Source organism: Copidosoma floridanum, unplaced genomic scaffold, assembly GCF_036245765.1.
Source record: "Copidosoma floridanum isolate Cflo_tuat_1 unplaced genomic scaffold, Cflo_Japanese_pri ptg000011l, whole genome shotgun sequence".
NCBI classification, from domain to species: Eukaryota; Metazoa; Arthropoda; class Insecta; order Hymenoptera; family Encyrtidae; genus Copidosoma; species Copidosoma floridanum.
Window position 1 is genome coordinate 7,071,498 of NW_028321888.1, and position 144,179 is coordinate 7,215,676.

Below are 144,179 nucleotides of genomic sequence, written 5' to 3' on the forward strand. Positions count from 1 at the left end.
CAACTGCTTTTGTGTGAGCAAGAAACGCTGATCCTACGTATTTTGTTTCTACTTGCATAATTGCATTATTCCAATACCTCGCATGCATATCCATTTGTTCTTTCTTTATTACTTTGTTGAAGCATTCATCAAACAAAACAGTATAAAAATCACTACTTTGAATTTGACGTCTAGTTATTTTTTCAAAATATGGTCCTAAACCATAATAAATATTATACGCTAATTTATCTTTTACTAAACTTATTTTGTTGGAGAATTCCTCATTAAATTCTTTCATCATCCTTTTAATGGCTTTCTGCACCTTTATTTAAGGAAATGTGATTATAAACAACGTTTAGTATCCAAATGATCTCAGCTTTTGTTAAACTGTCTTTTGAAAAATATCCAACAATACTATTAGAATGATTAACTGACGGTAATGACAATTGGCTGATTTTCGAGACTTGTGGCGTACTTACATCTTTTGAAACTGACGTACTGGATGCATCATTTTTTGGAAAAAAAGTCCCGAATATTCCTGGTTTTGCTTGCAGTTTCTTTTTCTTTATGTTTAACACCTTTTTCGTGACTTTTAACGGCAGGTATTCCCATATTACTCAACTCGAAAGTTTTTTTGTATAAATTGCAGTAAGCTTGGTATTTGCTTATTTCTGATGGTCTTACCCATTTATAATCTTTTGTCCACTCTGGATTAAACATAACTTTAGACTGACCAGACATTTTAATAGTTTTAATACTGCAGAGTCTTGCAATTTATAGTTCATTTATGTCGTAGCCAAAATAAACACCTTTATACATATATAAACCTACGAAGATCAAATAAAAAAGTCTTATTCGAAACATAGTAGAAATTATGTGTTATCGACAAATAATTTAACTCACCTTCTTTAGAAATCTTGACTAGCTCACTTTTTTTAGCTCACTTTTTAATTCGTTTCTTATTCCTTTTTTAAATATGCAGTAACCTAAGAACAATTTAAAATTCTCAATAAACGAATGTCAAATAACACAAAAAAATTACACTAAACTTTTCTTATATAAGATTGTTAAAATAATTTAAGAGAAAAAGAAATCTCGTAGGTGTATATTATCTTATGATTGTTTTTCACACAGCAGTATAGGCAGATCAATTAATTAAAAAAAATACAAGATTTTGCACAGGAAGTATTACTGTTAAACGTACGTAAGAATTTTATATTTTTGCCTAAAAATATTATTTAGCTACGAAAATCAACATAGATTTTTATAATGCTTATTACTTCTAGTAGTATGTTATGTACGTATGATATATACGTACTGCCCACTTAGTTGCTAACCTGCAAAAATGCGGGACATGAGAGTAGTAATGCTAAAATCTCTTTTTTACATTTTTTCTAGATAACAGCGATAACACTTTTTTTAGGACAAAGTAAAAAAAGTTAACAATGCAGCAACTATTTCTTACAGACTACCTAGATTAGTCAGAGAGAAAATATAGTAAAATAAAGTAATTCTAAATAACTAATAAAGCATGTTATTTTTAATTTACTTCTATCGCCCATTCACATTTAACGTCTGAAACCGATTATAACCTACAATTGTTTCTTACGATAACACCACAACACCCATTACTACAGCCAACGATTTATCTTGTTGCTTTCTTTTTTCCTCTTGCATGTAAAGATCACAGCATTCTATTGAACTTGGCGTTAAGCTATGGTTGATCTCAAGGTACAACATATAATAAGGACTCGAATACTTAGATTCGATAGTCACATGTTGTTTGTTTTGACAATCGACGTCGTAACTTGAGCGGTGAAGCTGCGGTCGCATGGAGTATGGAGACCGTAAACGGAACTTATACAAGCCTATCAGAGATCAGAGGGAGAGAGAGGAGTGCGCTGTGCAGAAGCTATCTCCTTCTCAATTTAATAGCTTTAGGCTGCTCCTACATAAGAGCGTGCAGACGCGTGCACCCACGTTTTCGTACGCTTCGCACACATCGAGACATTCGATATTCGTCGATATTCTAGTAATAATATGGTAAATCATGGTACTATACTAGTATTTTACTGTAGTGTCGATCAGTGTCGACTTGGCGAGTGTCTCGATGTGTGCTACACGCACGCGAACGCGGATGCACGCGCTTATGTAGGTACGGCCTTTATAGATAAGTTCCGTATGAGGGCCCTACGATCTGACAGATAGCGTACCGTAGCTAAGGGAAAATCTCCAACTAGTCTATCTATACATATTAGTCGTGTATATATAACTTGTAGATATGGGTATACTTGTTGTAGGTGATTTTCTCTTAGCCACAGCACGCCATCTGTCGAATCGTAGGGCCCTCATATGGATTTAGTACTCCGCGTGACCGCAGTGCAAGCACACCATGAGTCAGAGGCGCCAACATCAAACAAAGCTCAAATTTTTGAATCCACTAATAAATAATAAGATCTAATTGATAAATGCATGTACCTTATAAATAAGTCAAACAACTCTTAATCTTCTTTCGAGGCAAACACATAAGACAAAAAGTTGACACAAGTGAATACGAAAAGAGAAAGTTTTTTATTTATAAATACTTTGTTAATTTATATATGACTAGGTGTTTAACTTTTAAAAAATTACTTTTCCAGAATACCACAGTTAATTCCCTGAGTTTTCCTGGTTTCCATGATATAAAAAAAAAAATCCCTGAGAATTCCCGGATTTCCAGGTTTTCCAGGGTCTGTAGAAACCCTGGTATTTATCTAGATAAATGTGTCTTTGCAGTAGAGGAGCTTACTTTCCTTGGTTATACGGTAATTTCCCAAAGCATCCATCTGATAAACGATAAGGTTAAAGTGATTTTGTAAATACTTTCATAGGTTCATTGGTATGGTAAATTTTTATCACAAAACCTGCCACAGACTGCTACTGTTCAAGCACCATTGAACGTTTATTTTCGCGACTCTCGTAAAAACGACAAGCGTGAGATAATTTGGATCACAAAAGCAGACGAAGCTTTCGAAAAAATGAAATCTGATCTGGTAAACGTGACCATGTTAGTACACCTGCCATGCCACTCGAAGCAGAAGTTCGTCTTGTAACTGATGCTTCAAATGTTGCTATGGGTGCTGTAATTAAAGTAAAAACCTGAAGCCCGAGCATGGGGGCCGCTTTCGTATTTTAGTAGAAAATTATCTCCTTCCCAGCAAAAGTATAGTGCTTACTATCGTGAATTGTTGTCTATTTATGAAGCTATAAAATACTTCTCATACATGCCGGAGGCTCAAACACTTACTATTCATACTGATCATAAGCCTCTCATCACAACCTTCGCTCAAAAATCCGAATAGACATCCCTGCGTGAAAAACACCATTTTTTGTTTATTGCGCAATACATCACAGATATTCGGTATCTTCCGAGTCCGGAAAACATCTTAACTGACTTCTTTTTGTGTATTAAAGCTATTAGTTTTCCAACATTAATTAACCCAGAAAATTTAGCCAAAGAACAGGCTGACGATAAAAAATCATCTGAACTTCTTAAATCAGATAAAATTAATTTAAAACTTAACGCCTTTTCTGGGGTGCCGATCCTAACGTGCTTATGTATTTCGAAATAAGCACCAATACCATGTGTCCATACGTCCCCAAAATCTACGAGGGACAGTGTTCTACGTTTTGCACGACGCAGCCGATCTGGGAGCAAAGCTGACCGACTGTATGGTCAGATGACACTACGTATGGCCAAATATGCACAAGGATATTGCTGCCTTGTGCAAAACCTGCATTGATTTATAACAAAACAAAATAACGCGAAACGTAAAGTTTTTTGCTTGATCGCTTCATAGCATCAGTCAAACGTTTTTAACATGTGTTTATCGACATAGTTAGGCCTTTCCCTAAGCGCAACAAATTTGAATATATGCTTATAACAATCGATCGATTCTTACGCTGGGTTGAAACCGTTCCCCTGCGTGAGATTTTTGCCAATAAAGTTATCAGAGATTTTTTTGATAACTGGGTAGCAAGATACGGGTGCCCAAGCTTTCTTACTAGTAATAGAGGCGCACAATTTAAATCACGCATCTTTACTGCGTTACTTCAACTGATCGGTACTAAAAGTATCTGCACTACTGCATACTATCCCCAAGCTAATGATATAATTGAAAGATGGCATAGACAAACGAAAGTACACTGAAAAAAATTCTCTACGATTTTGGCTGAACACACCACCGCCGTTTCAGCGGTTCGGCCAGTGGTAGTTGCTGCAATACTAAAACAGCAGTGTGCCAGGCCGTTTTGGCTTGGCTCGTCTGCTATAGTTACACTGCCGCCACGTACAGTCTGCTACACAGCCGAAAGTGCAGTGTAAACAAGCCATTCAGGAAGTGCATGCTCCAGGAAGTTTCATTTGTCATTCAATGAACTGTACAAAATACATATGTATTAAATAACTATTTTAAGTTCAGTTTTTTAGTATGTACACAAAACAACATAACATATTAGAAACATACAAAAAGTTAAAGTGTTTATGGCTTAATTTTGAATTATATACACCACAGGCCAGTTGTATATGCATCAAAACGATATTAATTCTTATGACGTATTTACACATATACACATAAACTAAAGTTATTATAATATCAATATTGCATACTTGGGTTTGAGGTTAGGCTTTAATTTACTTTCGGCTGTGTAGCAGACTGTATGTGGCGGCAGTGTAACTATAGCAGACAAGCCAAGCCAAAACGGCCTGGCAGACTGCTGTTTTAGTATTGCAGCCAACTACCACTGGCCGAACTGCTGAAACGGCGGTGGTGTGTTCAGCCAAAATCGTAGAGAATTTTTTTCAGTGTAGTACACAAATGTGAAACAGATACTAATCAGACTTGAACTCTTTCCACCGTATTATTGGACTTAAGGTCTGCAACACACTTGGACACAGACGCATCACCAGCAAAATTTATGTTTGGTACTCCGTTACGACTACTTGGCGAATTTTTCTCTCACGATGATTTTTTCCAAGATCCAATATGCTTTTTGGAGGAGTATTGTGAATGTATGCATAAGATTAGACAGGTTCCAGTAACACATAATTTTACTCTAAGCACTTTTGTTTTTAAAGATTTATATACATGCTTACTTATCTTTATTAAAAATGTAACAAAAAAAGGACTGAAAAAATCATGTATTGATCCATATAAGATATTAAGTCGCATATCAGATCAGGTTTTTGAAACTGAAATAAATGAAGCTTCTCGCACTATTAATGCTGAGTTCCTTAAACGCACATACACTATAAATGAGAATCTTAATGATACTCAAGCTTGTAACTCCACACTAGACGATCAGTCTGCTAAATCTAGTTCTACAATTTTAAAGACTTATAAACATACAAACAATAGCATTATTAAAAAAGTTACTATAATACTTGATAAACGTGCTAAAGATTTATCAACGTACAAACTAAGATTAATGCAAATTATATATGCTCGTCGTAGGTTATGAAGAGTTACAAATGTATTATGAAAAACACTGATAAAATATTATTGCTTTTAATATTAGCAACATGTAAGCTTGTCTATAAGATATTAATTTTTTTTATGTATAAATATTTAATAATTAACATAAAACAAGCACCTCATTATTCATGCATACTATAAAGTAAAAGTACCGATGCTGGGACGCACTTTTGATTATGTCCTAATAGTGGGACAGTCAATAACTAATAAACTTTTGAGAATTTTGTCACGAAATTAATTAATTTCAGATGTTAAAAGTCTTATTATATCAATAAAACTTATCATCTTTTTTCAATTGCATTATAATAAAAAAAAAGTTTTTAAAAATGGCTGTCTCATTATACGTACAATTTAAAACATAACCTCAAATTTCAGATGTCCCGTTGGTGAGACACATAGATTCCATTGAATCAACATGAACGTCTCGCCATTGGGACATCACGTATCACTATTGGGACATGCATTCTCAATGGTGTCTCACATGAGGTACAACATTACGGAGGAAGTTTTTATTAATTGTAATTATTTCTTGCCAAGACAAAATTATAAAAAAATTGTGTGATAAGTAGAAACACAAAAGATATAAATAACAATTCAAATGCTTAAGCTATCTCCTAGATGTGATTTTGTATAAATTTTTAAACGAAATTTCACCAAAAATCGTCCCAGCATCGGTACTTTTACCTTACTAGGGCTATAGGCAATGTATAGCGCACTCTCTCAAAACTAATGTATTAAAAAGTAAGTATGTATTACAAAGTAAGAAATCATTCTGTGAACGGATTTTGACTTGGAATAAGCTGCTCTATACGCTGGTTCCTACTTCTCGAGCACTGATTAATATCGCTGACATATATACATATAAATACACACAAACGTGTGTTTTATATTTTTTATTCGTAATTTTTTATTAATCAAAAGTTAAATTATTATTTAATTTTGATTTATAATTTATAACAAATTTATTTAATAAATAAATTTAATTGTTGAATTATTAGTGATTTAATTAACAGGTAACATTCATTTTGTTTCAATATACTTTTCACTGACAATCAATCTAATTCTTTATTAATTTTACGTTTGATCAATAATTGACATTAATTTTATTTATTACGCAATACAAAATTCTTTGTGATTCAGTATTTTAAATTGTATAAGAACTGTATTCAAGAGATCTATTTTAACAATAAATGCATCAAATACAACCCAAATCTTAGATACATTTACTTTCAAAGTAACTTTAACGTCATAGCCTATGTAATCTCATAGTAGCATGTGAAATCTCATGGAGTGACTGTTCAGCAAAATGTACAGGTAAAACAAAGAGAGCTTTAATCAAAAGAGAGAAAACGAGAACACCAAAACAATTACAAACCGGAATCGGTAGTTATTTTACACCAAATTTCTAATAACCATAATTTTGAGTGGGACAGTATAAAAATATTAGACAAAGAGCCGAATTATGGTAAACGTTTGATCTCTGATCTGCAGCGACTGTCAAAGGGTTTTCTGTAGACCAAGGTGTTAACGGATAATTAGTAGATTCAAAATTAATTGTCAGCACGTATCAATTTTTAACCCTGATAAATCAAATAATATGTTTCTCTTAATATTAACATTCGTACAACCTCAAATTTGAAACTCGATAGCAAATTCTACTTGAGAATGTGGTACGTTTCAAAACGATTACAATAAAATTTACTATGTTGTGTAGCAAAAATTGTACTATCACAATTTTTACTATGTTAGACAAAGTAATTTTTATTATCCCGTAAAATAATTTTTGTAGGGCTACTGCATTATAAGAATTACTTAAAATACAATAAAAATTATTTCAAACGCAATAATTTTGCGTCATCAGGTGAGTATAGCTTAGCTTTCCAAAAAATATAATAATTTTTAGTACTGTTATGATAATTTTTTTAACACTACTCTCCTCAGTGTAAGAGTTGTTCTGTTGTCGTGTAAAAGTATTTAAAAAATCGTTTAAACTCTATAATTGTAATAAATTTTTGATTGATCCGTTTACTCAAAGCCAAGAAATAAGCATTTATATTAGAACCTTCATGCATAGCTTCTTATTTAAGGTCCCAAAAAAACTCTAAGACTTTGTTACAAGTACTTTTAATAAAGAGAATTTGACGAAAACTAGTGTGTTCTTCTGTATGCCAAACGATAATAATTTGCAAAATTTGTTAGGTATTTTTTACTAGATGTTAAGATATTTAAATTTGAAGAATTAAATTTATGATAAAAAAGATCGTCTCAGCAAGTGAACACGTAGAACTGAGCGATGTCATGAATGTGCACCCTCTTTGGAATTTTAAACTCTTGTAAAATTTGTCACTTGCAGTAAATCTCAGTGATCTAATTTGATGTTTGAATATTACTCTTACTTTGAAACTTCAAGTTATTGGCTTACGAAATGTAACAACAATCAGACAGTTATTCTATTACAGCCAACTATACCCACATGAAATTTGATGACAGCATGGCAGTACTTTCTGCATAGAAGAATTATTTAAAAAATAATGGATAATGCTTATTCTTCGTAAAGTTACCAATATAATGCTTATTTTAATGGATAATTAGTCGATTCAAAATTATTTACCTACACGTATTAGTGTTCAACTTTTATAAACAAAAAAATATGTTTCTCGTCACAATTCACATCAGTATAACCTCAAATTTGAAACTTAATAGGCGTATATACTTATAGACATCGTACGAAATTACTTTCGAGCATAGTAATTTTTACTATACTGAATAACAACGCAGTGGAATGGAAAATTTTACTATGTCACGTAGTAAACGGTTGCAATAAAATTTACTATGTTGTGTAGCAAAAATTGTACTATGATAATTTTTATTACGTTAGACATAGTAATTCTTATGGGGCCGTGAAATAATTTTTGTAGGGCTAATGCATTATAAAAATTATTTAAAATATGATAAAAACTATTTTAAACATAATAGTTTTGCGTCATTAGGTGAGTGTAGCTCAGCTTTCCTAAAAATATAGTAATTTTAAGTTCAGTTACTTGCGGTACTACAGAATGGTTTTTCTGAAGAAGCTCTTCCAGCAGAGGTTGTTGTGGATAGCTTGAAATGGTAAAAAATAACAAAACTAAAGTTAGCTAAGAAAAATCGTCTGGCGTCTTAAGTATAAGATGTGGCTCTGAAGTGTGCTACAACATATTCGGTTGCAGCTACTACGTAACTGTAGTAAGAAGGTTGAAGTAACGTTTTGGCTAATTCTGTGTAGTAATTGTTACTACATAGTGTAGCATTGTTAGCTTTTAGTTAAAAACAAATTAATAGTATCAATGATATACAGGTTACTGGTAGAGTTCATGTAGTAGCGTCCCCTTGGCTCGCGTACGTATGCATATATATGTTTATGTCTTACGCGTGCATGGCATTACGTGCTTTATACTACAACGAGTACTTAAATCTGCTGCACACCGTTAGTAGCTTGCCTGAAAAGTTGTTTAGCAGCTGTTACTAAATGATAATAGTTACGATCAATGTTTTATTCTTTCAGTGTATATAAAGATCGTAAAATATATAATTAATGTTTAGTTACTTCAAACTATGCAAATCATCTAATCAAATACGGTCATATTCTTTACTCAAATTCCAAGTACTTGATATTTCTGATGATAAAAAAAATTAGATCTTTTAAAATCATAGAAATAAATAAATTGAGATACGGTAAACATTTTTTAAATTGTTCAATTAATTTAAATGGTAGGCCGCTCTTAAATTTGAGTTTAAAGATATTTTAAAAATTGCATTTTTTATATTCACGCACTGATGGGCAGTTATCACTTTTTCTGTTTACTTTGTAGTATCTATCTGCGATACCCTATATATTTCGTTTATATTTGTATTTACATATACGTAAATTTGAGAGAAGGGAAGAAGTATGGGACAAAGAATAGGGGATTCGGGAAGTGGTGTGTTATTGTATGTACGTGAGTGTGGAGGGAAAATATGTCAGGCGATTCGATTGATAGGAACCGGTAATTTTTGGCCGGCATACGGGACACGAGAAGGGGGTGCTTTGCAAGTCCCTCGTGCCGCAAAGTACCCCCAGAGACGACGGCGTTTATCCGACTAAAACTACTATTTGTACCCACGGGCAGAAAAGTTTTTTGCGCCCTCCGGGCTCACAGTATATTTCTGCCCAAGGGCCTAAAGTATTTACTAGGTGCAAAGTGTGCCCACGCATGCAAAATTACACTTTGCGCCTTCAGAAAAAATAAAAATACGTGACTTGGGCGCCCTAGTAACGTAATGGTGCCCTAGTAACGTAATGTACCAATGCTTCGCAGAGCCCTTGGGCCGCAAAATAGCTCCAGAGAAGATGGCACTTATCCGATAGAAACTGCCATTTATCACTTTTTCTTATCATGGGTACAAAGTACGAATATTGCTTTGCGTCCCACAGTGGAAAAATCGAAGTTGTTTTTTGTCAAAATCAAATAAAGTTCCGTCAGAGCAACATTTCTGAATAAAACTTTTTAAAGGTTAAAGCTGAGATAATTGGCTATGAGGGAAAAATGAAATTTAACCATAAATATGAAATCCCAACCTCCAAATTCAGGGCAATCTGTCAATTTTTAGGTAAAAAAAGTTTTTTTTTTCTTTTCTATGCTTCAGGAAACTTTATTTTTAGAGTTACAAAAGTTAATTTAAGAAGGATAACTAAAGAGGCACTGTGCAAGATTTGTCTTGCGCGCCCATGCCCTCCCCTCCCCCTCTTTCTGCTCAAAGAAGAGGGAGCTGCTGCTCGCTTGGTCTCTGCCGGCGCAAGCGAACTGATTTTTCGAGTGGAACAAAACGTATGTGCACGCCTCGATCTCCTGCTTCGCTGGGGACTCTCGAACCGGACCTCCACGTCGATCTGCCTACTCTAAAATATCTGTTACGGCTGATCTGCCGATCTTGTATTTACTCGACGTCCTAATAAACAATAATTTAAACACTGGTCCTTCGAGACGGATAGCGTGACTGGGACAGACAACCGCCAGAACCTCATCGAGCCCAGGACAGCCAGAACCACTGTGCTATGCGAAGCAATGTAAGTAGGACGATGTGAGATGCGATCATGCGAAAATACATTCTCTACGTCCGAGAACGTATCGAGACATTGGGCCTCTGTTACAAGTGATGCAATCGTGCAGAGCCGCGTCACGTGGTAAAGCGATTTGAGGTTATGATAGCCTTAACAAGACGTGACAGGCGAGAGACGCTCCACCGCGACTGCCGTGCAGTCCGCGTCGTGGACCTCGCGTGCGACCGCGATTACTCAGTCGGCTGTCGAGAGGTTTTGGGTTGCAGATTGCAGGCTGCTTCATGTTCAAACCGCGGGATTTACTAGTTCACGTCATCCCGCGGCTGGTCAGGTCGACAGATTCATTTGCGATTCCTCACGCCCTTTTTCTGAATATTCCACGTAGACTCATTTGGGACGCACGATTGCACCACAAGTAACAAGGCGCCGTTTGAGAGACAAGCGTCGAGCTCAGCGCGTGACTAATTTACAGGGATAACGAAGGCTGGCCCTCGTTGCTGGAAACGCAGCAAGTCCTGCTAGAGGTTCTAGCGGAATTCACTCAATCCGCCAAGAGCGTCGAAGTATGGAGCATGGGTCTCGTCGACGCCAGGTTCGAGCTACTCGCTGATTATTGGAATGATTTTCAAGCCAATCATAAGGATCTGATTCAGGGAGCAACTGTGAACAAAGTTGCCTCCTTGAGAGCCCTGTACAGGTCCGCAGAGGGATACTACCTCGACGCTAAGGTGTGCCTGTATGACGCTAGGAGTCGGTTGTTCCCGGCCATGCCAGGAAGTGGTGGCCAGTTACCACTCCCTGGACCGCTTCCTGGACCGCACTCGGGCTTTCGCCTGCCGAGCATCAATATCTCGCTCTTCTCTAGCCGTCGCGAGGATTGGCAGTCTTTCCGCGACCTGTTCACCTGACACCTTGCAGCTCGTTGGCTCCAATTATTCTACGGCCTGGAGTCTTCTTGTCTCGTGGTTCGAGCATCGCCGCCTCCTTGTGCAGGACCACGTCATGTCACTCCGAACGCTCAAGCCTCTGCGTGAGGAGTCCGCTGCTTGTTTGCAGGGCTTGCTCGATGCCTTAGAAAAGCACCGTGATCAACTGCGAGCGCTCAATCAGCCGGTGGAACATTGGGATGTGTGGATGGTCTTTTTTGCCTCGACCGCCATGGACCCCTCGACTCGGAGAGCCTGGGAAGACGAGCTCGAGAAGTTGGAGGCAGCCAGCTCTGCACAAGGGGAAGCGGCCTTCTTCACCACTTTGTCCAGCTTTCTGCGGAGGCGCGGCCGCTCACTGACTTCAATGGAAGCCTCGCGCCCTCCCCGATCGACGAACGATCCTATACGCTCGACCGGCAGTCGCCCTTCGCGCCAACGCCACTCAGCCGCAACCACCGATCTTTAGCCACCTACGCAGTCAACGATGACTGCCCTGCTTGCCACGCGCTGCACTACGTAGGTCACTGCAGCCGTTTCCTGGAACTGGACGCACTTGGGCGAAGGGGTTTCGTCGCTTAGCACAAGCTGTGCTTTAACTGCCTGAAGCCGGGCCACATGGCAACTGTCTGCCCTTCCCAAGGCGTATGCCAATATTGCAAGGCGCGGCATCACAGCCTCATCCATGATGGCGGTCGCAAGCGCAGGGCCGCGCCCGACATAGCACCAGCTGAGGCAAAGCAGTGTCTCTTCACCTCGGACTCCATGGACGGGATCGACGCAGCAGCTGCTTCACCGTTGTGACTAGCCGTCTTGCCCACGCTCAAGGTTCAGCTCATGGGCCCCGGGGGGCGGACAGTCACAGCAAGAGCACTCGTCGACGCTTGTTCGGAGATTTCAATCACGTCCACTGCCCTTGCTCGAAAGCTTGGCGCCAGTCCCGAGCCATCCGTCACGAGCATCTCTGGCGTCAGAGGCGCTGTCTTTATGCGCTTCCCAACGATTGCAAGTTTGCAGCTCCAAACCCGGAACTCAACCCGGACGTTGCGGCTGACTGCGCACTGCTTGCCCCAAATGGGACTCCGCACCCCCTCTGGACCGTTACAACCAGCCATCATCGAACTCTAGAACGATTTACCAGATCTTTCAGACCCGACCTTTGGAATACCGGGCGGCATCGATATCCTACTCGGAGCCGACGTGTACCCCCATCTACTACGGCCAGGGCAGTTATTCCGTGGAGATATCGTCGGACAGCTCACCGTTGCCGGCTGGATGCTCGCCAGTCACGCACCGGGCCAAGCGACCTCGTCCTCGCCGGCTGCTTGCATGACGACACAGGACACCTCAGCTCCGCCTTGGCACGAGGAGCTAATCGCACTGATGCAACGGTTTTAGGAATTGGAGGACGTGCCACGGGTAATTCGTCAATCTTCTGATGACATCGAGTGCGAGGTCATCTTTGCCGATCATCATTGGGCTGCTGACGGGCGCTATGTCGTCCGCCTCCCGCTCAAACGCGACGGAATTGAGCGACTAGGAGAGAGTTTAACCGACGCTAGAGCATCTCTTTGTTCGCTACAGCGCAGATTGCGGCGTGCCCCGGAGATGGCCATCGAATATGCACGCTTTATGGACGAGTATCTTAGGTGCGGGCACATGCGGTTACTGACCGACGTGGATTTGCACGAGTCGTCGGGCCTCGTGCATTATATCCTGCACCATGGCATCTGGCAAACTGGCGACCACCGGAAAAAACTGCGCGTCGTATTCAACGCATCGCGACCGACATCCACTGGCTATAGCCTCAACGATATCCTGCACGCCGGACCGAAGCTCCAAGCCTGCTTGCCAACTGTCTTGCTCCGCTGGAAAAGGCATTGGATTGCTTTCTGCGCGGACATCCAGATGATGTTTCGGCAGATCTGGATCGTCAAGCGTGACGTGGACCTCCAGCGTATCTTGTAGATCACTGATGACTCTAGCCCGCCGAAGCACTATCAGTGGCTCACTGTGACCTACGGTGAAGCTAGTGCTCCCTATCATTTTCTACGAACGATTTCCCAGCTATGCAAAGATAAAGGCCATGCTTAGCCCGAGGCCGTGCCTGTCGTCAAACAAGATCGATACGTCGATGATATTCTCTCTGGCACTGACGACGTTGAGACGGCTCGACTTCGCCGCGACCAGCTGATCGGCTTGTTGCAAGCTGGGGGCTTCCCTCTAAGGAAGTGGGTGGCCAACGATCCGAAGCTGTTGCGTGATCTCTCTCCAGATGCCCGACTAAGGCCGACCTCGCAACAGCTCAGCGCAGACGGTCTTGTCAGCGAACTCGGCGTCAGCTGGGACCCGATTGACGATTGCTTCCACCTCACGCCACCTACCCTACAGCTACGGCCGACCAAGCGCGCGATGCTTGCCGCTCTAGCACGACTCTTCGATCCCTGTGGATGGATCGCGCCCATTGTCTTAACTGCCAAAATGATCATCCAGGATCTCTGGCGAGCATGACTCGAATGGGATGAGACCGCGCCTGCGGCCATGGCCCAACGCTGGAGCGGATTTCTGACTCAACTGCAGAATGTCCCCAGCATTGCCATTCCTCGCTGGATCAGCTGCAGTCCCGCGACTAGTTTGCAACTCCACGCATTTGCAGACGCAAGCCGGCGCGCGATGGCTGCTGTCATGTACTCGCGCTCTGAGAACCCAGCCGATGGTGTCTGCGTAAGTATTTTGATGTCCAGGATCAAGTTGACCCCCATCAAAAGCTTGCAGCCAGACGCCACTAGTCCAACACGTATAACGATCCCTCGATTGGAGCTACGAGCGGCACTGCTCGCAGCGAGGCTGTTACGCATGGTTGCCAAGGAATATGCTGTGAGCGTTGAGCACTGTCACGCCTGGAGCGACTCCCAGATCGTGCTTAACTGGCTCCGATCATCGGAACCAACAGACAGCTCATTGATCGACAATTACGTGGCTCACATCCAGGAGCTTCTGCCCTCCCACGTATGGAGATATGTTCCAATGGACTCTAATCCAGCGGATGTGGCAACCCGGGGCACGGATCTGTTAACGCTTCAGCAAATGCGTACTTGGTGGGAAGGCCCTTCTTGGCTCGCGGGCCCTCTTGACTTGTGGCCAGCTGAAAACGCAACGTTGCCTAGCTCCTGCAACCCAGTCACTGACGGCACCCTCCAATCTTGTTGTGCTGTTAAATGCACTACGCCAAATCTGCTTGAGAAGTTCTTAGACCTTGGCCGTCTCCTACGCTTCCTCGCTTGACTGCGTCGCTGGATCCGTCGTCGGCTACGTCAAGATCCCGCTCCCTTGCCTTTCGCCCTTCTGATTGACGATTGAGCTGCGCGATGCCTACCTCGTCTGCGTCCGCCTCAGCCAGCGACAATTTTTCGCGCTAGAGATTGCGAGCTTGCAAAAGGGCGGCCGTGTCCCTGCAAAAAACCCACTGCTGTCTTTAGACCCAATCTTCTCCGATGACGTCCTTCGAGTTGGCGGTCGTCTGGTGGAAGGTCCCAGGTCGTCATTTCCAGCTTGATGACGTCGTCGCTGTGGTGGACACCACGCTCCTCCAGTCTAGCGGCACGTGGCCGCTCGGTCGCATCATCTCGGTTCATCCTGGACCCAACGGGCTCGTTCGCGCCGCCACCATCCAGACCGCCACTGGTGAATATACCCATCCCATCAGCAAGCTCTCTCTACTGCCCGTTCGATCGCCTAGTGCCGGCGACGCCGCCTCCAAAGACCCTGTGGCCAAATCTGACCCAGGTACGGCGGGTGGAGACTGAGATCGTTCACGGAACGAGGCGGGCGGGTTGTGCAAGATTTGTCTTGCGCGCCCATGCCCTCCCCTCCCCCTCTTTCTGCTCAAAGAAGAGGGAGCTGCTGCTCGCTTGGTTTCTGCCGGCGCGAGCGAACTGATTTTTTGAGTGGAACAAAACGTGTGTGCACGCCTTGACCTCCTGCTTCGCTGGGGACTCTCGAACCGGACCTCCACGTCGATCTGCCTACTCTAAAATATCTGTTACGGCTGATCTGCCGATCTTGTATTTACTTGACGTCCTAATAAAGAATAATTTAAGCAGGCACCAAATTCCAAAATGACCGACCAATTTAATAATGAAGAGTTTTGGGAACATCCGGGCTTTTTTTTCAAAATCAAGTAAAGTTACATTGGAGCCATATTTATGAATAAAACTTTTTGGAGGTTGAAGCTAAAATTATTGGCTAGAAGGAAAAATTGGATGTTAACCTTAAGGATGAAATTCTAACCTCCAAATTCAGAGCAAACTTAATTTTTACTTAAAAAAACTTTTTTTTTCTTCCTTAGGCTTCGGAAAACATTAATTTTCAGGTTGTAAGAATCGGATTAATAGAAATAATTTGATTAGCATCAAATTTTAAAAGGGCTGAATTAAATTGGCCGACCAACGTTATGATGGCAAAATGTAAAAGTAAAGTAGTCCAACATAATTAAAAATATTATCTCTTTAAATAATTATCCAGACATATAAACATGTAGCTTTATGTGTTACTAAATATACTTTGTTGAACGTAAGAAAAAAATTAGGTGAGTCTGCAATTGTAAGTTGTACCTTTTCTGGATACATTCATAAATATTATTAACCGTTAAATATTAAGGACATAAGATGAGTTGCAGAACATACCTTATTGAGCTCTCACTTTGCTGTTCAACTTCCTTAATTTTTTATTTAGTTAAGACAAAAATACATTGTGGACCTGAAATTAAAAGTGCTGTTTGAATCAAAGTAAGTTCTCCACTTGTTCTAAGTTCGTCTGATTAGATAGTAATATTGACAGAATTATTGTCTTGATTTAATTTAGAAACCTGGCTAAGCAAAGTAAGACCACAACCTTAGACGAACTATTTTATAAGTTCTTTCCAAAATCTGTTAATAAAAATCAAGCAGTCAATTTAAAGAATTTGATCAATTTCATTAGTATATTGCAAATGAGGCATTTATTTTTAACATGATAATGTATTTTGTTAGTCATTTTTAGCATTCACAACGTTCAATTGTCATAAAAAGAAATACAAAGATAATTCTAACACCAGCATACTCTACAACCTTGGTTATAACTACCATAACCAACAACTTACTAAAACTCAACGTTGTCCGACAAATTCGTCAGCCATTCTGGCTTAGCCATTTTTCAATTGTATATAAGCCAAAATATTTTTGTTTGTTTGATCTTTTATCAAAGGAGACACAATTTTAAAGTTCTAGACATATAACGAATTTTGCACTATAATATGAACAGATCACTAAAAACCTGAAGTAAGATTCTCATACTTTAGGCTAAAATTAATGTTTCTCTAATAGCCAATAATCGAAGCTTTGAAGTTGAGAAAGCTTTATCAAAAAATAATGGTCCAAAGGAAATTTATAAAGATTCGAAAAAAAATTTAAAAATAATCTGCCATTTTTTTTTACAATCCTTCATCGAATTCAAAGTACTTACTTTCAAAGAATACACTGATATAACTGTAGAAAAACCGAAATTTTACGTTATTTAATGAGTCAGCCATTTTGATTCAGCCATTTTGAAATTTGGTGCCACTTCAGTTCTTCTTGTTAAGTTGACTTTTGTAACCCTAAAAACAAAGTTTTCCGAAGCATACGAAAGAAAAAAAAAGTTTTTTACCCAAAATCTGACAGTGTGCCTTGAATTTGTAGGTTAGGATTTTATCCTTAAAAATTAATTTTATTTTTTTCTTACACCCAATCATCTCAGCTTTAACCCTCAAAAAGTTCTATTCAGAAATATTGCTCCGACGGAACTTTATTTGATTATAGGGTTCGCACCTGGTGTGCATCCATCAAGGGCAATCACAAGGAGTCCCTCGAGCCCTGCTTCGTGCATAGTGTGCAGTTATGGAAATATTTACAGAAACGTAAGCGAATTTGTTTCCAGCTCGAATGCTGCATTCATGTGGGAGACAAAGACGTACTAAGTACACTGTCTGCCAACAGCTTGAATTTTTACGTGATATGGTATTTTTTCACAAAATCACTTCTAGAAGCCGTTCTACTCAAACTTGTGATATAAAACTTGGTATAGGCCTCAATGAGACTTTGTACTTTAATGCTACATCGCTAAAATTTTAAATTTCAAAAATTTATAGCGCACCTTTATCAAAAGATCAGAATGACCTTCCCCATTTACTCCTTAATTATTTTCTATACAAAATGTATTCAGATTGTTTGATTAATACTATAAGAAACTAGAAATCTTGAAGAACATTCTGTGATTTTTTGAAAGTATGTTATTTACTATTAACGAGTAATGTACGAGTTGAACACAAATGCACTTTCCATAATCGGACGTTTTTGGGCTAGGTTAGTACAGCAGACTTTGTAACGGTGCCTTATGCAAATACACGTACTCCCCTTTACCTCCCAGCGGGAGAGCGACCCAACTCCCTTCAGAACAGTCTCTCTCACTTTCACCTTTTTTTCTATCTTTCTATCTGTATCTCTCTCTTTCTCTCTCTCTCTCTTCCTCTCTCTCCCTCAACGTGAAATAAACTGATAATTTTGTGGTAAAATTAAATAAAAATATACAATATGTAGAGATAATAAGTACAGACATGTATGAATTTTTCAAAGCATTTTTGGTTTGCCGTTCCTATCTTAAAATAACAATGGGTCACGTGATGAAGCATGTTTATTCGTCACGTGATTGGCTGAGACTGATCAAGCGTGGGTAGGTTTGAAAATGAGATTTTGAAAAATCAGTGAAAAGTCATTTTAATTTGTTAGTTAATAAAAATTACAATATTACGTGTTACAAGAAAGATAAAATTATTGTATTTTTCTTTAAAAATACATAAAATAAATGTTTGATTAAATTTTGTGGGTTAGTGCGTGGAACGCGCGGGGGGCGCAGCCCCCTAGTATCTTAAATAAATTTATGAAACGGAATACCTCGAACAAAAATGTGACAAAGTAAAAAAAAAAATTTTTGCAAACTTCAAAACAGCAACGAAAGTAGTAAGGTGTATCAACAGAGACATACACATAACGTAAGCTTGAAATTCTTGCTTATTTCAGCTTAATTTTAAAAAAAAAACCTGTGGACAGCAGATGCTTGGATACACAAGGAAGAATTTCTACATCTATGAAATTAGATGGCAGATAATATAATTATAAACATACAAATACTTTCTACAAAACAATATTGTGTACAAAGATTCTGCAATTATCATTGGAATAAGTATACCTACGATAGGTGAGTATGGTGTTAATATATATTTCAATGTTCAATAACTAAAAAGTAATAAACAGTATATTATATAGGTTAATTCAATATAAACAATATGTAGACTAGGCAGTATAAGACTATGCAATGGCATTAAATCTTCGGATGATTAAAAAACAACCGTCTACCAGCTACGCTGATTACATCTTGAACGTCACGCTCACATTTGTCACATGCGTTCACACACTTATTCGTACTCCATATTTAATACCCAAAATACAATTGTATCCCAAAAATTGACCCAAACTCTCCTGTACTACTACTTTCTTTAACAGTATAGTAGTACATGCCAGTGAATGTCTTTAGGACGTTCATTACACATAGGTTTTTTGACAGATGACAGATATTATTTAAGCATTATAAGTAGATATACTAAAAACAGCATAAGAAATATCCCAAAAAGTTTCAGATCATTTTACTGTGCCCTTTTTTACATGTTTAATTTTAAAATTTGTAATGTAACGTGTAACCTTACAGAAGAATCAAATAAAATTGCATTTATCAGATCTGTAAAAACCTCCTGATTTTTGTTCAATGAAAGATAACTTTCAGATAAATTTGCTTCATTTTTAAATAAATCTATCATTTTTCTTTTTTTGTTTAATAACACAAGAATCAAGGGGCCAAATATGCGTAAAAGCGTGTATGTAAGTACATCTATATGAGAAAAATAATTTCCAGCTTTGCTGTGTATATTTACGCTTCTCCCACCTCTCTAAGATTTGAGCTTACTTCTTTCTCCGCTTACTATGTGATAAACGTCCTTAAGTCAAAAAATTACTGTAATTACAAAGCAAAAATTGTGAAACAAGAAAATGCCATAAAAATCAGTTATTGTATTTGTGCAGTACACACAATTTTTTTTCTAATTTTTGAAACTTTAAAAAAAATAAAAAAAATTGTACAAACGATTATTTATTTATTTTAACAGTAAAAAATTAATAGTAAGTTAAGAAATTGTCACTTTCGTACATATAAAAACTGCTGTGCTAAAATGTTAATTTCTAAGTTTCTGAAAAAAACGTTAAAATGAAATAAAATAATTTCATTAAATAAATCATTTGTTTATCTGTGACATCCCATGTCGAATACTTAGTATCCATCACTATGAGTCACAAAGATTCGTTGTTAAATTTGAAAAAACCAGTAGGCAGTCATGGGACTGCCGACAAAAGTGAAAACTTAAAACTATGAATTATGTTTTTATTTAAGTTCTGAAATGAATTAGTAGCAATCGAAATTATTGACTGTTTTTTAAATAAGTTATCTAAAATTATGGCATTTATATAATTATGTGGGTCGTGATAGTACATATGATAACATGCATATCTTTTCATTACACATATTTTGAATAATAAATTATAAAGTTTGTTACAAGATAATACAAGTATTCCTTAAGTATCCAATTTGTAAATAATCGAATTGATTTTGCTGCAAGAACTCTAAATACTAACGTAAAAGTAACTGTTATTTTAATTTTTTTTTTTTATAAATAATTGAGTTTTCTGAGAAGGCTGTCAAATAATTTATAGAATAATTGTTAGTCACTACTAATAAATTTGTTTAAGGAAGAGAGTAAGGTAATTAAAATTGCAATTAATTATTTAATTATACCTTTATAAGTTAAAATAATTTTAGCATAATGTAAGATAATATAAATCATAATTTAATTCAAAATTATGAACAGTTGTCTCGTCATCACATTTGTCAGTATTACAAAGACAAGAAAAAAATGCATTTATACATTGTTATACGGTTTACTCACTAGTCACGTATACATACCACAAATCGCCGCGCACGTGTGCAACTACGCAGTTGAACTTGCATGGGTAATTGGTACTATTGGATATACACCATACACTTATATGGTAATACTGTAACATGCACTGTATACAATTTACAGTATACACATTGACACATGGCAAAAAGCTATATAAAAATGTAGTACCTAGTTACACTAGTTAAAAGTAATCTCGGTACTCGACTCGGTACTTCAAATGCGCACTTTGCGCACTGCGCAGCGGCTGCCATTACACTCAGAGAGCTATTCACAACGGAGACGAGTGATGCGCAGTACGCATACAGCAGAGTACTCAAAACCACGTAAGATGGCGTGACGCCAGCTTTTGTATCGTTGCTGCCCCTCTCGTGTGCTGTGATATAGTCTCCCAACGCATAGAGTAGCTGTCCTACCGTATAGCAGTGGAGGCATGTGTTTTTTCAACGGTTCTGTCACTGCTATACGCCGTGACAAGTTATAACTGTGCAGCAAGGTGCTTTGTACTAAGTACTCGAAGTATAATATTTTAACCATCTGCTCTCTCAACGTTGGCGATCCTCTAAAATTACGTGTTCTCAAAGAAAAAAAGGATTGTTATATTATAATTATACTTAATAATATACATTTAGTCATTATTAAGTAACTTTCGTCACTATTAAATCACTTTTTTTATTATTTGATGGTGTAATTCAAATCTTATAGTCGATAATTTTATTAAAGAGCCATTTCTTTTCATTAATCTGGGATAATGCACTAAAATATGAAATCTTGGTTTTAAATGACCGAAAAACTTAATGAACAACTTATGATGATCATTAATCAAAATTTTCAATTGTAATATTAAACTTCAATAACACGAGAAAAGACTTACAGTGTGTCAACGTAATGTTCAATTATATAAAAGTATATTACAATGCAACGAATACAAAAGAAATACGTGCGATATACGTGCGATATAGAAACAATGCTTTCTTTCTTTGAGAACACGTAATTTTAGAGGATCGCCAACGTTGAGAGAGCAGATGGTTAAAATATTATACTTCAAGTACTTAGTACAAAGCGCCTTGCTGCACAGTTATAACTTGTCACGGCGTATAGCAGTGACAGAACCGTTGAAAAAACACATGCCTCCACTGCTATACGGTAGGACAGCTACTCTATGCGTTGGGAGACTATATCACAGCACACGAGAGGGGCAGCAACGATACAAAAGCTGGCGTCACGCCATCTTACGTGGTTTTGAGTACTCTGCTGTATGCGTACTGCGCATCACTCGTCTCCGTTGTGAATAGCTCTCTGAGTGTAGACAAGGAGAGAGTACTGAGCTTTTGTCGGTAAGGTGGAGTGCGCCAGCATATGGTAGTATGTGTATTCATGCGGCCATACCCCGCCGCGCCACCAAGCTACTCTCTTTTTCTCTACCACCGGCAAATACAAAGCGGGCTCCCTCTCTTCTTCCGCCCCCCTCCTCCCCATTAAATTCTCTCGCGCTCACACGTGACTCTCTGCAGAGATCGCTTTGCTTTTAAATGAGAGTGATCTGATGCGAAACCTAGAGTTTTTCCCCATCTAAAATCGTCCAACGAGTCTAAAAAAGTTTTCACTTCAGAAAGCCAAAACTCAGCGATTTCCGAACGCCAAGCGGTACACTTGTTCCTGTAATTAAGTGATATATAACTTACTACTTTCGAAACAACCTACCGTCTCAAAACTCGAACTACGCGTGTAACCTCCAACAATCTTATAAAGCGCTCATCTTACAACGTCAATTCACAGTGGTACGTCCAAGAATGTGAATAATCAACAATTTTGACATCTTACAGCAACTAGTACTTAACGTTAAATCCGAAAGATCAACAGTTGTAACTATCAATTACTGTGTAATTATTGCACCACGACTGTAATCGTGTCAATCGAGAGTAATTAGGTTAATCTCTGATTAGTCGTTTGGATCCCCAACTTAACACGTCCTTCTTAAGTGCAAGAGTATAAAAACTTCTTGCACGTAACAATTTTTACTCAGTTTTTTTCATTTAGTGCTCCAAAGTAACTATAAAGGTTGAAGAAAGAGTTCTATTGCGTCTTTTAAACGGATGTAAAACTTAGTTCAGTGATTAAGCTACGTGCTAGAAGCATACAGTTAAAGCAAATGTAAGGTTTAGTTTGGTGATTAAGCTGTGTGAAAAAAACTCGAGCATACCAGGCCACTGAAACTCGCCTAAAAAGTAAATCAAGGAGGAACAAGAAAGAAAGGACCGTTGACTTGGATTCCAACGTCAAAAGCACCAGCCTAATGCTTATCATTGCCATGAGCACTCTCGTGTAGGATTAGAATCATCGTTGCAGTCAATCTTGTAAGATCTTGCAACTGCATGCGCGCAAGCAGCGGCTAACCAACGTTCATAGAAGTAAGTCAAGTAATGGAAACTATAAATTGTAGAAACATCGTTGATGCGAATTTGAAATTTTTTTATTTATACTATTTGTAAAATTAACTATTTCTGGCTTTTCTAAATGTATTAAATCATTAGATTAGACATAACTTGATTTATGATTATATTTTTTTTATCAATTTAAAAATATTCCAATTACTGTATTATATAAAATAGTCCAAGATTTAAAATTCTAATTGATAGAGAAATAATTTTTACTTTGATGAATAAATTAAAAATCAAGGAAAATTCAAACAGAAAACGTATGACAAAGACTTTTACAAGGACGTGAGATAAAAAGACGAATAAGATACGCCATTATTGCATTACATAAGATATAAATTCAAACAGTAGGTCAACGCCAGCTTGGGTATGATACACTTACACTACTGCACACATATAACTCGGCGAAACCTAACACCACAACGCCAACTTAGCCATTTAAATGAAAATTATATTGTAAGTAAGAACAAATAAGGCCTTAGGTTTGACGGCTGGTTCCTAATAAAAATTAAATTTATTTGTTTGTAAAACGAATCTACAAGTTCCGCCCTTCACTAATAAAAGTTCGGACATATCACTGTCATTTTAATTAGGCTAAAGTAAATTAGAAACAGAAAATTAAAATTTACACTCAGAATAAGTAATGATCCACACTATAACAAGAAGTGATCGAATTTCTATGATTGGGGCTGCTCATAACAAAGTGGATCAGGGACTTGGCTCGTATGCTAAAGGCCAAGGGTTTTAATTTTTTTGGAAACTATTCTTTTATTTGTTTATTTTTTTTTTTTTTCATTTAATTCGTTGAAAAAAAAAAAAAATATTCATAAAATTTAAAATGTGTGGTGTGGTGGTATTGTGTGGTGTACAGGGGACCAGAAGCACGTCAAGAGGGATGGAGTGACGGGTGGAGAATCAAGCAAAATCCACTTCCGTTACACATTTTCTTAAGGTCACCAATCTGAAATCGTTTATTTACTTTCTAGTGCAGAGCGTCCCTATAGAAGTACAATTTTAATAAAAAAGTGAAAGAATCACGATTACTTACATACTAATTTATATCCTAAAAAAATTGTAAGATAAGTTAAAAAATACAATTTATACAAGATTAATTAACTTTCACATTGATTCCAGTGACAAAAATTTTATAGTTCTCACTTCTACTAGAGGTCTCGAGACCCACACGTTTTCTGACTATTAATTTAAGACTAAAATAATGACCATGCTAGTGGCGTGTCACTTATCAAAATAAAGACAAAGAGTGGGGTTTTGAGTGTGGTAGTTATTATACTTTTGATCCAGTTGTTGGGAGAATTAAATGATTTTGTGTTTTATATTTTAGAGATAATTTTCAAGATGATCATTCAATTTAGAAGGTTAGTTGTGTTTCGAATAAAAAGAGTACGTCTCTTTGTGTTATTTTAGACTTCCGTTAACAATAGGATAACAGCAGTTAATGACAGTGAAAAAAAGTATATAGAACCATGTCATTTGGCAAATTTAAAAATCTAGCTGCTGTTGGTCACAGAAGGCTATAATGCTATTATATATTATACCAAAAAAAGTCTCTTCAGAAAAGTTAAATAAGAAAATTTTTCTTTTGTTGTAAGGTATACCATATTTCTCACGAAATATGCTTTTTGTTTCCATGAAATGTGATCTTTATTGGATAGGGATCATTTTCTCAATTATTGACTACAGTACTAGTATATTACGCTACAAGAAAAGAAGGTACAGCATTTCTTCAGGTGTGTAGTTGCCTCACGAGCTGAAAATGTGAGAGGCAAGTACTCGGGAGTCGATGCTGTACTTTTGTCCTGTGTAGTGTACATGGTTTTTCACCTACCTTCGTTGAAGTATGACATTTTTTCCACGATTTTAGGGTAAAGAGAGCAACATTAATTTCTAGGTGAAACTCGAATTTTTTGCCTACTAGAAAAGTATTTTTGCGTCATGTGTATGGAAGTAATCTCCCAAGCCATAGGCAAGAATTGAAAACATGCAAATTGTGACAAAAAATTTTTTTATGAGCAGAAAAAATTATTTGTTATAATTAAACTGCTAAACCAAATACAGATATTATACTGAGACTCTGGTAGGGGCAGTTAAGTATTAACCTACAAAATTATTGCATATTACATCACCAGGGCAACAAGTATAATCATAAGCCCCTGGAGGATGTGACTGGGTCATATTTATGCCTTAGTTGCGTATATTATTTTTCTTACCAAGGTGCAAAGTGCAATTTCGCGCCCGTCAGCACATTTTAAGCTCAGAATATCAATCTGAGTTCTAGGATAGAAAAATACTTTGGTCCTAGAGGACACAAGAAATACCTTTTTTGCCACGAACCTAAGGTTATTTCAAAGGCTCAAAGTGTTGCTCAAGGACGCGAAGTGGTAATTGCCCTTTGTGCCCATGGTTGAAGAAAGTATTTTAAATGTGTCATATTCACTAATACTAAGATTAGAAATTTTTTTTTTTCATTCTTTTTTAAAAACCTCTAACACTTGACTTTATGATCATGTTTTAAGATTCATCGGGGCAGCCAGGTGTAGACTATCCCATATTAACATCGATTCCTGCTACGTCATTCAAATGTCAAGACCAAAAAAGTGGTTATTATGCTGATCAAGAGACGCATTGCCAGGTAAATAACACTAATTATATAGTTTAAAAAAACAAATGTCACATATTTTATTGTTTTTTTTAATTATACTAAAACATTTAAATAATCAAACGGTACATACAAGATCGTCCCCTTTTGCTATGTCAATTTCTACGAATCTAAAATATTTTAAATAGAAAATCTCTATAACACTTAGTTTTTTGTAATCAAATTAAAGTAAGTTTAGCTCAAATGTCTTACACAAGCATTTTGGCGTTTTGTGGTATCTAAAGTCAAGTTTTTTTATAGTAGGAGGTATAGTAAGCGCTATAAGGTAGTCTGACTTACAAACAGAAAAAAAAAGTTTCCACACTACTAATTATTGTTTTACTTTAGGAAGATTTATGAATGAATTAAAATCTTTGGTAAAAAAAAGGAAAGCTTGAAGAGGTTGTCTATTTATTTACTATTCATCTCTTTTCAGAGTTTTTGGTAAACTATAAAAATGAGATCATAAGAACAGGCTGTTCACAAATTAGGTTAAACGTGAGCTCTTATCTATAGTCGTACTATCATTACTTCAACACAGTTAGTCATTGGATAATTTATCGTACTGAAACTTTTAAGTATAGGCTTATACTAATAATGTAATGTAACTAACCGTTATAATCTCATTTTTTCTACTTTTTTTCTTGTAAATATTAAAAATTTTGTTATATAGGGTATCAGCAGAATAATTTTCACTTAAATTTATGGTAAATACATATCACTTACTTCTGTAACAAATAAAATATTATATTCTAACAGCAATACGTAACACTAAGTAAATAACTAGTGCATGCGAGTCTCTTTAACCTGTCTAAAGTTGAGACTTGTTAAAAAATAATTTATAGTTAATAAAAATTTATTTGAAATATTTTTCAAGGTAGACTGTTCGAAAACAAATCCTGAGCTGTTTTGCCATGCATAATGACAGCAAGTTTCTTAAATCGTTATACGAAATTATCTTGCTACTCTAAGTACAAGTACATAATTTAGTTACCACGTGGTTGAGGAAGTCTCGTATTTAATTTCATTTACAAAGGAGCAAATCAACTAAAAAAGTAAACCGTATGAAAAGCACTTCTCCCTTAACTAACTTCTGAAAAGCACAATAAAGAATAGCATAAATTCAGTATGATGATTTTTAAGAATAGGATGACATTATAGAAACTAAAGTAAAAAAAAAAATTTAGTTATTAAGTGAATGAATTTAAGATACCTGGCACATTAATTTTTTTTTATAGGATACTAGGAGTGTAAGCTATATTAGAGTATTTGGGTGAAAGCTCTGTAAAATCTGAAGAGCACATGAAGGTAAACAGCGTTTTTCTTCATAATATGTTTTGTTGGTGAAAAAGGTGGAGGCTAGTCATGGAGGGGGGGGGGTTTAATACTGGAAAAATGCAACAGTCAGTTTAACCTTCCGAATTTTTACTTTTTCATAAGTGTATTTATTATACCAGCTTTTCAACACTTTAAAGAAGTTCATTATTATTTCATTGGGCACTAAACTTAAAAAATTTTTTTTTTATTTTTTAGTTACATAATTTTTACCAAAGAATTTACAGCAACACTCCAATGGAATATCTTGTAAATACTAAAAATATTTACCATATAAGCCGCGGAAAGTTTAAATTGATCATTTGGTTGTTTATAACAAACGAACAAAAAGAGTTTTTGATGAATTATACATTAATGTGAAAAGTGATAACTTGATACATATCATAGCATATAGCTATGCGTCCATGCGCATTACGATGTGGCTTTTGAGGTTTTTTTTTCGTTTAAAATAGATAGCTTCTGTCAGAACAGTAACATTGTTATGATTCTTTTTGCAAGATAAAGTTAATTAGTTCTAGAATATAGGAAAACTATAGGGAAAACAAAAAGTTCTTTTTTCAGGCTGGAAAATTTAAACGAAACAGAATTATTAAAAATTCTGTATTCAACGATATAATTAAATTTACAATGAATGAAATAGTACGTACTGTAATATGTTTTTAATTATGTACCTTGTAAAGATAATTATTTTAATAAAACTTGATGATTCAAAGTCCGTAGTAGTGGACATAACCTCAATAAATATCGATTTATGCTTTTTTTATCGTAGTCTCATAGCAGATTGAAATAACGACTAGAAAATGTTGGTAGGAACTGCAGCTGGAATCTAAATGAGCAATTACTACAATTAATAAAATACTACAGTTGAAAGCCAAAATAAGCTCCAAAAATATCAAAGCATATCATTTTTGGGTTTCTGTGCCCAGCAGCATATGAGTTCGGAATCAACACTTTCGACAAAAAAATGGTGTTATGCTTTTTTTGTTTCTTAGCATATACGGATTATGAGTTCTAGAGTATAAAAAAACTATACAAAAAATGAAAAAAAATTTGTGTAAGGTTAAAAAACACAAGAAAAAAAGATTCACAAAGTTTTTTACTTATCGTTAAAATTAACAACAGAATAAATGAATAAGTAAGTGTCTTAGTGTATTTTCCAATATATATCTTTAAATTTTGATTACTGTGATGTTTCTTAATATTTTAAAGTCCATACTTGCAGACAGAACATCAATAAATACCGATTGATGCTTTTTTTGTCGTAGTCTCATAGCAGATTGAAATAACGACTAGACAGTATGGGTAGAAATTAAAGCTGAAATCTTAACAAATAACTACTACGATTAATAAAAGAAAACTGTTGAAAGCCAACACAAATACCAAAAATAATAAAGTACTTAATTTTTGGATTTCTGTGCCCAGCACCATATGAATTCGTAACTAAAACTTAAGCTAAAAAACGGTTTTATGTTTATTTTATTTCTAAACACATGGATTATCAGTTCTAGAGTACAAAAAACTATACAAAAAATGTAAAAAAATTTTTGTTAGGTTGAAAAACACAAGAAAAAAAGATTCACAAAGTTTTTTACGTATCGTTAAAATTAACAACACAATAAATGAATAAGTGAGTGTCTTAGTGTATTTTCCAATATGTGTTTTTAATTATACTTATCGTGATGTTTTTTAACATTTTTAAATCCATACTTGCAGATGTAACATCAAAAAATAGTGACCATGACACAACAGTCGTCATTTATAATGATATAAGCTGATCATGAAACTAACAGAAACTACAGCTCCGGAACATTACCACTAAAGAGACAATATAACATGAAACAATATCGAGACCTGTAAGTTTTTTGATTTCTGACCTAAAAATGATGTAGCTTTATAAATAAAACTTTTGATACAAAAAATAATATGGTGATTTTTCTCTTCTAAAAACACAGGTTGCCTGTCGTAAAATAATAAAAAAAATATAGAAATGATCTAAAGTAATCATTTTCTGGTTGGAAAGCTTGAAAAAATAAAAAATTATTTATAATTGTCAATTTAACGATAGAATTCACATCGGAATAAATAAATTAGTGAGCGCTTTAGTGTGTTTTTAAGTTTGTGTTTTTTTTTTATAAGTACTTGAATATTACTGCACATTTTTGTCAACAATAATATGTTTACATTATACATCATCATCACAAAAAATCTTGTTTGTGACGATATTGGTTTCAATAAAACTAACACAATCTATAGATACTAAACGTTAGCACAAAAAAGTGAGCATTACCTTTCAAGAAGAATCAAAATATCCTTTTTTTTGTTTTGTGCCCTTAACAACATATTAATTCGTAATCCTTTACTACAATTCATCATCACTACTTGTTCTAGAAAAACACCAGTAGACTCTGTTGCATAACCATGCTACTTTTTTTGCAAATACTGTTCTGTTTTATGGATTACTTTCTTCTTTTTATGGTCACCTATCTTTTTATCACTTGTATTTATTAAGAACAGTTAAGTATCTGATAAATATATATACACTCCTATTAAATAAATTAGTCAATCTATCTCTTCTGCTTTTCTGTCTTGAATGTCTTGTCATACGTAGTCTATGTTTGTGATGCCAACTTTTACTTGCATTTCATGGCAGAAATATTAACAGAACAGTAAATTGTTAAGAGATTTGGCAGCCATGCGTAAGCCTTTTATGCATACTGGAACTCATTTTAGCCCAAGCATATAAAATATAATAAATACATCCAGCAAGTATCTAGGCACAGAATTTCGAATTTATGGTAGTCAGTCTGTTTGCCACATCGAATAACAGCTAATACTGTTGATTAATTACAAACAAGTTTTTCATCAACACCTAGAACGATGAAGAACTACGTAAAATTGCTTTATTACAAAATTTTTGAAGGTGATGAAGAGTCAGTGAAATGTTGAACTATAAAAGGTATGAATTTATATTTAAGTATCAAAAGTATAGTTGATAACGATTTTTTCATAATTTTTTGACCTGCAAAACAATCAAAAACTACCTGAAAGTGCTCAATTATACTGTTTTTTCAGTTAGAAACGATTGGTAATGTGCTCGATTAAAACTAAGTATCGATTTGTAATTAACAATAAACTAGCAAAAGTTTAGAAAATATTTGTCATTATCTAAGTTTATTTTAAAATAAAAGAGATAAGCATAACTTGATCTTTAAAACTGGCTGAACAAAAAATCAAGATCTCACGTAAGTAATAACAATGTGTTGCCTATCGATATACAAGGTTATGTAAACACTCAATAAATGCTTTATAAATCTACAATAACTTTTACGCTGACTTTGCGTAACATACAGGTAACTTAGTAAGCAAAGTGGTAGTTAGTGCTAAGTAAAAGTAATAAGTACTATTCTGAAGTCTGAAAGGAAGTAAATTAAGCTTATAATTCTAACGACTGAAAGAAATTTTAATCATGATTTCATTTATTACATCGGACTGAACCATTTATAATTCGGATGTCAATTTTTTTAAAAAATATCTTAGCCTTACGGTTCCAACGTTAAGTAAGTTAGTCGTTATATTAATCTGTTACGAGGTCAATACGACCAAAAGCATAAAACGCAATTTTCAAAGATATGTCTGCAACAATAGTCTTAAAAATGTTGAGTGATTGATAACTGTAGACAATCAAATAAACATACTTAAAACACACTACGACACAAACTATTTCAATCATTATAACCGTATTGTCTTAAAAAGTTTTATTTTCTAGATCTTTCTAACCTCTAAATGATTCCTTCAGATCTCTTCTATATTTTTTTTTTATTTTACAATGGAGTGTACTTAAAAAAAAAATGTAACGATACTATTTTTCAGCAAAAGTTTCAGATACAAAGCTACATGATTTTTAGGTCAGACACCCAAAAACTTCAATATTTCGATATATTTTAATGTCATATTGGCTCTTTACTGTGAATGTTCCAGTACTGTAGTTTCTGTTAGTTTCTGTAACAGTTTATATTAATATAAATGATGACTTTCGTGTCATAGTCACTACTTTTTGATGTTATATCTGCAAGTATGGACTTAAAAATAATAAGAAGCATTACAATGACTTAACTTCAAAGACACATGTTGAAAAATACACTTAGACACTTACTTATTTATTTATTCTGTTGTTAATTCTAACGATACGTAAAAAACTTTGTGAATCTTTTTTTCTTGTGTTTTTTAACCTAACACAAATTTTTTTTCATTTTTTGTATAGTTTTTTTATACTCTTGAACTCATAATCCGTATGTTAAGAAATAAAATAAGCATGAAACCGTTTTTTTGTCGAAAGTTTCAATTCCGAACTCATATGCTGCTGGGCACAGAAACCCAAAAATTATATGCTTTGATATTTTTGGAGCTTATTGTGGCTTTCAACTGTTCTTTTATTAATTGTAGTTATTGTTCATTTAGATTCCAGCTGCAGTTCCTACCAATATTTTCTAGTCGTTATTTCAATCTGCTATGAGACTATGACAAAAACAGCATGAATCGGTATTTATTAAGTTTATGTTTGCAAGTTTGAGTTTACATCATCAAGTTTCATTAAAATAATTATCATCAAAAGACAAATAATTAAAGAACTCATTGCAGTACCTATTATTGCATTTATTTTATATTTTACTATTTCGTTAAATCAAGAATTTTTGATAATTTGGTTTCTTCTAAATTTTGTAGCCCGAAAAAAAGAACATTCATTTTTTTCTGTAGTAGTAATATATTTTAAAACAGATTAACTTCATCTTTCTGAAACAATTATTACAATGTCATTTTTTTGAAAGGAGCTATGTATTTCAAACCATAAAAACCCAAAAAAATACACTATACACCCCTTCTAGCCTGGGTCCTGAAAGGTAGACGTATATAGAATAGAAGCAATAGAAGAGGAAGTGCGAAGTAAGTAACGGTTAGAGTCGATCAGCTAGAGACATGAGAGTGAGAGGATCAGGTCCACGAAACTGAAAGATTTGTGCAACTTTTCTTACAAATCAGAAGTGTTTACTCATGGCAACTGCCGATCACTTAACTTAAGGTAATACAGGAAAGAGAGAGCTATCAGAACAATTAACTTCAAAGACAGAGGATCCAAAAAGTTGCAAATCAGCGCTATTTTATTAATTATATTAGCAGGGATGACTTGGTAAGTACTAAAAAGTAAAAAATTTTGGTTTTATTTTTTGTCCTCTACTTTTAGGAAAAATTAAAAGAAGAGGCACTTTCTTCACTGAATCAGAAAAAAGATTCATTACCTTACTAACATACAGAGCAAAGTCACAATAACCGTTGTTATCCCTAATCACGAAAACTACTCAACCTCTGATTATTGATACTTTCTTAATAATTCTAGTACAGCTTATATACTCAAGCTGTAATTAACAAAGCAATTAATAACATAAAAATTTTTCAGAAATACGCAAATTCTGAACTTTCATTCTTTAGAAATCGCTAGGTGGCGTAGAAGTTAAATCAAAGCGACCTGTAATTGAAGTAAGTAGATCTCGTAATAATATACACGAGCAAATTGCTTAATATCGTAGTTCTTTACCAGCAGTATATCAAGACAGGAGACGCGAATTGTAACTCGGTACAACCAGCTACCAACGGCAATCTTTTCCAATAGAAAAACGACTTACGTTAAATTTAATCTCAACGCAACAAAAATAACGAGTGCCACGAATAAAAAGCCGTCTGAACGCTAATGTCTTAGGTGTGATACCAGAAGACATCGAGTCAAAGTACAGTCAGCTCTAATAATTAGGAGTTTTGTGGTCGCTCTTGCAGCTAACCTGATCCTTTTGGAGCAAATTTTGCTACAACAGCAAGCCAGGAAGAACAACCCTTACAAGTTCGGGCGGCCACATCAACTGGATATTTCATAAATCTCCTTCTTGGTGGTTCGTCCCAACGGCATACCCACAGAAGTGGTACTCTCCAGGCTAACTTTCTCGACCAACAGTGAACAGTTGGTTCTCTGGGGAACGATCTAAAGACCATATATTCTTCGACCAGTGGCGTACATCCTTTCAGATTGGCTTTCGTACACGCAGACTCCAAGAGTAAGAGTCAAGCTACCCGCAGCTAGCAGTCCATCATCCATAATAATAATAAAAATAATAATAATAAAAATAACAACCATAGTAATTACAGATATCACTGTTATTAATTTATGGGGAGGTATTATATCAAATTATTATACATTGACCTCTTTGACAAAGTTTTTCGCACTCTAGCGATTGTTACTGTAAAAATAAATGCGACGTTTTTATAAAGTAAAAAAATTAAGATAACGTAATTTAGATGGAAGAGGTCAATATATAATAATTTAACATAATATTTACCCATCAATTAATAACATGGCTATTTATGATATCGGCGTTCGACCTAAGACACGCCTCAACAGAGCAGTGGAGAAGGTTTTCCTCCTAGGCTTTGGTGGCAAAGTTGGTTAATGCGCCTTTTTGCCAAGAAAGAAGCCCAGGTTTGACTTCTGGCCGAAAAGGATAACTTTTTTCACTGCTTTGTAATTTTAAATGACAAAGTTTTTCGCACTCCAGCGATTTTTACCTTAAAAATAAGCGTGACGTTTGTATAAAATAAAAAAAATATAGAAAGCGCAATTTAGATGGAAGATGTCAATATTTAATAATTTGGAATAACAATTCTTAAAATAATAATATTCATAATAATAATAAAAATAATAATAATAATAATAATAATAATAATAATAATAATAATAAGGAATGATTAGAAGGACCACCACTGGCCCTTTTTAGTGCCATCATAAGTATTTACGTTCCCTAATTAACCATCGACCTCATCGGTTTTTAGTGCCATCTACCGTTTAACTACCTTGTCAACAAATACATTTTTACTACCATTTCCGGTAACGACTCGTTGATTAAAAGACCATATAAGGCCAGACTGCTAAACCTAGTCAGTCATTTACTGGCAGACGTCACAAGCGGAGTTGGTCATCACGAGGCTGGAAGTCCTGGCCATTGATTACCCTACATTACCTTCTTGACTCTTAGCATTCAACCAGGAATTACTCATCTTCTTAAATGTTTGCGTTAGATGAACCTGATAGTGACACTCTGAAGGAAAAATGAACTTGAGTAAATAGGACAGTCTCCAATAGGCAAGCATCACGAGCCAATCTCTCTAACTCAGATCATCAAAACGACTAAGCTCTGCAAAAAATTGATGTCTGATTTCTTGATCAGTGGAATAATATGTATTTGTATTCATTGTGACGGTAAAAATATAGTAATGCGCCACCCTAGACGGAAACACACATGTAAAACACTTACTTAGAAAATTTAATGCCCCGACCAAGCATGAAAGTTATACGCTGAACACCCATGGGTACAACAAACTTACGAGAAAATTACACTGTATCAAACATAAACGCTCATTCCAGTAGCTCATGGAAAGCAAGTAATCGAGAATGATAGATTTATTTGCAATACAAATTACGATAACAATAATCATGGACAAAATAAGATGGTACCACATCATTTTTTAGAAAAATTTGAGTCTGGTTAAGCATATAAATATTATTTGAACGTTTAAGATCAAAGTATATTACCCCTGAATTATACAGGGAATTTTAACTATAAACGTCCAATATAAAACACATTGTCATCACATAATTACTTGGCAACAAATGTACCAATATTGGATGGCGATCCCGTTAAGTTACCTCTTTTTGAACAAATAGTAAGAATAGTATTGTGGACAGTAGGCCCTTTATATGTAAAATTTTTTATAAGTTCACTAGCAAATAAATTAGAAGAAAAGGCAGCCGAACTGAAAAATAGAAATAGTAGCATCGGTAGCGTCGATACATTATTAGCGAAATTCGAAGTAACCATACAATATAAAGTTAAACTAGTAAAAATAAACTGTAGTTACGTTCAAAAAATATGCAATAAAATAATAAATTTATACGGTTTAGACATAACACTATCGCCTAAAGTATTGAAAGAGAACACTAAAAAAGAAGCCTTAACGCAACACACATACAAGATTTAAACACCTCATAACTACAGAGTAACATGCCTTAATCCAAAAACATTGGTCAAAGCTACAGAAGCCACTTTTAAAGTAGAAAGTGGTCTTACTCTACGCAAAATAATACCAGTGCAAATTAAGGCTTGAGTATACCTAGCAAAAACTTGTGCAAGGGATACAAATTATCATATGTGCAGCCACGAACAATCAGAAGTGTGCGACAAGACAGAGACAAACATAACGGCCAGGGATCACCAATTTTGCTTGTATTGCAATAAATACGTAAAGCGTATTACAAAATTATGTATGAAACTGGTAGCAAATGCGATGAATAAGAAAATTCGAAACTTACGTGTACAAGCGAGTGACTTACTAGGGCAAGTAACTGTGTGGCACTCTGGATCTTCTGATCGAAGGTGCAGATCTAAGTGATAGGAGAGGAAGTGTAATGCAAGGAGTGGTCAGAGTAGAATAAATAGAAACATGAAAGTGAGAGGACTAGGACCACGAGACTGGAAGACACGTGCAACTTCCCTCACATATAAAAAGTATTAGTAAAGTCACTGATCTACAAGCCGTGCCTTTATTTGTTCACGTATCAAGAAATCCACGTAAGAAACGAACTTGCAAGTCCCACTGAATAAAAATTTTGTAGCGAAATTTAAGTGAATATTCTTGTTATTTAAAATATTTTAATTTTTTTTGCAGAAATTCATCAATTTGTTAAAGAGGCACTTTTTTCGATAGCATAACTTTTTCTTATTATGTTGCAACAAGACGTTCTTAAGCTTATTTTATTCTTAAAGACTTGTACCTTCAACTATTTGTGTATGGCAAACCAATTTCAGCTAGGTGAGCATCGCAAACGGGATTATGTAAAAGACTTTGTTCATCTGGTAGGTGCAACTTTTATCTTAATTTAGAAAAACAAAGTTCAATGTACGCTCTGTAAAAACTAAAATGATTTTTAATGTGAAACATCTTATGGCAGACAGTAAACAGCTGCGTGAGGGGAAATATAGAACAAAAAATCTGATCCACTCCTCCGTTGCTGTTCACCCCACCACTGAGCACTCCTCTCTCTATTATCTTCTCTTCTTCTCCCTAAATATATACATGCGCTAATACTTGTATATCCATTTAATCATATATACGGTAACTATATAACTATTGATTTGTATACATCGCCTTTTTGATATTAAAGTGTACTATTGTGTGCTAACAGTATATTACGTATATGAAGCTGTATAGAAGTATATATATACATACATTTATATGTGTAATTAAATATTATACATTTTATACATCTATCGTACACATATTATACGTAAGAAAACAAGTAAGCATATATTACATAAATATATTTGCGTTGAAAAAATTTTCAAATTTCTCTAACTTCGGGAATCGAACCCCCAAACTTTGGATTGGTAGTCTGGGACCTTATCTATTATGGTACGCATCACGCAGATCTGATTTCTGTTCTTACTCCTTATAAATACCAACCGAGAAATTTCTGAATTAGAAAATTGATCGATAATTTAGCGTTTTTCATATTATATGTAACTCAGCCCACTTATTGCAAATAAAATAGTTATAATTATTTTTCAGTGGTCAAATAAAGTTAGAATTGTGTTGAAAAGTTTATTTTGCTAATATCTCATAACGGTTTTAGATGCAAAAAAAATAAAAATACCAGTGAGTAGGGCAAAAAACTTTCTACCAATGAGCACTTTTTTTTGTTTCGACAAGCGCAAAGTGTTGTCTCCTGTTGTGCGCGCTCTCTCTGTCTATATTGTACTCATACAGGTACACCTATAGGCACTTTTCATTGCTTTTGTCAGTATTTTGCACTTGTAAGAAATTCGCTTGTAATTCGCCGACTCTTTATAGTTTTACATTTTAGTTTGTATGATCAATACCTGTTATTTTATATGGGCTCACATATTCTAAATCATATTCATTTTTCATTGCTCTGTTAGCACATAAACCGTAGCTTCCTTAAAAAAATATTTTGTATTCAGTTTGCGGTTATAGTAATACTTCGATCGCTATTTTACCTGAACTTGATTCACTGCTGCAACGGTTCTTATTTCTGTCAGGGTGTCAACTTACTTTTTTAAACATTTGTTTGAAATTTGGCCCTTGAATGGCAGTTTAATACCAGATGTTGCTCTTGCTCTTTATTGGAAAATGAGTTCGTGTAGTGAGTATCCAGTACTCTAATGGTCTATTGTGTTGTACGACTGTATGTATATCGGTAGATAATAATCGCAGTGATCATTTTGTTCTATGTAGGCCTTGATGTACTCCATAAGAGTGTGATGCACACGTTTGATGGTTTCGTTTATTTGTAGGTGGCATGCTGTGGTGCAGCCCATTTTATCTAATTTAAACAACCTTGCAAGTTTGTCTATGCTTTTGTTCAAAAAATGAGTGCCTCAGTCCAATACTAAATGTTCCAGTGGCCTAAAATATGTTTTAAACTTATCTGTACTCGTTCATAACATTTCTTCAGGTGTTGCTCTTTTCACAAGTGCGAGGACGATAAATTTCATTAGTCAGTCTTGTATAGATCGCTGACGGTTTACTAATGAGCCCGTAGAAGTCTATAAAAATCTTTTCGAACGGTCTACTGGATTTGTCGGTAATAAGCATAGCTTGCTTGGTTTTAATTCGGACGAGTTTTTTCGTTTGATATGATTCGCATCCTAGAATGACAGAATGACTAATCTCACATCTGAGCGTATGTTTCTCCAGCAGTAGTCTTTGGCAATCGTGTTAAATATCTTGTTCAGTTTCTTATTTCCACCTATTGCCACCTCGTGGTATTCTATGACGATTCTGAATTTTTAATCTGCTAGTGGGATTCCTAGAGTGTTTGTGTTGAGTACTTTTGCTAGGCGTATATCTTTCCATATCTCCTCAAAGGTATGGACAAAGTATCCCCACTGGGATAGATTAAGGATCAGTAGGTTTCAAACGATCCCAAACGTTTTTATTTCATCTGCTACTATTACTTCTTTCAGGGTCTTAATACACTTTTTAGTATTTAATATAAGTGCCATTTTTTCGAAATGCTCCGTTACATACGTGTGCATAATTATTACTCTTCTTGCATTTGTCATTTTAGCTCCTCCTATGGTTCTCTTTTCGTTGTTCATGCATGTTGGATTAATGCATCCTCTTTCGTGCAGCGCATCTATGACCTCTGTATTGAGTACCAGTGCTAGATTATCTAAGTAATGTAATGAGTGTCCCTTAATCTTGTTTAGTTTTTGTAATATGGGTGGATCTTCCCCTTTCCTTGGTACCCACGGTAAAACATCGGTTGTAACTACGTCTTACATACTTTATACTTCCCCATCGATGGTGGATGTGTAACTGTTTTGTCCCCCAATCTTTCGTTTTCACTATCCGTTTCATGAAGCGCTTCATGGTCTCCTCCTTGTTCTGTACTTCCACGTGGTGGAAGCCATCTTCATCCTGTGTTGCCGGTTGTTTGTTTTCATCAATTAGTTTACTAATATTCCCGTATGTACTCGTTTCTTCCTTCCTTTGTTTTTGTTCCATTTCTGGCTGCCTCTTGACATTTCCACCCCGTTTTCCTCGATCCATCCTCTTATCTTCTTTTTCCGCTTTCCTGATCTTCCTAGCTACTGCTTTGGTAATTGTCTACCAGCTCTTTCCTGGCTCACGATTTACTGTGTGAGAAACTTGTATGAGAGGAGTATAGTGAGCGTTTTCACCAATGCCCTAAAGATGTACATGAAAAAACTTACTACTGTTCGTCGTAATGTAATGTGCATAAAAAAATCTCTTATTAGTCAGTGCCAGATAAACACAAATATTTATTTTAAATTCTTGGGAAAATAGATATACGTTATCATCATTTCCATATGCTGTTTGCGATTTTAGTATTTTTTTTGCCTCCTTTGGCTCTCTGCATTTTTGTAATAAATTCAAATTGCGTAGCATTGCACTGGTTAATAGATCGAGACCAAATAAAAATTAAAATCTGTGAAACTAACAGTTTCCAGGAGGGTCGAATGATACTTTCGACATTTTAACCAGGATACTACAAGGTTTTGCGCATTTACAAGTTTTCCTTCGCGTTTTGTATTTTAGACACTCCAACCGTCTGTCTGGTAACATGTCATTCTACGATAGTGCACTGGGTTTATTTCTTGCTCGGTTTTCACACTCATCCAACTTGTTCTCCTTTCTTTTGGCTGTGTAGGATGTCATTTGTCTTTCGTTTTATCTGTGGTGCCACGTATTTTACAGGTATGGTCTTGTGAGGCTGCCATATGTCAATTCTCATTTCTGGCCTGCCTTCTGCGTTATGTTTTTTGATACTGATAATTACCTGGGTCCGAAGATCATCGAATTTTCTTTCCAATAAATCATGTACATTCAACCCTCTTCGTACTCCTATGTCCATTAAAGGGTTAGTGTTCTGATCCATATGTCCTTTTCCTTCCACACCAGTTTTTTGTTTTTTGGTAATAATTTCTGAATATTTCTCTGTATTTGCCTTTTGTGGTGTGTCACAATCCACTATTATAAATTCCTTTGATGGTTCAATTATTTGAGATGCAACTGCAAAATACATTCTCTGTCTACGTAGTATATTAAGCTGTCGTTTGCGTGCTCTATGTTATTTAACTCGTCTCTCTAGAACTGCAGGTGTACTAGTAGCCGTTATCTTCCTTTTAAATCCTGGTTTTTTTATTAAGTAGTCCAACTTGCCATCTGTTGGCCCTTGTGAAATGAACTTTTCTCTTCTTGTGATGGTTGGTACCGTTACGCCATTCTCATATATTGACACTTGCTGACACTGTGAGTTTTCTTCGTCCGGCTCCTCTAATTCTGAATCTGTACTTTCCTCTTATACTACGTAATCATGCATACTGTCCTGGTTACTTCTTGGTCATTTTTCTTTTCTTTCCTCGTCGTTATCAGATGCTTCTGGGCTTGTACAAGTTATTGTCACCTTTTTTGGTTTTCTTTGGATTTGTTCTTTTTTTATTGCTCAATTATTGAAAACTCTAACCAGGGGGTTAATCGCTGTTGCATTTATCTGTATTTTTTTGTTTGAATTAATTTTAAGATTAATATTACTTTTTCATCATTTTTGAAAAATTGCTTCTTGGCGAACAGGATTACTTAAAAATATAAAAATTCCACCATAATTCAAAGTTTTTCCGGGATCTTTCAATTCTGTTAACTAGATTCCTGCATAGTCACCCGTTTTCAGTAAAGAGCCAATAAAGCTCGCGCACGTGCACAATTACGCATTGGTATCCGAAAAGAGACAGAGAAAGTAATACAGATTAACGTACTGTTAAACATATGTATGTACCTATGTGTCGGTAGGTAGTTTCGATAAGTACTTTTTGCCGTGTACTGTTGTTCTTTTTTGCTCTCTTTGTTTACATGTTCATAAATAAAAAAAATTTTAACATAATTTTTTATTAGCTTTTTCCTAACCTTCACTGATTCACTGATAAAAACACATAATCGTAAATAAACTTTTTTTTCAATATAAAAATATAAAATTAAAATCATTTAGGGTGAAAAAAAATAAATACTTTTTATCATAGACAATTAAATATTACCGATATTGATCACGTTTTCTTTAATGTTTTACGTCTGTCGGAGGTCCCGAGTCCCACATCTGATTTTTTTGTTATAAATATTTCTGTCGTATCATTTTATAACTTTAAGGGTAAAAATTTGAAGTGATTATAGTTCTATATTTATATTATCTGTAAAACAATATGTCATCACGTTTCATAAGTCCAATTTGTTGCTAAACTAATGTTATTTTTAAAGCATCGTTACGGTTGACGTGGTGGCGTAGTGAGGATGAGCACCAGCCAGTACCTGAAAAAAATTAAATCAGACTTTTTAAATCAAACACGCTGGCAGAATCATTATCATCTCTGCTTTCTGTGATCGTACAAAAAACTATAATCAATTGATTTGGAATAACTTAGCAAGATAAAACAAAAAAACATCTGAGACATAAAAAAAATGCTTCAAGTATACAAACAACACTTGTTAGAACTTAATAGGCTTGAATACTACGCTGTATACTAACCGTTTACATATATTATGCATAACTTGTATTTGATAGTGTTTTTTATGACGTGAATGAAATTTAATTTAAATATTTTTATATATAAAATTTATGATAAGAACCCAACGGCATATACTACCAATACTATCAATAAATTGCATTTATATAGAAGCATGAAGAGTATAACGTTTTGGTTATATGTTCACACCTTTTTTTGAGTGAAAAGTAAGCAATGTTAAGTATATTTTCAAAACATTATATGAAAGTTGTTCATGTACGACAAATTAATTTGTCCGATATTTCAAAATGCTTTTTGTTGCATTCTGTATTAGGATGACACTGACGACTCAAATGCCAAACACAATTAAGTCTATTTAAATAAGATCTATAAGTTTTTCATTTAAAATTTAGTTGGCAAATGTTTCAAATACATAAATAACACCTGTTAGTACTTAGTACGCTTTTCTACATATATTAAAAAAATCACACGTTCGATGAATCATTGTAAGGTATAAGCAATGTATTCAAGTACGTTATATTTTGTCAGAGCCTAATGTATAACCATTTTAAATTTATATATTTTTGATGTACAACCACCTTTAAACTCAGTATAATGTGTTTCATAATCTAAGTTAGTTACATACTGCACGTATGTATTGTTACATTTTTATGTAAATTATATTGACTTAGAAAAGCTACGATAATTTATATTATAAGTCAATAGAAAGAGGCAAAAGTACTATCACCTTCAAAGATTCGACAATGTGGAAACAGATAGAATATGAGAAAAGTTTAAGAAATATTATTCTAAGCTTTGGAGAATTATTTTATAAGAAAAAGAAAAACAGTTATAAGTGCTAACACAACCAGTCAATATAATGTTCAATAACGGTAGTGCCAGCGAAGTCAAATTTGACCAAGAGATGGGTGAACACTCGGCTACGACAGTCGTAGGGGCACCCGGGTCTGGCAAAAATAAAACGAAAGCGATTAATCGGATCAGAATTATTTTGGTTGACTTCGTACACTATCAAATGCAAGTGAGTCATCTAACAAAATGGAAAAGCTTTGTTCTTTGTGGACACAGGCATGTGTGTCTCGGTCATCAAGGAAAATCACCTTGAAGCGGGCACACACGTTAACAGAAATGTAATACTGGATATACGAGGGGTAACAGATGGAATAAGCTACACCATTAGAAGTATTAATATAATGCTCAATGGACTACCGTACTTATTACGCATAGTATCCAAAGACTTCCCTATAGACAGAGATGGCCTAATCAGCTGGGATACCTTTTTAAGACATGATAGTATAATAAGTTCTAAGCATCAGTGTGGATTTTTCGATACGAGGAAATTACTGATTGTAGAATTGGAGACACTCATACCATCTTACTCCAAACAAGTAATCTATACCACTACTTCTTCAAAGGATAATAAGTCTAACGAAGTGCGATTTGTGCCCTTGCAAAATTTAGAAAAACGTTTATTGCTTGGTAACTTTGTGTCAATCGAGAACAACGATAAGGTGTTCGCAAAATGCAAACATACACCTAGTTAGCATCAGTGAAGCGCACATAGAATTATTTGAGAGTAGAACTTCTCAGATTTTTGCCAATGATCAAAGTGTCTGCGAGGATTGTTTAGTCGAAAATGACTAGAGTGTAAGGGCCGCCACGTAAGCGGCGGAGGAAGAAGCCTCGTAGCACGGACATGTAACGCAACATTTACAGCATTGTCCTGTATTATCGCTCTAACTATTTTCATTATTATCGGTGTTCGTTCTTCTTTTGTTATCGACGTTCTGCAAGCGAGCATGGCGAGAATCCACGTTAGCGAAACCATGTCACGGTGATTAAGAGTGAGAACATTATAGATGCGCACTTCACATCCTTCACAAATACTTTGCACACACACACATACACACACACACAGAGTATTGTTCACACCAGGAAGTTGTTTGTACCTTCGGAGTTTCCTCCTTTGAGTCACAAATATATCTCCGTTGTAGCTCATAAACAGCGTCTTTTTTTGTTTCATCTGGTACCATCCTTTCCTTCGTCATGCATTGAAGTCAGTGAGTTGTACAAATTTCAAGTCAAGTTAATGCCGTTTAAGAACGCATTCGCAATGATGGTCCATTTTCACATGATGAAATTCTTTTATTCGCAAAACGTGCTACAGGGAGAGGCTTTGAATAAAATCTGAATTTTCAATGCGAGTGTGGTGAACTATCAAAGTGCGTGAAAAATTCTGATCGAGGCATACGACCGTAAATGAGATCTCGTGGAGAAGCATCTTGATGCTTTGATCGACATCAAAGCACTTGGTAAAGCACTAGCGCGCCGTATCTGTCCAATCTAGTCAATTATACGCGTCAACATCTCAATCTTTTAGACTCCTTAGGCGTGAAATTAGATGATATTCTTATTGTGTGGTTGTTAGAGCGAGATTTGCTGATCAGTATTCGGCAAAAATGGGAGGAGTCACAGGACCTTGACGCACTCCCGAAACTCAGCGAAGTTCACAAATTTGTTAACGCGACATTCTGATAAGCAGAGTGAGCACCAGAAATGTCTAAAAAATCGAATTATAATTCATCCACGCGTGCGATGGCTACTAGCGTTACTAGATTAAAATGCGTGTGTTGTGGAGAAGCTCACTGCGTTTATTCATATTCAGAGTACAGAGGGTTAGAAATAGAAGATCCTTGAAAATTTGTGCAACCTAAGGGGTTGTGTAAAAATTGTTTGAGCAAGCACACTGGTACTTGTAAGTCAGGGAATTGTAGGAAATTCAGGGAGCAATACCACACTTCTCCTACATCGTGAATGAAAGCTCGAGAAGTCAATCTGAATAGAAACAAGTGTAATAGGGAAAATTATGTGAGCGCGGCAGTCATAGCTGCCTGCCATAGCTGATTATGAGCGCAATTATTCGAGTTATAAGCACACAAGGTAATTTCGTTAAGGCACGTGCGCTTTTAGACACTTGCGCTATGGCACATTTTGTAACAGAAAAATTTGCACGTGATTTGTGGCTGCCCTTATGAGCGTGTGGAATTCTGGTTGGCCCAATAAATACATTAAATATCTTAACAAAATACAGCATGGAAATCTACTTTAGATTACGGACGAAAAATTTTTCAAAAACGCTGACCTTTCTCACAATTCCTTAGATTGTAGATAAACCCTTTCCGCATGCGTCGATCAACATCCCATCAAATTTAAAATTAGCTGACCCACAATTTCACTTTTTGTGCGCAATAGATATGCTGATTGGTTCAGAAGCCACTTTATCACTTTTATTGGTTGGTTGAATTAATCTGTCACGCAAAGAGAGTAACTTGATTTTGCAGAAAACGCAGTTGGGATGTACGATTACGGGTGGGTTTCACGAGAACAAGGAGAGATAGGTTGTGTCGTGCAATTCAGCGAGTTTGATAGAACAGCTTGCAAAATTTCAGACGATAGAGAAATTCAAATCCGAGGCTCCAATCGTGATAAAGGACTTAATTTGCGAGTGTCATTACACTGAACACACGACAAGCGACATAACGGGAAGATACGTAGTGTGACTTCCCTTGAGCGAGAGTATCTTCAATTAGAAAAATCTCGTGTGCAGGCTCTTCGGCGTTTTTATGCGATACAACGAAAATTTCAGGCAGACCCAGAACTTTGTCGCTAGTACACAAAGGTACTCGAAGAGTATATAACGCTAAGTCACATGACCCTAGTCGAAAACGAAAACACGGATGGATACTATTCACCACATTATGTAGTCATAACCGGAGACTCTTAAGGTTTTTGAAGTCAATTGACTAAATAAAATTTAAACTTTAGACGTAATTCATGAGTGAATGAAGGTGCGAACGAAGGACAACCCAGTGGATTCCCTCTCTCGAAGTCACTATCGGTTGACCTCGTGAGGAAACCATTGTGGCTTAATGGCCATGAGTGGCTCCAGAAACCGGTAATCAAATGACTTAAATTCACTCTTACGGTAACGAGAAAAATACCAGGTCTGAAAGGAAAAACTTGCTTCGTAACGAATTCCAGGAAGGAAATATTTCTGCTTTTTTCTTCTTATGGAAAATTAATTAACGTAATTGCTTATTGTTTGTGAATGTGGTGTTCAAATTAGTACAAGGATAAAACGATCAGCGTGAAGGAAAAAAGGGAAGCGGAGCGTGTAGTCTACCGTTTGATTTAGCAAGGTCAGTTTTCGAACGAGATCCCGCGTTCATCTAATTCAAAAAAGACAAAACGGTCGAGACTAGCAGAGTTTATCGATGAGCATGATGTCTTACGAGTAGGTGGTGGATTTAAAAACGCGAAAATCTCGTATGATCAAAAACACCAAGTTTTGTTACCGTCACATCATCGCGTTACCGATCTGATTGTTCACGAGGCGTATCACCAACCCTTGCATGCCAGGAATCAAACGATATTAAATATGACCAGACAACGGTTTTGGTTATTCAACGGAAAAATTCTTGTTAGGAGCATCGTTAGAATATACGTCACATGCGTGCAAAATCGTTCTAATTCTAGTCATAGCAAAATGGGAAATTTACCGTCAACTTGTGTTACTGAAGCAGCCACGTTTTTGCACGTGGGTACAGATTTTTTCGGACCATTGTACATAAAGGAGAGAAAATTTTGTTATCGCGTTGAAGTGACGGTTTACGAGTATGTATTTTTATGTATGGCATTTAAAGTGGTCCACATTAAACAACTGAGCAAGCTTATGACTGAGGGTTTTTTAGGAGCATTTATGTGTTTTTGCGGCTGAAGAGGCATTCTTCCTCATGTATATTCCGATAACAGTACGAACTTCGTCAGAACAAAAAATCAATTACAAGAAATGCATGCTTGATTCAACTCCGATCTATTTCATAGCTAAGTCAATCATTTCGCGATTCAACAAAATATCCGTTGGCATTTCAATCCACCTCTTTTGCCACATTTTGGTAGATTGTGAGAAGCTGCAGTTAAATCATTTAAGCACCACCTCAAATGGGTGGTCGGCAAGCAACTTAGAACGTTTGAAATCCTAAACACTCTTCCAATAGAAATCGAAGCTATTTTGAGCTTGAGACCTTTGTACATTTTTTCAGACGATCCTAATGACACAATGGCCCTAATGCTGGCACATCTTTTAACTGGAAGACCGATGAAGTTTTTGCTGGAGGCTGATCTCTCGTGTGTTCCAGGTAATAGACTTTCGGCATGGTGCTTCATCACCAGAGTAAGGCAAGATTTTTGAAAACGGTTGAGCTTGGAGTATCTCAATGAACTGCAAAAATGCGAAGTGAGTCCTAACATAGTTAACATACGGGTTTCACGTGTTCAGTATCATGCATTCATATCCTTTTTTCATTATTATCAGTGTTCGTTCTTTTTTTGTTATCGATGTGCTGTGAGCGAACACGGCGAAAATCCGCGTAAGCGGAACCGTATCATAGTGATCGAGAGTGAGAATATTGCGGACGCGCACTTCACATCCTTAACACATACTTTACATACACAAACACATACACACACAGAGTCTCATTTACACCTAGAAGTTGTTTGTACCTCAAACTTCACATTCTCTTTTATATTGGTTGTTCTTCCATGGGATTTTTTCTTCGGAGTTTTCTCATTTAAGTCACAAATATATCTTTGTTATAGCTCATAAGCAGCGTCTTTTTTATTTCACCTGGTACCATCCTTTTCTTCGTCATACATTGAAGTCCGTGAGTTGTACAAATTCCAAGTCGAGTTAATTTAGTAACTCTGTCTTAAAACGCGTGCGAAAGTTAGTGCTTTTCTTAGTGGTTAATAGTTTATTTGTAAACTTGTATATAGGTCCTAGTTGAAGCTAATTTTTGGTCTTATCGTAACATCTGGGTTCTTACTAAGTAGCTAATTTGTATCACAGTTTTGCATATCTTTAATAAAAGTAAGAAATCAGTCGTCAACGTCACATAGATGCAGTTGACAGGGCGGCAGAGGGCTATACTCTGCCAAACAAGGATGACAACGTGCCTATTCATTTAATATTTGAATCTTGGATAGAACTACCGAAAGATAGCTACGTTGGCTTAAACAACGTACACAGTGTAAATATTAAAATGCTAAGAACAGCAAATAAAGAAAGGAGCGTAAAGAAAACTTGGGAATTAGTAGATGTATCAGGGTGTAACAGCATGAAAGTCGAGTATGTACGTTAATTAATTTCTGAATTTCTGTACGTGTTTGGCCTAGAAGGTAAACCATTAGAGACAACACACATACTGAAACGTCACATAAAGACAGCAACAGATACGCCTATACAAGGTAAGAGACATAGGTATTCATTGAAATTAATCGATCAAATGAGAGTCAAAATCGAGAAAATGCTAGTAAGTGACATTATCGAGCAGTCCACGTTGCCATATCACTCAAACATGGAGATAATACCCAAGCACCTGTGACCCAAGGGAGAGAAAAATTGCTGGGTTGTAATATATTTTAGATATTTGAATAAAATTACCGTTGGGACCTGCTACCCTATGCCGTTGCAGAGCCAAATAATTGATTGGCTGGCAAATGCAAGGTACACTAGAGTAGTGAACTTTAGGCAGGGTTTCTTCCAGATTGAAATAGACAAAAAGGGTGATCACAAAATGGAATTTTAAGGACCAAACGACTACTATAAGTATGAAAGAATTCCAGTGGGATGCGTGAGAGCAACAGATACAGTCTCAAAAGCAATGAGTCTCACGTTAGCTGGGTTACAAGGGGACGAATAAAAAGTATACCTTGATGATAAAAAGATACCTGCAGCAGATTTAAAATTACACAATAGTCGTTGACAAAAGTTACTCAAAAAACTTAGTGATGTTTGCCTCGTTATTAAGCCTAAGAAATACCAGTTCTTAAAATGAGAGGCGAAAGTCCTGGGGCACATAATCAAAAAATGGCAAAATTGAAACAGATAATGCAAAGCTTGAAGCTGTAAAAAATTATCGAGCCACCACAAACTCTTAAGAAATTCAGCAGTTTCTTGACTTTATAAATTAATTATTACAGGAAGTTCATACCGAACTTCTTAAAAATAACGAAACCTCTGAGTTATATGCTCAGAAAGGAATCTAGATTCGTTGAGAACAAAAAATAACAAGATAATATTAAGGAGCTTAAAGACATTATATGTCAAGAACCAGTTTAAGCAACACCAGATTTCAACAAACCATTTATAGTAACTACAGACATATCTGATTATCCGATTAATGCCATTCTTAGCCAAGGCAAAATTGGTAAAGATCAAACTTGTGAGTACGCTTCTCACTGCCTTAGAGGAAGCAAACTGAGAGTTTCACTTATGATAAAGAGTTGTTAGCAATTTTATTTGCAAAGAAGCAATTTAACCTGCATCTATACAAAATAACATTCACCGTAGTAACGTACCATGAACTGCTGAAGCATTTTCATACGAGTAAGAAACCCAACCTTAGGTTTAACAAACCTAAAGCTGACTCCAGAGGTTATAACTTTGACATAATTTACCGAAGAGGCTTGGAGAATAATGCTCCTGACATCCTATCATGAAATTTCATAGTTAAGGAAAGGAAAGTCCACCCTGAACTGACTTGTCACGACCAACTGGCAGACAAACAAGGAAAACAAGATTTATACAACAAGATCAGCTCACCAATGAGAATATTTAAAACTCAAACGAATGACAACGAAATCAACTGCTAAAAAACCAATGTTAGAGACTCTGATAAAGCAAGCTCAGATGACGAAAATGTGGGTTCAAAAACACGAAAAAAGTTAGAGCTGTGATAAAACAGAAACAAATAAATTAATTACACAGCCAAAAGAGCAGGACTGTAAGCTCAAAATGACATGAGAGAAAATTATTATAAGTTATCCTCAAGGAAACTGCAAATTTTTGTGTTAAAGTGACGACCTAGAGGCATTTAACATAAAAGACTACAAAGAAAATCGGGTTACAGTACCTAATATGAATAAATGCTTGGCATACCTGAACAACTTACTGAGGAGAAAAACGTAGTCTACTTGGGCATCATCAAGGATCTAGATATCCTGGGGAAGGCTGAGTGGGACTAATTTTCCAAATCGCTTGAAAACATAGTTAACGAAGAATTGATACTAATCGTGATGTACCACTCCATCCGTTTAGAAAAGATACTAACTAACGAAAGAGTACCACAAGTCAACAGTAGGAGGACATAGAAAAATCAACAAGACATAAAAAAGACTTGAAAATGACTTCTGTTTGCGAAACATCAGGCCAGAAGTCGAACAATTTGTAATGAGATCCAATATATGTCAGAGAAAAAAACTTGTAAGATTGAAGACGCAGGTAGCAACGGTAATAACGGACACTCTGAATTTTAAAACAATTTCCATTGACTTTTATGGCTCTCTTGAAGCTACAAAAGAAGAAAACATATGGACCTTAGGAGTTCAGGACTTGCTATCGAAATACATCATTTAAAGGGCAGCAACATCAGCTAACGCCATTCAGACGGCACAAATATTATGAAACGAAATCTTAAGATTGTTTGGTCTACCTGATGGCTTACTTTTTAACAATGGTACCCACATTAAGAACAACTTACTAACATAGTTTGTGAAAGTGTTAAATACAGCTAAATATTAGACCACAGCATACTATCCCCAATCGAACGGTAGTAGAGAACGAATATACCATATAGTTACAGAATATCTTAAAGCCCTTTGTAAAAATTATAAGTATTAGGACCGATAGCTCAGCTTACACTTAAGCGATCTGCATTTTTTTTTGTATTTTTTATAATATTTTGAATATACGTTTGACGTTTTAATAATGTGTGTCAAAAAAACCTATGTGGGATGAACATCCTGGACGGACATTCACTGGTATGTAATACTACCCTATTGAAGAAAGCTGTACTAAAGGAGGTTTTTTTCCAATCTTTCAGATAAAATAATTATTTTGGCTATTAAGTATGGATTAGGAATAAGTGTGAGAGTGAATGTGATAGATGTGAGCGTAACAATAGAGATGTAATCAGTGTAGGTGATAGAAAAATGTTTTGAAATCATCGAAAGATTCTATGAAAGCACCCAGTTTTGTGCTGACCAGCCTACATATTGTTTATATTGTATTGTGCCATAATATTTTGTACATAATTATTTATTCATTAAATATTACAATATTTATTGAAATGATACCAATTTCATGTAGGTATACTTATTCCAACGATAATTGCACCACTTTTATACACAATATTGTTTTATAGAAGATATATTTATAATTATAATTATATTTTTCTACCATATGATTTCATAAAAGTATAATTTTGTGTTTGGGTATCTAAGTATTCACTGTCTTCTGGTTTTTGTAATAATCATTTTTGTTTACATTGTCATTATGACACTTTAAACGAAGGAGTCATTTTATAATGTCCGAAAAAATCATTTAATAGTATATAAATTTTTGACGGTATGCCTGATATATTTTAATTGTATTCAGTCTCTCACTTTTCATTTTATTATTCCATTATTAATTAGAGGCCATAAAGTTGCTAGAATAACGAAAACGAGACCTGTGTACCTCAAACTGCTCACATTCATTTTCCAAATTTCTTTTGGCTAAGCCTTGACTAAATAAGGTCTCATCGTTAATTTAGCTGCAAGCCAAACTTTTTTTGTGTATATTTTAGGTGGGTGTTCTCTTAAAATCAGGCAGAGCTGCTAACAGTGTGATGTCAGCTACAGGTATTTCCTAATTTCATAGAAGGTAGCATGTAGTGTTGGGAGTTCTCAGTAGCTAAGGTGATAGAGCGCTTGCTTTCGGCATGTAGGGTTCAGGCTTGACACTCCGCTTCATTACTTTCTCCCAGGTAACTTGGTAGTATTTTTCATGTAACTTAATCACTAGGACATTATATAAGTAGGTAACTAATATAATGCCTTTTATCGTGACATGCAGATTTGCAGATAATAGTAAAGAACAACGATGCCTCAGAAGACGTGGGTGAGGGGATGACTAATATACTAATACAAATAATAAAATATATGTGGCTAATCAAAGTCGTATATGTATGTATGTACACACAGTCATTTAAACAAAGACAGACTAGATGTGGCGTTGCTGAGATAGGATCTTTACTTGGCAGCCAATTTTTAATGATGCATGAAAATTTTAATACCTCGATTACATCAATGCTCTATTTTCCTAACCCTAAATTTTAGTATAACACAGCTGTTATGGTATCAAAATAATCTAATCAATAAGATAGGAAGCTTAAATTATTTCCCAAAGTGCCCTGATTGCCCTGAATGACAAGCTGTACACCTAAGCCTCATTTAACTCAGCAATTTGAGTCACTAATAATCATCCATTGAAAATGTTTTTTTTTTTATCAAATATTAATTAATTATAAGAATTACTTAGTTATTTAAACACTTCCATTTGAAATCTTTTGATTTCATTTATACATAAAAAAGATAATGATAAAAGCTAATTGAATAAACGACACATTTGGGATTTTGGATGCATATGATTACTAAATATTTTATGTAAAAATTTTCTCGAAAAACTAATTTAGTTAATGCAACAAGCTTTAAAAAAAAATTTTTACGAATTAAACAATAAAAAAGTTCATTAAAACAAAGAAAAAAAAACATCATGAATACAAATCCAGAAGCTGTATTTTTTAAGAAAATTTACTTTGTTTAGTAAATTTATGAACTATTTGAACGAACTAACCTCTACACATTTATGGTTTTAAAAAATGCTTATACAAGTAACTTTAAATAGAAATTTAGTTGGACCATTGTAGATCACCGTAGCTACATTATACAGACTTTGTTTCTTCCCTTACTTCCTAACATTAGCAATGTCTAGCGTAATTAAGTTTTTTGAAATAAACATTTTGAAAAATGGTGTTTTTCTAAAAAGTTATAATAATTTAACAAAAATATCTTTTAACAAAACAAAAATATTTGGTAAGTTGTATGTGTTAAGTTTATATTTTGTAAGAAATTTCTGAAGCCATTATAAACTGGCAATGAACAGTATTCTTCCTAATAAATCCATAACCTTGAAAAGTTCCAAAATCGAAATATAAGAACATTCAAGTTTTTTCATTCAACAGTCAATATTACTTAGTGTTACTTTTTTATTGGACAAGTACAAGATAGTATTAAGCTACGATTGTCATATTAAATGTATCTTGCACCAAAAAAAAGACCTAACCGTTTCCATACTTAAATTTTAGATATTTTGAGGGCTACAAATTTATTTAGAGTAATACTATTTATTGACAGTGTATAAACGCTTTACAAATTCCTTACAAAATATTAACTTGACACATCAAACTTTTCTAATCTTTTTGTTTTATTAAAAAGTATTTTTATGGGGTCTTATTGAAGAATACTTAATTTGATACCTTGCATTGATATCTTTAGAGTTATCATAACGCAAGAAATAACAAAAAGCGATTTAAAATAGTGGAAAAATCGATTTGTAATTCATTTACTATTATTACATAGTTCTTTGAAAATGTACATTTAAAGTTGTTTACTTTTTATTTATCAAGAGTTGTGAGTATATTAGTGGAATGTTATACTTTTCACACTGCAATAGAAGTACAACTTGTTGAAAGTATACCACTGGAGTCCAATAATTAATTAAATAATTACATATGACTATAATAAACTTTATTTCACTATAAAGAACGTCATTAAATAAAAATGATTTATAGAAGGTTAGAACGGCTCAATATACAGTGTAGTATATAAGCATTTTAAGTGCTAACAGGTATTATTAATATACCTGAACTATTTTTTTTATCTGAGATAACATTTTGTTTTATTTTTCCAAGCTATTCAAAATCGATTGGTTATACTTTTCCGTACGATCTCTAGATAGCCAAGATAATGTTGATTCTGCTATTTAAAACATCTAATTAATTTGTTTCAGTACTGTTTGTGCTGATTCCTACTATGCCCCCATGTCAGCCATCATGAGGCGTAAAAAAATGAGTTTATCAATAAATTACACTAATGAAACGTGAACATACACTTTCGTACAGAAAAAATAAGTATAGAACTATAGTCACTGAAAATTTTAACTTTTTATTTTGTACGATAAGACGTGAAATATATAAAAAAAAGGAATTACTTTAACTTTAACAGGTCGTACATCGAACTCTTTTACTAAATTTAGATAAAAATTACACCTCTACGATGAAAAAATTTCTCAAAAGCGATATCTTCAAAATTGATTTAAAAACGTAATTTTACCAGTAAGCGCTTTTTACAATGTGTTTTGCAGTGCCCACGTTGTTTAAATCAATGCGCCTTAAAAAAAAGATTTTTGAAAGTACAAATCTTTAAGAATCAAATATGGCTGAGCACTTTTTACTGTGTTATTTCAAAACAAAATCAGACAATTTTTAAAAAGTGTCTTTTTAATAAATAAATCCGTTTTTGCAAGAAATATGAATATTTAGTATGGGAAAAAAACGACTCAATCTTTGCTACTAAAGTATTATTTAGTAAGACTAACGAGTCTCTAGGGTTCTTATTTTTTATATTATTAATTTATTAGGCAACGGCGTATTTTGCAGTTTCTTCTACTTTTTTAAGCAACCAAATGATTGATTTAAATTTGGCAAGACTTTATTTTTGTACATTTTTAATAGCTACAATTTATTTTATTGGCGTACTGGTTTAAAACTTTTAGTAAAAATCATACAACCAAAAACCATGAAAAAATAGTTTTTTTTTTTAAATTAAATGCATGATTAAATAACAATGCACCACTTTTTAGCTGTTGGAAAGTTGGTACAATAAATGTACTTGTAAAAAGGTAAAAAATGGTAATGTCAAACTGACATTCAAATTTTTTTTATAAAACTAGCATTGAAACTGTTGTATTGACAAGTGTAGTAGGCTACTAAGACACGCAGCTCCTGAGGCACATGGTCTAATACACGACCAAGAAGATGAAACATAGAGATATTTAGGAAAGCATTTTTTTATGTCGGTTTCTGTCTGTGCTACACGGAGGTATAATTTTGGTTTGAGAGAGTGCAAAAGTTGTGTAGTCAGAGTCCAACACAACATCAAGCTTACTCAGTACCAACTGTAAGGCTACTACAGTACGATGTTTGTGTTCATACAGTTTGGTGCAGTGCTAAGCTGTAAGAGCCCGAAAAGAGGGGGCGAGCGAGCCCAAGGCTTTGATCATGACAATCTCAGAGGTTCATAGTCTAACGATAAATATAGATGTATACATGCATGGATATAGTCAGACAGAGGGAAAAGGTGTGCAGTGCTATACACTAATGTTGTATATATGTGCATATGTTTGCATTTCTTTTTTCTTACGACGTGCAAAGCATGGGCTCGCATCATCTGCGGCCGTTTTAACTATTTACATGCTGCATAGCTTGTTAATGTTTTTCATTAAGTCGCTTATACGTATTAGTGTAATTATCAGCAATTTTAGTGATAATGGTCCTCAGTTCAGTATGATTAAGAAACTTTTTTATTTTTTGGTGAAATTTACTTTTCACTTCGGCAAATGAATATGTTATATTTTAAACACCACTACTATACTTTTGAAGTGACAATAAATACACCAACGAAGCAGTTACGTTGTTTTAAAATGTTACTCAATATTGAGCCTTGCGTATGTGTAAAACTTAATGGTGAAATGTATGTAGCAACTAGATATGATGTTTAATTAAATCTTTGTACGAATCTTTCTTTTAATTTCCAGAAATAATAACTGTATACAAAATTACTGAGATTATTATTTTTCCTTAAAAATTTGTGTTATTTATTTAAAATAATTGTTTGTTATAATCTTCACATTAAAAAGTTTATAATTTTTAGCCATGCATGTCGCTGTGTACGTAGGTATCATATACGTATATATATAGGTATTATACATACTGTTACATAATACGTATGTGTCTGCACATCTCACACTCTTTTTCTGTCTGTGTATACATCTATATTTATCGTCAGGCCGTGAGCCTCCGAGATCGTCATGAGAGAGTCCAAAGCCTTGGGCTCGCTCGCCCCCTCTCTTCGGGCTCTTACAGCTTAGCGGTGCGTCAAACTGTATCAACACAAACATCGGACTGTGAAAGCCTCATTGCGTTGAACTGTATTAGTTCAGTAAGTGTACGAGCTCTCTCAACCCAAATTATACCTCCGTGTATACTTGCTAAGTTACACGTATCCTAATCTCAACAGCTCTATCTTTTTTTCTTGTTTAGTATTCCAATTCTTTACCCTTATACTAAGTCAGTTATGTACTCTAAACAGTACAGATTCTCTTTCTTACCCTTTTTATAATAACCTTAACAATTTCGGCAGTACATATGCTCACTAATTTCTTGTTATCTCTTTTTTTTAATTTAAAACTTAATCCTACAATTTTTGGAAAGTTATTATTTTGCGCAACAAAGGGAAAAATTATTTAACGTATCTATTCTTCAAGTACTGGCTCTCGAGACAAAATACATGAATGCAAACGTTATACCAAACTCTCCGTTGGAAACACATAATGAAACTGTACTTTGATTTACATTTAACAATTGAGCTTAAGACAAAAGCTTTTCTCGAAAATCAGACTCAAGACACATTAATAATTCCTACTACTGTTGGTGAACTTTGGAAATTCTTTGGAATCTCGTTATTTACTTAGTTTCTTAGAACTTAACACATTATTAATCACTTTTTTTTGCATTGTAAGAGTATTAAAAAACTAAAGGGTAGGCTTATAATCAGCTTGCTTGGCTCGGTTGTGAAGTATAACTGTATATGATACTTGATCATGGCTTATACATCTAAGTAAATTAATAAATCTTTACCTTACAGCTATGCCAGGCAAACTGATCATAAGCTAACGGCCACTTTTGTGATGCTCTTTCTTTCTATAATCTTATTATTTACCCAATTATTTAAATATAATATTAAATTTTCATTTTAAAATTGTTGCAAAAAACTATGCAGTACTTATTACTTACTTTATGCCAGGTGAAAAAACGCATTTATTATTTCTGATGAAACATTTAGCAAATAACTTTAATTTTTGCCTGATATATTTTTTGTGTAATATATATATATTACACAAATAATTCGTGTAGGGCAAGAGTGATAGCCCTCTTTCGCCAATCCCACCCCCCATCTTTCACATTCTAATCAGAACGATTTAAAAAACCTTATGAAATAAAATAAAAGTATAATTGTTTTTTGTTTATTTTCACATTAAATGGATTTCTCCACATTAATTTACACCCTTACCATTTTTTAGGTTTCTCAAAATTATTCCGGATTTTCTAGCCCCCCCCCAACCCCCCACCAAAGAAAGCAGTGTTCTGTTGTTTTTCATCTTGTTAGAACATTTTTGCCTCTCCCCCTATCCTCCCAAGCCTTCATTTCGCGTAGTTCCCCACGCAGCCCCTCCACTGTCCCCATGACCCTCACGACTCTCTTTTACTCCCTACATATTTCTTATATCCACTTATATTATTATTATCATATTATTGCCTTCAAGCTCTACACACGTACCACAGCCTTTCTGTGGCCCCATTCACCAAACTGCGTAAATTTTTCTTGTTTTTCACATTTTTTAAATGCATTCAAGAGTATCATTTTTTTAAATACACATATGTCTATAACCTTTTTAATAATATTTTTATTTACGTAACTTATGTAAACATAATGTTTACTAGATACATTCAAAGTATTAAACGTATTATGAACGTTAAACATATGTTTTCCTTGTTTTTCAATTAGTTATTAGACTTGCGCACCTTGTTTAGCTTTACCTAGAATGCATTACTTGGAGACAGACTTGCTTTGCACTCCATGCGTAAGTATTTTGTATGTGATTATATATGAATGATTAATTTTTGTTCCTGTAAAATATATCCTTATAGTAAGCTATGATTATTTTATGTTGTATGAAAAAGATTATATCAATACTTCACTTCATATTTTAAAAATTTTATCTCATACCTCATTTTCTATTCCACTACAATTTTGCACACTTCAGATTCTTACATGCAGATAATTTAACGTATAATTTACGTTAATTTATTAAAACTTTGACCTTGTGATTTATTTATTGCCACAGAAAAAGCCAGTTGTAAAGATAATTGTTTTCTATGTAAAATAAAAGGCAAATATGATGAAGAGCTAATCTTTAAAAAATTCTGTTCTATCTTTTTATAATTGAAATTTTAATTTAAAACTTCCAGGTTCCAGCTATCCGAAATCTTAACACAATGAATCATTAAATTTTTATGATTCGGTAAGATGGAAAAAAGGTTTATTACTTTTGCCATACAAAAAATGTTTGACTCAATGTTTTTTTTTTTTATTTACTCTAAATTGTAGTGCCTTGCATGTCTTCTGATATGAGGTACCATGCCGAAAATTTTCGTAATTGAAATGATGTCACGACAGAACAAAGATGTTCAAAAATTATTTTAATTTAAGAATCATTTCCTACCAGAACCATTGCAATAAGTTTGTTATAAGAATCATACTGCACTTCATCACACGTTTTTAAATCATCAAAAAACATTTTCCTGCGTACTGTGTATAATATAAGCATTAAGTAATATTTTTCTTGATCCCTTGATCATACAAAGTAAAATCAGTCTTTATCATATTTTGATTTTTGTACTCACATTTTATCTAACTTTCAGCTTGGTTGTTAAAGAAGTAAAATTATACCTTTTACAAACTTTGCAAAGTCATAGTTTTTATTTAATCTTAACTATGCTGTGAATAAAGTTTTCCAATTTATTAAGGCATCATCATCCCTTTTTTTATTGAAATATATTCTTGTTTCTTTTTAAGGTGTACATGTAAATATAATAATTCTAAATGTACTGAATGAGATGGCACTGTGTTATCGCTTCACACGTTATAATTGTTGTATGTCATGAGAATCAAGAGTCCATGAATCTTTATTATGTTGTTGTACACCTTATCAATTTTGTTGTTTTTCTATTTGGTCAGTAAGCCAATTGCTAGCAGCATTTACGCTCAGTGTATATGTAAACTAGGGTTTTTGTTATTTTCCGAATTAAAAATTCTTCCACCTTCTCACCTCAAATCACTTTGTTACATTCTGAAACTGAGATATTAATCAGAAATAATAAAAATATTAAAAATTGAACCGTGCCAACGAAGGCAAATCAATTTTTTACTTAATAAACATGCAAGTTTTTAAATTTTCGTTATCAATAATTTTTTTTACCATTATAAATATTTCAAAACACGCTCAAACAATTTAGGAAATAATTTTAACAGCTGATAAATATGAATAAGGGACTTCCGTTGTGGACACGTAGGAGAGTGGACGTGTAAAAGTGAGCTTCTGAATAAAGCAATAAATAGAAGAAAGAGCAAGGGTAGATAGCTATAATAAAGTCTTTAAAAAGTGGTGAAATACATGAGGACATAATAAATAGTGACAAAAAGTGAAAAAAAAAGTGAAACAAAAGGATTATAAAGGATTGAAAAACAGGTAGGACAGAAAACGCGAGAGACGAACAAGACGCCGATGCAAGTCGCAAAAGAATAGTGCAATCGGGTGAACAAAGGAAAAAGTTGTATACGAAGGAAAAGGGAGAAAGAAAGAAGTGATAATAATTAAAGAAAAGTGAACAGTGAATAGTGAAAAAGTGGGCAAACAGGGGTATAGAAAAAAGTGAGGTTAGGAAACCCAGTAAGAAGGAAGGGCACGGGCAAGGAAAGGTGATTTCTTTTTATCGGTTACCGACAGAGAAAGTAGGTAAGGAAGAGAACAAATTTTCCGTCGCTAGTTACGTGGTCAATAAAGAAGGAACCCTAAAAAAAAAAAAAAAGATATTTTTATAGAGACAGCAGATAAAGAAGTTTTTGACAACCTGGTTACTGGCAGTAGATAAAAAGAATTCCTGAATTACCGGAATTGACAGGGTCAGTAATGAAGATATCTGTAGAGTCGGTAAAATTTTGAAAATGACAGGAAAAAACGCAAATATTAACACGAGGAGTAATACAAACACAAATCCAAAAATCAAAGAACAATCCACCCTGAATTTCCAGAGAGAAAAAGAAAAAAAGGATGAAAGTCAGGATGTTAAAGAACAAAATAATAAGATGAGCAGGATAGAAAAGAGATTAGATAGTATGTTTGAATTGATGAAAAGATTAGAAAAAAGAGAAGAAGAATGGAGAGAGGAAAGAAGCAGGTGGTTAAAAGAAAGACTAGAGTGGATAAAAGAGAAGAAAGCTATTGAAGAAAGGATCAACAGATTAGAATGGGAATTAGAAAAAAATGAAAGGGAGAAGAGAAGACAGAACATTGTCATTAAAGGTGCAATTATAGAAAAAGAAAACATAAAAAAGAAGGTGGAAGAGTTTGTGGAACAGAAAATCAATGTCAATGTAAAGGTGAAAATGCTACTGAAATAGTGGTAAAGAAAGGAAAAAGTGATATGAAAATGGTAGTAGTAGAATTGGAAAGCAAGGAAATAAAAGACAGTATCATGATGAACAAGAAGAAGCTTAAAAAAGGAATATATATTGAAAATGATTTGACACGAAAAAAAAGAGAAATACAAAGATTGATATTAGATAAATCAAAGGAACAAAGAAACGAAGGAAAAACCACAAAAATTGGCTATATGAAATTGATGATTGATGATAAGTGGTATAGATACAACGAATGGAAGGGAAATTTCCTAGAAGAAAGAAGAAGGATACAGGGGAAGATAACAGGAAGATCGCAAGAATGAAGAGGACAAGAAGGGAATGAGGAGAGGGAGCTGGAGGAGGAGAAAAAAAAAAGTGTAAATATATGCGTTTGGAACATAGCAGGAGTGTTAAATAAGGACGTGGAGGTATGGGAATATTTAAATAATTTTGATATTATAATGTTAGGAGAAACATGGTTAGAGAAAAATAAATGGGAAGATATAGAAAGTAAGGTGTCGAAAAAGTATGAATGGAAATTTGTTGCAGCAAAAAGAGAACATAAAAAAGGTAGAGCAAAAGGAGGAATAGTTACAGGAATTAATAAAAAGTTAAAAATTAAAAATTACGAGGAAATGAGTGGTAACATAGTAAAACAAGAGATTAAATATGGCGAACAAGAGTGGACATTTGTAGGAGTATATTGCCAAGACGTGGCAGAGACAATGGAAATTATAAAAGAAAAAATAGGAACGCAGGAAAAAGGTGGTATTATACTGGCAGGAGATTGGAATGCGAGGACTGGCAGGGAAGGTGGATGGGTAAGTGAGATGGAAATTGGAAGCAAGGAAGTTAGTAACAGGAAATCAAAAGATGAAACAATCAACGAGGAAGGAAGAAGGTTAATTAAGGAAATAACAAAAGAAGGATGGGGTATAGTTAACGGACAAAAAGGAGAAGAAGGAAACTACACGTACATTGGCAGCAGAGGTGAGTCAGTAATAGATTATGTTATAAGTAATCAAGAAGCGTTAGATCAGATAAAAGAATTAAAAATAGGACAAAGAACAGAGTCAGATCACATGCCATTAGAAATATACTTAGAAAATAAAATAGAGATGGTAGAAGATAGGGGAAAGGAAGAAAAGGAAATTTCAAGAAGAGAATGGACGCAAGAATTGATAGACCAATACCAGGAGAGGTGCGAAGGATGGAATTGGAAAGAGATACAAGTAGAAAGAAGTTGGGAAGAAATAAAAGAAGCAATAGAAGCAGCAGTACCAAAAACTAAAAAACAGTCTAAGGTATGGAGGTTGGGAGAAAGAAAGTGGTATGACAAAGAATGGAAAACAAAAAAGAAGGAGCTGAGAAAAATAATGAAGCTATGGAGAAAAAAGAAAGTGGATAGAAACTATCTAATTAACAAAAAGAGAGAGTATAGAAATTGGTGCGAGGCGAAAAGAAAAAGGTATGAAATAACGGAGGAAAGAAATATAAAGGTCGCAAAATCAGAAAGGGAAATTTGGAATTATATAAATAGATATAGAAAGAAGAAAGCAGGCGTTAATAATAAGACAGAAATTGAAGAATGGAGAAGGCATTTTATGAGGAAACTAGGCGGTAAGGATGAAAGAGCTATGATGATAGAAAAGGTGGAAGAAGAGAATGCAAGAATAGAGAAAAGTACACAGGACCAAGAAGAATTAAGCAAAGAAGAGTTCAAGAGGTTAATAAATAGGTTAAAACCGAGAAAGGCACCAGGAGATGACAAACTAGAAAACGAAATATGGAAATATATGCCAAAAGAGGTTGATGCAGCGCTATGGAAATTGATGAAGAAAGTATGGGAAGAAGGAAGGATTCCAGTACAATGGAGAAGAGGAGTGATATGCACAATTTATAAAGGAGGTGATAAAGAAGAGCTGGATAATTTCAGAGGGGTAACTTTGACATGCATGGCATATAAAATATACGTGAGTATGTTAAATGAATTATTAAAAAAAGAGATTGAACAAAAATTAGCAGAAAGTCAATTTGGATTCAGAGAAGGAAGAGGAGTGATGGAAGCAATTTATACGCTGAAGCACATAGTGGAAGACAAATTAAGTAAACCAAAAGGAAAAATATTCGCATGCTTCATTGATCTAAAAGAGGCATTTGACAGAGTAGATAGAACGGTTTTAAAGGAAAGATTGCAAGAAATGGAGGTGAGTAAAATATTGATAAGTAGAATTATGGATATATACAAAGAAACTATAAATATAGTAAAGGTAGGAGATGAAATATCAGATGAATTTTGGACAGAGAGAGGAGTAAGGCAAAGGTGTCCATTGAGCCCAACATTATTTAATGTGTACCTAGCGGATCTAGAAGAGGAAATGAGAAAAGGGCAAGTAGGAGGATGCAGAATAGAAAATGAAAAAATATCGAGTTTATCCTACGCTGATGACATAGTTTTAATAGCAGACAGAGAAGAAGAGCTAAAAGATATGTTTAAAAGGTTTAAAAAGTACATTGAAAAAAAGAAAATGATTTTGAGCGAAAGAAAAACAAAAATTTTAGTATTCGAAAAAAGAGCAAGGAAAGATAGAGTATGGAAATGGGGAGAAAATGAACTAGAAGAAGTGACAGAAATTAGATATCTGGGATATATTTTACAAAAAAATGGTAGTAATGAAAGGCATTTGGAAGAAAGGAAGAGAAAGGCTATAATGGTGATGAAAAGCGCTTGAAGTATAGGTGAGAGGATATTTAAGTATAGTTATCAAAGAAGGAAGAAGTTATTTGTGGCATTAGTGGAGAGTATAGCGTTATTCGGAGCAGAAGTATGGGGCTGGGAAGAAGATGAGAGATTGGAAAGTATACAAAGAAAATATATTAAGTGGTTGTTGGGATTAGACAGGAATACACCAAATTATTTAGTGGAAGAAGAATGTAAATTGGAAAGCATGAAAATGAAGGCGCTAAGAAGAGCAATAAAATTTGAAGAAAAGATTAGGGACTCAAAAATTAAATTAGTAAAAGAAGGCATAAGAGAAAAAGATAAAGATAAAGAAAGAGAAAACGTAGGAAGAGTAGCAAAAAAGAGAATAGAAATATTAAAGGAAGAAGAAGTAACAGAAACAAGATACATGAGAGGGACAGAATTCAAAGAGCAAGTAAGATTTAAGATAATAGAGAGTATAAGAAGAAAGGAAAAAGAAAAAAGATTAGAAAAGATAAAAAACTCAAGATATAATAAGATATACAAGGACATAATAACAGAGGATGAACCAGAATATCTGAAGATGGAAATACCAATAAAAGATAATAAATTAATGGCAAGATTTAGATGTGGTAATGAATGTAAAAGCAGAGAACATTGGAAGGAAGAAGAAGAAAGGAAATGTAGATTATGCAAGGAACAGGAGGAAAATCATACACACATACTGAAGAGATGCAAAAAAACAAGGAGCGAAAAAGTAATAGAAGATATACTTGATAAGAGCGCAAAGGAAATAGAAATATTGAGAAGAGTAGTTAGGAAAAGAAAAGAAGGGGAGAGTTCCTGAGAGTGCCAAGAGAAATAGGATGAAGAAATCAAGAAGGAAGAAGGGAAGGATATGAGAAGAGAGAAGAGCAAAGAGAAAGGATCAAGAAAAACAGTGTTAAGTGTAAAGTGAAGTGTAAATATACTTTCAAAAAGACTGTAGTATTTAAGATTTAATTTATTTAATTGCAGTGGCTATATGGACAGTATATTTTTTTTTTGTTTTTTAAAGTTTCTAATTTTATATGAAAGAAAAAGTGACTAATTGTTTCAGTATTATTAATAGATTCCATTTTATTTTATTTCTAGTTAAATTTAAACATAAATATTAATATGAATTTTAAATTAGTAGCAAATTATCTTTGAAAAATTTTAGGTTCATAATATTATCTAAAAGTAAAAGTGACTAATTATTTCAGTATTATTAATAGATTTAATTTTATTTTATTTGTAGTTAAATTTGAATAAAAATATTAATATGAATTTCAAATTAGATTCAAATTATCTTTGAAAAGTTTTTTTTTTTTTTAAATTTATTATATGTTTTTGTTTACTTACTAATAAGAATAGGTTATGTAACTTGAAAATCATGAATGAAAATGTAAGACATATGTAAAAGGAATGTGCAAAGATAACGATAAGAAATGTAACGGAAGCCCTCCAAACCCGAAAGGGACGGAGTATGAAATAAATAAAAAAAATAAAATAAAATAAAATATGAATAAGTTGACAAATATTCTCACTTTTACCCTTTTTTAACAAAAAAATAAGCGTCACCACTGCTAGTTGCGTCACTTCTATTTAATATTAATGATATGGGTAGCGTTGAGCTAAGCAACTAGCACGATACAGCATGAAGCTCATTGCAGAACAAGCCTAGTGAACAGATGAAGAACTGTCAGAAGTGCGTCATGTGTCTGCAGGTATTTCAATCTGGACCTTAATTTATGTGGAAAAGAGCTTTTAAGTTCATTAATTCATTTTATACCATAGCAGTTACTATTATCTACAATCAAAGGGCAAGAAAAAAAGAAAAACAAAAGAAGATATCAAAAAAACTCATCCTCAAAAAGGTGAACTTAAGATCTTGATAAATACAGAATAAAATTTAACTCTTTCTGAGGTTAAATAAAATGTATTTATTTATTGTTTATTTATTAAACTCATAAAATAAACTTGGTTCTTAAATAAAACGGTTCATTAATACAAATTTAATTATATGACCATATTATGGAGAAAGCAAGCCAAAAACTTGAATTATAATGATTTCATTTAACAATTGATAGATGAGTTCAAATGATACAATAAATCATTAATCTCCGTGGAAAAAACGTCTATGCTTTCCCACCCCGACTTCCCCTCGCATCCACTACACGATACGAGAGTAAAATCACGACCATGAACGATCATCTACGATCGCCTGTGCCGTGCCGTGCCGTGCCGGCGTAGTCTTATTTGCTACAACGAAAGCAATTGCGTGAGTATATGATTTAATATTACAATATTATATCTGTAACACTCTTCACCCCTGGTACAAAATTTACGTATTTTGTACTTCCATAAATCGAACTAACTTACGACTAGGTCTTAACAAAATTACAGACGCAGTTTTAACTTCTGGTACTCTAGCTTGGCCGTTGGAAGCGAAAAATATACTAGTTACAACACCTTTTCTTCATTGATTTCTCTTTACATCATTTTCCAAAATTAAAACGAAATCTCCTTCTTTCAATGGAATATCTACATCATGCCACTTCTTTCTCGGTAACAACGTAGTGAGAAATTTGCGCAACCACCTTTCCCAAAATCCATCTGCGAATAGTTGAACTATTTACCACTGTCTACGCAAACATTTAAGTTGAGAACTACAACTTCTGAATCGAACTTCTCCCGACGAAAAACCGATCAAGAAGTGGTTTGGAGTCAAAGCTTCTCCGTCTCGTGGATCTACAAAGACATGTGTGAGTGGGCGTGAATTCACTGTTTGTTCTACTTCAGCCAAAGCCATTATCAGTGTCTTCTTAGTTGGTACTTGTTCTTTTAGCACTTCCGATTAAGAGGACTTCACTATCTAAATTATTCGCTCCCATGCTCCTCTCATATGCGATACAGTCGGAGAGTTAAATCTCAATTTAATCCTTTGTTGACTTGCGAATTCATTAATTTTATGTTTATCTAACTTGGCTTATGCTTGCGTCAGCTCCACACTCGCTCCTCGGAAGTTATTACCATTATCACAATAAATATACAACGGTAAACCACAACGTGCTATGAAGCGTTTAATAGCCATTATAGCTGAATCTATACTCAGACTGTGGGCCAACTCGATGTATATACCGCGTGTTTTGATGCACTTACAAAGGGCTTTCAATCTTCTACTCTCCTCCCTATTTTTACTTGCATTTGTCCAAGGTAGTCAAGGTCGCAGTGAGTAAACGGCCAAATTACATACGCTGAGCGGGCTGGTGGCAACCGATCCATACTTGGATTTAACGGTGTCGCACGCCAGATTTTGCATCCTACGCATTTTTTAATTAATTTTCGTAACACTTGTCTCAAGCCTAAGATCCAGTATTTTTAAGAAATTTCATTTAGGACTGTTTCGCTACTCCCATGATTAAACTTTTGATGGTAAAATCTGACTAGGATTTTAGTGACGTAATCCTTCGCATCTAAAATTATCGGTTTTAACAAGATTTTTTCGCTTAATTGTGATAGTCAACCTTCCGCACGAAGAATGCCTTCATCGTCAGTAATCAGCTTTAAACTAAAAATTTTGCTATTATTAGATACCGTTTTTTCGTTTTTAAGTGCTTGAAACTCTTCAGAAAAAGTTCTACTTGGACTATGTTAAATACAACAAATTTCTGCTTTATTAATAACGCTTACGTTTGTGTAATGCAATTTAAATCTTAATGCTATAAATTTGTAAACATAAGCTACTGTATTTACAAGTCGAGTCCATTTTGAAAATCGGGAAAAATTGATTATAATATTCAAAGAAATACGCGTTGTTGCGATTTCTGATTCGTCTTCGACGTACTTGTCGCAAAAATCTTCTTTTAGCCATTCTGCCTTATTTTTTTATGAAAACTCGGGTCCCTTTAACCATCTACTATTTTCTAGTAAGACCTTGGGTTTGTAGCAGGTACCATCATCTACTGGATTGAGTTGTGTCAGTACCCATCTCCATTCGTGTACGTTTGATTTTCTATCTATCTCACCGAGATGATTTTCTGCGTAAGTCTTAAATCTTTTCGAAACATTTCTTAACCATTGTAGGACCATTTTGGAATCCAATTAAAAAACCTTTCGAGCTACTGTAAACTCGTGTTTTTTTTAAATCGTTTCGGCCAATCTTACGGAAAGTACAGAGGCTTGTAATTCTAATCTTGGAATCGAGGCTGTCTTAGACGATGCAACACGATTGTTTGCGATGATAAAAGACACGTGAATTCGTTCATTTGTCGATAAAAAACGCCAATACCCAAATGTGACACACGCTTTCGAACTTGTATCACCGAAAACATGTAACTCCACTAACTCTACTTGAAAATTATTGAATACGTAACATCTAGGAATCTTACACTTTTTGTCACAATTAAGGTCTGATAACCACTGTTGCCACTTCTTAAATTTATTTTAAAGTAAAATTTCTTTCCACCCAATTGTACTTTGCCAAACTTCCTGCATAGTAATTCGCAAATAAATTGTAAAAGGTGATAAGAAACCGTGAGGGTCCTAAACCGATATTATTATGCTAAGAAATTCTCTTTTGGTCGGTATCTGCGTTGTGTTATATAAATCGTTCATTACTTTCTTCGAATTAAAATTAAAACATAATTTATCAAAATCGCTAATCCCCTTTAACTCTAAGATTTTCTCTCCCGCATTGTCTTTAGTGCTTGAATTTATTGATGTGCTGGCAAGACTTGTGAACTCAGCCTGGATAAAGTCAAGGATTCGTTGGACGCCCATCCATGCATTTAACAGTTTGCCGCGGTATTAATCTCGATAACTTGACTGATTCGTGCGATAGTTTCTTCGACTGTATCACAGCTTGCAAAATAGTCGTCCATATAATAATTATTCACAATACTTTTCACCACATTTCGAACTGAATTTTTCCGCATTTTTATTTTTGTATATATAAAGCAGCACACGAATATGACTCAGCCCCAAAAATGATGAATGCCATCACGTTTTCTCATGGTTCTACATAACGTTGTGCGTTGCGATCTTCTAGTCTTATTTTTATTTTTAAAACATGTTGCATAAGTCTGCTTTAATGGCGAAAGATTTTTGGCGAAGGCAAAAAAGCACACTGGGTAAATTTTTCAATAAATCTGGTGCTTTTACTAATCAATTATTGAAGCTCACTCCTGAAGTTTCTGCAGCAGCATCGAAAACTACTCTCACTCTTCTGGGTTTCTTCACGTGTTGTACCCTGAAGTGAGCATGATACCACAGTCTGTCGTGATTTAAATCTTGCTTTAGTAATTTGGCAAGCTTATTTTTAATCAAACGATGAATCTCTCTATAATAATCATTGGCGTAAATTGGATCGTGGTCTAACCTTTTTTCTACTGAACGTTATCTTCTAAGAGCTGTAGAACGACTATTAATGTTTACCCTCTCGTCACTTTTCCATAAAAGACGGATTTCCCATGCACCGTTCTTATAAGAACTGTATCGTCAAGGATATTAATTGCTCGTTTTTCGTCTTTATATATTTTCTGATGTAAATTTACTCCTAATGAATCAATTTGAAAATGAAACTTCATTAACTCTTCTAAATGTTTATTCTCCTTTATCTTAATCTCTTTCATAGAAGGAACCGTGTATAGACCAACCAATAAAGAACAAGAAACGTATAAAGAATTCTCTACAATTTCTCTGATTTTGCGTGTAATAATTAAATCTCAATGGTACTGTCCGAGGAGCATGTCAGGGGCTGTGCAACGAGATTTCGTTCGAATTGAGGTTCTACTTTAAGAATATTTGACAAGTTCAAGCGACACGCATTGTCTGGGAAGAGCAAGATCTCTAAGAACTAACACACCTGACAAGAAGCCCGAGAAGCCTTCACTTTTTATATTCAAATCGACTTTCTTATTAACTGTTAAACAAAGGTTTCGACCACCAATACCGCAAAGTTTAACATTAATTTGAGAACCTGATTAGTTAATCACTTTTGCATTGATTAAACTTACAGTGGAACCTTTATCGAGTAAAGCAAAAATTTCCTTACAAATTGTAGAAGTACAGAAGTATACAAGTTTGGTACACAAAAGAACGATTTTTAATAATGAACGCGATTCAAGTTAAGTGTTATTCGATTAAGCTCCACAGTGAATTAATTCTGAAGTCGATTTAATAAAGTGATCATTTAACTCATTGATTTTCTCTGAGGCTCATAAAAAGTGTAGCAATTCGTGGAGTTTTCAGCCACATTGTTTACATTTGTATACATTTTTACATTCTTTGCGTAAATGACCGGTATCAAGGAGACTAAAACACAATCGGTTCATCTTAGCCGCTTTCCTACGCTGTGAGATTTGAGCCAAAATAAAGTCAGAGCACTCGACTTATTTATGATTCTTCTTACTGCAGAAAACACAACAGCAATATTGCAAGGAATCATTTCCTTGAGAATTTGAATCATTCTCTTCTCTCGTGTTCGTTACCAATACGGTTTGCTTAGTTGAGTGAAAACGTAAATTTTGTTGCATTCTTTTTTTCTCAGCCCAACCAGATTCACAGAAATTACTCTCGCTGCAGTAGCCATTTTGGCTTGACGAAATAAAAAATTCGCTATTCTCTCGAGATCAAGCTCGTCTCGTCCTTTGGATGTTGCCAATCGTAGGTAACTCTCTATCATAACACTGGGTAATTTCTGTTAAACTTCGTTTGCAAGCTCGTGGCTATATAAATATCTGATGTTATTAAACGGTTTCACAGCCGAAACAGCATTGTTTAACTTTGGAACACACTCAACTAAGCTTCCTTTGTATGAATCAATTACCGGTAAATTTCTAATTTTGGCCGAAACGTAATTCTAAAGTTTTAATTATTTCACGAGTACCCGTATTGTATACAGAGATTCAGTCACCTCGCGCGCTTCGCCACGAAGTGCCTCAAAACGTCGCATTACATTTGCATGATTTAAATATTTACCTTATTTAGTAGATAAATCAAATGCATGCTTAAAACGAATCCAATCCAAGAAGTCTCCAGAGAAAAGAGGAAAAGTATATTTCGTGAATGATATTCTTCTAACTAATTGAGAGTGATCACTACTCAATGTTAAATTTTTGTAGTTAATTTTTGCAGTGTATTTTTATAGCGAGGTAGTATACGATTTTACGCTGACGCTCAAGACCGTTGGGTGTTGAGTAATCTCGTCGCACGTTGTTGAAGTGGTACTTGACTCTGTGTCATTATTGATGACAGAAAATTCCGGTCGTCATCTGCCTCAGTTTCCGATACGTTTTCTTGCGAGACTGGTGAAGGCTCTCCTTCAAACAGAGATTGATTTTGTTCTGGAGGTAGTTGACTATCGACTGGCTATGCCTTCAATGTACGTCGTTGATGAGGCGGTGCTCGACCGCAAGCCGCCACTGGAGCTGGATGCAAGAGAACACCGTCCGGCTCTGCCGCTGGTGCACGTCGTTAGCGAGGCAGCACTTGAGCACGAGCCGCCACATAAACTGGGTGCACCAGGACGTCATCTGGCTCTGCCACTGGTACACGTCGTTCGCGAGGCAGCACTTGAGCATGAGGTGCCAGAGGATCTGGATCCACCAGGACGTCATCTGGCTCTGCTGCTGCCGCTGGACTGATCGCAAAACCTTGTTGCAGGGGTTCTATTCATACAAGCGATGTATCGCAAAATCGTATTAATTTATCGAAAATTTAACCCAAAAACGGTTATGGGCATGCGCATTCTATGAATTTTGGATAGATAAATGCGATTTTGCGATGTATCGCTTATGTGGATAGAACCCCGGTAAAGTGCAATATCGCTCTCCTGCTGCTGATGGATATTGTCTATCGTCCGCTTGAGTTCTAGTCGCGTCTTGTACAAGGGCCGATTGTGATGACTCTCTCGGTCTCGATCGGGGTTGCGTGAAGATATTGATTATTCTGGTCATAGCACCAAAATTATACAGAGAAAGCACGCACAGAAACTTGAATTATAATGATCTTATTTAAAAATTAATGGATAGTTAAAATGATACAATAAATCATTTTTCTCGGTCCTTATAAAAAAGTAATATGCTCGGCACGAACATTGCGGAGCATCTGTTTTTCTTTATTACTCGTCGCTACAAAATATAATAATAAACAGAAACAGCTCGCACAAATTGTTCTTTACTACGGCTCAATTTCTGAGGAAAAAACCTCTATGCTTTCCCACCCCGAGTTCCCCTCACATCCACTACACGATATAAGAGTAAAATCACGACCATGAACGATGCTCTACGATCACCGTGCCGTACCGGTGCACAGTGGTCCAGAAAGCCCAAAAAATTCTCAAAGTTTGTGCTTCCAATGAATTTTTACTCAAATTAAACGTTTTTTGGCTTACTTTTTTCCTCAGAACTTAAACTACAAAAATCCGAGTCCCTCGGACGTTCCACTATTTTTGAGATATATGTATTTCAGGTACATATACAGCAATTTTTGATAGTCAAAATACTCTGGATACATAATACGTTGTTAAAGTAAGCCAATTTTTACAAAAAGTGGTACACGGGGGTTTTGAGGGTCGCTGATTATGAATTGAAGGTTAGAGTCAAAAATTTTAAAATAGTAGATCCAACATGGTGGACAAAGTTTTTAAAAATAAACCGATTTGTACAAAAATTGATAAACAGGGGTTTTTGGGTCGCTAGTTACGAATCAAAGGTCAGAATTTTAAATTTCAAGATGGTGGATCCAAGTTGGTGGACAAATATTTAAAAATTACCATTCTTCTGCTAACTTTAAGATGTAAATATTTTGGGGTCTTCTGAGGTCAATCTGAGGTCACATTTTCTGTATTGAAGACGGCGGATCCAAGATGGTGGAATAATCTTTAGAAAAATTGCTAGAAAATGCCTCACAATCTGTGCCCCTACTGAATTTTGACTGGATTAAGGTGTTTTTTGGCTTATGCTACTTATTACATCGAAACCTACAATGATTTCATTCCCTTGGAGAAGTGATCTTAAAAAATGTATGCGTATATACAGGGAAAATTTCAGTTATTTTTGAAATTCTGACGTTCAGATCAAACTTTAAACTAGTTTTAGATATCGCAGTAGGCTGAACTTCTAAGTAAGTTTTTAGTATTAATGTAAGAAAGACAATAAATGTAAGGTTACTAAATAATATTCAGGATACAATATGGCGGCCGATACAAAATGGCGGATTGTCTTTTGTCTCACAACGCATAAGACATGGGGTTTAAAGGAAAGGGTAAACCGAGTATAACATATGGATAGAATGTAATCCGTTCATAATCTAATAATGCCAGAAATGAATATTTTAAGAAATACATATTATTTATTAAGAGGAACGAATTTCGTATTTACAAGTATCTGTTCCTCAACAAAACTGTTACTGTATGATGAGGACCTCTTGTATTTAAATACTTTATCACTTGTATCTTTCATCGATGTATCTGTAGATGCACAGTTAACCAACAAGTTATATTAACATTTCTCTACAGAGTTTTCATTTTTGCGTTTGAGCAGAGATATCATTTTGTCTGTCAGACACGTACTCTGTTTTTTAGGTGTCTCACAACGTAACGAAATAAATGGATCAGAGGTAATCATCAATCTCTGGAAAATATCTATACTAGTTGCCACTCTAAAAAAAATTTTTAAGTTCGGATAACAACATTCAAGATAGTACAAATTATTCTTAGCATTGTTAGAGTTCTCAGAAATTGGTTGTTCTTTGAAATAATAAAGGTTTAAAAAATTATATTTTTTCTACAATGTTTTCTCGAAAACTTTTCACAAAAATATTTAACATTTTTGTGACTGCATTCTTGAGCTTCCTCGAAAAGCATACCAATTGGTACAAATAATGATTCCGTTATCTTGTGCCCATGAACTGGAATTACATGTAGTGAGGGTGGCATCTTGTACCAAGAATAGTTGTCCACGTAAATTTCCACTATTCTTAAAGAATACAATCTGAATTCCTTAAAATCGATTTGTTCAACAGATGATACAACGGCCAGAATAACCTTAAAACGTCTTAAAAGTTCCACGTTCAACCCTGAAATTTCGTTGACTTGTCTATATCATACTACTTTGGAATATGCTTTTTAGACATGATAGTTCAGATACAGCATCGACATTATTAAAAAATTTCCGAGCTGTGTTGCCATTATTAGTATTACCCATGCCTTGAATCGGTGTATCGTTTCCTAGTTTCTTTATAAGACCATCTTGAACTTATTATTTTTTTTTTTTTTGCACGATTTCTTGATTCTCCTTCTTTACCTTGGAAAGAAAATTAATTGTACAACCTCGTGCGTTACGATCATAGGTAAGTAGGAATCATTTTCGTAAAGTGATTGTCTTAAAGTCAATAAAGCCTATGTTTCTTCACATTAATTAAGAAGGAGTATAACAATCTTGTAATATTAAAGCACGTCTGATTGTGATAATAATTGTTACATCTTTTGTACAATAAATGCACTATGAATTTCTGGTTTTTAATAAATACTTATAAAACTAGCTTTTCTTTCAACTTAGTTGTTATGAAAAGAATGTAACAGTAAGTCTATGGAATTAAGAAACATGAAAATTAACTATCATATTAAGATATTTATGAATTATTGGTAATTTTGCCTAAAATGAGCTAATGAAATCAAAGACGGAAATTAATCTGCAACACATATAATAGAGTCAGAATAAAATAACATGAATTAGTAATGAAAAAACAGTTTTATTTGTTTACACTATCGTACGTGCATATTGACTTTACTACATTTACTTCAAATACACATGTTCCAACTTACAGTCAATACTTTCACGTCCAGCCTCTACAAGATGTGTAGAACTAATTCCATTATGCAGATATGATCGTGCAAAACGGAGAATCTATATTTCAGAGCGTTTTCATCGACCGTGACTTCAGACGTTTTTTTAATGTTATTTAATTTCGATATCGTTTTCTTACATAGCATTTTAATTATTACTAGTGCAGTGTAATTATTATTATTTGCATACGTTTTTGTTATATTTTTTATATTTTTGTCTTACTAAAAAAGAAGATGTAAATTCAAAATAACAGAGAAACTAAAATTTTTCACAGTATAAGATTACCTACATTCTTTTTTTTTCTGTTGAGACAACAATTTCAGGATATAGAACTACAAACCTTATTTGCGAAGAGAAATAATTAGAAGACAGAGTCCTTAGTCATGTATTGCACAAGAGGGTACAAACGTACAGTATAATTATATTACAGAATATCATTCTATTCCTCAAAACGATACTGAAATTAAGCTACAAAAGAATGAACGCAATCATATACAATGATTAAAATAGTTGAAAGGATATAAAAATAGGCATCAAAATAAAAAATATACTAACCTTGCCGTCAATCATGGTGAGAACCATCTCAACATTAACTGAAAATCCGTTGACAGAAACGGTTCTAAATTCATCGATTTGACGTTGCATATCATCTTGTGTCTGTTTACACAGCTCGTCAGCTACTTTTTCATATGTAATTATTATTGGATGGCAAAATCTAGTAGAAGATGGCTCAGGATTCTCCCAGTGTTTAAAACTGTCTTTTTTATTGAAAAGCTTTAAAGGAACAAGAGAAACGCAGATGACGTGACACATATTTTGGGTGCCCAAATCTGTTTCTGCAAGCTTTTGTCTGTAGCCGTTAACATTGCTTCCATCAAATCCGTATTTAAGCTGCAATTTAGCTTCCTCATTGTTCCCCGAGTTAAGTTGTAGAAACTTACACAATCTCTTAATGATATGATCCAATAAGTTTTTTAAAGGAGCCTCACATTTCGTTTCTGTTACGGTAATATTCTCAGGGTATGATTCCTTCTTCGCTTCTACAATCTTGAAAAACCAATTAACGCTTATTGCATCATAGCACTTACATGCACAATATTTTTCATGGTACAAATTTGGCTGTAATATATTAAATACATAAACAAAATTAGCGATCTTACAAAAGTTTGGTGGAAGACATTAAAAACATAAACTATTTCGTAAACATAATGAATAAAGAAGTATAAGAAATACATGTAATTAAATGTTTTTAAGAATTAAATGAAGATTTAAAAAAATTTTAGAGCAGCTTTTTAGAAACCATTAGGTTTAGATATAAAAAATTTTTTATGTGTGGCTTTTATGTTCCTGGAACAATTTTCATACAAAAAACACTAATTCGTTATTTTACATCAACTTAAACAAGAATTGTATCAAAAGCTTTAATGGATACCATTCTATATTAGTCCCCCAAGGAATGATAGGCCACACCACTATCAAATCACCTTAAGATATGAATACTGTATAAAGTTTATTTTTCGAATTTGAATGAAATTTAGAAAACTTGTTCAGTTTACGTCATGGTTAGGTATTCAGTGTCCATGATATCCAAAAAATCATTAACAATGGTTGAGATAACTTTAGATACTTGTATAATATAATTGAGTTTTTTGTGATAAAGTTAAAGACTACACAACTTTAGTTTAGTCACATTTTTTTTGTTTGGAATGCAATAAGACCTTGTTATATGTAAGAAACTATTTAGTACCGTAATTAGCTGAATAAATGTTAGGTCTTAGGTTCACCGAAAATATTAGTTTGATCTATAATAACTATGATTTCTTACGCGCTAATACAATTAAAATACAATTTAAAAAGAATTTTAAATACCGCATCAAACCCATTACATGCATACATTATTTTATAATAGATATTAATGGAACACTTAATTCTTGTACATAATAAATTACAGAGAAAATTAGTGATATTAGAAGACTTTGCTAGAGATCAATTAGGGTAATATACTTTTTGTTTGTCTACATACTGTCGATATGCAGACAAAACCAATGGAGATCTCGATGATTCTAACCATACTGCAATACAAAAACTACTTTGTTTTAACCATTTATACTTACATGCAACAATGTAATTAAACATAACTGTTTATTTGTTACAAATTTTGTGAATAAAAATTTCATGTGAAGGTTCTTCATTAAATAAGATTAATTTTTATTAAGGAAAAACTTATGATATCTAGAATTACGTATATTTTGTAGGAAAATCGTATTGACAGCAGTAAGATAGATTAATATCCTCAAAATACCTTGTTATACTCAGGGTATATATCATGACTAACTTTCAAGGCTGCAGATCGAATGTGCTTATAGGCATGCTTAGTCAGGTTGGCATCTAGAATATGTATAATTGCTTCTTCTGGCATCATGGCCCTGCTCCTCATACCGATGATTATTTCATAAATGTTGTTTGCGCTTTCTGGCTCTATAATTCCATCAAAAAGTTTTACAGCAAGTAGATTAGAATCACTTTTCAACATTTTTTTTACGAATGCGATACATTCCTCTGCATTTATACTATCATCTAATGCTGATACTTTGCGATACCGGCTTTTTTCTGATGCATCCACAAAATTGACGACAGGTTGGCCCACTTTATCATCTGCATATTCTAATATTATACGAGCTTAGCTATCGTACATAAATAAAGTTATGAAGTTATTAATTATAAAATATTTTTCCGAAGTATAATAAGCAATATACATCTACATCCATGCCTTTAGCTTTATAATTTTGCTTTTTATTATGCTTTGTAATTCTGTATTTTTTAGTTATTTAACAAACTTTTCCTTAACTTTTTAATTAGAAATAACAATGAGTAGTCAACAATTTACATGAATAATGACATTTTTTTTATATTCGTAAATTTATACTCGTTTAAGAAATTTTTAGACGTGCCTTTTATAGTTGTTTATATAAAAACTGCAGTTGTTCTCCTATCAAATTATTATACTAGGTATTATTTTATTAATAAGTTGCTAGTATTACTGTATACTAAATATACGTAAGTACACTTACAAAACTCATTTAACAAGAGACATTAGAAATAACAAATGTATCTGTAACAATTTAACAAATTTATAACTTGTCTGAGAACATTTATTTTGCAAATTCATCAAATTGAAAAACCATAGTTTACTTTTCAACAAAAACAAAATTTGGGAAGCCCCTTTACATTGTTTACTGGCTAATGTAATATAACATAAATAGTTGACAGATACAACCATTTACAAGCATGATCTTCTCATATACATATTGATACTGTCATGTATTATCACATTGCATTTTCCACATTTTGTTATATAATTGTTAATGCGTACTATATGCTTTGCTTATATGGCTGGATCCATAATATTTTTAAAAAATTATCTAAAGTCCAGATATTTTCTGTCTCGCTTATATTGGTAGACTATGCACTAAGTTATATTTTCTGTTTATCCAACGTAACCTTAAAACTTTATGCATTACGTGTATATACGTTTCTATATAAATTTTTTTTTTTTGTATTATAGTGCTTTACGTCCGGCTCCTATAAAGGGCACTACTGAGGGCACTTAGCACTTGGGAGAAGGAAGGAAAGAGGGATGGGAGGGGGGTAGGGGGAAATTAGGTAATTATGCTGCGAGGAGATCGCCTAAGCCCTCCTCGAGAAGGATTGAGTGGTGAAAAAGCACATGTGAAAATACACAGAGGTACTTGCCCGAAAAAGTCGCACTGGCCGGAAGTTGATCCACGGTCTCCCGCGAGCCAATCCACGACCTAGCCGACTGAGCCACTGCGCGCTCTTTTCTATATGAATATATTGAACTCGTACTGATAGTACACAGTGCTCCTTAACAAAATAAAATAAAATGAATAGATAACTGAAATTTTTTTGGGATCATTTCTATTTCATTTCAGGGTAATTTTCTGACCAAAATGAAAGAAGAACACTTGGCGAATTTTTTTTAACATCAAAATAAAAAAAAAAAGTTACAAAATCGATTAAATCTTGTTGGAAAGGGCCATTGAAACGTATAGTTTTTTTTAACTGATTTTTTTTTTTTTTTTTAAGCTTAATTGAACAACGATGATTGTAGGTAAAATAATTCAACTTGAACATTTTTTTTTCAATACATTTCCTTTATTTAAAAAATATAAATTTGAAAGTTTTAACAATATTCTGATCTTTAAAGTTCGTAAAAATGGCGAGTAATATATTATAACGAGCATTGGAAAGAAAATTTAGCTTTTTAATAATTATAATTATTTTTGCTTCTAACATATTGCGAACTAGCAAATTCTTAAGGTCCAAACAAAAAATATTATCACTTCCGGAACACTTGGAGGAAGAGACAGCATAGGCTGCATGCTTTTTGTGAATAAACAGTGATAAGATTGTCTACTAGTGTGGTGTCAGTTAATGTGTATGGTTGTTGAAAATGAAAAAATTATCGATTTTTCAATTTTTCTTTCAATTTTTCTGTTTAAAAAAATTACATAGTATTTTCATTGTATTTCAATCACAAAATTACCCTGAAATAAAATGGAAATTATCCAAAAAAAAAAATTTTAGTTACCTATTTATTTTATTTAATTTTGTTAAGGAGCACTTTGGGTAATATTATAATCTGGCAGTTTAAGTATCGTATGAATATTTACAAATTTCACAACGATCGTAAATTAATAATGTACGTATGTAAACATAAACTGTGGAAATCGTCTGATAGCATTTTTAAGGTTAAACAAATACAAGTCAGCTATCTGTGATTTTAAAAGTTTTAAAGAAGCTATTGCAAAGTGAAAAATTAAAGCTCATTACAAAATACATAATATACGTAGTACATACATGAACACAAAATTTTCAGGTCCTTCGTGTTTTGTTGTATACGAATATTACACACTTCTTCTGCTCACGATTTATTACTCTTCACGAGATGTATGTAACTTCTCTTATTTTTTGGCATTGTTTTTAATCGTTTTGTTACGTTGTTATAGAATTTATACCGCAGTTCATTCTCAATTTTTTTTCTTAAGACATAACTTGCCTCAATTTTCCACTGGGTAATTAAGTATTCTAAACACAAGTTTTCTTCTGTTCTTCCCACGATAAGCCTTTCTTACTGTCTAATAGCAACAAGATGTCCTTTATTTTGAAACTCAAAGTACACATTATGAACTACGAACTGTGCGTAAACATTAATTAAAAAAATGTACATGTACATTTTTTTCTTGTACAGTTAAAAAACTATTATGGTCACTGTCTCCAAGATGTTATTAATAAGAGGATACTATGTGCATAATACAAGTTAACACTGAATGAGCACAAACAAAACCAGAAGAAGACTGTTCACGGTTTAAAATATACAGTAAAAGTATAAGGTTTGATCGACTTCGAAAGTCAAAGTATGTTATCGGCCACTACCAGAAGCGGGATTCATATCTCAACCAAAGGTTTTATACTGTGATTTATAGAAAACTGTATAATACTTTTGAAAATGTCAGAAACGAAATGACCATACTTCTCTTGACATCTTCTTATGCAGTCATTGCTCAAATATAGTAACTGTCTCTTATAAAACTACATATATAATCGATAATTATGTCACTCGTTTTCTTATAAGAGAATTGAAGCTTTCGAAGTAATAATTTCCAATAATATTGGTTAGTATCGCAATGCAACACGTCATCCACTAAACGAGGAAAAAAAAAAAAACGATGTCACCAACTCACTGTAACAAATCTCAAAACTGTTCGACGTCGTATTTATATTTTCACACACGTATGAAACCTGTGATTTCTACAATAGATTTTGTACATACGTCATCCGTACCCACAAATATTTTGAACTACATGAAAATCAGGAAGTATTAAAAAATATAATATTTGTAACATTTTTTTTCGGAAAATACGGGTCGACTATGGTGCATTGGTATTCTTAGAAAAAAAATTATCAATTTATGTTTGTATTGTTCAGAGGAAAAAAAATTCATGTACATATTTTTTCATGATCGCATCTGTACTTATCTATGCGTAAGTGCCTACTTTTCTTCTTTATTAATAAATGAAGATATTACGTACAACGGACAACTATAACGTTGGTTAACAAATCAATTCCTTATTCATTTACAATCAGCCATTACACCCAACTTAAATATTACAATAATTATTTGTTAATAAGCAGATACTTGTCGATACGAAATTTGATTCTCTTAATAGATAATATCTATTTCTTAAAATATTCATTAGTGGCATTATTTGATTATAAACGGATTACGTTCTATTCATATGTTATACTCGGTTTACCCTTCCCTTTGAACCTAATGTCTTATGCGTTGTGAGATAAAAGACAATCCACCTTTTGTATCGGCTACCATATTGTATCCTGAATATTCCTTAGTGACCTTACATTTATTGTCTTTTAATACTAAACACTTGCTTAGAAGTTCAGCCTACTGAGATAGCTGAAACTAGTTTAAAATTTGATCCGAACGTCGGAATTTCACAAATTACTGAAATTTTCCCTTTATATACGCATATATTTTTTAACATAACTTTTCCAAGGGAATGAAATCATTGTACAATTCGATCTAATAAGTAACGTAAGCCAAAAAACACCTCAATCCAGTCAAAATTCAGTAGAGGCAGAGATTGTGAGGCATTTCCTGGAATTCAGAAAATGTAACCTGAGATTTATAATCAGAAAACCCTAAAACATTTACACCTTAAAGTTAGCAGAAAACGGGTAATTTTCAAAAATTTGTCCACCATCTTGGATCCACCATCTTCAAATTCTTAATTCTGATCTTAGATTCGTAATCAGCGACCCCAAAAACCTCCATGTATCACTTTTTGTTACTTTAACAACGCATTATGTATCCAGAGTATTTTGACTATCAAAAATTGCTCTTTATGTACCTGAAATACATATATATCGAAAATAATGAAACGTCCGAGGGACTCGGATCCTTGTAGTTTAAGTTCTGAGGAGAAAAATAAGCCAAAAAACGTTTAATTTGAGTAAAAATTCATCGGAAGCAAGAAATTTGAGAATTTTTCGGGTTTTCAGGACCACTGTGCGACGTAGTGTTATTTGCTACAACGAAGACAGTTGTGCGAGTATATGATTTAACATTACAATATTACATTTACAACATACGATGTGTACAGTTTTTAGTTTTTTTTTTCATTATAGTCTGCTTGTTAGCATTTGATAAAACTTTTTTTAATTTACTATAAACTTGCGCTAAGCAGTTTCTTTGATTTTTATTTTTTTGTATTTAAAACATATTTATATTGCTCCATTAAATAAATGGTCCTCTGAGCCAAGTTATCAATAACATGTAGTTTTTTAACTTTTTTTTTGCTTTCTAAATAGCTTTTATTTTGGGGCCAAGTCTTACAGTGCGCATTTGAGTAATAAATATCCATTTAAAACATATAAGAAATATTTAACGATTGTCTGTTCATAAAATAAAAAATGTTTTTTTGTAGTTGTTCGAATTCTAGGATAGACTTGATGTATAAGCTCATTGGTGGTTTAATGTCTGAGTCTGTGTTGAAGCTTAAAGACTGCATCATTTTTTGTCTATTCTGATTTGACACATGATGAGTTTCTCCTCAACAAAAACTGATAATGCAATTGCTTCGGGACTCAAATATCATAAATGGTTTTGTTATTTATTTAGAGTTGCTTCATATATACCAGGTTCAACAGACTAGTATTGTGGATTTTTTAACTAATTTTTTATCATTGTAAGGTGCACGAATTGTATTGGTCACTGTATGCTACGACTCAATGTAAATAAATACAATAAACTGACAAATATCAAATAATTAACTTTCAGCTTGTTTTGTTAATTGGAAGAAGCCTCGAAACAAGTATATTTTCAAACTGTAAATGGCTGTTGACATTCATCTTGCATAATGGTTTGCAATGGTATGTATTAAGTTTATAGAAACTTACTCTAGTAGATGGTTCAACTCCTAAAAACAAAAGACCTAACTTTATGACAGTCATCACGAGGCAATTTTTCGTCTAAAAAGGTGCCGATAAACTGAATTATTTCTTTTTGGAGTTTAATTAAAGACTTACGTATGCAATCCAAACCATTTTTGTAATTTTTTTCTTTTATATTTGACCAAGCAGTTTGAAATTCTATAAATAAAAGGAACGCCTGATCCACAAGTGGCTGGAAATTTTTCCTTAAAAGATGCATCTATCAGAATCTCTAAAATGTGATGATGGCATGGAAAGTACGGGAAGTATTTTTCAAGCAATTGCTTAAGAAATGTTGCTGCACCAGCATGATGACTTAAATTGGAATTTGTAGTATCACAACACAAGACTTCAACCTTCTTACACAGTGGCAATGAGTTACAAAAGTGGCATTTGCTTGAGATGTTCCTTTACCATTTAGCAAAGAAGAAATGTCTAATATCTTTCCAATAATACTTGTGCTAACTAAAATAGGTGAACAATCGTGTTGCTTCTACGTTATTGCATTCAAAGTATTCATTAAATAAAGTGTAATTTAAAATGAAATCTTCTTAATTAAATCCCAAGGCAGTGCACTAATTAAGATAACGGAATTTCAATAAGAAATCTTGTAGTTATCCAAAGCTGATACGATGTTTTCTGTTAAAATATTCTCTCGCCCTCACTTATTCTTACTACTATACATCGACTTTTTATTAAGAAAACTAAGCTGATGTTACCTTAAGCTATTTAATTAACTTCTTTACCTAACGTTAACTGTAAATTTCCTTATTTTTCTAGAAAAAAAAAATTATTTTTAAATAAACTATTTTGAAATTAATAAATTGTATTACCCAAAATACATGTTTTGCCAGGTTTCCATTCAATTAAAAAGGTCAATATTTAATTTGTACATTTTTCTTTACAGTAAACTTCTTGATGTGTTCAAAGATTAACTTTACCCCAAATACATGTGACTTCTTTTAAAACAATTTTATAACTATCTTCCAAACTTAGATTGAGATGCCGAGTATAATAGAATAAATAACTAAGAACTTGCAGCTTACTTGGTAGTTTATCGCCTATAATCTTAGGTGTTATGCTACTAATCAAATAAATTTTGTCTTTATCCATCCTTAATCATATGCTCACATTTATATATTTCAAAATACGATTTTACTACTATTTACAAATTACTGAGAGAATCATAGCAGAAATATTAATGTCTTCAAAAAAGTAGTACAAAATTTAAATGGAATGTTACTTTACAAGTGCAGAGCTTGCAATATTCGTGCTCTTTCAAGTAGATAACTGAAATTTGGTACTGTATGCTAGAAGTAAAGTGAGATGGTTGGGAGCAGTCGGGAGTCGGGAATAACGCACCTGGCTGTGGTGAAGTATCTATAGACGTGCAAGAACATAACGAAAGATAAAAGGGCGTGTTGTTTCTCTCACCTTTGATTTACAAAAAGTATTTAAAAATTTTTTTTTTCTTTACAGATAATATCTTTGTAAGACCACATTTTTCATGCTCGTTTTCCAGCTGCTCTGTTACATTTTCCTCGTTAACCACCACTACTAGGAGACCAGAGGTATCTCAAAAGCTTAACGCTATTCAGATCATTCAGAAAATTGTCCTCTCAAGTGATTAAATGTCACATAACATTGATACAGTTGAGCAAAAAAGCTGCCTGCGAATTTCAGTCAGTTCAACATCAGCAATAGTAGGTTCACCAAGAGACCAGGCAATAGCTTGCACAAAGAGCTAAATTTAGGAATCTTACAACTCACAAGAATAATTTTTTTATAACTTTTTTATGTTAAATGGTCTTATGATGCTGCTTTAGTAAGGTGAGTTTTAAACTTAATGATCAGGTTGAATGCAATTCTATTTTTGGGTGAAAAGTAGTCGTTGCACTTTGTGCCCATGGTCAGAAAACTATTTGCTTTCTACCGAAGTGATCCAAAGTGGAATTTTAATTTATTTAAGTTTTTGTACCAAGGTGATAGTTGAAACTAATAAATTTATAGAAATTCAAAGTGATCAGTGATCCGTTAGGGGCGAAATGTAAGAAAATAAATAAATACAAATAAAGTGTATTTAAATTTTCTGCGTTGATTTATTGATGCGCAACGTTTCGCTGACAATATGCGTCAGCCTCATCAGGCTACAAAATTAAAATTAAAAACACACAATGAGTGATCTGGATGATGTATTAATTTTAATTAATGTTGACCATATTGACCAAATCTTAAATATTTTTAATTCATATCATCCCAAACTACAATTTACATATGAAATGGAGATTGCCAAGAAACTCAACTTTTTAGACTTGACGATAATAAGAAATTCTAATTATTTTAATTTTGACTGGTTTGAAAAACCTACTTCTTCCGGACGAATCTTAAATTATTTTTCTGGTCATCCAGTTAGCTATAAGAGAAATATTGTTTTTAATTTGTTTGATAGGGCGATCTTACTTGCCAGTACACGTTTTCACGGTGTGAATATTGCTAGGGTGAAAAACCTGTTGATAAAAAACAATTACCCTTTTAACTTTATTAATAAAAACATAAAGGTCAGATTAAAAAGACACAAATATAGTAATCATAACAGAAGCACTACAAACACCTACCCTCTCTGCAAAATTGGCATACCATATATTGACAATAATTTTGAAAAAATTTCAACCATGTTAAAACCCTACAATATTCACACTTACCCTCTTATTAACAATAAACTGCAGCATATCGTCCGCTTAGGAAAAGATACAACGAATAAACATAAACAGACAAATGTAGTATATAAGTTTTATTGTAAAAATTGTCCCGCGTCATATGTGGGTGAAACAAAGCGAGCGGCGGAGGTCCGCATCAGTGAACATATGAAAAGTAAAAACTCCGATTCCGTTGTTTGTGCACACCAAATTAATTTTGACCATGAATTCGATTGGGATAACTTTAAAATCCTTGACAAAGAATCCAATTATAAAAAAAGAATTATTTCCGAAATGCTTTATATAAAACTCGATAAACACAACATCAATAGAAAGGAGGATGTGCTTTCCTTTAATAGAGCATACCTTCCTTTACTACGAAATTTTAAATGTCCCGATCGAGTTCATCGCCCTTTACCGTCTACCTTTGCGGCTCCGCCTATATAAGCGCTGGCTTGTGGTTGTAATTTATTGTCAGTCGACAGCACGACAGGTGACGAGTAAGTCAACCAAACTTACGAATTCTCGCGTATCTGCGGTAACAATTTACAAAAAATTTATTGTATTTTTGTGTTTGAGCCTTCCAGATCACTTATTGTGTATTTTTAATTTTAATTTTGTAACCTGATGAGGCTGACGCATATTGTCAGCGAAACGTTGCGCATCAATAAATCAACGCAGAAAATTTAAATACACTTTATTTGTATTTATTTATTTTCTTACATTTTGCCCCCAACGGATCACTGATCACTTCAAATTTCCAAATTCACCGGAGGGCACTGATATATACTAGCAAATCATTAATAAATTTATAATTTTTTATTCACACATCTACAATACAATCAATTATTACTTAAATTTACTTTTTCGTACTTTTAGAAGTACTAAAAGTAAAGCTATCACTGCTTAAGAATATTAAGTTTTTAGATTCTTGAACTCTTTGATTTGAGTTCTTATGTTTCTACTGTGTCACATGTTTGCTGACCTATAACTAATGTCTGATCAACTAATCCTCAATCAATGAATTAATTAATGCAGTAGATAACTGTACGTTACATTTTTTTAAATGCTTTATTATAATTTTCATTCAAATAGCTTATGAAATAGTCACATTAAATGAAATAAAAGCTATTTTTTATTTAATTTTGGTTTGACCATCGATCATGCATTTGCAATATCATAAGATCATTAAGGCCAAAATAGCAATTTATTTATATTAATTAGCTGTTACAATTTTTTTTCTATATTTTTTGAAATACACAATTCTTTTATATATAGTTTTGATGGTGAATTAAATAATTTAATAACTTAAGAGTGCTTACATAACATTGAGGATGCTAAAAAAAATTAACTATAACTTAAACTTAAAAACTTGCATGCTAACTAAGCGAAAAATGGATTTGCGTTCGTTGGTACGGTTTAATTTTTCATACTCTTATTATTAGTTATGGATATTTAGTTTTGGGATCTTACAGAATGATTTAAGGTGGAAAGGTAAAAACATTTTAAGCTCAGGATATAACAGACACTCTAATGTAAACGTAACCTATATCTAAATAAATAATCTAGCCAAGTGTGGTGTTGCCCCAAGTTTATAGTGAATATCATATTAAATTATGTGTATTAAAAGTAACTACAGTGGCTGTCACCATCAACTTGATCGAAAGTCCAAATAAGGGCACTTGTGAATACTTCCATAGTTTTTTTAGTATGCTGCAATGTAGTGTATTTATTTAATCAGTTAGTGGGTTAGCCGATTGTCATTCTATTACCATAATGCCTTACATTTAAAAATACATGGATTCCACGTGGATTGTATATTGCTTTAAAATGTATTTTACGTAGACCTAACGTACATTTTGCTTGGATTTTAGATAACTATAACGTTAATTTTCAGGAGGTTTCACGTCAATTTTCAATTGACGAAATAACAGTTAACAGTAAAAATCACAATAGCATCCAACTAAAATATTATAATATCGGTGTATCCACGTTAATTTTTTTTCCCCTTTCCTTAAAACTTTCCGTGCCAATTTTAGAATACTAAACACAGGGGCCATTGTGCATCTGAAAAGAGGTGAATCACCTACAAGATTGCTCTTAGCTAAGGTACTACGCCCATGCATGACTCACATATATGCACGCTGTTTCATGCTGACCGGAAAAGAAATCAAATGAAATACTTTTCAAAGGGTAAAATAATAAAATAACTTTGACGAACTAAAAGATGCAAAAGGCTAGCTATGAACAGTTGCGCCGGTAGAATTTTTATACCATTCGCAAAAATCTAATTTTTGTAATTCGGACAAATGTTGCTACAATTCAATATGTAAAGGAAAGCGGGAAAGTTGAGCCAACAGTCAACAATAGCTCCTTCCCCTTTTCCTGACTTAGATATGTCGAGAGCGAGTTTGTACGACCGAGCCAATATAAGTAATGGAATTTTCAAATCCCCAGAGCACCACGTGCCGACATCCTCTCCAAAGAGTAAGCAAAAGGGGAAATGAGAATTGATCCCACTACTAACATTTCAAAATATATTCGTAGCTAACTATAAATTAAAATGACCGACAAGCTTAGTTAAGTTAACAAACAATGGGTTACGACGAATACCTAATTTGTATTTGGACCACAACTACAGCTACTTTAGAGATAAGTGGTTGGACCGCTGTTAACAATTACTCTTTCCGACTATCAACTTGTTCGTTAATGTATCTGGCAACTCTAGCAACTATTATAGTTATTAATGTGTAGAAATTATTATTATTAACCCTTTTATTAATATAGCAACGCAGTGAACGATTATTCAGTCAACACCTACATGAAATATTGGGCGATTTTCACCGCTGTTGTTGCAATAAATTTGATTGAATGAACGAACAATGCTTAGTCTAAGTAAATTTTAGCGATATGTCATCCTAATGTTACTATTTAATAACATGGAAAATATGTAAAATCTTGATGTAAAAGAGAAAGGAAGGGTGCAAGTGAGTGAATCCCCTTCCCCTCTCTTGACACATGTAGGAAAGCTAGCCAGAGGTGGGAAGTGCCAATTTTAAGTGGCTAAACTAGAGCAACTCCAGCCAATTAGATCTTTGGCTATTGTCTTTTCCCCCAAAATTTTCGGCGGCAAGCTTTCCTGCGTCGTTTTCCAGCCAGCGCGTGGTTGAGGTCCGCTACTCCTTATAAAAAGGCCCAGAGGCCCCGAGAAAAGCACTTGATTCGGCTCGACGATAGCCCTTCAAAGTAGACTGAGTAGTAAGAGTCCGCCTCTGCTACAACCCAGTCTACTATGAAGCGAGGCACAGTTACAGTTTAATTTCACCCTCGAACGGTTGACTAGGTAGCTAGAGTCTGACTCTGCTATCTCACGGTCCTCCACGAGTGCGGTTTTAAATCTTCGATCCCGGACACCTCGCACTGGTTCGCTCCGCTGCACGTTGTATATCAAAAATAAAAGTAAGTCAAATTTAAATACTAAAGTGGCAAGTCCTTTTTTTATTCCTCTTGGTTTCAAACGTGGACGTGTTTTTGTTGGAGTTCGAAATTTGGTATCGGTAAATACCACGTTACGAAATTAAATAGACAAATTATTCGTCACGTAAAGTCTAGGGCAATTACATTTACTCCGGATGGTACTAGTGGATCCTAGACCAGTCGCGAACTTAAACCATTTTACCCCCTTGCGTAACCTCTAGAGTGTAACTACCTTTGCTGGTTACGGTACTGGTAACCTCTAGATCGCGAACGGGATACTATCCGACACATTGCACCGGGTATCCTCGATAAATCCGAGGCACGCCGCAAACGAGTGCATCACATTATTGCTCGAAAACCGCGTCGATTTAATCAAAACGGCCGTCCTCGCCCCCTTTCAAATACTCAGACAAAAAATATAACTACCTTTTAGCCCCGCATCCCACCTACACGCCCAGTGTAAGTCCCGAGTTATTAAGCGAAAGCTTAAACTCGAACAATACGTTGCGTCGACGTAACAATGTAATTACATTACATAAAAAATACAGTTTTTATATCCTATATAATAAGTTTTAGTCCATTTAAAAAAAAATTACTCAAAAATCATTAAAACGTAGAATTTTGGCGTATTGACCACACAGGGAAGTGGAGCCTAACAAGTATATGTGCATATAGTATTAGTTTTAGACCTTTTTGTAACTGACAGTGATTTTATTCAACAAGCTGGCCAAGTGTTGGCTTTCCTCTAGAAAGAAAGCGCCTGGAGACTCAGATATTACAAGACAAATCAACTATTTGTTTTAAAACTCCAATAAGGGGTGCTCCAGCATCATGGGTACTTATTCTATGAAAAAAGCTCAAAAAAAAATCTCCAAGATTTGAACTCACGGATCCCAGAGTTTTTTCGTCTAGGAGACTAGCACGATTGCTACTAAGCCATAAACAATTTTTTTATGTATGCATAACATGTTAAACAATTATAACTATCATTAAGCCCAGTCTTTAATTCATAACTAAAAGTTGTGGAGTGTAGTCTAAGGCTTCCTTCCTGGCTGCAGGACCAGCAGACTGTCTAACTATTTATTTGTTTCCAGGACAGAAAAAAGATGAAGTTATAAAAAATATGCGTGTTAACGTACCTCTCTTTCTTCTAACAGCTTTAGGTAAACTAAATTATTAATTATTTTTTGAATAGTTACTATTGTTAAATGATAATTCATATCATTTAATTTCGCCTTTGGTTTAAAATCAAAGATTGTGGACTATAGTCTCACGATTCTTTACAGGCTGTGGGACAGCAGATAGTCCAACTATTCGTTCGTTTGTATATTGGGGAAAGAAAAAGCAGAAAATGTAAATAAAGAGAGAGATTGTTAAGTTTTGTATAATATAAATATTCACATACCTTTTCTACCTTTTTTATTTAAATTTATATGATTCCTCAGTTCTGCTTTTTTTGATATTATTATCTTTATTGAATTTCAACGAATAAAATATTCTGCGCAGTAAGATATGCTTTTTCTTTTAATTTTATTTACTTTTACAATAAACTACAATAATACTATGAATTTGTCAAGCTATATAACTATGAACTTATCGAGCAATATAACAAGTTAGATTGAAATATTGAACTAATAGTTAGGAACCATACTCGATGGGCGGTGGAAAGCTACTGATTAAAACGCTGTGCAAAGAAATGCACCTTGCACGAAGTTTTAGTTTAAATATCTTCGTCTTACTTGCTATGAGGCCGGTACTTGCTGACTTCATGTGTTTAAGCTTAGCGGCTCCCTTCGGTTGTCCCTTGACACTTCCGAGATCCACGAAGTACACAGTCAGCTTTGTTAAGTGTCGACTTTCGTTAAGTACGACTCTTTTAAGAGTCTTAAAATTTCATCATGGAGAATAAATGTAATATAAAATAGAACAAAAATCAAAAATTTATTTATTTGCGCAAGTTGTCACTTAGCAACAGTAACTAACTTTTAATTTTAATAACAATAACTTTCTTCAGCTTGTTATATACTGATTGATTTTTAATGACTCGTACAAAAAAAGACAGAGAAAACGAGAGAAAGAAACGAACTATTAATCACTTTTCACCAGTTACTTTCATAATTAACTTATGCACTCGATGGTCGACAGCGGGCTACTGACTATCAAGTTTTAATAGATCAAAGACTTAAAAAGGTCCTACAACTTGCTAAGCAGGCATCCTCATCCAATAAGTCATCCAGAACATCCACAGGCTCCAAAAAAAAATAAAATACCACTTGATTTATTTTGACTTTAAAAATGTAATTTATCATTGGGTAGATATTAAATATAAGTAAGCGAAAATTCAACGATGATCATTGTATCAAGTTTATTCCTTTTTGATAACTAGCGCGTTCGGAAAAACTACTGCATATTAAAAAGAATGTAAGAATAAATTCTGCAAGAAACTTTTTTCCGGTAAAAACATTTCTCTATTTTTTATTCGGCATTTACAACAATGAAATAAATATATTTTTGTCAAAAAGTTAGTTGGAATATTGTTATTGATCGTAATAAAATCATTTTTGGTACGTCACTGTAGGATTAACACATTTGTCTATTCAACATTAATATTTTAAATAATTGTTGTTATTTATTTCAATAATTTTATCACCTTGTGAATTTCTTTTTGGTTTTTTTTATATGGAAATATTTCTGTTTTTGAAATTATTATCATGATGCTAACTTGTCTTCTGTGAATTATATCCCACCCACGTGAGAATTAAATTCATAAGAAAATAATGAGTTTATTTTGTCCCTTCTTTTTTAATAATACAATGTTATAAAAGAAGCCTTATGTTCTATTTTCAGAGAGATCTATCAGTGATTTTTTCTATAAAATAAGAGAATAGGTTCAGGTACATATATTTAAATATACTTATCCATGCAAGTTAGATATCGGTTCTATCGCATGTTTGCTCCTCTCTCACCGTCCAAGCCCCCTGTTTTCCCCGCTAACAATGATGAACGTTTTTAATAGTATAGTGTATAAATTAATATGCAAGCACAAGCTTGCAGGCACTTGCGTATACGAGAGTACAAAGACATACAACAGCTTTTCCCCAAGTACTTGCGTTCAGGCTTCCTCTCTCTCTCTCTCTCTCTCTCTCTTTCTCTCTCTCTCTCTCTCTCTCTTCATGAAGACGTTCTCAAAAGTGGTATTCAACTGTATATTAAAATGCATCCATATATTAAGGTATAACATGTTTTAACCTATAACTGATGATTAAATACATATGCATAAATGTGTATCCAAAAAATGATAAAAAAAAAATTTTTTTTTAGGGAAGCTTATGTAAACAACACGATACTAATAACAGTAAAAAATAAGATAAATGGTAGTTTTCTTATTTTTTTCTTACATTTCACTCACTTTTTCAAGTAGACACATATAAAATTAATTATAAAACAATAAACTAAAGAGCTTTTTTTATTTAGTCTCTCACGTGATTTATCAATTTTCTTTGCTGTGTGTCGTTTTTTTATACCAAAATTACTTCTGGTGATTTTCAACCAGAGCATGGTGATGTGTTTAAATCAATCAATGTAATTTTCTAATCACTATCCAGTGATGGAGAATATGCTCTTAAATCAATGCCCTTGATAGCGTTGACAGCGTTGGTAACAAGCACCCTCAAATCCAGTACTGATACGAGGGAGTGACGCTAAAGTGACCGTTGCTAAGGGGATCAGCGCAACTTTATCATCCTCGTGAGTGATGGGTTTGGAAATTCAAATAACGATGACGATGTAAATAACCATGGTTGGCAAATTTTAGTTGAATCTGATGTAGATAATAGTGGAGGCAGTATGTACTATGACTTATCTATGTCAACTGAAGATAGTGATAGAAATATAAAAAAATTTTTTTGAGGGCTGTGAGCTAACAACTCTAAATTCTCCATCACTTTATTAAGTATAAGTTTTATTGATAAACAGAAATTTAAGGAAATTAATTTTATACTATAAAATATTGGACCTAACTAGATACTGTACGTATAATAGTGTCACGCCCGCTTCAAAAACTGCATTTAATTAATTTTTCATATCCTTTAAATCATGGAACAAACGCTCGGAAAAATTTATAAAAAAAAAGAAATATTTTTTTTTTACCTACAATAACTTAAAGAAATTACCAGATATTGTAGGCGAGAGTTGTATTCCTCAAATCTTGTTCAAGAATTGGTGAGACTCCTAACTAGATGATAAATTAAGTAACTTCTAAGCCCTTGAGCACTTTGATGCCAACTATCTCGCTTACATATTCCTCAGAACAGCACAGTTAAGATGTTAATAAATTAAAATTATTTGGAAAGTAAAGGGGAGGTTTTAACAGAAATCTTATAAAATTTCTTATATGTTTATGAAAGTCTCTTAAACAAAAGTAGTTTTATATTTTCAAGATAAATGAATAAACTAGGAAAAAAACTGCAAATTAGGATTCTGGAAACTCAACTTAAGTATATCCAAGACAGAAGTCATCTCGCATGAAAAAGTATAGGATATGTACAATGTGAGTGTAACCCCTTAAGGAGATGACATTTATTTTTAATATTTCTGTGCACTCATAGCTAAGCAAGATGATATACGTTCTGTTTTTTCCTAATAAAATTTTTTTTACATTTGATTTATGCCCCACTACATTTTCGCTAACATAACTTGTATTCAAGATTTTACTGATAACTTGGAAACTAAGCTTAAAAGTATTTTAAACTGCAATAAATCTAGAAATTATTATTGTATGTTAAAAACGGAATTTATTAAATATTTAGAATTAAATATTAGATTTTTTTAAATATTTTCTAAAAAATCAAAAGTACATGGATAAGGTATCTCTACATTGGTTACACAAGATGACTAAAGTGTCACGTGGGAAGATATCAAAAGTGCATTTAAAAATCATATTTGGACAACTGTGATCGTAAATAGTAAGTATTTGGATATAGTAAGATTCCTTTAGTCTGCTTTGAAACAATTCGTTTTAAGAGTACAAGAAATATCAAACCACTAAACACTTTAGAAATAATTACCACAATGACGGCAAAATTTATAATATTGAACAATGGCTTTGATACAATTGAAGTTACAGTACATTATATTACAAGGGATAATACTTGATAATCCGCTCCTGGTGGTGAAGTTATTTCACGAAACAAAGCCAAGCTTCTGGTGTGTTCATCTGAATGCGATATAATCCGTAACTGATGAATAAAAAAGATGTCCAATAAAAAAAGTAGTATCAAGATACGTCTCCATCTTGGTCATTGAGACAAGAAATAAATAAAATGTGAGTATCACCTGTAACACGAAATGTAATAAGTTTGAATAAATTAATCTGAGAAATTAGACAAACATATAAGAAAGAAGTAAAATGCACACATTTATATATACGTAGCTTTGTTCCTACGTAAACATGGTCACTTGCCTAATGCCGTGCTTAGAAAATATCAATAGTGAAGGTGAATAATACTTAGACACCTCTGACGTCACCGTCTGGTACGAGCAGTTAAGGCCCAGAGGAAGTGTTTGGTCAGCGGGGAGGTAGTCATGCTGTTGGAGGAGGGGTGGATGGCGCGGCGGTGGTAAGTATTATGTTCTCATCTACGCTGCGTTTTTTTTATTTTTTCTGAAATAGTGAAGCTGTGAGAAAAGTTTGGCATAGAGCACGCGTCCAACTTAGGTATGACCACACTGGAAAAAAGTTGGTGGGACCGCCTTCTCAATTTTGCTGTGAACATCGCCCTCAAACGGTAAGTGCTACTGTTCTGTCTGTTCTCTGTTTTTGCGTCAGCTGTTCACCCAAAGTGAGGAAGCAGCAGCACCAAGCACTTGAAGAATCGGTTCTCGCAAGTTTTAGTCGAACAGTGGTACTGAAATTGGTGATATATCTAAACGTGTGATCGAGGCATAAATTAAATTCAAACATAAATACGTCTCACTGTAATTAAATATATGAAAGTAAACTAAACTACGATTTATTATCATTTACTTATCTTATTTACTGAAGTATATACAAATATTATTTTATTACACTTTTTTTAGATTGTAGTAAACGTAATAAACCTTAACTTTTAATGACAAAGAATACTTTGTTATAATATAATGTGTGTTATCGGATCGTATCGAAAAATATGTAAATACTTTTGGTATATCTTCGTAATTTAATATTTTTTTTGTATTACTTTCAAATTGTACAACATAAGAATGGAACAGATCATCAAATGATATTTCATTGTACATGTTAAGTTCAAAATAAATATCATCATCAGTTTTTATAATTTTCTTGACCTCTCCAAATATTTTTTCACTACTAATCGTATTTGTCATGATAAATGTGCCAATTTTAATTAAATACCGTCAATGTCAATTCTATTGTAATATTCAATCGAAGATGATGCAATGTAACTACTGATATGATAAAAAGATGGCACTTGAAAATCACTTTTTATAAAACTCCTACACTTAACGTTAGCTTCGATCTCAAGATTATGAAAAGTGTTACACATTTAAAATACCTGTTTTTTAGCTATGGTCAACATCAAATTTTTACTACCACTTGTTGATTGAGCACAACGTTTTAGTTAGTAATAAAACGCTTTGAATCGCATGCTCCAATAATTTACAAATGGTCCATTATTTAGTATTAATTCCGGATAGTGAGTTAAAATATGAAATTTAAAAGTCAAAAAGCTGTACAATTTCAAATATACATCATAGTGTTTTTTATGAGATCTTTTAAAAATTTTGCATCGTACCGGGTAAGTCATGAAAACATGATGATATCCATAATTTTTTTTAAATATTTATAGAGCTTCCAATGCTCATAATTTCTGTCAATCAAATTGCCTATTTAAATACCAAAGAAATTTAAAAATGTTTGAGCTTTGGCAGCAGACATTTTTAAACCTGACTTTTTCTACAATCTTTCAAGGGAAATAACAGGTGGCTTGTTTATTGTGTCATCATCAATACAAGACAGATTTTCAATTTTATAATTGATGGACTCTAAAGAAAAAATTTTTATTTCAAATACGTATGTATATAATAAATATTGCAGGACATACTCACACATGCCTTCAAGGCAATCATGCATCGCATCAACACTTATATTATTTACAATATGGAAATTATTAACATCAAGAAAAGTGCATCTTTCCTTAATTCCGCTTTGCTGTGAATCAGGCCGTATTACGTCCATCTTACAATTTTTTCTGGTTCTTAACAAAGAATTATTTTCAGTAGTTAAGCAACGAATTTATTTCAAATCAGCTTTACAAATTCAGCAACAGTATAATGCTCTAAAGGACTCAATAAAGCCAAAGATACTATTGATGCCGAGATTATCCCCAAGAATAAGCATAAGTTGAAATTTAACGTTAATCTCTTTACCATCAATGGTAATCACAATGCCCTTACTTTGAAGTACATTTAACTCATTAATCAAGTCTTGGAAGACGTTTTCATTCGAACACTTTTTCTTATCCTTGCACCTCACGAGAATTGAAAAAATTATACTTTTTAGGCGAGATGCTAAAGATGAAGGTAAAGCAGCTACATAAGCATAGCCTGCTCCAAATTTATTTTTGCTGTTGTGGCTACTAAGACCGTCTTCTACTTCTAATTCGTAATAAAAATAAGATAATGGTAGCACTATTTGATCCTAAAATTCATCAGCATATTTTGACCATAATTTTGCCTGCGTTGTGTTAAAGAAAATGTTTTTTTCTGTATTCAATTCGTTCATATAATTTAAAATTTTTTTAAATAAATCAGGGATTTCTAAAAACAATTTTAAAGATTTAAGTAAAGAAACTTTCATTTCATGCATTGGTTGAGGCACATATAGTGATTCGTTCTCAACCAACTTTTCCTGTAAATGTTCACAAATGATAAAATTTTCAGGATCAAATAGTCCTTTTTTTTAAGTACAGAAAATCTTTTAGAGTCTGTGGTATCGGCGAAAATTAATTCATATTTTTTGAAACATACATTTATCGTAGAGATTAATTTTCGAGTTATTCTATTGAAACAACTCAATAATATCATTTTTTAAATTTCTTAACAAAAGATTAGAAACAAGATTATTAAGAAGTTCCATAATTTCTTGAACTAACTTTCGTGGATAGTTAGGATTTGAATAAAAGAATAAAATATATTTTAAAAGACAATCAAAAATGACTTTTTTTTTTATTCTTGAAATTATACTGATGTATACGGAAAGAATAATATTTAAGTTAACAATTAGCTATTAAATGAGTTTTATTTTTCTAATTCAGTGCACAACTTATTAACAGCTGCATAAGATTTTGATGGAGTTATAGAGTAAACAAATTTTTTAATGAACATCCATAACGCAGTGTGACACTTGTAACAGGACTCTACCACCTTCACTATGTTTGGAAAGTAGTATTTTTGTTAATGGATAACTATTTATACCTGGAGTATATTTTTAATCTCACCAACGAAAACAATGTATGGAAAACTTTGTTTTTCATATGTTTTTAACCACGTCTCATCCGCTTTAAGAAGTTCTTTTTATTTTGTGATGTCCTAAAATTAATATCAAATAATACATAAAAATAAAACGAGTTTGAGAAAATTTTTTTATACTAGTATGCAATCTCGTATTGCTGATCTTACGATTAGCTTTAATTAAATACTTGCTCTTGATAATATTACAGTATATTTCGATCCTTGAACACAGTGCTTTCCGCCTACTAAGTACTTTGCGCCAACGGGCAGGAATAAATACTTTGGCTTTCTGGGCTTGAAATTTATTTCCGCCCTTGAGCAAAAAGTGATTAGAGGATGCAAAATGCGGCCATGGTGCAAAATACACTACTTTAAAAAAATAACAAAAACTGTTTGTCATATATATTCATGAAATTTTGCGATTCAAAATCAGGATTTATAACTACATAGACATATAGATAATTTTTTTACCTTTATTTGCAGTATAAATGACTTGCTGATCTCCGTTTCATTAATACTTAATGTATTATCTTCAACAGTAAACGATTATGATATCGTCATGCATAGTGGTGGTAAGAGAAGACCAAGAATTTCATTGTAATTTCTTAAAAAGCGAATAATGCTTATAAATAATTTATATGACACCCTTAAAAAATGAATTTTAATACAGTATCATGTCTGTACAAAAAAAAGACAAATAATAAACCTGATTTTATCAATTTCAAGTGAATACAATTTAACTGCTTTACTTCTGGGATTCTCAATTTTAAAAAGTTACTCAAGGTTTTTTAGCAGCGATTAGCCATAAGCTTGTTAGAAGCGTCTTGTATGACGTTTTAAGAGAGGAGTCTATGACGTTTTCAGAGATCAGTTGACATGTTATTGTTTGAAAATCGGATTCTATCTACAAATAGAAGTTCTATAAAGCATGAATTGAGAAAGCAACTAATTTATATTATAATCATCAATACAGAAAGAAAACCCTTATTTCAGAACTACGTAGGTTTCAGTTTATTTCAAGTTATTAACTTAAATTAAGCAAGATAATTACCAATGAAACATCTAATGGAGGGCACAGGCAGGTGAAAATATAAAAATACTTAGTTATAAAATTATTATTTTTTTCCATTATTTATCAATCGGTATCTTTCATTAAAACTAGCTGTCCACTCATTAACAACGTCTTGAGAAGATTCATTTTCTTGATCTGGATTTTTTTTAATGGCAAGACTATTGGTAGTTTTTGGTGCCGTATCAATAAAATAAGGTAATTACATGATACATCAATTTATGAATAAATATATTACATGAATTATTTGAAAAAAAAAAAAATTGTCTACAATAAACAGACAACATACAATAATATAGATACTGTAATGTGAATAAAATATTGATGTTTTTAATCAATATGTTTATTTATAACGGTCAACTTACATGTTGTACTATCTTCATCCAACTGATCTTCTGCACTTAAACGCCCCGTTAGTCTTAAACGATTTCTCCAATACCTACATGTGTCATACAAGCATCCACGGGTGCCTATAACTTGTTTATTCTCACAAATGTGATAGGCTTAATATAAACATTGTGCATCTTCCGTTGGAAAAAGTTCCACAATCTGTGCACTCAGCTCTTTAAATCTTTGACGGCTTATACTAGGAAAAAAAGTTTTTTTACATTTGTATTCATTTATTTAATGATGTATATAGTTGACATAACAAAAATATTAACGCATTATATGTTTAAATGTGGAGTAGGTAAACGACATTAAATAGTATAATAATTAAATGTTTCTTTACATTTAAATCATTCCATTTTCTAAAAAAAAAAATTAATCTAATATGCAACTATTCAGTTGTTATAGATGCATCATCAACAGTCTTTTTACTTTAATTAGTACAAGACTTACGTGTAAGATTTTCCTTCTTTCTTAAACTCATTTAAAATGATCATATCCTTAAGTCGATGATACTCTACTTTTTTATGTAGTTTATACATGTCTAATAAAATCCGCCCCAATAACCCTTGTGACGTTATTACATGATATACCTCATTTTAAACATTATATTCACCTACATTTACAATATTAGTGGTGTCCAATGCATATGATCAGTTGTAATTCCGATTCAAGCAGTGATTGGAAATCCACCAAACGTTAACCAAATGCACAATAAAAAACAGACTTTAAGATTGACTCAATTAAGAAAGCAACGTATAACATTGTTAAATGCCCAAAACACGAATAATTAGAAAAGAAAAAACATTCATTTGACAAACTGTATCTACAGTTACATTACTATGTTCGAAGTTACAAAAACAGTGGCATAATAATATTAATAACACAGTATAGCATTGACTGTATGCAAGCTTAATAGTTGGTAGATCGTACAGTGAATCAACGGAAATAATAAAATAATAAAAAGTCGATAAATATGAAGAGTAGAATGTGTACGAGTACACCCCACTATGTATTATGGCATGATTAGGAGAATAACTTAAAATTTGTATCTATTTTGTGTGAAATAATTGTAGGAGGCTGCTTATCGGAATTCTTGTCAACACTTTTTCTAAATATACTTGAATTTTTATTCACACGTAATTTGTCAATATAATCAATTTTCATTTCTTCAATTTCAAAACCAGCAGCATTTTCATTTAAACTCATTGACAAGTCATACCGCTCACCATCTAAAATAATTTAGCATGCATTATTTACAATATAACGTAGTACACATTCTTTTTATTTACATTTGCTGGATATAAAACACACGATGCTGCAGTTAGTACACAAAAATACAAATGTTAATAATGGATTGATTTTAGGTTATACCATTACCTAATGTTTACGTACTCTCATATAATACTTACTCTGATCCTTATTTTTAAGTTTAGCCTGATGTGATGCATGAGCTTCCATTTTCTCAATTTCCTCATGCACGGGGTGATAAAAAACACTGTAATTAAATAATTAAGAGTATCACGGAGAAATTGATATCGTATACGATATGCTATCTTTGATTTCTCATGCGCGAGTATATACTGACTCAAAACTTTCGAGAACTGATCCCTCAAGTGCTTGGTTCTTCTGCTCCTTCACTTTGAGTGAACGGCTGACGCAAAAAGAGAGAACAGTAGCACCAAACGCTTGAGGGCACTGTTCACAGCAAAATTGAGAAGGCGGTCTCACCAACTTTTTTCCAGTGCATAGATTTGTCAATTATTGCATGTTATCGATGTAAATCTCTTTCGGTATTATGCAATGTAGTGAATTCTCAACCTTAATTTGAATATAGAAACAATGATCAAATGTTGGAAAATCTTATAAAAATCTAACATGTGACTTTTGCAGCAACCAATGCCCAGGAGTCTTGATCCGATGAGAAGATGTCATCTGGAACTTTGAAAAAGAAGCTCAGACAGTTATCGATGAGAAAGTTGTGCCTAAAAAATCTACTGAAAGGTATGACCAAGTATACCAAGCATTTTTTAAGCGATGGGATGCTAATTCTGATAAATCAATTAAGGAATCTTTTTTTATTCGCTATTTTAATGATTTACTAAAGAAAGTAGCCCCCACTACCCTATGGAGTGTTTGATCTACGCTAAAAAAAATGATGCATACTAAGCATAGCTTCGATATTAATAAATATTTCAACTTGAAACGCATTCTTAAAAACAATTCTGAAGATCGCAGACCAAAGAAGCTACTTTGCTTTACAAGGATCAAAATTATGAACACCAACCTACATCTCATTAACTCACACCATCGCATAAAAACCAAAAGTTGAAGTGACAAAAGCTTGCTCTTCATATGGAGATGAAAATGTTAACCAATGTGACAAAGGTGGTAATGTGATTTTTCAAAATTGTACAATCCATAGCAATACTATTAATTATTACTTTTGTAAAAATAATGAATAGTGTTCTAGTATAACTGTCATTAATGTCACAGTATTATTTAGTTAGGTTAATTGCTAAGATAGTAATTAACACAAATGAGAAGTAATTATATTAGCCTATAATTATGTATATGCTGTTAATATGCAAAAACATTTATTAAATTGTAAAAGATACAAAATGTCATTTGATACATACTAAAATAAAGAGGGTTTTTAATGAAATCAGGTTGTTCTGCTTACCAACTTCTTTTGCTTTTTGGGTCCGTTAACATCTACTAACTGATAACCGTAAATAACCTAAATGTTACCAAACGATACAGGCCTTTCACTTTTGCCCTAAACATAACCTATCAGCACTGAAGCCAATTGTTTTCTGATGGCTAATGAGCCACGAATTTTTGGCCAAGCCAGTAAGAGAAATAGTATACATTACACGGGAGGTCACTTGATAATCTACTCCAGCGGTCTGCAACTTCACCGCTGGGAGCGGATAATCGAGTTTTGTCCCTTGTAACTTAATATACTATAGAGAATAGAATGCATAATAACATAATTAATACATATAGGTAAAGTTTTCACTGACAAACAGTGTTGTAGATCGAATAGATTGTACTTTCATACATTATTAGTGACAAGTAGCACGCCCGATGTCTAGTTGTCTTTTGTTATGTATTTGAATTCAGAGAATGTACATTTTTTAATTAATTAAAGTAAAATATTTCTAGACTTATAATTTTGATTACATGTTGAGGATATATTGCACCTATTTTCTAGCTCCTAACATCTAGTTTCTTTATTGTACAAAGTTACACTTATTCAATTATCAGTTGACGTAGATCTTGAAAGTATTAAACAGAACACACCTAAAGTATAGTTATGAGAACAAAAAACAAATAAATAATCGATACAGAAATGATCACGCATTCGATTGTCAATACTCTGCAATTGTTGCACGTTTCACTCGTAACTAATACATGTCCTTCTTATCTAATCCACATAGTGTGAGAAAGTGGGCGGCAACCCATAACTGTCAAAGAAAACTCCGTATATATTAGTATCAACATAGAAGGCAACCCAATGCGTACCGAGTCTTGTGCTCTCGTCTGTATTAGCTACAAAGGCAGATGGTCTCGTTCAAACAAATGGCAGCTTGTCTGCTGGAAATACTTGAATTAGTGGCGTTGGAATATGCCTGAGCGCTTGTTGTGTTTGTAGCGAGTTGATTTTCTTTTATTTTGGCAAACACAGATTCAGTAGAGTCTCTACTTTTTCTAAATTTTTGAAGGTTAATGCTTCCTTTAAGTTTGCTGACCTGTTATGCAAAAGCAAAGGGCTAGGACAATTATGGATTTAAATGTGTAAATCTTACTATTAGCTCTTTCGTTTTTTTTTTATTTTTTATTTTTTTTTTAGATTAACCATCATCTGGTGTAACGTAAGAGAGAACAACTTATGTATAGTGCACTGTTTTATTAATCCAGGTTTGTTGCTTATAAACGCAAGCTTAGGCACAGCTAAGACTTCCTTTTTTTGACCATGACAATAGCAAAAATAATCATCACGTGAAAGATTTTTCAATGATGGACAAGAGTATTTTTCAAGATTTATTATTTCAGACACCAAAATTTTCTTTAGTATTTTTCTTTTTTGATTATCTTGAACGTTAATATAAAGAGCATTTTTTGCTATGTCATGTACAGTGCTATATACATCCTTGATATCAGCTTCACCGTCAAATCACTCCAGTCTGTAAAAATAACATGTTAAACAACTATACGTAGCTTAAAGTACTGCCATCATTTCGGTAGAGCTGTACGGTGGTTTTATAATTAAATATGAATTAAAGTTATAGTTGACATCCACTACTGTGACTTCTTTTCATAAAAAAATCATTATTTTTATCGTACAGTGTTTGTTAGTCTACAATAAAATTGACTTTGCGCATGGTTTGTTGTGAGAAGTCACGTCTATTATCTTAAATGGTCTGCAGCATACTGTTATTCCAACAAAAGACTAGAAACTATGGGAAGAAGAAAAAAGTATGGAACAGTTCATTAGTAGTTATAGTATATATGAGAAGAGGAGTAGTGGTGGTAGTAGAAAGGAGATAACCAAAAGATAGAAAAAAGAATTCTTTCGAGGCGCTAAAATCCACAACAATATGACGATTTAAGTCTATTTTTAATACTTTGTCAAACTTCGAAGAAAGACCGCGACTTGTCGTGTTTGTCAAAGGCATCTCAAAACGTACTTTCATTTTGTCTATGCTGCTTCCCTCGTTTATGTTATGAATTCCGGAGCTCAAAAAAAAATGTATAATAAGCTTAAGCGTACATGAATACGCTTCCTGTAAGAGTAGGTTGTAACGGTTTGCTTTAAATTCGTACCTCATCAACATATAATGAGAAAAAATTAATAAAGTAATTTAGAAATAAGAGGGGTTAAGTCTTCTATCTTCGTTGAAAGCTTTGCTGTTGATGAACCCTAGTATTTCCTAGTATTGTTCTTTTCGGTAACTCTTCAAGAATAACGTGTTCTTAACAGTCACCTGTAATACAGTTGTGCATAGTAAAAGATTTAACTTTTAGACGGTGATAAGATATTTCACAGTGTAGTGCTTGCTAGAGTCTTTGCATGTGTAATTAAAAGTTTGTCTGTATTAAACACGTTGCAACGCAAATGATCCATGAAGTTCACTGTCTTACCATCTTTTATATGCTCTTGACGTTTTATAAGAAATGTGTTTTTCTCTAATCAAGGTAGTTCATCCTAGCTACGTCAGTTTCCCAAAGATTCATAGATAAGTGAGAAGTTTTTGCTGCAGATTCGTCATTTAATAATATTTTGATGTATGTTTTTACGGGTAAGCAGTATTAGGAAGAGTCGCGCAAATAGAGGTTCTGGTATACTAGCCTTGATGCAATTAAATTTTGAGACCGGATGGATGTCTCTTTTGTTTGATTTACGTAGAATTATATAGTCAGGAAAGGTAGGATTTAAATTTGACATGATAATCCTTTTATTCTTGGAAATCAATGGTCGGATGAAGAGCTCGTTATCAGACAATTTTATTTTTTTTACCTGTAAAGACAGTCTTTTAATAGATTCTTTAGAATTAAGAAAAACACATACCCGAGACTAAGAAATGCGAGAGATATGAGTCATATCTGTAGGAGAGATATGCTACGCGAGTGCATAACAGATGAGATTTGATAGAGTCTATTACTATAGCGTGTTGTTGGGTCAATCGTTTTTGGGATTCAGCAACTATTTGAGAGTAAGAGAATGTCCCTTGAGAGCTGCCATGGTTGGTTGGTAATGAGCTGGATTGAAAATTATCTATTGAGGTAGACTTGGAGTTAAAGGTTTTACGAGAAGATGTTGCCATGATCAGTTTGAGGTTAGGGTGATTGCAGCCCGCAAGCAGGCCCAATCTCACTAATTGCACTTTTGAATTTGCACTGATTGCCACAACTAACAAACAATAGCAAAATCTTTTCCGACCGCTGGAAGGTGACCCATGGGCCCCTCTTTCGGACACTCACACTAACACTGTTAATGTACTGGGTCGGTTTAAATCACTGTTATTTATAGTGAGCACAAAATCACATGGTGAAGCAGCTGATCACCCATATTATATCCTCCTATATTATCCATATGTATAGATTTTTTTCTTTTAAATTATAGTACTCTACGTCCGGCTCCTTTGATAAGGGCACTACTATGGGAACTTAGCACTTGGGAGAAGGAAGGGAAGAAGGATGGGAGGCCTCCCGTTACAGGAGGGCGGGCAGGGGAGATTAGGCAATTTTTGCTGCGAGAAGGTCGCCTAAAATCCTCCACGAGGAGCATTGCGTGGTGAAAAAGCACATGTGAAAATTCACAGAGGTACTTGCCCGAAAATGTCGCACTAGCCGGGAATCGAACCACGGTCTCCCGCGTGCCAATCCACGACCTAGCCGACTGAGCCACCGCATGCTCTATAATATACATAGATAAATATTCAGAGTGCATTTGGGAGCACGGACCTTGTAGAAGCACCATGTTCAGTGGACATAAAGAAATCCCACGGCTGTACATTTATCTCTTTACGTCTTACTAAGCAGACGTAAACAACAAACTTTACTGTCAGGGATGACGAAAACACATATACATATATAAACATTTATCGGGACTTATGCAGACATATAAATTTTAATTGTTTGTATGTTGGCAATATCGGAATTATGCTGACAGTCAGCATAACTTTTGCATGTTTCAAGTATGTATCGTTGGAGCATGTCATGACTGCATTAGTCCTATTCTGTATATATATATATATATATATATGTGTGTGTGTGTGTGTGTGTGTGTGTGTGTGTGCGCGCGCGCGCGTGTGTGTGTGTGTATTATAACACAATGAAAAAAAATTTCGTTTGATCAAAATCAATATTATTTGATTTCAATAAATATCATTGTATCTGAATACATATTCACATGTTTATACTCGTTTGGATGTTTATTTGAATGGACATTTTTTTCATATGTGTGATACGCTGTAATGTACTGATAGGCTTGCATTTATTAATTTAGGCATATTTTATAAAAACAAGATGCAAAGCTAAAGCTTAATGATAAAAGACTGAACACCACTCCTGTGTACCGTAGGGCCAATAAAGAATACTATACAAAAAATTAAAATAAAATAAGTAAATAAAAAAAATTCAATATCCAAGGAACTGCCAAAGCTTACGAATTAAAGATTATCCAAAAATCTTGGGAAGTTTGTAATAATATTATTGTTTTCATAATTCTTTCTCCTTTCAGTAAATGAAAGTCTTGTTTGTTCTCAACCAAGGTTTCTTTTTTCTGATGGACGAGCGTGCATCAAAAACTGAATTTCTTCATTTACATCAATAATAGAGGTCTCAGGTTCTGATTACTTTTTTATTGAAATCTTTCATCGTCTGTTCACTAATTCTGTAGCTAAGTATCCATTATTATACACGAGATTGAAAATTTGTTTCTAGAATACATTGATGTTTGAAAATTTTAAAATATTATGTTCAAAAATTCTAATAGCAATAAATACTTACGTTACCACATGATCCATTAGATTTTATATTTTGCAAATAACTTAATTATCACTTCAGCATTTTGTCATTTTTTTTATAAATGTAAGCTATGTTTAATTCTTTTTAAAAATTTAATTATCTTATTTACTACAATTGTAACTAAATTTTTTATTATTTTATCAGACGGCTCATTATTAGAAATGTATTTCGAAATGGTACATTTTTACTATCCTACTGATTTTAAATACTGCTGAACTCCAAATTTTTACCAACTTATTTTTTTTAATTTATCTGAAAAAACTCCATGAAAAGGGTGGGGCTTAAATTATTAGTACTACACTTAATTTTTTTAACAAACAATATCGTTGATTTCAACTGCAACTAAGCAACTAAGTGCAACAACAGCTGTGATAACTCTATTATTTTTACAACTAATTACAAATGAATAAAAAAAGTTATTTATATTATACTGGCTCTTGATTGGCGGTCGTGATTGTCGGAATACTAAACAGTTGAAGCCAGAGTTCTTGCACCAATCTGCTGTTAAAAAAAAATGTCCTTATTAGAATTATTTGTAGTTTCACTACAACACTAAAGGGCGCTATCTACAGTTCGAACTCCTGCCCATAAAGATTATACTCAATGATTATATTAGTATGTATGCATTTAAGTTCATGCATTATCTCGCAAGTTAAAATAAAAGACAAAAGTGCGTCCACCACTGCTGACGAACACGGCCGTTGCAGACCACACGTCAACAAAGTATGGAGAGTAGGACGGGAAAACACTCGTGCAGGAACAAAACTCTTTCCTGGAAAAACAAAAATTCACGCAGAATTCTCTCACTCGTCTAAACACCTTCGTTAATAGTATCACCATAGTCTCTCATATCTATATACTGCACTGGACAATAGAGAGAGAGAGAGGAACAAAGACACACACGCACTCACATGAATACTCCACTTGGCGCGCTTCCGGAGAAACTTTCCTTGGAGACGGCGTCACTTCCCCCAGTGCTGCTCACTCTCCTCTAAAAAACGACGATGATATGCAGGTAGTGCACCCACTCCGACGGTAGTCTGGTTGCTGCTCGCTGTCTCTGTGCCGGCCTCTCTATTTCTCTTACTCTGCTTCTGGTTTCTATAAAACATAATAAACTCTTAACACTTTGATTTTCTGATTACGGCAGAAAATTACACTCACGCAGTGGCCCACGTGCCCTGGGCCCATAACCTATCAGAGGTATGGGATAAAAGGCCAGGTCACAAGGTTAAATGAATACTTACAGAAGAAAGTATTAACTCTTTAACTCTATTTATTTAATACAATATAAAACCACACGGCCTCTCTACAAGGCCACTGTAGGCTTGGTATTCAGATTTATAACGACGTATCGGTGTTAGTGGTAGCACGGGTGCTGCAAAACTGACTCAGCTGAACTGCGCGTCTCGCTACGAGCCCATGCGACCGCTGCGCGCAACGGCTGAGGGAGAGGAGAAGGGGAAACCATCTAAGAAGTACTGGCAGCATTGATGGCAAAGCTGTTCACCTTGACAAAATCTAAGGCAAAAAATATTCATAAGCACGAAAATAGTAACAACAATATGAAATTAAAATATTTTAATATATGTTACACTCGAAAAAATCGTAAGAATTATTTTTGATCTTGCAAACCATTGAAAATTAAAAAAAATACTTATAAGAGCTAATACATTGTTTAAAATTTATAAACAATGGAAAGGATAATCAAAATAATTTGCAATGGCCCAAAAATAGCTGCAGAGCAACATAATTGTTTTTTTTATCTAGCATGCTCCTAAAAAAAATCTTTAAAAATATGTGACCACTAGTGGCCCCCCAACATTTACTAAGCGGAACACCGTTATGCTTTGACCCGTACTGTGAAACGTTTTTAGTTAAAATTTTTGCATCTGTAAAAACAGTTATTTATTAAAGCTGTAAGGATTTAACCCCACTAAAAAAACATGAAATTAAATTTTTTTTTTTTAATCATAAAACTTTACTGCCAGAGCAACAGAGTCCTCAAGTCCCATCTCTTCATTCTTTAGTGCTACAATAATTACAAACACATATTATTCCTCCTATTTTAATAGCTGAAAGATTTGAGTTATCAATGTTAAGGTTATAATGAAATGCTAACCTGTCACTTAATGGATTAGTTATTTGTCAATTTTTCAACCGATGTTCCAATCTTGATGAACGTTCAGTATTAGTTTCCTGACGCCTATTACTGCATACATTTAAATCATTTAAAGTTTTCCTCCGAATTTGCCATTTAAAACTCAAAGCATTGCCGAAGACGTTTGTTATATATCAGCTGTTTTTTCCAACTTTGTTGTTGTAATATATTTATTGCCATTGTTGGCAAGATAGTTTGACGTTTGATAGTTCTAAAACAGTCTGTTGAACTAAATTCTTTTTTTAACTAAAGTTTCCAGCAAATGTAATTTCTTCAATACTTAAGAATGTCTCTGGCCTACTGTTGTAGCACCAGGCTGGTCACAAAGAGTACCACAATATTCTAAACCATTGGAGCAAATTGTTGTGCTTCATTTTAATGTCTCCTAGTGACATGCTGGAGACTTTCGAGTACAAAGCACCTTCTTTTTTTGTGTAATTTGGTCGTTTTTGTGGTCCAAGATTAAGATAAATTCGTGTCTTTGCCTCTTAAGGACTATCCCGTTTGCTCAAGTTTGTTTCTCCTTTATAGCTTTACTATTAGGTTTACTAAGTGCAGACCTTAGAGAGGATTAATGATTCCTGGTTAAAGGGTACAATGCAGGGCCATCGGCGACTAGGGTTCCCAGCCTCACGATGAACAGCTCTGCTTGTAACATCTGCTAGAAAATGACTGACTTGATTTAATAGTAGCCAAGATTGTATAGTCTTTTGGTAGACGAATTGCTGTCGAAAATAATTGTAAAAATATATTTGTTGGAAAAGTAATTCAACGTAAGATGGCCCTAAGAAGAACTGATGAGATTAATGGTTATTTAGTAACGGTTAAGACTTACGATCACCCTAAAAAGTGCCAGCGGTGATGCTTCAAGTCATTCTTTATTATGATTTTCAATGATAAAAAACTGGCTGTGGGTAGCTTGACTGTTACCCTCAGAGTCGTTCCCCAGATAACCAACCGCTCATCGTTAGTTGGGGAGTGGACTTGGAAAATATTTAATTGTCAATATGCTGTTGCGATGAGCCATTAAGGAGGTGGCTGATTTCTAGCCAATGTGATTGCCCAAACTTCTAAGGATTGATTTCCCTGCCTTGCTATTGTAGCGAAATATGTTCTGGTGGCACCAGATCATAAGTGCTAAGAACGCGTCTTTTTTCGTAGCACTTAGTAAACTTGGTGGTTCAGGGTGAAATATGACGTAAGTCACTTGTCTTTTGGAGAAGAGTGTTGTCGACAACTAAGATTTCCAGCTGCAAGTCTAACGATTCTATTCTGGATGTACTGATAAGGTAATCGACAATTTTCTGTAGGATATTATAATCAGTCTCACTTACATTGCAGGTAGCTTCATTTATTCATACTTTTCATAATTTTTTCAAGATAAAATCATACAAAAACCATCTAGAAAACATTAAGAATCCGTATGCGAAATTTCAGCTTAATTGATTGAGTAGTTCTCGTGATAAGCGATTATAACGGTTTTTGGGACTTTGCTTTATATATAAGTGAGATCATCTTTGCTTCTCCTCTAGCTAAGAAAAAAAAAATTTTACTGTAGCTACTAGGGCCAATTTAAAATTCAATTTTAAATACTAATTTTCTCGGTTTTATTGACTTCCTGGAGGATAAAAAAAATTCCGATAAGAACTATATACATTTTCCTACATTACATGCTTTCATGTGTAGGGTATTTCACATAACTCTTCACTGCTCCCCTACTGCATGCCAAAAAACCTTAACTACTCCCATATGTAATATAGAAAAATTTTTCTCATTTCCACCTTATTTTAACCCAATCGACATTGGGTAAAGCCCCCCTCCCCCCTGTTGCCCCTTTACTACTTAACATATAATTTTTTTTCTAATTTTAAAGTACAAAAAAAAGTTATAGAAGTAGAGGCATTAGATACCCTCTTACGAAGGATACTTTTTTTCTGACATCCAAAATTTAAAAATCCCAGTCAGTTAATAAAACTGCGGAAACTCAGATTTAATTTGGCATCTTATAGTATTTTGTAAAACTTATGAGACGGTAGATGTCCTCGTTACTCATTTCATGTAAAATGTTTGATAACAATAAATATTCTAGCACCAGTCTTACAGCCTTCCTTGCTTACTTCTACACAAATGTTTTTAATAATTCTATGATGTCTCATCTAAACTGATGTACTCTACTAACGTAACAAGCCTTATTTTTACATTTCAGTCTACCTGTTTCATGTTAGACTAGTTTTAAACAATTAAATTACAAATGTACTTATATGATGTATGTATAATTAAGATCTTAGAAACCATTTCTTATGTAAATTAATGTGTTTTATAATTTTCAGGTTTTTCACGTATGTAATAATGGAAAGAAAATCTCATTTCTGTGCCCCAACGGTACTATTTTTCAACAATCTCAATTAATTTGTGATTGGTGGTTCAAAGTTGATTGTGATAACTCAAGAGATTATTATGATCAAAGCGCTAATTTTTTAGCTGAAGAAGAAAGAAAGCGTGTTGAAAAAAAAAGATTACAATCTGAATTTTATAGAGCCCGTTATGAGTATAGTAATAGTAATACGACTGAAAAACAGCTAGTTCAATACGATGGACGGCAAAATGGTAGAATGAATCCCTTTAATCATTTAGTTTCGAATAATTTCTTTGATAATAAAGATCACAGTACTAAGCATTCTCGGATAACAAACATAAATACTATTCACCAGACCCCAGTAATGAAACAGAAGAACCAAATCAATTTAAGGGAGGACAATATCGCTCAAGAAATAATTGCAGATGGTACTCAGAGTAGGCTAACTAAAAAAAAACAAACTACTTCCTCTATTGATGGAAGAACAACTCAAGTACATAATTACAGGCAGAAAGATATTTATAAATATAAAGAGCAAGTAAAGTTACAAGAGGAAGATAAAGACTATGTATCAGCAGCAAATTTGAATGCTCAGCGTGAGAACAAAATATACACAAAACTGACAACAGTATCTTCACTTGTACATAGTGAAACTACCCGGAACGTCATTAATAAAACACTACCAATTTATAAAGAAATAACTATATTTCGTACTTCCACAACAAGTCCTCCTGAAACTCAACACTTTGCTGAAAGTTCATCATTCATTAGCCATGGTAGTAGTAATAAATTACATCATTTTGATCGACTATATGATCCAGCCTTCATACATAATGAAGAAAGTATTATAACACAAATGCAAAAATCTTATCAAACTACTGAGAATGGAGCCACGGATCAAAAACTAAGTTTAAGCGATGAGCGCTTAGTACTACCAACGACAATGCTGTTGGAGAATACTCCAATACCTACCTTCAATTTAAGTGCTAAAATTCCCATGAATTTTACATACTTAAATGATCATGTATCAGACAATAATACGCAGCATGCTAGACAGAAAGACAATCACTATAGATACAAGTCACAAAAGCCATCTTTTCTCAGTACTGACGATAAGAGTTATCTTCCTTTCCAGCATGCTACATATGCACAAGCAGCTAATTCTGACAGTCCATACCGTACTCAAAATACACATTATGTAGAAAAAATTCTCGATTATAGTAAGCTTACAGTAAGTCCGTACACTCGCCAGATTACCAATTCAAAAAAATTTGATGTAGAAACCGCAACTTTAGATGCAAAAAAAAAAACGTATTCTGACGTAACTGAATCCACTATAAACTACAACAATGCTTATTTTAAAATATTTAGGCCATTAAAATACAATATTTCCTATGATCTGAGTCATGAAAATGTTTCTACACAAAACAGAGACACAACAGAATTATACATTGATCATGAAGAGCTTGTTACCAGTACAACTCAACAAGAAAGTTCTAAAATCTTGCAAGAAAATTCTGCAGATAATACCGAATTACCAACTTATGATCATAGTATCAGTGGTATTGTGATAAGTGATATGAAAGTAAGAAATAACGTGCAAACTTTAGATCCTAGTTTATTAGATCATTTTCTACAACATGGAAACAAAGTGTCTCTTAACAATTCACAAAAAATTATATCTACCTCCAGCTCTTATGTTCCATTTACAAAAAGTTATCGATATGCAACAACTAGTACTACTAGATCTAGTTTTACACCGTTAGGTTATTATATTAAAAGTATTGACCTCAATCCCGGATCTAGTGACTTCATGTTATCAGAATTAGAAAAAAAAAGTAAAAAATCAACTCACTTACCTGAAACTCGTCTAGCAGTAAATGGTAATAAAAGTAAAGAAATTAATAGCAGGCCCTTAAACGAAAAAGAACATGCAAAGAGCATGCTTCAATCTCTTCAAGATATCGATAATTTTTCATCGCATTTTGGTTTAAATAATATTAAAGTAAATCAAACGTCTCCAAAATATCCAAAATCAACCGAGCCATTAACATTACATTCACTAGCACTGTATGTAGCCAATACTAATGACGTGTATGATCAAGAAATGTCAACTGTAGTGATCAGTGATGTCACTAGTACAGAAAAAAAAATTTTTTCTGGCATTGAACTTCCTATGAATATTCTAACACAGCACACAATTACCTCATATGCAGAGCTTTTTAATTTAAATAACGCTATTGAAAATAGTATAACTAATGATAATAGTTATTATAATAGTGAGGAAACTTTAAGTGCTGATGAAATAAATGACTTAGATATTCAACAGAGTGAGGGACCTTTGAATGCATTAAAAAAATCTAACAGTACTCGAGTAAGAGAGGTTGCACATTTGTTTACACGAGCTCTATCAGCTTACTTAAAGGATCCAGATGAATTTAGAAAAATACTTAATAATATCAGACCTACAGAGCCACCATTCAATAAGCATAATCAAACATCTTCAGTTATTTTATTTACCACGGAGGATTATCCATCCGTAACAAAAGAGAGAGACGAGGTTTTGGACTTTTCAGACGATAATAATAGAGTACGAAAAAAGACCTCAAAGGCTTTAGCCTTGCAAACAGTCACAAAAGAATCAACAAATATATTAAAAGAAACTACTTATCAACCATACTACACATTTGAATATTTAACAAGTATAAATGTATATTCTAAAGAACATTCAGATGCAGCTGAAATGCATAGAAATAAACAAAAAAATCATGATAATTTGGAAGACTCAACTGATAAAACCTACGTCCTTGATAGTTCAAGAAAAAAGGGTCAAATTTTTGACTATGAATTGTCTACTGCATTGGAAGAAGTTTCTAGTAGTCCGAAAGTAACCAAACACTTTTTGTATAAACCAAATAACAGTTATAGTGGTTTTAAGAATAATTCAATTGTTCGTTCTCCTTCTCAAGATTATATTCACACATCTAATAAATTTCTATCTAGTAACGATAGTGTTGAATTGTCACAGCCATTAACTTATGAATTAGTAATTCCATTAAAAAATAATGAGGCAAAAAAAACATCTCATGTCACTAGTATTTTCGAAAATTTAGAAACACGTATTCCTACTGAAATTTTTCAATCACGTTTTCAACAAGTTGTTGAAGGAGACAAAAAGACTCATGAAAAGTCAAATAATAACACACTGCATAAAAATATATCTACTGAGGAACAAAACTTTTTGCCATCTGTAAAACCATTTAAAATAAGATACTACGATACCGCCACTTCTATAATAAAAGACTTTGAATTATCAAATGCAACTCAGTATTTATCGTCTCCAAAAAAAAACCCTGAAGAAAAAGATCAGCAAAAAATAAGTCAGCCAGTGTTGGAACAGAGAGATGGTGTTCTGGCCAATGGTAATTATTGGTCATATTCACCTAAAGTGACTGACTTATGGGAAACTACTTTATTTTTAGATCCAGATCATATAAACCGTGGTCTCGATATAGATGAAAATATTGTAAAAACCTTGAATTCTAATTCTGGAAGCACAAATTTGAAAATAAAACATAATTTTGAACAAAAAAGAGCAAACAGTTCACTAACAACAAATAGTTTAATTAAAAAGTGGACTTACAATGAAAGTAATTTACCAACTTTACTTACCTTATTACCAGACTTATACGTAAGTACAAAAAATTTAGTCACATCAGTTCCAACTGATGTTCTTAAGCCTGTGAAGCAGGCTACAAAGAATCCTGTTGTTTCAACGACTCATATGATTTATCAAAAGAATGGTGATGCAATGTCCACTGTAAAAACTAACAATGTGAGTAAAAATGACATCCAAAAAGCTAAAAAAATGTTCGACACATTAAATGAGACAAGTACAAGTACATTAATGGATGTTATAAGACAGGCAGAAAATAATTTTACTGTTAGAAAACTTGTCTTGTTGCTAATAAGTAACAATGACGAGCCTATTAGCGAGAAGTCAGATAACCAAAAGCAAGAACTTTTAAGAACCTTACTTAAGATTCCGATCCATGGGAAGAAAAAGAATGAATCCGAAAAAAAATTTGAAAACACTAGTACAAATCATACGTCAATAAATACTCCATCTGTAGACATCAGAAGTCATTTAATGTCTGGTAAGCTATCATCATTACCTTTCATATCAAGGTTTACTACGCCAAAAATATCTTTGTTGTATAGTGGAATCAATAAGCTTGATGGAACAACTGTGGATGATAAACAGTATTCAATTTTAGAAAAAAGAGGTGCTTCTGAAAAAAGAGCTCTTGAACTACTGAGATCGATTTATTCGATTGCAGCCAAATGGGGATAGCTAAGATGTTGAAAAAATCTATTATCTTATAAGTGGTTGTCATACGTGTCTTACTTAGTGTCATGTATGTAAGTATGTGAGTCTGTATACATATTTGCATGAATGTGTATAACAATGTATAGTTAAATGAGAACGCATGTATTCTTATTTGTATATACTGATTTACGTATATTGCGTAAGCGTGTATTAAATGTTTATATAAATGTGTATACTTAATGTTAAGTAAATGCATGTATACCAACATATGTATGTTAAATTATGAGTTAAGTGATTATAAAACAACTAAAGTACGATTGTAGCGCAATTTAAAAAAAAAAACGTTATTTAATTTTTAGATTAGTTGTTAACTAGTGTAACATGTAAGACACTTGTATGTTCTTATTAAAAAATTTGAAATCACACTTTCAAAAAAAATTATTTGATACTCCTAAATCTTTTTTTGCACTAAAAATAATCTTAAGGAACTATATTTTAAGGAAATGAGTTACATCTTTTGTGAGGTTTGTTTTTTTATTTAAACACTTAATCGAAATAACTAAGTTTGTCTTTAAATCATTAGTGAAAGATGCTTCTATTCAATTAAGTTTTTTTTTTTTTTTTTAAATTTTAAAGTTACAAAATTTTTCACTAGACTCTAAAAAAATTTCGTGTACAAGTGTATTGAAAAATAGAAATATAATGAGAATTTAAGATTAAACAGTAAAATAGCTTGAAATGAAGTTGTCTTAGTTATGTTTTCTTGAGGTTTTGTGCATAAGCACACGATCAGTAAGAGCTAATTTAGGAGTGAGAATAAAAACTCCAAAGTCAGGTGTTAGTTTGAGCAACGTTTCGTTGGTCTTAACGCCAACCTCATCAGGCTCAGTCTATATCGTTAAGACGATCGTTACAGACTGTAACGATCGTCTTAACAATATAGACTGAGCCTGATGAGGTTGGCGTTAAGACCAACGAAACGTTGCTCAAACTAACACCTGACTTTGGAGTTTTTATTCTCACTCCTAAATTAGCTCTTACTGATCGTGTGCTTATGCACAAAACCTCAAGAAATCATGGAAACAATTGGGAGCAGAACGGCACGTTCAACAAACACCATAATGTCTTAGTTATGTTTACAGGTACGAAGGCTGTCTGGAAAGTATTAGGCCTACCTCTACACTTCCATATCGTAGTGCTTAAGTAACTTTTGTGGTGTACAAACGTAAACAGTAAAGCCTTACGAACTCAGTGTTTGCTCGTTGATACCTTTTAGATGCATAGTTCATGCGCAATGCGTCTTTGTTTATAAAGCTATTTTTAAGTTTGGCAGATTTCTTGATTGCTAAAAAAGACTGAAAAGCAAAATCAACGAATTTGCATTCAGTTTTACTTTTAGCTCGGAAAAGCGAATTCTGAAACTTATTAGACGGTCACTCCTCCGAACCGCTCTAGAAAGAGGAGGTTATGAAGGGTGGCTTTATGTAGTCAGGACCTCCCTCTAAGACACTGAAATGTGGTTGTTCTACGGAAAGTGACTTTTCATCCGTAGTCTCTGTTGACATAGCCAGCTGTGCAAGGTGGGCAGAGATAGATTCCTTAGCTTGACTGCTGGGTGAACCCTCGGGGAAGGCGTCATGTTCCGCTTCGTCTGATGATTTGTCGGTCGTGGATGAGTCCAGCTCGTTGATTAGTGACTGGATGGTGTTACCCTTTCTCCTTAGCAATGGGGTCCAAAATTAGTTTGATGAACTCGACGCTGATGGGATTATGATGTCCGAGATGATTTGGGGCTTTGGAGGAAGCTTGGCTGGCCTCGGAGATTTCTAGACTGTAGGGTCGTCATGGAGACGAGCTTGGGCAATCCATTGGGAGTCAGTAGCTTTTTATCTGGCGGATTTCTGCATGGCCTTCTTCTATCCTAGTAAACTTGCAATGTCAGTCTGGCTACTTACCTCAGCACGCGTAACTGTACTGATATCCGTCTGGGTTCCTCGATCTTCATGCCAAGATGGTGGTCCAAGTTTCGTTTGGCTTTGCCATTGAACTCTTGGAGGACTAGTGTTCGTTAGAGAGAATTACCTCAGCGGCATAGGCTGTAGGGAGAGACAGCACAATGAAATTGCTGATAGACAGCGTTAGGTCTTCTCCATATTCCTTAAAGTCACTAGTAGACGCCACTATAAAAAATGTTCCGGTATCTTGGGGGAAGACTGGTTGCTTGGCGTGGTTGTCCCTGACGATGGCTGTTACAGAAGTTGTTGCTTGAAAAGTCCCTCTCAGCTGCTTGGATGTCTGACCTGGTTGTAGCCCTTGGGTTAGATAATTTTGGGTTGGATAATTTTAGATGTACAGACTATAAGTAGTAAAGGAAGCATACTACAGTCATTGATTTTATAAATAAAGTAATAATATGTAAGGAGTAGAAGGTTCTGACTTTCTTTCTTTAAATGCGAACGTTTTTGAATGTAAACTTCATTTCCTCCATAGTTCTTAGATATTCTTGAGATTGACTCAGTGTTTAAATTATTTGTGTCATATTCTATTTGCGAGGTGTTTAAATTAGTAGCTATGGTAGTTTCCTAAAAAAAAAAGAATACATTAAAAGTTCTGTATTTTTTTCTAATATTTTATATTGCCAGCGTAAAAAGTTAATAAAAGCACTAAAAAGTTAACATTAATTACTATCTTTTGTGGCTGTAGGATCAGAATTCTTATTCGGGTCAGAACTTTCAATTAATGAGCTGAAAAATTAAGTGGTCCCCCTTCAGTGTATAATTTATAACTCTTTATCGAAAAGTGATTTTTCATATAAAATTTTTTTAACGTTTCCCTATTTACTACTTATGGTATAGCTGATACCTCCGTTATAGTTTTGTTATAGGTTAGCTAACCAGGGCCCTCTCACCTGGCAACTTGGTGTTCTGGAAGCTTGACAACTTTGTTTATAAAGCTTAGAAACAAGCTTTAGATCTTTAGCTTTACTGCTTAAGTGTGCTTCATCTTGAGTGTTACGTTGAGACAGTTAGTATAGAGAGAGGCGCATTCATTTCCGTGAAATAGCAACATGATAGTGTATCATGTGCCATAGTAACATGCTATGTTTTGGCGTTATTAGCAATAGTACAAGCACTTAAGTGCTGAGCTTTTTTTGCTAAGAGTTGAAGGTATCTCACCTACTCAAAGCCCGATATCTAATGGCTCATTATCGAACGTGTGTATTAATATAAATCTAGTCTCCTTATTTGTCTTATTTATTCGTGCTTTATTCATGATGTATTTATTTTCCAGTGTTTGCTATAACTGCTATAATTATTGTATCGTTTTCTCGTATTCCATTTTAAGGTGTCGTGTGAATGATAGGAGTTTCAGGGCAATGGGTAGGAGACGTGAGTACATGTAGGGTTGCAGCATAATTTGTTACGTGCAGCGGGATCTTCCTTTCAGATTACTGGCAATACCACAGATATTTTGCTTAAACAAAACTGAGTACTTGTTATTGGACCTCTATTTTGGTAAGGGGGCGTATGGTTTTTGCATCGGTATGCAGGTGTCTTAAGAATGAGGTCCTTATTGAATTTTTTAGTGCTGTCAAAGCAAGTTCTGGGGCAATTTTTGGACCCTGTGATTGTGAGTGTCTGAAATTCGAATATTCTTGCCAATCATCGTTATGCAAGGCAGTTACAGCATCCAACATCCAAAAATTCATTAGACTTACTGCCTACCGTTGCAATGCATCATCGCCCTCCTTCTGACACATTAATCGATGTTATCACTGTTGATTCTATTGAAAAGGTTCTCTGTATAGTTTTGTATGATTCCCCGTGTATGAACAGGCATGGTTTTTTCTGTATTGATTATACGCTTGTAGTACCGTTGGTGCCAGTCCTTCCGCAAATCCACGACTTTAAGTGTTTCTCCATTACCAGATTTTTTGCCGAGGTCTTGTTGGGACTGTCTACCATCGGCATTAATTCTGAGACGAACCTTAACCAATTGCCAAGTCATTTTCGTGGGATTTTGACCACGGCCCTGAATACTCATGCATTTCTGGTTGAGCACCTATCATGTCACAGACTTGCCCCTAAGTTCACCGGTGAGCTGCGGAAAGGTGCTGGGAACGTGATCAGATGCATAAAACAACTAGATGCACTGGTGATCAAGAAAATTGCGTGGGAGCACGATGAGGTAATTTTACTGTGTTTAGTGTTATTGTGTTCTGACTAAGTTTTTTTACTAGTATTTTACAGCTTTATTAATAAATATCGGCCAGAAATAAGTTAAAACAATGTGAACGAGACCTGTGTATCTAAAAATGCTCAAACTCATTTCACAAATTTTTTCTGGCTCAGCCTTTACGAAATGTGGTCTTATCATTAAGTGAGCTACAAGCAAAATTTTTTCTGTGTACAATTGGAATAGGTGTGTACTTAAAATTAAACATTGTGATATTGGCTATAGATATTTCTTAAGTTCACAGTAAATAGCACGCAGTGTTAGAAGTTCTTAGTGTCAAAGATGATATAGCGCTTGCTTATTGTCCGGAGGGCGTGGGTTTGAGATCCCGCTTTGTCACTTTCTTTCGGGTAACTCTGTGATGTTTTTTATATGACTTATTTACTAGGATATCATGTAAGTAGGCAACTGGTATAATGCTTTTTACCGTGGCATACTGATTTGAAGATAATAGTAAAGAACAACGATGTCTAAGAAGAGGGAGTAGATAGATGACTCTCTCATAGTAAAATCGTCTTGTCTATAATCAATATAACAAACAATAAAATGTTTGTAGTGAATTAAAGTCACATATGTATGCATGTATCTACAGCCATTCAACCGAAACAGACATAGACGTTGAGTTGCTAAGGTAGAATACTAACTTAATGGAAAACTTCAAATATGCATGAAAACGAAAAAAACTCAAATACATCAATATTCTATTATCTTAACTCTGAATTTTGTGCGCCTTAAATAAGATCACCTCCATTACAGGGTTCAAGTCAAAATTTATTATGAATAAATCAATTATTAGCAATAAATTGTATAATTTCTTAGTTACAATGAAAAGTTCTCACACGTACCACTTTTACTGTCTTTGTTGACAAAGTAACTGTGAAAAGAGTTCGATTTTTATGATGTTTTTTATAAAATACAAATGAAACTTCATAAATAATAGATAATTTAAATAAGATCAAAATTTTTTTGCTAACAATTAGATCCCTTTAAGCATTTAGATAATTAACCAACTTAACTAAAAAAAAACTATTTTGATTAAAAAAAAACTGCCTCAGAACTTTACCGTTTTTCATAATTAAATAAGCACAAATTAAGCGAAATTATTTAAAGCGCAAGGATAACAATAAGATCATAAACGATTAATACATAACTTTGATTTCCATTTTTTTAACTGTGTGTCATAAGTCAAAGATAGAATAAAGAAATTTATTGATTTTTGAATTGTTAAAAAAAAAATTGCTACAAATCAAACGTGTAACACATCTGCAATAGTATTAACATAATCTGATCGATAAGATAGAGAACTATTATTATTTTCTGGAGTGTCCTAAGTAACAAGATGTAAACATAAGCCTTATTGAACTCAGTGATTGGGGTAGTGAATAATCATACATAAACAGTTAGTCTTTTAAGTAGTAGTAAAATAAGAAATTGTTTAATAAAAATTATTGTTTCAAGTATTTTGTACATTGCTCTTACGATTTTTGTACGTAGTTTCGTAATAAACAATTATTTATTCTAAGAATTACTTAGTTACTGAATAACTGTAACGCAGAATATTGAGATCCCACCATTATATGAAAAAGACACAATAACAAAAGCTATTTGAATGAATGACACATTTAGGATTTTTGATGCATTTAATAACTAAGTATTTTATCTTAAAAATTTTGTTGAAAAGGATAATCTTATTTATATAATTAGCAGAAATAAAAGTTTTGAAGAATCATATGGTAAAGAAGTTCAATAAAAGAAAGAATAAGAAAAAAGCATCATAGATTAAAGTTCCTAAAACTGTTTCTTTTTAGGAAAACTTATTTCATTTGGTAAATTTATGAGCTATTTGTAGAAATTAACCTTTTCACACATTCATGTATTTAAAACAATTTCAAATGTGCAACTTTAAGTAAAAATTAAGTGATACCATTTAAGATCACCGTAGCTATGTTGTACATACTTTATTTCTATCGATTTCTTCCTAATGGAATTATATTTGATGTAATTAAGTTTTCCAAAATGATTATTTGAAAAATGATGTTTTCCTGAAAAGTTATGTCCCTATAAAACAACCTTTTAGGAAAGCCTGAAAGTGAGGTAAGTTTGATGCGTTAAATCAATATTTTGTAAGGAATTTTTAAAGTATATAATACTGGCAATGAATAGTATTGATCCTGAAGAATACTAGCCTTTAAAAGTTCTAAAAACAAATAAAAAAACGTTCAAATATTTTTTTGGCGCAATATCCAATTTGTATGACACAAGTTCTATCATACTTTCTAGTACTCGTTCTTTAATAAAATCAAACTAAGTAATAATGAATTTTGACTGGTACTTCATGCCAACCTCAGATTAGATATAGTAATGCCTTGCTATGTTAAAAGTATATAAAAATGTTAGGGCATTGTTTCAATTAATCTGAAAGGTTAAAATACAATACCAGTTAAATGCAAACATGACTTTGTAAGATTTTTTTAGAGTACGAGTACTTAACTCTGAGTGTCATACAAAATGCATATTGTGCTAAAAAAAGGAGACCTGGACCATTTTTATATTTTGATCCCCAAACCTTTAAGGGCTACAGATTCATTAGGAAAAATACTATTTATCACCAGTATACAAAGGCTTCCAAAGTTTCTTACAAAACATTAACTCAACATATCAAACTCATTTAACTTTTTAGTTTTGTTAAAAGACATTTTTGTAGTGATTTTATCTTTCATGGTACTGGAAATTGAGGTTGGCTCTAAAGTATGATATAAGGGCAGCACGTAATATGTATTTTAGGTTAGGGGGAGCATTCAAAATAAACGTGAGCCATCTTGATGTTGAGGCATTCTTTGTAGATTTGGCATTGTTGGTGGGGTGCCTCAGTCCCCATTGCACTTAATGTCACCTTTTGCACTGACTCAGCACTTCTCTGTGATGTTTTGCTTCCAGCGATCATTTAATCTCATTAGTTATTCAGTACTGCTGAGAGCTATGGGTAAAATGGGTTTTTTCTTAGATTCGTGTAAGTGATTTTATTTCTTTCTGTCAGGTTCCTCTTAGGCCGTCGTTGGGCTTGACAGTGATTAAAATGATTTTCTTCCTCGTACCTCAAGCGCCCCACGAGGATCATCTTTGGGATGCATGTTTATCTTCATAGTCATCAACTTGATTTTGCTAGTTTTATCTAGCAGTATCAGTCTACTATTCGTGGATGATTTGTAGGCCTTTATACGTTGCAGGCCCTTTGATCTTCTTGAGACCATTGGGACCCTTAATAGTGATATTGCGAAAATTGTTGCCTAGGCAAGTGAGTTCAAAACTTCTGTTTTAAAAAACGTTATCCTAGCTTTTTTGCTACGTGACAATACTTGGTGCAGTTTGACGTTAATTCTTTGCCTCCTCTGATGGTGGATGGTTAAGTTATTCCCTTTGTGGGTGCTGTTCAGGATCCGGGCGTGCTCTTGTCAGGTGGTCTCACCTAGAACGACTACATCGCGTCTATTTGCTTAAGGATTCATCGGCTTCAATACGGGGCAGATTTCTGCCATACCAGTTTAGGACTATGCTCGCCCCATGCCTTGTTATTCCGCTTCGTGACTATGCCTGCCAGATTTATATGGATTTGTTCAAATTTTTGTCAGATAAGCTCGAATGTCTGTGCAACACGGTGGTCCGGTACATTTTCTGCCTAAAACGTCATACTTCACGTCATATTTCAAGAAGCTGGGGTGGTTTCGTTCTAGTCTTAGAAGGGAATACTTTCTTGGGGTCTTTGCATACAAGCTTTTGTCCCGTAGATCGGCTCACCTTTCTGGCTTTTTCCCCTAGTGCACCGCCAATCTTCGTTGCTCTTGACACTATGAACTCCCAACCTTTTGTATTTTTCTTGCTACCCTGTCATCTTATGCCTGTGCCTTTTTAATGCAAGTTATAAGACTGTGGAACTTTATTTCGTCAGCCATCAGACAGATTGACTGGTTGGCGGTTTTTAAGGCTGCGCTCTACAATTACCTTCTGACGAGATGGAATGACTAAGACTGGTAATGTGGCTGTATGGGTGTGGTTTATGCGTTATATGCGTTGTATGTGTCCCAATCAATCAATGTATCCTATTTTGAGTGTACCAACAAATCAACGAATTGTATGTCTGTACGTTGCAATTAAGCTTGTATGTTAATTTACCACAAGTTGCTATGCGTCACATTATTTATTCAAGCTCTAAGAATGTTAAAAGTTTATTGGAGTATTATATATCACGTCATTTTAAGTAATAAAAAGTTATTTAATGTGAACGCTATATCTTTAAGAAATTGCCTTTTGGGTGAGATTCCTTTAGCATAATAAAGTAGTTTTTAAATCAAATCAATCAAATCGCTTTCATAAGCACACGCAGCTACTCTTTTCTGTATATCTCTTTACTGCTGAGAGTTGTATATGATAAGGAATCATAATGTGGCTGTAGCAAGGGCTAAAGTAGTCTTCTGTTACAGTCAAGTTATGACTTCACATCAGGTGGTAACTATAATACTCTGCCTCTGTCAGCTTATGGTGTTATAGCTGTTACGTCTACATTGGCATTGAGATCTGAAAACACATGCATATATACATACATGCACTTGCTTATTATAGTTAGATAATGCTACAGGGATGTACTTGAATGGGATTTTAGGAAAGATGATACGCAAATAGTAAAGCTTCTGTTTTATTGTTTTATCTATTAAACGGTAACATCTGTAATGTGACAAATTATGCTTCTCAAAATAAGTAGCTATGCCATAGTCGATTATCCTGCACCAAAGCTAAGGAATTATACCTATGCATATACGTAACCTTTTCCGTGTACTCTCTTGTAGTGACAATCCCCAGGAGGAAGAAAATACGATGCGTGAAGTACCAATTAGACAAACGAGTTTGAAGAGTGTATGAAAAGTTTTGTAAGTGCCACGGCAGCGACATAAATGGAAGAAATCAGTGAATAAAATAGGGATCAGATAAGTAGGTCAAGAACAGTTAGTTAATGTATGAAGTGACCAGTAGAAACCTAAAGTAAACGATGAGAGAAGATGCGCAATTTTATACTGTTTAAGGGCAGAGTGTGTGGAAGGGGCTACCGAGCGAAAGATGTAGAGGTGAGAGAAGTGAGAGTTAATAAGGGTTAAAAAAGACAGAGAAAGTCTAGAAAAGAGCAAAAGAGAAAAAGGATACCTAAAGCTCCTATCAACCTAGACGTACAGCCAGCTGACGGACGAACAAGCCACCCTAGTCAACGACGATTTTCTGAGAAAGTGGGACTCTGGATATCTTGATGAAAGGTGAGACACTATGCCATGAGAGAAAGGGAGACACTGTCAGACTTCTATCATATAGTAAGACGTTTTACCTGCCTATGATGCCCTGTGTAGCAGGGATATACGGAGCCAATTTAGAGAAGTAAGTCGGATATAATGTTAAGATAAGAAAGAACTCATGTGCCGACGCTGGTGGCTGGATAACGTATGTAAATAAAAGACATGGGGCTGTTAGGATCGACCAGAAGAGTAACAAAGAGCACGAAGAGATAAATAGAAAAGCAAGTGATTGCGTGAGCGTACTAGCCAGGCCCTTGACGAGAGACAGAAGCTGACAGGTTCATCATCGCTCTAGTTAAGAGTCGTTACTTTGGGGTAACTCTGTGGTGAAAACATCGCGTAGTTGACACACTGTAAGCGGTTGCAACTAAAGAAAAGGTAGGAAAAAGGGACCAAGGACGTAGAAATACTAATGGGAGAGTACAATAACGTAGGGATATGTAAAATATATTTTTCAAGAAAAAGAGAGCAAGAGTTGTGGCAGAGTAGAGCCAAGAATGAAAAACAAGAGCGTAAGAGAAAGAGACATAAGATCGAGAGTGCAGAAGAAACTTTGAGCCAGCATTAATACTTGCGGAGAAGTGAGATACCAGGAACTAACGAAGCCGTTACAGAGACCAGTTGTAGAGAATTTATAATACACACAACGCAAAAAAATTTATTTTGTGTTGAGTTTCATTTTAAAAAAAAATTACTTTGGTTTTAACTCAATTCTAGATTTTGTTGAATCTTTCTCTAAGACCTAGTTTTGTAGATTTTGTTATGCAGGTACAAAACAAATTAGATCTTTCATAAGTAATAACGTAGCTTTTTTAAGCAATGTTGAAAGCACTCTAGTAACATAAAAGTCTTCATACATTAGTACAATGTAGACATGGTTCAGACTAAGTCTGGCACTTTTTGATATAGTGCACCACCAACTCAACATCAATGTGATTGAGAGAACGGACTCACACCCTTTGCAAGTGCAGCATGCTATCTTTTTTGATTTCATGGATTTACAAATGTCTTGAACTCATGAGGATGTGACACAGGATACTATCATTTTTAACCTTACCTCTAATTAATTCTATTCCTTCTGAAACTTTTACTGGCAGTTAGAAAGTATGTCAGATTTTTATTAATATCAATTATTTGTTTTATTTTTTAACCTTAAACGTAAGGCTATTTCCACTAAATTGCACAGTACTTTTTTATTAGGATGAAGGTCAACCAATTTTTTTCCAAAACATATTAATAATAGCATACGCTCTCTCAAAAAACGTTATTTCTGTAAAAATATGTCTTCTAGTGTTAGTTTTAATAGAAATTCGTTTAAATTGACCGAACAGGCTCTCAACATTGAAATCAAGGATATTTACAAATATGCTTATATTCTTATTTGCAAACTGGAAAAATCCTTAGTTAAGTTAGAAAGAGTTTTTAGTAGAACTTTTGTATTAGCTTTAGAAAGGTTTTCTTACAGGATTTGTTAACATTTTTGTATTAGTTTATTACACAAGCTCGATAGTAAATTTTTTCCTTAACTAAATTTAACACCCACAACTCTAATAGTAATCTTGTACACCAAAACAATGAATTAATAGAGAAAATTTGAATATGTTCAACGATCTTAAAAATGATGATTTTTCTCATTTTTTTGACAATTTGATTGATATCCAACTTTCAGATTATTTAAGTTTTATTTTGAGACTTGGTCCTAAGTTTATTTTCTCCACAAACCTTCATCAAAATACGATGGTGAATTTTATGAAAGCCATTGAATCAACTTTAGTTTTTAATAAATTAGAAAATTTTTGTTGTTTGAAGATTAGACACTCTTGTCTTTTCATTTTCAAAAAGTTTATTGCAAATAACATTAAGCTTTCTTATTTTGACCTAACTATTAGCAATGACCTAAACTTAACCAGAAGATATCTTAAAGAATACAATGATCTATTTGTAACTAATTCAGGTAAGGGAGGTTGTACAACAGTCATCGACAAAACTAATTGTATTAACAAGATTAAATCTTTATTAGGGGATTCTACATATTACTAAATGGTTACTGAGAAGAAACCTTGTGGATCAAAAATGGACATAATTATTCCCAAAAACTTCCACTAAGATGGATTCTTATTTCTGTCCAAAATTCCTGGGGCAAACTAATTTTTATTAATTTTAAAAACCAATTCGTCTGAATTATCTTACCAACAAAATCCTAAAATTTTCTCAATTTTTTCATCCTTTTCTACAGGAATAAGTTTTTTACCACTTTCACTGAAATAGATTTCATCTTATACTGCCTTACAATTACTAGCCCAGCCGTGAATTATTTTAATATCATTCATCATTTTCGTATCATTGAAGCATTTATTTCTTTAACTTGTCTAACTCAAGATCTTATTTCTTCTAACAACACTTCACTATCCAGAAAATCATCCATGTAGTAATATTAAATCAAACTATTTGCCGAATCCTAATATTTGGATAGAAATAATTCCACTTTTATGTTTTTAATGTATAAAACTGTACATAGTGATGATTTGGCACTGAACAATAATGATGACATAACGTATTCTCTGGGCTTTGATGAACCTTTCTTTCCTCTCCAAAAAAAGCACTGCACATCGCGTTCTTCTTTACGATTTTAATTTTCAAAAACATACCTTTTATATCTCATTTTACTGCGTAACAATATTGACGGCTACGAATTAATACACTAAGTAAGGATATTAGAGGTATCGGACCTGACAATAATAAATTATTAAAACGTACCCCTTTAGTCTTTGCCGCTGCATAAAAACTAATCGTTATTCATCGGGCTTGTTAATATTTTTGATACCAAAATGTGGTAAATACCATAGCTGCGAATCGCTTATATTATCTGATGAAGCTACTTTTGCGAAATCTTAATCACGTAATCGGTTTATTTCACGTTTTTTCATATTTTCGTAATTGTCGTCTCGATTGACTTTTTTTTTTTTTTAAGTAAATCTAATCTACGAAGTGTCGTGTACCTACCATCTGTATTGATCTCACTCTCCTCTTTCCACTATAAACCTACTTCTCATACATCGCTTATGTACTTAAATATGTCATCTAATATTTTAGTCGATCGTCTATTTTTTTTGTCTCTTTAATAAAGTTTTTAATCCCCAATAAATTATCTTCAACATACGATGGAACTAACTCATCTAGTTTTTTGTCTCTTTTAAAAGCTTCGATTTACTGCATATAGTTTTTTTGAGCGCTAACACTGTTTACACGCAACGAACGACTTGAGCTCGCTTCACCGTGAATTGACCAGCCATGCAAGGATTGTGAAATAAAATAATTCGAATTTCTTACAGGCATAAAATATTGTGTGATTATTAAATGTCTGTGCTTTTGACTAATTAGTTTATCTAGTCGTGCGTTATAAGTATCCACATATATATTTGTTTTAATTTGGCAAAAATTCGCAAACTCTGCGCTTACACGCTGCCTTGGTAAGCCCAGATTATCAATTACTAAAATCTTACGGTTTATTCAAAAAGACAATAATAGGTTTGTGAAAATTTGATCCAATTACATTTACAGGTAGATATTTTAGTAGTGTTTTCATGCCCAGTCAAAGCTGAACATTTTTGTCAAAGTTAGGTTTGTTCGCTTTCTCTCGTTTGTGTGCACGTTGTGATGATTCTCGCGATTGCTTCTAATACTTACTATTATCTCTATGTATTAATGTATTGTTAAATGTCTCACATAGCTTACACCCACTTTTTTTACATTCCAATTGATAGTGACCCTTCCCGAAACAATTATAGCAGATTTTTTGTGCTCTTACTATTTGCCATCGTTGAGCAATTAAAGCTTTAGAAAAAGTGTTACACTCCTTAATAAATTGGCCACTCTGATTACAATCAACACAATGTGCCAAATGCTCTGCTTTCGACCCTTCAGACTTCTCAATTACTGTTGCAAAAACTGTGTTCTTACTTTGATGCGCACTTTTAGAATACGAACGTTTTGATGTTGAATGCTCCAATTTTTTATGAGATGACTCGTTAGAACGTTCTTCAATTACCTCAGCCGATAAGGTCATTTCCGCTTCTTGATAAATGAAATTGTATGAAGCGCATCTCCAAGACTTTTATAATGTCTTTAGCATTGCTTCCTCCTGCAAACAGAGTTTTTACTGAGCTTCTCGCCTCTTCTCTCAAACACTTGTACAATCACGTATCGTTTTCTGCATTTGAATATTCACCCATTACTGATGAATATTTAGACGCCTCTGCGAATCGAATCCCATCGGACAGATCGCCCGAAAATAAGGCTAAATTCTTTGATTGAGACATTCGCATGATCATGCTTAAATTGCCATTATTCATAGTCCTTTCTCTAATTACTGACAACGTACTATTTTTTGTATCTGAAACCTTTGTCGCTAACTTTTCATTCAAACTGTCTTGGCTCAAAACAATATGTATCGTGCTAAACACCACATGATTTCGTCGTTGAACACGCGAGGGATGTTTAGTATGAAAACTTTTATTGTTAATTCTATTGGAGTTGGAACCAAACGACACAGGAGGACACTGTGATGTTGCAATTCAATGCTGACAAAAAGGGCATTGAGTAGCTGACTAGAAAAGATCAGCAGCTCGTTGTTAGAGCCTGTCACAAACACTGGAGTTAAAGCTGGATGGCAGAATAACGCGCATTTATGTGTGGGTGGTTTTAGTAGTGGCTTATTATCATAGTCTGTCACTAAAACTGAAGCTGGGGCTAGACGACGGTGAAATGCCCTTTGACGCGAGAGCATCAGAACAGCGGCCAGAGGCAGTAGTAGCTCTGGCTCGTCGTCTGAGCCTGCCATGAGGAATATAACTAGTGCTGGGTAACAACGAGGCGATATGCGGTGACGCATGGGCACCGAAACAGCAGCAGAAAATAATCGTAGCGGCAGTTCATCATCAGAGCCTGCCGAGAGGACTGTAGCTAGTGTTGGGCGACTGCGAGGCGGTGCGCGCTAACGTGTGAGTACAGGGGCAGCAGCTGAAAGTGGTGCGTGTTTTTTTCGACGATTCCAAGGTCCAATAAATGGCCCTTCCTGACACCTCTTTAATTTTCTCTTACAAATAACCTTCTTCAAAAAGCAGTAACCGTTAGAGAAGAGATGTAATGAAAAATAAATGTCGCGAACTTCTTAGTTTTTGTCAATTAAAATAACAAAGCAAACTGTGACTCAGGCTTTAATTTTTCTTTTCGTCTCGTTAAAAAAAAAAAAAAAAAAAAAAAAAAAAGTAAAATGAATACAGAAATCCTGATTGTCTGGCAATCGTTTTACAAATTAAACAAGCTTTTTGCCACCTATTGTTTGACCATAGAAGATCCTCCATCTACCTCTGTCGCTACATCTTGATACCAGTAGAGACACCAACATATCAATGTAACAACAAAAATATTAAAACGTTTTTTTACAAAATCTATTCGTAACACTCATTATTATCAACATCATCGACATATTTATTATAATCATTATAATCATCATTATTATTATAATTATGATTAATATTATTATCATTACTATTATTATAATTGTTGTTATTATGACGTATTATTATAATAATTATTATAATTATTCTTATCATCATAAATTTTTATTTTATTTTTTTTTTCCAAGGTAGTCCATGATACCATTATCGATGACAGAAGTGTACACGAACCCTCCCCTGTGTAGAACTCGTAATAACCATACCTACTAAACTGTCAGGACCTTCCTCCTGGGACACCCGGCTCGGAATCTGCTCTCGCATTTAAGCTTCAAGCCGGGGCCACGGAGGCTTAGCCCCTGGTTCAGGCTTCCTTTAGTGTTTCGTTACGAACTTGTCTTGTAACTTTTGCATCCTCTAGGATATTTTCTAGTTCCCATCATATATCCGAGCCGCCCTTCTCTGTTAAGTTAGAGAAAAGGAAGAAAATTATGAGCAGACGCTCCCCAGCACGAATCCAGACCCCCCCCCCCCCCCAACAAAGGCACAAGAAGCACGCCCATTGCAAAGTCCCCAAGGTGGAAGCTAAGGCCATCAAGGTACAGCCACTCATCAGCAGGAAGGTGATACAACGAAGCGGTCAACAGGAGCCTACCCGAATTCAAGCACCCACACAAGCCCCCATACCGCCCACCAACCACCTCGCTGCCACACCCCAAAAGCCCAGCCCGGGAGATAAAAAAAAAAAAAGTAGGGCAGTGGGAGCAGAGCACCCAAGAGCATGAGACACCAAGCCGCAGCCACTCACTTATTATAATAATGACTATTATTTTTACTATCACCATTAACATCACAACTACTATCGTCATCATTTTTATAATTATCATTGACAATATTGTCACACTCATTATCATCATCATCATCATTATCATCATCATCATCATCATCATCATCATCATCATCATCATCATCATTATTATCATCATCATCATCATCATCATCATCATAATCATCATCATCATCATCATCATCATCATCATCATTATGATCATAATCACAATTATTATCATTATACGTCATAATCATCATCACTATCATCATCATTATTATCAGCACCTCAATTGTTATCTTCAACTTTATCATAATGATTATCTTTAAAATTATTATAATCATTACCATTTTTATTGTAATCATTATCATTATCATCATATTTCTCATCATCATCATCATCATACTCGTCGTCATCATCATCATCATCATCATCATCATCATCATCATCATCATCATCATCATCATCATCATCATCATCATCATCAATCGTCATTATAATCATGATTATTTTAACGAATATTATTACAATAATAATTTTTATAATTGTTATTTTCATTATCAAAATAACCATTATTTTTTTATTATTGATATGACTATTATTCTCATCATTAGTGTAATTATTATTATTATGTTTTTGATCATCGTGATTTTTATCATCATAATCATCATTATTATTGTCATCGTTATCATCGTCATAATAATCATTGTCAACATATTTAACGTTATCCAAAATATCTTCATCATAATTAAAATTATAATCATAGTTATCGTTATCGTTAATATTAACATTTTTACCCTTAGTATCACTATCATCACTATCGTCATTACCATAATCATTATCATTATCATTATTATTATCATCAGCATCAACAGCATTAACAACAGCACTATTATTATTATGATCAATGTTATAAACATTATCATTATTATTATTATTATCATGATTACTTTTTTTAAGAATTATCTCTATTAATATTATTATCTATATTAATAGTATCTTTATTATTATCATCCACTATGTTATCTTCATTATTCAACACCATCATTGTCAACAGCCTTATTCTGAACACCGTCAGTATACCGATAATCATTGTCATTATTATTCACATAATAATTATTATTATAAGTTTTATCACCATTATTACCATCATTAATAATATTATTTTTTTTACTTTTATTATTATCATCGTCATCGTGATCATTTCCATATTTTTATTATCATAGTCAACATCATTATCATTACTATCATTTAAATAATCATTGTCTTTACAATAATTATTGTTAATATTGTCGTCGTTATTATTATCATCATTAATCTCATAAATAATCTAACTTCTATTATCATCATCATCACCATTATCGAAGTTGTCATTATCATTATCATTATCAATATAATTATAATTATCAACATTATTATTATCGACGTCAATATTATCATTACTATAATCAACACTTCCATTATTAATAATATTATTATCATCATCAACAGTACGGATGTTATTATCATTATTATCATCATTACTCTTATTTTTTATCAGATTTATTGTCATTATTATAATTATTTCAATTATCATCATTGCCATCATCATTGTCATAATTGGTATAGCTATCATTATCTTTATTATTATTGTCATTTTTATCACTTTCAAGATCATACTCATTGTTATAATAGTTATGATATTCAACATAATCATCATCATTATAATCATTATCATAATTAACATCATCATCATTACTATCATTATCGTTAATATCATTATCATTATTATGATTGACATTATTCTAATCATTATTATTGTTGTCATCTTCATTATTATTATTATTAGCATTATCATTACCATCATAACTTTCATTGTTTAGATCATGATCGTCATTAAAATTGAAATCATTACTTTTATTATAATCATCATTAATATCGTAATTGGTGTCATCATCATTATTTTCGAATGCTCATATATATATATATATATATATATATATATATATATATATTACTATCAGCATAATCATTATCATTATTATCGCCATCAGTATCATTTCAATTATTGTTATTATTATTATTACCCTTACAATCACTTTCATTATTATAATCATAATTCTTATTATCATTATAATTATTATAATCAGTATTATTATTATCGTTGTCATTATTTTTATCATCATGATCATTATAATAGTCATTATCAGCATTATTTTTATCATGATTATTATATTCTTTATTATTAGCAGTACATTTATTATCATGTTTATAGTTGTATTTACAATTGTCATTATCAATATTATTATTATCTAAATTATTTTAATTATTATTATTATTCTCATTATCATAAATATTATTATTATCCCCTAAACTATCCTCAATCAAAATTATTATCATGATTATTATTAGTATTATCATTCTAATTATCATAATCCTAATTTTTATTGTTATTATTGGTATAATTAAATATTAAAAATACTATGATTATTATTTTTATCAACATTATTATTATCATCATCATTACCATCATTATTAATATCATCATCAAAGTCAACATCAACATAATCATCATTACCATCATCGTCAATATTATAATTATTATTATCAGCATTGTCATTATTATTATCATCGTCATTATTTTCTACATCATCGTCATCATTATGATCATTACCTTTATCATCATCATCATTTTCATTATCATCATCTTTAACATCATTATCATTGATAAATTTTACCATTATTATGATCAACATTATTAAAAACAACATCACCATCATCATCGTTATTAGAAGTATTGCAATTCATATTTATTATTTTCATCATTATCAGAATAAAAATCATCATTTTTACTATCATTATTGTTATCGATGTCATTATCTTTCACAGCAACGTTATTGTGAGTGCCGCAATTATTATTATTGTTTTTATTTTTAAAGACATCAGTAACATCAACATCATAATTATTTTGTCATGTGGTTATTATTGTTAATATTATTGTCATTATTATTATTATTATTATTATTATTATTATCATTATTATCATGATATTTTTAATTCTTATCATAGTTATTCTTATCGTCATCATGATCAATACTGACATTATTATTAGTATTATTATCATCATCATTATAACTATTATCGCTATTATGATCATTACTATTATTACAACTTTAGATGTTATTACTATTACTATTAATATTCTGAACATTACTATTAACATCACGGGCAGTTTTATTATTGTCAGTATCATTATTATTATCATTATTTCCATCACTATTATAAAATTGATCATCGTCGTTTTATTTATAATTTCTATTATCGTGATCATATTCAACAATATTATTGTCATACTTCCAGCGTAAGAATTCTAAGTATGGTCAAACCTGCTATAAAGTTCATATTTTGCAAAACTTTGGCCAAGTTTATGTAATGAGAAAATCCTTAACTTAAATTTATTCAAGTTTTGGATCTTTTTTATTTTTTAAGCTCAGACATAGTTTTGCCAATTATAATTTTTGCGAAAGTTTAGCCAAACTCAAATTATTACGCAGGTTATCAACATTATAAAATTAACGTTAATTATGAAGATGACAATGTTGATTATAACAATGACGATGTTAATATATTGATTATGATGATAACAATTTAAAGACAATTTTTATGTGGATTAAATAATACTGGTAACAATGATGACAATGTTAATAATAATAATAATGATAATAATTAGAATCATAATAACAATAATCGTTACGCTGATATTGATAATAGTGCTTATAGTTGAAATAATAATAACAGTGATGTTAATGATGATGATAATGATAATAATAGTAAAGATGTTTATGACAATGATAATTACAATGATTATAATAACGATAGCAATATTGTTTATAACGATAACGAATGCCTTTATTAAGAGTAATGATTTTAATAACGACAATAGTTATAATGATGACTACCATAAGAAAAATAATGCTGATGATGATAAAAATTTATCAATATTGATGCTCACAATATTGATAATGACAATAAATAATGATTATGATGACACTGAAAATAATGATAATGATTATTATGGTAATAATAATGATAGTGGTGACACCAAAAATAATAATGACAATGATGGTAACGATGAAAATGATGATAATGATAATAATTATAAAAAGAAAATTATAACAGTTATGTTCATAGTAGAACGTAGATAATAATGATGATAATGATCATGCTAATAGTGATGATGGTAATGTCAATAGTAATACTAATAATAATCATAAGCATAATAATATTAAAAAAGACAATAATGTTGTTACTAATTATGATAATAATAATTGGTATTATAATAATAACGATAATTATCATGATTATAATATTAATGATCAAAACGATGATGATTATAAAAATAATATTGACAATCATAATGAAGAGTATTATGATAATAATGATAACAATTATTATGATACTATAAGTAATGATTTTCAAATGATAAAGATTATATAACAATGGTAATAAGCTCTATAATAATAATGGTGATGCAAATACGAATGAAGTTGATAATAATGATCATAATAATGATAATAATAATTATAATGATAAATATTATGACGATGATGGTTTTATGATAATAAATAATCATAATAATAATAATTATAATCATAATTGTTCGAAATTAAACTCAGTAAGATAGTGGACTGTATAATTTTATATCGCACGCCAGATTTGGGGGAGCGTGAAAAAGGATGTGAATAAAAGGACACAATAATAAATGCACAACACACTTTTAAACACTCTAGCCGTTTATTATAAAAAAATAATCCCTCTATTTAATTTTACTTTAACAAGTCATAATGCTTGCTTACATGCAAGATAAAAAAAGGAAGAACTAATTTTTGAGTCAGACGGAGAAATTACGTGTCAATCGAAATTGTGAATCTTTTTCGTTACAGAAATCTTACATAAAACGATACACGTGAAAATTATAAGCACGAGCGCAAAGCTGCTTACCGAAAAGGGCGTTTGAGGTTGACTAACGATAACCGCAGCAGCAGCAAGCTGCTGGACAAAGGTAAGTAGAAACAGAGTCTATTGGTGTATTAATAGACGCGCGCACGCCTATGATTGGCCCTTACAGGTAAGAGAATATCCTTAAGCACGAGATTTCAAATCTTATAAACTAAATTTTCTATTTACATCAGTACAATGTTACTGATGTTGCACATAGTCCCAAGGTTGATAGACAGAAGTGTAACGAATGTATATCAATAACAAGTCTTAGAAGGACAAAAGGGTAGATCGCATTCCACTTACAAAAATTTGAAATAATGAAAGTTTTTTTTTTTAATATAATGACATTTAGCCGGTCACAATCAGTAATACTAATGTTTTACATAGTCCTAAGGTTGATGGACAGGAGGATAAAATAATATACAATTAAGTACCATGTGAATAAAGCAGTGGAACGCTTTTCACGTACAATAGAAAATAATTCAAAAAATAAAATTAAAAAAACATAATAAACAAATTACTGATAATTTTATATATATTTTCGCAAGGTTTGTGATTTTAAGATATGAGATTTAATAATCATAATAGTAAATGAAAGAAAATAAATTGATCTAGATAAGACTAATTATTATTGTGTCCTGACTTGAGCTCAGATACAGTACACAATAATATTAGATTGTGTATTGGCCTTACAAAACTAGATGAAACGGTTCTAATCTTGGTGACTCTGACGAGAGACTTGGCATCCTTATAGACTTCAACAACCATGCCTAAAGGCCATTTACCAGGTGGAGAAGACTCGTTTTTTATGAGAACGAGATCACCAGGCTTAACCAAGCGTTGAGTATTCATTCACTTGCAGCGACTTTGTAAAGTGGAAAGGTATTCAAGTGACCACCTTTTCCAGAAGACTTGGAGAGATTGTGTCACTAGCTTCCAGCGTTTAAGTGGCGATACCTTTTCAGAAAAAATATCGGGCTCTGGCACAAGAAATGAAGACCTCATGATCAAAAAATGAGCAGGGGTAAGAGGATCAAGCTTAGAGGAATCATCATTAAGGTGAGCCAAGGGCCAAGAGTTAAGGCATGCCTCTATTCTACACAATAAAGTAGAAAATTCAACTACTGTCAAAATCTGATCGCCGACTACACGCTTCAAATAATGTTTAGCGGATCTGACTGCTGATTCCCATAAACCCCCAAAATGTGGAGCAGAAGCAGGAATAAAGTGCCACTGTGTACCTGATTCACCTAATTTATAGGCAAAATTAGGGTCACGACTACTTTCTACCAACATTCTTTTCAACTCAGTATCAGCACCGATTAAATTTGTGCCATGATCACTGAATAAATCAGTACAGTAGCCACGTCTAGAAATAAATCTGTGAAAGGCAGCTATAAAGGCCTCCTTTGTATAATCCTCAACAACTTCAAGATGTACTGCACGAGTTGACATGCAGATGAAAACTGCAATGTAACCCTTGAAAGTTCCTTTACCCTTGTGTTGTGTTTTGACAAGCGTATTGGAAAGGGGCCAGCATAATCGATCCCTGATTTTTGAAAAGGAGGACTTTAAGTAACACGAGAACAAGGCAAGTCATCCATTAACTGAGTTTGTGATTTAGACTTATATCTTTTACAAGTGATGCAACGAATAAGCTCAGCTCTTACAGTCCGTCTACCACTTACAATCCAGTACGTTTGACGGAGTGTAATAATCGTCAACTGCACTCCACCATGTAAAGTTAATCGGTGATGATAGTCAATGAGCATAAATGTCAACTGATCTCTATCTGCCAGTATCAAGGGATGGTTGGCATCATCATCAAGTAGGGCTCTACTCAATCTACCCCCAACTCTTATAAATCCGCAGTTTATAAACGGCGTAAGATTAAGCAAATGGCTAGATTAAAGTAGTGGTAAGCTATCTTCTAAACTACGATCTTGATTTTGAGTTAGTACCTTGAACTCAGCAGAAAAGTGACAACGTTGATGCTGATAAACTAGACACAGTCTAGCACAATCAATTTCTGATGTTGAAAGGTGAATCAAGTCAACTTTAATAAAAGAATACAAGTCAATAAACTGCAAACTAGCCTGTAAAGGGGGCTTAAGATTTCCAGCTATAGGTAAATATGAATTCTTTTGTTTAACTTTATGTAAACAACGGTATGTAAAACGAAGGCAATATGCTGTTACTCTTAGCAACCGTTCCCACTTGGAACAACGAGTTAATAGAGTCATATAAAAGGACTCAGAACTATTTACAAAACTTTTCACAGAAGGCATTGAACTATTCACATTTATGGAGGTTGGGACAATCTTTTCTACTCCAAACTCTGGATAGGTAGGGTGCAATTCATGAAGAATCTTAGGGCCCTGAAACCATAATATTTAATTCAGCAATTGGCCCGGAAGAACACCTCTAGAAGCTACATCAGCTAGATTTTGCTTTGACGTGATATAATGCCACTTAGCATATGGAGTCAATTCATGAATTTTTGAACACCTATTTGATATGAAAACTGGCCATTTGGAAGGAAGTTCATTGAGCCAATATAGTACATTGCTAGAATCGGACCACATGTGAACTGGTACTTCTTTCAATGAATTAACATCAACGAAACGACTAACTACTGTGGATAACAATTCTGCAGCACATAGCTCTAGTCTTGGAATACTTAGCACTTTAATCGAAGCTACTTCCGTTTTGGCTAATTGAAGATGTACAAAAATCTCACCCTCGCGTACAACGCGTAAATAAACAGCCGCTGCATAGGCGTTTTTAGAAGCGTCGGCAGAACCATGAAGTTCGAGAGATTCATAATCTAGCGAAAAATGATTCCATCTAGGTATTCGAACTTCGTTCAACAAAGGTGTTTCATTTAACCAATGAGTCCAGGTTTTAACCAAATCAGATGACAGAGAATCATCCCAAGATACTTGCAACAACCAAAGAGATTGAAATAGTATTTTAGCAAAAATTATCGTTGGAGCCAACCATCCTAAAGGGTCAAAAAATTTTGACAACTGCGCTAATAAAGTATGTTTGGTCCAGCAAACGGGTGTGTCAACGTTTACTGTAACGCAAAATTGAAACTCGTCACTACTAGGATTCCAATGTAAGCCTAAGATAGAAACAATTGGTTCATTATCACTTAAGATCTTTGGCTTACTAGATAAGTGGCTTACTGGTAACTCAGCTATCAACTCATATGAATTGGCTGACCATTTTCTCAGTAAAAATTGACCTCATTCACACAATTCAATTAGTTGCCAACATTTAATCTTAGCATCTTCTAACGTATGGCTACCAGACAAACAATCATCCACATAGAAGTCTTCACAAAGAACTTGAGCAGCTATAGGATGAGATTCAGTGTAATCCTTGGCAAGTTGCCTTAAAACACGTGTGGCCAAGTAAGGTGAACTTGTCAAACCATATGTAACAGTGTTTAAGACGTAAGATCGAATAGGTACAGGCATAAGGTCTCCATAAAATGGCCTGAAACTCATGATCTTCAGGAGCTACCAAAACTTGTCGGAACATTTTCTCAATGTCAGTAGTAAAGACGAATTGGTAAAATCTCCATCTGATAATAATATCAAATAAGCTAAGCAACAAATTCTCTCCAGAGTGTAAAATGGAATTGAGCGAGGAACTAAAATAACAAGAAGCTGATCCATTGAAAACTACTCGCAACTTAATGTTTTTAAAAACTCCATGATAAGACAGATAACAAGCTGCTAATTTGTCAACTGGTAATTCCTTCATATGGCCCAAAGATATATAATCAGACATGAATGCTGAATGAGCATCATGTAAAGACTTATCTCTCACAAACCTCCGTTATAAATGGTGAAAAACTTCCAACGCTGATTGGTACGATTGTCTTTGTAGTTCAGGAAGAGTTTTAGGATTAACTTTGAAAGGAAGCCGTACAACATACCTGCCGGTTGAATCTCGAGAGTGTGAATTAATGAAAATCTCATCACAGGCTATCTTGTCTTTACTCAAAATTTTTTGAGGCTTGAGAGGTTCCTTAATAATCCAAAACCGCTGAACTAACTCATTAAGCTGAGTTTCCTCAACATTAACCATAACTAGTAATTTTTGTGACAAGTTGGATCCTGAACCAAAGGGCATCTGACCCGATAACAACCAACCAATTTGCGAAGCAGAGGCAATTGGGTAGTCAGGGGCTAATTTGCGAACTTCCTGACTGATAATAATTGCATGGACAGATGCATCTAACAAAATATCAATTTTATCTAAACTGTAAAATTCTGGATCTGCTAGAATTACATCCTTCCCATAATCTGAATTTGCCAAACGACAACCTAGAGGTGGTTCGTAGGAAGAAATTTATGGCACGACTAAAGCATCAACAAAGTGCTCACAACCAGACTCAAAATGAGGCCTTAAAGCAACTGATTTACTAGCGTCCATGGAAATCAGTCCACTCACTCCTGACAGAGTCGTACTAACTGATCTCGGTTTTAAATGCAGCATATCACAGAAAGACTTAGTAATAAGACAACTCTGTGAGCACTGATCAATGAGAGCTCATACCAATATGCGAGATCCATCAGTGGCATACATGAAAACACGAGCAGTAGCTTAAAGCACCTTGGGTAAGACGATTTTATTACTACTACATAACTGTACATTTACACTAGACTCTCAAGAAATCTGAGCTTGGTTTTGTACAGTAAAGGAGTTTGTCAAGTTATTTACAGATTTTGTTTGCTTATTTTTAGCAGAGACAGATGTAGAACTGGACTTATCCCCTCTGTGCATAATGGTGTGATGCTTTTGGTTGCAGTGTGAACACTTACTATTACCAGAGCACTCCCAATTAAGGTGAGGACCAAAACAATTAACACAGAGACGATGGGACTTCAGAAATTGCCATTTATTGCTCCACTCCTGTAATTTAAAAGAATCACAAGAGACAAGATGATGCTTTTGATTACAAAATTGGCAAACAATGGAATCTAAAACAACTGTCTGATGTGCAGGAACACCAGATATAGGCTTACCACTAGAAGATCCCATATTTTTAAACGGAGTAGTTGCGCGAATATTTACAATCTTATTTACAGGTTTACAAGGAAACGATTCCATTGTAATGATTTGTGCCAAAATGAAGTCTCGTAGTTGACCTAAAGTAGGAGGATTACTGCTACTACCTAACATTTTTTGCCAATCCTTGTTCGTTTGAAAATTAAATCTACTAACTACAAGAGCGATAAATATGTCAGCATCTCCTTCTGGTCTGCTCTCTCTAAAAATATCAAGGAATCAACAGAACTTATCATCTCCTTAGATATGCGCTTTATTTCCGAGCAAGAACTGCCTCTCATAGCTTGACAACTGAGAATAGTAGTTGTATACGTATTAATGAGACGACCTTTATTATCATAATACCGGGTTATGGTATTCCAGGCCTGTATATAACTCTTTTCAGACAAGGGTATATTTTTTAAGAGGTCTAAAGCTTCACCTTTTAGATGCGCCCTAAGATGTTGATATTTAATAATAGCTGGTAATTCTTGCTTCCTGTGGACTATAGCCCTTTAAACATTGCAAAAATTCTCCCAACTAGCAAAATCACCATCAAAGGATGGCAAGTCTATTGGAGGTAAAGAAGAGAAACTCTGAAATGAACTAACATTGGCATTGGCAGGAGGTAAGGTGCCTGTTGGATTCGAATGATCATTAAGCGAATTGAAAAAATCGTTAATATCACCCCGGAACTGAATAAAACGTATCCTCTCCCACTTCAAAGCACTCATTTTTAAAATAATCATGAGTTTTGGGTAAAGGTTTTATATTCATAATATCATCATGAGTAGATTTAAACTGTTCAAAAGTATCTCTGAGTTGTTGAAGCCTAGAGTCAACCTGACCCCTGGTCATTTTTACCTGGCCAAGTTTCTTAAAGTTTGTAAAGGAACCTTTAATTGTGTTAAACAGTTTAATTTGTACCTCATAAAGGTTATCCATTTTAATAAGGTTAATTTCAATTTAAGTAATAAATATTTAATAAATAAATAAAAACTACGCACCGTAGCCAAACTTGAGTCAGACAAAAGCTAACTAATTCAATAATAACGCTAAACGACGGTAGTGTTCCTAATTTTTACAAGTGCTTGTATAAAGTTAAGTTCGCAATAATATATTCAAGTCAATCAGTAAACAAAAAAAACAGAAACTATAAGGAACTGATATTACAAACCACAAAATATACAATTTTACAAACCGTGTAAACAGGACCAAGTATTCGTAGTTATGTTGAGTTCGTAAGACCTGCAGTACTTGACAGCAGCGGTGCTGACTCAATAGCCTGTATAAGTTGGCAGCAGCACACGCTGAAGATGAAAGGATCCGTGGTACCAGCAGCAGCAGCGGTGTTATCTCAATAGCCTGCAGAGGCAGGCAGCAGCGCACGCTGACGACGACCAAAGCATGAGCAGTAGCAGCGGTGTTGTCACAATAGCCTGCAGAGGCAGGCAGCAGCACACGCTGACGACGACCAAAGCACGAGCAGTAGCAGCGGTGTTGTCACAATAGCCTGCAGAGACAGGCAGCAGCACACGCTGACGACGAACGAATAAAGAAAAGAGAGAAAGAGATATGGCTATATGTGTGTGTGTGTGCGTACGGACTATGCGCCGGCGCGTTGACCGCGTCAGCCTCGTCGCCCGAGAAGAACGCAAAAAGAAGTCAAGATGGCCGATAAAACGACCACGTGTCTTACACAAAAGGAAAATGTCCTTCACCTATATTTCACCTTCCCACATCTGGCTCGAAGGACCATGTTCAAAATTGAACTCAGTAAGATAGTGGACTGTATAATTTTATATCGCACGCCAGATTTGGGGGAGCGTGAAAAAGGATGTGAATAAAAGGACACAATAATAAATGCACAACACACTTTTAAACACTCTAGCCGTTTATTATAAAAAAACAATCCCTCTATTTAATTTTACTTTAACAAGTCATAATGCTTGCTTACATGCAAGATAAAAAAAGGAAGAACTAATTTTTGAGTCAGACGGAGAAATTACGTGTCAATCGAAATTGTGAATCTTTTTCGTTACAGAAATCTTACATAAAACGATACACGTGAAAATTATAAGCACGAGCGCAAAGCGACTTACCGAAAAGGGCGTTTGAGGCTGACTAACGATAACCGCAGCAGCAGCAAGCTGCTGGACAAAGGTAAGTAGAAACAGAGTCTATTGGTGTATTAATAGACGCGCGCACGCTTATGATTGGCCCTTACAGGTAAGAGAATATCCTTAAGCACGAGATTCCAAATCTTATAAACTAAATTTTCTATTTACATCAGTACAATGTTACTGATGTTGCACAATGATAATAGTAATAATAGTAATGTTCACCCTCGAGCTGAGGCAGTTAGCCTATGGGGCGCGTGTTTTCCGGGTGGCGGATGAAGCCAAGCTTTTCGCGGGTGTATGGCTTCGAGGCGCTGCGGTGGTTGGAGCTTGTACCCGCGGGTGGTTGGAACGAAATAAAATTGTTTTTGGGGACCAAAACGCCGAGGAGAAAACCTCGTTAAAAAAAAAATCTAGGGTTGGTTTCCGAATGAAACCAAACATGGGTGACGCTAATCAAAACAACATACCCCGATAAACGATCAGACCCACGAACCACAGGATATACCAAACATGGGTGACGCTAATCTATACAACATACCCCGATAAACAATCGGACCCACGAACCACAGGATATAGACCAGAGTAGCCAGAATGAACATCAGCTGACACTGGCTGAATCTTGCTGGAAACTTTAATGCAAGAGCAGTAGAATGGGGAATGCCTGCAACGAACTCTAAGGGCCGGGCAGTCCTAGATATGGCGGCAAGGCTACGACTGGTCGTTGTTAACGAAGGAAGGACCCAACTTTCCGAAGGCCGGGATTTGGCGAATCAATACCAGACATTACACTGGCTGCGGAGAGCCTTGCGCCAAGAGTGAAGGAATGGCAGGTAATCGAGGACAAAAATGGCAGCAATCACCAATATATCGTCTTTGAAATCACTGATACAATAGACAGAAGAGGCATAGCACGCAAAACAGGATGGAATGTTATGAAGCTGGACACAGAACGACTAGCAGAAAAAGTTGAGAATGGCATTGCTGCTATCCAAAACGACGAAAAAAACCTGAACACAGCAGAAGGAGTACAAAAACTCACCGAGGCTACCATGCAACTCCTAAAAACCGCATGCAAGGCCTTCATGCCCAGGAAAAAAAGAGGGAACGGCAAACGCTGAACTTACTGGTAGAACAAGGAAATTGCAGAATTAAGGCGCCAGTATCTCAAACACAGACACCTCTATCAAAGGGCCAGAAACAGACCAGAGGCCGGACAAAGGTACTCCGAGTACCAGCTTGCAAGAAAGATGATGCGAGCTGCTATTAAGAACAGCAAAAAGCAGTGCTGGCAGACTCTGTGCCGGGAAGTAAATAACGATCCCTGGGGCAGAGCATACCAGATAGTAATGGGAAAACTGGGAAGACTTGCATCAACTGCAAACAAAGACGCGGATACCATGAGATAAATCGTGGATACGCTATTCCCAACGCATCCAGAACTCGAGGATCAAGCAGACTTGGAGCTCATAGAAAATGTACCTTTATTTACCCAGAAGGAACTGGAGCTAGCAGCCGGATCACTTAAAAACGGAAAAGCTCCTAGACCAGATGGTATACCGGTAGAAGTCATTAAGACAGTGGTGGCAAAACACCCACAGCTTGTCTTAAACCTATACAATGCATGTTTGTGGAAGGGGTTGTTCCCAGCCCCCTGGAAAAACGCACGGCTGGTACTGATCGATAAAGGCAAGGGGGAGCCTAACTCTCCGACATCTTTCAGGCCATTATGCATGCTTTATACGCCTGGAAAGTTATACGAAAAGCTGCTTAAGGCCCGTCTTCTACAGGCCATACAAAACGTGGGAGACTTATCCGACAGGCAGTACAGATTCAGAAAAGAAAGGTCTACCATAGGAGCAGTAGAAGAAGTAGTAAAAGCAGAACACCAGACTATCTCTTGAGAGTATTGAGAAATTATCTCAAGGACCGCTTCTTGACCTATACGACAACAGAAGGCGAAACAAAGAAGAAAATAACTGCAGGAGCATTCCAGGGTTCCATACTAGGACCCGATCTCTGGAATGTGTCATACGGCGGACTTCTCTGATAGGAAATGTCAGAGGGGACGTTCTTGGTAGGATATGCGGACGATGCTGCTGTAGTGATCGTCGAACGCACGATGAAACTTGTCCCGATACGACTTAACCAGTTTATGCGGAGAGTGGCTCCATGGATGGAGAACCACGGACTCGAAGTTGCAGCAGGGAAGACGGAGATGGTACTATGGACGAGAAAAGAGATAGATACCATCATCCCCCTCAAGGTACAAGAAGAAGAAGTTATGACGAAGGATGCCGTAAAATACCTAGAGGTGACGCTGGATAGTAAGATAACATTTTGGAGCGACCTTAGGCAAGCAGCGGACAGGGCGGTGGCAAGAGTAGCAGCATTAAGCCGAATCA

The 144,179-nt window shown here is 34.0% G+C and overlaps 3 protein-coding genes across 3 annotated transcripts; all 3 read left to right on the top strand.

Moving 5' to 3' along the window:
- Nucleotides 1-12,773: 12,773 nt before the first annotated feature.
- On the top strand, nucleotides 12,774-14,009 carry LOC149375160 (uncharacterized). The gene is made up of 3 exons (XM_089590104.1): nucleotides 12,774-12,848; nucleotides 12,897-13,442; nucleotides 13,593-14,009. Exons 1-3 carry the CDS (start codon nucleotides 12,774-12,776, stop codon nucleotides 14,007-14,009), a joined length of 1,038 nt encoding a protein of 345 aa, XP_089446230.1.
- Nucleotides 14,010-14,039: 30 nt separating this feature from the next.
- On the top strand, nucleotides 14,040-14,783 carry LOC149375161 (uncharacterized). Its single transcript, XM_089590105.1, has one exon. It carries the CDS (start codon nucleotides 14,040-14,042, stop codon nucleotides 14,781-14,783), a length of 744 nt encoding a protein of 247 aa, XP_089446231.1.
- Nucleotides 14,784-14,992: 209 nt separating this feature from the next.
- Nucleotides 14,993-113,831, top strand: LOC106640384 (uncharacterized). The gene is made up of 3 exons (XM_089590106.1): nucleotides 14,993-15,284; nucleotides 25,550-25,665; nucleotides 109,398-113,831. The coding sequence occupies exons 1-3, from the start codon at nucleotides 14,993-14,995 to the stop codon at nucleotides 113,775-113,777; spliced, it is 4,788 nt and encodes a 1,595-aa protein (XP_089446232.1). The 3' UTR covers nucleotides 113,778-113,831.
- Nucleotides 113,832-144,179: the final 30,348 nt, after the last annotated feature.

What these genes read in the sequence shown, in the direction of transcription:
- LOC149375160 (XM_089590104.1), top strand. Translation starts at nt 12,774, where the DNA reads ATGCTCGCCAGTCACGCACCGGGCCAAGCGACCTCGTCCTCGCCGGCT. An exon ending in TGACGACACAGGACACCTCA is followed by an intron (nt 12,849 to 12,896) that starts GCTCCGCCTTGG and finishes CAACGGTTTTAG; the next exon opens with GAATTGGAGGACGTGCCACG. An exon ending in TCTGGATCGTCAAGCGTGAC is followed by an intron (nt 13,443 to 13,592) that starts GTGGACCTCCAG and finishes GGCCATGCTTAG; the next exon opens with CCCGAGGCCGTGCCTGTCGT.
- LOC149375161 (XM_089590105.1), top strand. Translation starts at nt 14,040, where the DNA reads ATGGCCCAACGCTGGAGCGGATTTCTGACTCAACTGCAGAATGTCCCC.
- LOC106640384 (XM_089590106.1), top strand. Translation starts at nt 14,993, where the DNA reads ATGACGTCCTTCGAGTTGGCGGTCGTCTGGTGGAAGGTCCCAGGTCGT. An exon ending in TGTGGCCAAATCTGACCCAG is followed by an intron (nt 15,285 to 25,549) that starts GTACGGCGGGTG and finishes TCATGTTTTAAG; the next exon opens with ATTCATCGGGGCAGCCAGGT. An exon ending in ATCAAGAGACGCATTGCCAG is followed by an intron (nt 25,666 to 109,397) that starts GTAAATAACACT and finishes TATAATTTTCAG; the next exon opens with GTTTTTCACGTATGTAATAA.